This window comes from Loxodonta africana, chromosome 2 (genome assembly GCF_030014295.1).
Source record: "Loxodonta africana isolate mLoxAfr1 chromosome 2, mLoxAfr1.hap2, whole genome shotgun sequence".
Classification (NCBI taxonomy): domain Eukaryota; kingdom Metazoa; phylum Chordata; class Mammalia; order Proboscidea; family Elephantidae; genus Loxodonta; species Loxodonta africana.
The window spans coordinates 230,656,869-230,774,952 of NC_087343.1; the positions used below are offsets into that span (position 1 = coordinate 230,656,869).

At 48.0% G+C, this 118,084-nt stretch overlaps 8 protein-coding genes across 10 annotated transcripts; 3 read left to right on the forward strand and 5 right to left on the reverse strand.

Moving 5' to 3' along the window:
- Window positions 1-260: 260 nt before the first annotated feature.
- Window positions 261-14,247, reverse strand: LOC100660630 (E3 ubiquitin-protein ligase TRIM11). 3 transcript variants are annotated; one of them, XM_003421209.4, is made up of 6 exons: window positions 13,705-14,244; window positions 9,787-9,882; window positions 8,733-8,963; window positions 3,311-3,333; window positions 3,120-3,220; window positions 261-2,316 (listed from the first exon to the last, which is right to left on the reverse strand). In XM_003421209.4, the coding sequence occupies exons 1-6, from the start codon at window positions 14,110-14,112 to the stop codon at window positions 1,772-1,774; spliced, it is 1,404 nt and encodes a 467-aa protein (XP_003421257.2). In that variant the 5' UTR covers window positions 14,113-14,244; the 3' UTR covers window positions 261-1,771. The 3 variants fall into 3 exon arrangements, with proteins under 3 accessions (XP_003421257.2, XP_064135731.1, XP_064135730.1); XM_064279661.1 differs by lacking the exon at window positions 3,311-3,333 and having other exon boundaries at window positions 261-2,531; window positions 13,705-14,247; XM_064279660.1 differs by lacking the exon at window positions 3,311-3,333 and having other exon boundaries at window positions 261-2,534; window positions 13,705-14,247.
- Window positions 14,248-16,734: 2,487 nt separating this feature from the next.
- LOC100671799 (E3 ubiquitin-protein ligase TRIM17) lies at window positions 16,735-28,674 on the reverse strand. Its single transcript, XM_003421193.3, has 6 exons — window positions 28,246-28,674; window positions 24,768-24,869; window positions 22,912-23,139; window positions 18,433-18,455; window positions 18,237-18,337; window positions 16,735-17,545 (listed from the first exon to the last, which is right to left on the reverse strand). The coding sequence occupies exons 1-6, from the start codon at window positions 28,672-28,674 to the stop codon at window positions 16,998-17,000; spliced, it is 1,431 nt and encodes a 476-aa protein (XP_003421241.1). The 3' UTR covers window positions 16,735-16,997.
- A 19,071-nt stretch (window positions 28,675-47,745) lies between these two features.
- On the reverse strand, window positions 47,746-64,309 carry H3-4 (H3.4 histone, cluster member). Its single transcript, XM_023540338.2, has 3 exons — window positions 64,152-64,309; window positions 49,436-49,639; window positions 47,746-49,024 (listed from the first exon to the last, which is right to left on the reverse strand). The coding sequence occupies exon 3, from the start codon at window positions 48,259-48,261 to the stop codon at window positions 47,851-47,853; it is 411 nt and encodes a 136-aa protein (XP_023396106.1). The 5' UTR covers window positions 48,262-49,024; window positions 49,436-49,639; window positions 64,152-64,309; the 3' UTR covers window positions 47,746-47,850.
- Window positions 64,310-67,774: 3,465 nt separating this feature from the next.
- Window positions 67,775-76,632, reverse strand: LOC100671226 (histone H2A type 3). Its single transcript, XM_064279662.1, has one exon. The coding sequence runs from the start codon at window positions 76,367-76,369 to the stop codon at window positions 75,977-75,979; it is 393 nt and encodes a 130-aa protein (XP_064135732.1). The 5' UTR covers window positions 76,370-76,632; the 3' UTR covers window positions 67,775-75,976.
- Window positions 76,633-76,640: 8 nt separating this feature from the next.
- On the forward strand, window positions 76,641-78,281 carry LOC100670942 (histone H2B type 3-B). The gene has a single exon (XM_010600725.3). It carries the CDS (start codon window positions 76,685-76,687, stop codon window positions 77,063-77,065), a length of 381 nt encoding a protein of 126 aa, XP_010599027.1. The 5' UTR covers window positions 76,641-76,684; the 3' UTR covers window positions 77,066-78,281.
- A 3,543-nt stretch (window positions 78,282-81,824) lies between these two features.
- Window positions 81,825-82,552, reverse strand: LOC100670660 (histone H2B type 3-B-like). The gene has a single exon (XM_023540336.2). It carries the CDS (start codon window positions 82,318-82,320, stop codon window positions 81,940-81,942), a length of 381 nt encoding a protein of 126 aa, XP_023396104.1. The 5' UTR covers window positions 82,321-82,552; the 3' UTR covers window positions 81,825-81,939.
- Window positions 82,553-99,300: 16,748 nt separating this feature from the next.
- Window positions 99,301-109,479, forward strand: RNF187 (ring finger protein 187). The gene is made up of 6 exons (XM_064279746.1): window positions 99,301-99,375; window positions 100,705-100,869; window positions 100,960-101,631; window positions 103,292-103,384; window positions 105,550-105,771; window positions 106,726-109,479. Exons 1-6 carry the CDS (start codon window positions 99,301-99,303, stop codon window positions 106,726-106,728), a joined length of 1,230 nt encoding a protein of 409 aa, XP_064135816.1. The 3' UTR covers window positions 106,729-109,479.
- Window positions 109,480-115,152: 5,673 nt separating this feature from the next.
- On the forward strand, window positions 115,153-116,892 carry LOC100670379 (histone H2A type 3-like). Its single transcript, XM_003421188.3, has one exon. The coding sequence runs from the start codon at window positions 115,159-115,161 to the stop codon at window positions 115,549-115,551; it is 393 nt and encodes a 130-aa protein (XP_003421236.1). The 5' UTR covers window positions 115,153-115,158; the 3' UTR covers window positions 115,552-116,892.
- The last annotated feature ends 1,192 nt before the right edge of the window (window positions 116,893-118,084 follow it).

Below are 118,084 nucleotides of genomic sequence, written 5' to 3' on the forward strand. Positions count from 1 at the left end.
TATTAAACACAATGGAACAACACCAGAGATGTCATAAGGATTTTGGTGGGGAGGGGAAAGGAAAAACGCCTGTGTTAACTGTATAAAATACGCACGGGGCACAGAAGAGTGCCACCCGGTCTGTGATTTCTCCGGGCTTCTGCACTGGAATCGAGCTGTGCCTCCCTCCTTTACAGCCCAGCACCTTGCCTTGGCATCAGCCTCCCCAGGGCCAGCCCTCCACGCCACAATGGGATAAAACAACGGACAGACTACAGGCAAATGGTTAAAAGTTATTTAATGTTAGAACACTGTTCTTACAATAAATAAAATGGAGGGTACAAAAACAAGCTTAAGGGGGAAGAAACCCCAAACCTCAGAGCAAAGACACACTCATGGATTCTGTACGCATCAGGGCTCTCTGCAGCCACTCCTCCTCCAGGGAGGAGACAGCGCAGAGGAGAGGCCATCCTCGGATGGGAGGACCTGGGCAAAGCGCTCAGCGGAGTGCCCTGTGTATAGGGAGGGTTCAGTGAACTTTAACTCTTATTACTGGAGCATCTCTGAGCCCCCAACCTTGCTTTTGAAACTGGTGCCAGCCTGGTTCAAGCCAGGTTCCTGGGAAATGAGAGCTAACAGTTTCTGAACAGAGAGCATTACCTCATGTCATCACCTTGGCCCAGCAAAGTCGCCCTCACTGCATCCCACTCTATCAACAAGGAAACCGCACATGATGAGGTGAAGCCCCTTCCCGAGGTCAGGGCTGGTGATGAAGCATAATAAGGGAGGTGAGGCGAGGACACTGGCCTCAGGCTGCGGGGATGGACTGCCATCAGAGACTGGCATCTGGCTTCTGATGGATGCAGCAAAAGAATATGTCAAGATAAAACGAGGCCATCTTTCTCAAAGTTCAGGGACACACACAGTTCTAAAACCAAAACTGAGTTTGTAAGCCATTGTGTGAAGTATAATCTCTGCTTCCTGGTCTGGCCTCAGAACCCCACAGACCTACCACCTGGGAACCAGGAGGCACCCAGGTGGTCTGCACATTCTGAATACAGGTACCCACACTCAGCCCCTTTGTTCAAGGATTTCATCCATCCCTATTTCCTTTTGCTCTTTGGCTTTCCCAGATAACCTCTTCCCTAAAGACTCCAACTGCTATACCATAATTACATCCAGTGTTGTCATGGATTCTTACCGACCCCCTCCTCTTATAAGAACAGGAGTGGCCAGTAGCCTTGGGACCGACTCCTCCTACGTCCTTCTGAAGCGCGGGGCACTCCGCCAGTTGGGCTGCGACCCTGAGGTTGCTGGGACAGCAGCTTCTGGAGGTTTTGATGCCTCCCGCCCTCATGGCGACATGGCCGGTGTGCTGGTGAGGCTCCTGTGGGACCACAGGTCAGGCCCAAGGACTGTGACGATGAGGCTGTTGGCGAGGGCTGTCGGCCCTGAGTGGTCTGGCAGGGATGCTCAACACTGTACAAGCCTCAGCACAGTCCTGCCCAGGGACCGAGTGTCTTGCTGTAAAACACAGGTGAATGATGTCTCACAGCAAAGTGTCTGGAAAGCCTGATGGGGAGGGTCAAGGCAGTGCCTCACACACTGGCGCGCACCTTCCGGAAATATCAGAGTCCATGTTTCACACGAGATCCTGCCCATCAGCTCCAGGCACATGCTTCCTTCCCTGCAGGTTTCCCAAGGAGCCAGGCAGATGGGGCACAGGACTGTGAGAGGCAAAGCGAAGCCCCCACGAGGTATCACGCACACATGGGGGTCTGCAGGCATGCCGCTAGGGAACTGGCGCATCCCCAGGTCCGCCTTTTGCCCGGCAGATGGTCAGAGGGGTCGGGCTGCTCGACAGAGGCGAGAAGAGGGGCCGCAGCGTCCCAGAGAAGGAGGTCTCGGGGAAGATAAACAAGAGTGACCCATCGGTCACACTGTAGAAAGAGAGGTGTCCAGCTTCATAGTCCAGAAAAATCCCCACGCGCCGGGGCGGGTCCCGGAGGGGAACAAAGGCCCGCTCAGGTGAGTTGTAATAGCTCCCCAGAAAGACCAGGATCCAGAAGCCGTTGCCAGCCGACAGCTCACCTGTCTCCTTCCGGTTGACGTTCTCCCTGCACACACCTAGGGCCCAGTTGGCCCGCTCCCCAACCTCCACCTCCCAGTAGTGGCGCCCTGTGGTAAACCGCAAGTGGCCCAGCACGCAGGGGCCTGGGTCGAACCTCTCGGGGCTGTCGGGCAGTGCCTGCCGCAGGTCACCCCGACGCACGCTCCTCCGGTCCTCGGACAGCACCAGTTCTGGGTTCGCAGTCTCTGGATCCAGAATCACATCCCCTGCAGAGACAGGCCCAGGTGACTCCAGCAGCTCCAAACACGGGTACTCAGTACATGGCCCAGAAAAAGCTGTCCTTCCCCTCTCCCAACGAGCCGGAGCAAGACAACCTATATCCATTTCTTTCCAGGTCTGTCCACCTTCACAATCTTTCCCCATATGGACTTTGGGTGAGGAGGGGGACCCTCCCAGTGAGCTCTCCCCCTCCTCTTTGGCTCTACTGGGGAAAAAAAAAATGTCACCAACCACGTTTAGCTGCAAATCAGAATAACCACAAAAGTCTTGACTGCTTTTTAGCTTCACTTTTTGATTAGTACACCCCAGCTGCCCTCCCTCAGCAGTGAGAAAGGACAGCTCTCTGAAGACCCTGGGAAGAAAGTAGGCATTCTGACACTGGATGGATGCCAGATGGGGGTTAGGGGTCCAGCATCCATGCAATCTTTCAAGACCCTCTCCTAAAAGCATCAGGTGAAAACTCTGGGCCTGACTCTCCGCCCCTGACCCCAGCCTAGAAACCCTGGCTTTGCTTTCTTTTAGCCTTCACCTCTAGGAACCAAGGAGACTCGAGCACTCAGTCTGCAGGGGACTCAAGACAGACTTTCCTCCGGATGCCCCCTGCCCACCTGAGATAGGCTCGGGGCACCACTGCGCACGGCCAGCTAGCCTGTGTTCTCTGTAAGTCTCTGGCTCCGAGTCATGAGCAGTGCTGTCGCTACTGGGCCCCACCCACTCAGACCCCCATGTCCTTCCTTCCCTTACACCCTGGGCAAAAGTGAAGTCAGAGCCAGAAGTCCACAGCTCCTACCTCGGAATCTCCGCAGGGTCTCCACCAGCCCAGGGACCCTGCACACGGTCCTCAGCTCCATGGGCACCACCTCCGGCGGCTGCAGCTTCACATCCTGGATCCTGAGGGCGAAGCACAGGCGTCACCCTCCATGGCCAAGCCCCCACCCACACCCAGCCCGATTCCCCAGGGAGGGGCAGAGGAACTCATACCTGCGTAGGGCATCCCTGATGTCCTGTGGGGAGAGACACGCGGCATCAGTGCTACCACCACCACTGGCACCCGGTCCCAAGGGTCCCTCCCTGCAACCCGGTCCCTGGTCCTCTCTCCTGGCCCCCTCAGGCCCTGGGCATCAGAAACACAGATGCACCAGAAAATTGCTCTGGGCCTGTCCTGAGCATGGCTAGAAGGCTGAGACCTCCTAGGTCTCTGCTTAGAGATGGGAGAACTGGAGAGATGGTTCCAGGGTGTGTGTGCACCGAGGGGGTGTGTGCACGGAGGGGGTGCATGTTCCCGGGGTGCAGCCCAGCCTCCACAGGCCCCACCCAGACTGCAGTGTCCCCACACAGCTCCAAGGACTCAGGGCGCTCCGGTGCGGGCTCCCTCAGTCATCACAGAACCTGAGCGCCCTGGTCTCTGGCTTCAGACGGCACCCTTGTGGGGAGACAGGGCACAGCCACCACTGTGTTCAAAATGTGACCCCACCCAATGCCAGGGTGACCTCGCGTGACTCCCTGTGCAACGGCCTCACGACTCCCAGTCCTCTGCCCCACCCCGCCCCACAGGCCCACCCACCCAGCCCTTTCTTACCTCCTACATCCACACTGCTCCCCCTACCCCTTCACACAGCCTTCCCTGGCCATATTATCTCTCCATAACACACATCTGGTGTGACAGCATTTACTTGTTTCTGTAGCACGTCAGCTCTTTAAAGGTGGGGGTTTGTCCTGTGTCCCGTGACGCGCCTTTGGTGCCCAGAAGCATGACCGCACACAGCAGGGACTCAACACTCATTTGTCAAGTGAGTGAAGGTGAGGGAGAACACCAGGAGCCCCAGACACTATCCAGCCCCATGGTGCCCTGCAAAAGGAAGGCTTTCACATATAGAAGAAGTTACTTCTGTCTGGGCAGGAAGGGGCACACGAGGCCTAAGAAAAGGAACTGTGATAGGCCTGTGGAGCCTTGATGGAGTCTGGCCAGACGGATAAAAGATGGGCTTGAAGCCTGTCATGGGTTGAACTGTGTCCCGCAAAAATACCTGTCAACTTGGCGAGGCCATGATTCCCAGTATTGTGTGAATGTCCACTATTTTGTCATCTGATGTGATTTTCCCATGTGTTGTAAATTCTGTCACTATGATCTTAATGAGACAGGATCAGAGGCAATTATGTTAACAAGGCAGGGCTCAATCTACAAGATTAGGTTATGTCTTGAGTCTTGAGTGGATCTCCTTTGAAATATAAAACAGAAACAAGCAGAGAGGCAAGGGGACCTCGTACTACCAACAAACAAGAGCCAAGAAAATAGCCCGTCCTTTGGACCTGGGGTCCCTGGGCTGAGAAGCTCCTTGACTGGGGAAGATTGATGACAAGGACCTTCCCCCAGAGCCAACAGAGGAAGCCTTCCCCTGGAGTTAGCGCCCTGAATTTGGACTTGTAGTCTAGTACACTGTGAGAGAATAAATTTCTCTTTGTTAAAGCCATCCACTTGCGGTATTTCTTTTACAGCAGTACTAGGTAACTAAGACAGCCCAGCCTATGGTGGTTTTAGAGGGGGTCTGCCCCAGGGGCATTTGGAATGGGTAGGGTGTTTACAGTTGTCACAAGACTAGGCTATGCTGTGGGGTTTGGTGACAGTTCTGTCCTGGACTCACTGAAGACCTGCATGCCCAACCCTCCCCACGTGGGGGACAGAGAGCCCTCCACAGAGACCATGGGCCCCACAGGCAAGGCAGCGACGCGGACACACACCCTTTCAGTAAAACCACTCTGCAACTGCAAGGCTGGGAGATGGGAGCCGGCCCCAGACTCTGCTGCAGCTGCTGGGACCCCGCAGGCGGACACCGGGAAGCCACCCAAGCTCACAGCCTGGCCCACCCATGAGGCTGTGTGCGGACAGGGTCGGGGTCTCGGCCCGTGCACCCCGTGTACTGGACACAGGCGGCCAAGGGTGAACACACCAGAAGTGCTGTTCCTATGGACAGCAGTGCCCAGGGCCTGCTGTCCTGCTGTGCCTTACCCTCAGGCGGCCAGGGGCAGGTGTCAGGACAGGGTCAGTTAGACAAGGAAGTAAGGCTCAGAGAGGGCTGCGGAGCAGACAGAGGGCAGCTCTGGGTCCGAGTCGGGCGCACAGTGTCATCTGTGTCACACTGTAGCTCTCCTGCCTGACTCACTCCTGCACTGCTGGCCTCCTGCCTACCCGTCTGGCTCCATGGGACCTCGTTTCATTATAAACTCAAGGACCACAGACAGCACATGTGAAGGCCTGGATGCCATGCTGGGCACCCGGCACATGCCACTGCTCCCAGGAGGTAGGCCCCTGAGGCGCTCCTTCTCTCAGAACATCCAGCCTCCACCCCATGGCTCCCTCTCCATCTCATGGACCTGCACAGACAGCCTCCTGCCCCCTCCTGCCATCCATCAACCTCCTCTGCTAAAGCCGCATGCCCACGGGAACAGGCGATGCTGGCATCTGGGTCAGGGAGGCTAGAAGAGCCCTCCCTGTCATCATTTGGGCAAGGGCAGATACAGGCAGGGGTTCACTGTGGAGGGGCTGGATACTAGGGAGCCAAGAACCAGGACCAAACTAGGGACCAAGAGATGTGCGCCATGGGGGAAGGGGGCCGAAGGGAGCGGGGAGCTCTGAGAGAGAAAAAGGAGCAGGCTGGCCAAGATACCTTCCTGCTGAGACTACCTGGCTGAGACCCCAAATGACATCTTCATGACAAACCCGATTTTCAGCCTGGTCCATCTTCTGAAACGTCCTGCTCTGTCTGACATCTCTCCTCACTGCCTTCTCCCTCCCGAGCAGCTCCCCATCAGCATCCTGTGTTGGCTCCCTCAGCCTGGTACTTCGAATCCCAGTGCCTCCAGGATCCAAGAACAGCCCTCTTCCCTCATCCTGCCTCCAGATTGTTGCTGAGGGTCTGCTCTGTTCCCAAACCATTTTGGTGGCTCAGCAGAGGTTTCTGGATCAAGTTCAAAAGCCTAGGGACAGCAGCTGGGAGGCCTCTCTCGGTCCTTGAAACACTGGCTCAGTTCTGAAGGCTCCACCAAGGCGACCTCCCCTGGGGCATCCCCGAGAGGCCCCAGGCACCCTCTCCATACCCACAGCAACCATGCAACCTTCCCCAATGTGCATGCCTGAGCTACTCAAGGCAGGGCATCAGCCCTCATAGCCACACGGTGCCAGCGCAGAATACAGAGAAGACATTCACTGCATCCACTGGGTGAAAAGTCCAGACAGACAAGATGAGGGCCCAGATAATGGTCATGACAACCACATAAAGCCCCTACTGTGGGCTGGGCCCTGTGCTGGGAGCATTCAACCCATTCACTCACTCACTCCTCATCACGGCCTGTGAAGGCCACACCCATTCCACAGGCAGGAAAACCAAGGCACTGAGATGACAGGCCTGCTGGCAGGGGAGGCACACCCAGAGCCCACAGGGAGGAAGGAGACCCTGGGGTTCTGGCTTGGGGGGCACTGCCAAGGAAAGCCCAAGTGCAGGGGAGGAGCAGGCCCCACAGGGCCACCCACTGGGGAGACCGGCCAAAGGCACACAGAGGCGGCAGTGTAGGGATGGGCAAGGGTGGAGGATGGAGACCATCTGCAGAACTGGCTGCAGAGCCCAGAGCCGCCCAGAGTGTAGACTTGGTGCAAGCAGTAATAAAGAGCCCCAGGCAGGTCTGGGCCCAGGAAAGGCACACAAACATTCACTTGGGACCAGGAGGAGGCCGATGGCAGGAAGCCCAGGGGAGGACCACGGTGTAGGCCAGAGTGGGTAAGTACACAGGGGCTTTGGAGGTGAAGCCCACTGATGTTTCGGAGGCCTGCCTTCCTTCCTCTTTTCCTCTGCACTCAGAAGCGAACGAAGGTGAGGGAGAAGGGCATGCTTCTCCTCTCATCTCACCTGCCTCCCTTCTCGCTGTCTCAAGCCCAGTGGTCCCAAACCTTAAGGTGGAAGACTCCCTGGTGCTGATCTTCTAAAGGGCCCTAGAATCCTGGATCCACCACCACCACACAGCCAGCCAGTCCCACACAAGGCCCTGGACAGTGGTAACAGGAGACTTCAAGCTCAAGATTCCCCAAACCCTAAATACATCACATGTCCCCCACCCCCAGGCTACACAGATGGGGCAAAATGTCCACTCTATGCCATTGATCCACACAGACAGTAACTGAACCACATCGGTCTGTGATTAGAACTAGAGAAAGTGAAGACAGACTAAGTACTGATTTACCAAAAAAACCAAAACCAAACCCAGTGCCGTCAAGTCAGTTCCGACTCATAGCGAACCTATAGGACATAGTAGAACTGCCCCAGGGTTTCCAAGGAGCGCCTGGCAGACTCAAACGGCCTTTGGTTAGCAGCCGTAGCACTTAACCACTATGCCACAAGGGTTTCCTGTATTGATTTACACGACTTAATAATGCCATTTGTTTGAGTCTATGGAAGAAGACTAATTTTTTTTTTAGCACGTGGACTTTTGGTGGTGAAATGGCTAGGATACGTCCCCTTCATTTTACAGGTGAGCACAAGGCCCAGACAGGCGTGTATGGCATCTGGGTGTGGCTCTTCCCACAAGATAACACCCATCCCAGGCCTGGACAGGAGGTGCGGCCTCCTCCCGCCAACTCTAACTCCATTTTCCCACACAACACCCTTCACCAGAAAGACAGCATTCTCCACAGCCTCCACCAGACCAAGGCAGCATAACTAGATGGTGGCTGACTACCACCACCGACTGCTCTGGCATGGATCACAACAGAAGATCCCAGGCTGAGCTGGAGGAAAATGTAGAATGAAATTCTAACTCAGAAAAAAAGACCAGACTTACTGGTCTGACTGAGGCTGGAGAAACCCCAAGAGTATGGCCCACAGACACCCTTTTAACTCAGGACTGAAGTCACTCCTGAGGTTCAACCTTCAGCCAAAGATTAGACAAGCCCATAAAACAAATAATAATACATGTGGCTCTACCACGTATATGAGACTAAATGGGCACACCAGCCCAAGGGCAAGGACGATAAGGCGGGAAGGGACAGGAAAGCCGGACAAATGGAAATGGGGAACGAAGATCGAGAAGGGGAGGGTGCTGACACATCACGGGGTTGGCAACCAATGTCACAAAACAGCGTGTGTATTAATTGTTTAATGAGAAACTAATTTGCTCTGTAAACCTTCATCTACAGCACAATACATAAAAAAAAGAAAGACGGCACTCTCCACCCCAGCACCCCACTTCATGGGTCCTCACCTGACCAGTGTGTGGCTTTGCCCATCATGGCTGTACCCCTCGCCGTGCCTGCCCCACAGCAGGGCCCGGTGCAGGCTCATTCACTGAGGGCCAGCGGGTGAGCCGGGTTCCCTCCTGGCCCGCCCCGACCCAGCGGCCCCACCAGGTGGCTCACCTGCAGCAGCCCCAGCGCAGGGAGCTGGCAACGCCCCTCCAGCTCGGCAATGAGCCCCCCGAGCGCGGCGCTCTGCTGCACCAACCTGGCTGCGTTCTCCCGCAGCCGGGGCAGCACCTCCAGCTCCTCCTCCTCCAGCTTCTGCAGCAGCTGCTGCTCTTCCTCCACCAGGAAGCGCCGGAGCCGCTCAAACTCCGCCAGGACGTTCTGCCTTTGGCTCTCAATCATCTTCTGCAGGAGGGAGAGGACGGCTGAGGCCTGGAGCACCCCATACCCTGGTTTCTTCCCTGACCCCAATCAAGGCCTACACTGTGAGGCCTTGCACAGCAGGTGACACACAACACCTCGTCGCACAGGTGTTCCCCACTCCCCACCTAACTCCACCCACATGCATGCGTCCCTCCTCAGACAGGCCACATACACTCACACACACACACACCTCCCACCTCAGACAGGCCACACACACACACACAGCTCCCTCATCAGAGAGGGCACACACACTCACACACACACACACCTCCCTCCTCAGACAGGCCACACACACACACGCACACACACGCGCGCGCGCACATATACACACACAGAGCTCCCTCGGTATCTATGCAGCTCCTGTATGGAGATGGTGAGCACTCAGAGAACAAGGGTACCACGTTATCCCAATCTCTTGGTCCCTGAGTTTTGGACAGCGAGTAGAAAAATCCATACAGCAAAGGACACCGGCACTTTATCAAAATCTCTACCTGGCTCTCTTCAGCTCCTGAATTCAGAGGAAGCTCAGCAGTGAGAGTTTGGACAGCAATGACACCCTACTATCAGACTGCAATGGTTCCTAAGTTTTAGGTTATGAACAGAGTTCCAAGAGCAGATGCCACCTCACAGAAAAATCCTACCTACGTGGTTCCCAAGGGTGGGAGTTTGAACAGTGAGGGTCCAGTGAGCAGGGACCCCTGTGTCCCGAGGTGGGGCCTCCACTCCAAGAGCCATCCCACAGCCTCTGCCGGCCGCCCCACCATCTCCGGGATCTCAGGAGCCCAGGGCAGACCCAGCCACCTGCCTGCCACAAGGCACAGGTCTCCTCCGCCTGGGCCTGGAACAGCAGCGCGTCTTCCATTTGCTTCCGCAGATGCTCCAGCGACTTCTCCAGCTTCCCCTGCAGGGAGAGAGCACACAGCGACTGAGGACCGGCACCAAGACCCTCCGCCCCTTCCTAGCAATCTGCAGGCAGCAGGTCAGCTGCATCAGCAGGACCCACCCCCTCCAGGCTGGGCCCGGTCCCTGTGGCTGCTCTACTCAGACAATCCTCAGGCCAGACATCCATGCATTCGCAACTGACCTCCCCACCTAGGTCCCGAGTGACTCAAGTTCCTACAGGTGTTGTCCAAGAGAGAGCCACTCAAGTTTGTTCAACTGCAGCTGAGTCCGAAAAACCACAAGCAGGAACGACATTAAAGGAAAGTGCTGCTCAGACGTGACGGGGAAAAGTAAAATTTGTCAGAACAAGGGAGGTAACATACCTCCCATTGGCATGACCACCTGTGACAACCCCAGCTTTACCTGCTCTCCCCTGGTCTCCCCATAATGGGCAGCATCAGCCTCTCACCACACAAGCTCTGTGAACCCCAACCCCCCTCCCCTTATTCACAATGAATCTAGCGTTCTCCTTCCAAACATTCTCACATGGGACATCTTTCCCATTCTCAACCCCAGCGCCCTATGCCCCCTGCCTTAGTCATCTAAGTGCTGCTGTAACAGAAATAACATAAGCGGATGGCTGCAACAAAGAGAAATTTACTCTCTCACAGCCTAGTAAGCTAGAAGTCCCAAATTCAGGGTATCAGCTCCAGGGAAAGGCTTTCTCTGTGTCAGTTCTGGAGGAAGGTCCTTGCCATCAATCTTCCCCTGGTCGAGGAGCTTCTCTGCACAGGAACCCCAGGTCCAAAGGACGCGCTCTGCTCCCGGCACTGCTTTCTTGGTGGTATGAGGTCCCCAACTCTCTGTTTGCTTCCCTTTCATCTCTTGCGAGATAAAAGGTGGTGCAGGCCACACCCCAGCAAGGGTGATATATCCCACCTAATTCTCTTCAACCACAGGCAGAGATTATGATTTATAACACACAGGAAAAATCCCGAAACAGAGGAGAACCACACAGTACTGGATATCATGGCCTAGCCAAGTTGACACATATTTTGGGGAGACACAATTCAATCCATGACACCACATCTGCTAGATTCCTCTGCTGTTACCTCTACCTGCTCAAATCAGGGCCCTGCAGCAAGGTGGGCACGTGCCCCTCTGAACTTCTGTGACCCCCCTCCCAGCTGGCTGCTGAAGGCACCAAGCTCACCTCTGCCCCCTACCCTGTCAGTTCACAGGGCCCAGCTGAAGCCCGACTTCCCGTAGCAATCTCTCTCACTGCAGACAGCCATCTCTCCTCCAAATTCACAGGCCCTCTACATGTCCTACGCTTGTAGCAGCTCAGCTGAATCTCCGCGAGCTGCAGGATGTCCGTATCCGTGTGTGTCCTTGCTTCTGACGTTCCATTCTTAGGCTTCCCTAGTTGTAAGCACCCTCAACTCATTCGTACAAGGGAACGGTGAGAGTCCTGTGAGCAAGCAGACTGATCCACGTGTGCCTGAGCTGGTGATTCCACTGTTTTCTGCAAGGGTCTGACCATTAGTTTCAGCACGGGGTGACACATGTATCAGTTATGAAAATCACAGGAAGAACTGGATCTCGGGAGGGTCTCAGTGGTCATTATGACAAGAGCGCTAGAACCATGTTCATGGGGACTCAAGTGGCTTAGTGCTCACTCCCACATCCAGCAGTGCCCAGACCCTTGTCAGCGGGCCCCAAGGCATCCAGCCAAGTTCCAGAAGGGGACAAGAGGTATAGGGAGGTTCTGGAACTCTCCCCCGGGACAGGGAGCTGATGGCAGGGCCAGGATGTGAACCCAGGATGCTTGGCCACAGGGCACCGACGTTTAGCACACCACCCCCTGCCTGGTGACCCAGGCCTGCTGTCAGGAACTTCAGGCACACGAAGGATTTTTCTAATGCCACTTCTTTTTGCCTCTGCTGCCACTGCCTTAGCTCAGGCTCTCCCACGCTCTCTGGTGGCTAGATGTGCAGCCTTGGGGCACCCTCCCCACCCTGCTGCCAGCCTCCTCTAGAGAACACAGGTCTGGTCACCGGACCCCCACCCTTCCACACACACCGTCATCTCCCAAATTCTCCTTTCTAGGCTGCCACCTGTCAGCAGTGCTTCTTAAACTACAGTCACCACCTGCTCTGGGTCATTAGCCAGTTCTGGGAGTCACAAACAGCATTTCTAGAAAACGGAATTGAACATACAGTATCCAAATGCATCCAATACTGTTAATACCTTAAGTCTCAGTTGTGGGTGCATATGTCTCTGGCTGGGGTCAGAATGTAAACTTTCTCTTACCTGGACTGACCTGCTCAACCCAGATTAGATAGTGTCCCTTCATGCCGCCTGCCTGCATTGCCCCAGAGAATCTGATTCCCAAGGCCATTTCCTTTTTTATCTAACACACACTGGGTCACACTGGGTTTTTTTTCTGCTTCTCTGGGGTGGGAACCAGCCTGCGTCTGAGTCTGTGGTGCCAGCACAGGGTCAGGCAGGGAGAACGGGCCCCTCCTGGGAGGTCAGACATTGCCAGGGATTCCTCAGCACTTGCTCTGCCGAGATGACAGACTCCATCAGTGGGGTGGCTCTTTCTGGAACTTTGTCTGAACTCTGCCCCAGGGTTTCCCAAACTGCCAGTTACAGCCTGTAGCTGGCAGGTAAAAGCACTTGGGTAGGACATGCCCAACTTTAAAAAAAAAAAAAAAAAACTAGGCAATAGCATGAAAAGGGTTAAGGACTGTTTCATGAAACGTTTTCCCATCAGGTCTGTGAGAGGAGCCTCTGGGAGGTGCTGGTGACTTTCAGCACCCTAACCCCACACCCTAACCTGGGAGCTCGGTTGACAGGGTGAAACGTGCTGGGCTGACACTTACGATATGTGACATTCTTGTGGGCTTGTACACCTTGGTACAAGTTAGAATCCATCCTGATACGACCACTTACAGGGATTCTAAACCACCTTCACAGCCAAAAAACTAGGAGCAAGGGAAATGCTCATTACTGCATCTCAGGAATTGTTTTATGGTAGTAACAAAACTTCGACTAAATACCGATTTTAATATCAGACTAAACTATGTATTTGGCGCACCCTTTAACATACATACATATTCGGCCAGGATGCAAAATGCATGTCACAGTTAAAAACTTTGAAACACACCCCTGGTGTATGAAATACCTGGGGTTCCAAGAAAAAACATTTCAGCAGGTGAGTTAGACAGGGGCAGCTGCAAGCCCTGGCCAAGGTCAGCGGTCTGGCCCCATTGGCTCTTCACGACCTGCTTTTGTTTGGATTTCAGGAAAGGCAATGCTGGAGCGGGAAGACAAGAGCAACTTAACCTCTGGCCGAACGTGGGTTTGAGTCATCCAGTCTGAAGGCAAAGGCACCCCCTGGTACCCTACTCAACAAAGCAGTGGGGACCTAGACCTCTCCAGAACCCGCCTGCCTCTTTCCACCGTCTTTGGGGCCCGGAACGCAGCAGCAGCAGCAGCTTTCTCGCTGCTCTCCCCATCCCCGCACCCACCCCATTCTCAATAGGCAGGAAAGTTATAGGGTTGCACATCGGCGCATGCCCCTGCCCTGCTCCAATCCTCCAATGACTCAGAAAGGGCCTCCCTCCAGGGCTCCTGCGGAGGGTCCTCGCCGCCTAGGGCCGGCCACCTCTCGTCTCCCCGCGCACGGCCCTCCTCTGGTCTCAGCGCTCTGGGGCACTTCCCAGAGACGGCGGTCACCCCTGCTCCGTGCCTGCCTGAAACCCTCCTGCCCCGCGTGACCCCTCCGGGACACACGCTCTACAGGCCGGCGCCCTCGCGCCCCATGGGTCCCCACCTTGAGGTCATCGGCCGCCTCCTGCAGTGGGCGCACACGGTGCGCCCAGTGCTCCCGGGAGCGCTCACAGGCGGCGCACAGCAGGCGCAGCTCGTCGCCGCAGAAAGCGGCCAGCGGCTCGCGGTGCGCGGCGCACACGCCCTGCGGGACCGGCGACGGCGGGTGCAGGCGCCTCGCCATCTCGGCCATCTTGGCGAGCGGGCGGTTGGGCCGCAGGTTCCTCTGCGGGGACAGCTCGCGGCACTCGGGGCACGCGTAGGGCCCCTCGGGCTGGCCCCAGCAGCGGCTGATGCACTCGCGGCAGAAGTTGTGGCCGCAGTCGGTCATCACCGGGTCGGTGAAGTAGTCGAGGCAGATGGCGCAGGTGGCCTCTTCCTGGAGGTTGGCCGACAGGTCCGGGGCGGCCATGGTGCCCGAGGAGCGCAAGAGGAAGGCGGCCGGGCTGGGGGCCGGGCGCCGGGTCGGGAGCTGGAGGGAGCGGCTTCGGCTGCCGGCAACTTCGCGGAGGACGCGGGGCCCCGGGGACGCCGGCAGGAAGAGGAGTGTGCGGCGGAAGCAGGAAGCGGCTGGGTGGGAGGTTTTTTTTTTTTTTTGGAACCACCCGCTTTTGCCTCTGACTGGTCGAGGCCCGTCACGGGGCCGGCCTGCCGGACATAATTGGACGTCATTCACCGGTGGCCCGGTGTCACCGCCGCCCAGGAGCGATGGGGCCGGCCCGGGGGCTCAAGCTCAGGTGCTTGATCGCAGGCGCCCAGCAGAACCGCGAGTTTGGGGCAGGGCGGGTCTGCGGAGGGCCGAGTCCCCGTCCCCGTGCCTGGTCTTCTCCCCGGCCGGTCCTCTCCTGTGCCGCGAGCCCTCCCCCGCGACCCAAAGGTCCCAGATTCTCAGCCAGAGCGACTCCGCAGGTGGGCTGTTCCGGAATAGTCACCCCCGACTCCCCACAGAAAACTCTCCTAGTCCGGGTAATAGCGCATTGACTCAAATGTTCAGACTGTTATACCCGCTGGAGTTCCTGAGTGGCGCAAGCGGTTAAGTGCTCGGTGGTTCAGACCCTCCTAGAGGCGCCTCGGAAAACTGGCCTGGTGATCTGTACCCCAAAGCTCACAGCCAGAAAGGCCTATGGAGCACAGTTCTACTCTGCATACATGGGGTCCCTATGAGTCCGCATCAGCTTGATTGCAACGTCATACCCGTTGCCATGGAGACCCCATGTGCTCCAGAGTAGAACTGCTCCATAGGCGTTTCTTGGTTGTAATCTTTAGGGAAGCAGATCACCAGGCCTTTCTTCTGCCGTGCCACGGGGTGAAGTCAAACCACATGGCTGTATATATGGACTTGAAACTTTGAGGACTGTGAAGGAGTGGGCTTTAAAAAAGAGAAGAGTTCTGAAGAAGGGAAGGGAAATCTCCCCAATGAACCTTCCCTACTCCCCTCCTGGGTTCTTTCCCTGAATCTGTGCAACTTCAAGAGGTAGAAAGTGATGGGGGTGGGGGACGCTGGGGCTTTTAGGGATTCAGCTTGAAGAGGCTCCACTTTTCATTTTACTCCCGGAGAAGGACCCAGACCTTAGAAGGAATGACACAGCATTTGTATGACAAAGAACAGAGTAGACATGGCAAACCATCTCTCTAAAGTGTAATTTAGTTTAAATCAAGTGAGGAGCCAAAAACTAGGTTAAATGAATTAGAAATTCTCAGGTGGGGGCATACTAAATAAAAAGTTGATCAGACTGTGCCTCATAGGTTTAAAAACTATATATGTATATCCACCATTTGTCAGTTTGCTGTACTGCCTCATATACGTGCAAAAGCTGGACAATAAATAAGGAAGGCTGAAGAAGAATTGATGTCTTTGAATTGTAGTGATAGTGAAGAATATTGAATATACCGTGGACTGCCAGAAGAATGAGCAAATCTGTCTTGGAAGAAGTACACCCAGAATGCTCCTTAGAAGCAAGGATGGCAAGACTTCATCTCGCATACTTTGGACATGTTGTCAGGACAGATCAGTCCCTGGAGAAGGACACCATGCTTAGTAAAATGGACAGTCAGCGAAAGAGGAAGACCCTCGACGAGATGGAATGACACAGTGGCTTCAACAATGGGCTCAAGCATAACAAGGACTGTGAGGACAGCTCAGGACCGGGCAGTGTTTCATTCTGTTGTACATGGGGTCACTATAAGTCAGAACTGACTCAAGGCACCTAACAACAGCTGTGTGTGTATGTGTGTATATAACTCTGTGGGAGCAGTTGTAATCTGTCCTGTAGGGTCACTATGAGTCAGAATCGACTCGACAGCACTGGGTTTGGTTTGGTTTGGTTTTTGGTATGTGTGTGTATGTGTATTATATGGAAACCCTGATGGCGTAGTGGTTAAGTGCTATGGCTGCTAACCAAGAGGTTTGCAGTTCGAATCTGCCAGGCGCTCCTTGGAAATTCTATCGGGCAGTTCTACTCTGTCCTATAGGGTCACTATGAGTCGGAATCGACTCAATGGCAGTGGATTTGGTTTTGGTTATATATATATATACACACACACACATACATAGATGACAACCAAACCAGCTGCCATCGAGTCGATTCTCATTCACAGCGACACTATAGGACAGAGTAGAACTGCCCCATAGGGTTTCCAAGGAGCACCTGGTAGATTCAAACTGCCGACCTTTTGGTTAGCAGCCATAGCGCTTAACCACTGCGCCATATACATTTGAGGCAGTGGGGGTTCAGTGGTAGAATTCTCAACTCCCGCGCCGGAGACCCAGGTTCTGGTCCTGGCTGATGCTCCTCATGCCCAGCCACCACCTGTCTGTTAGTGTAGGCTTGCATGTTGCTGTGATGCTGAACAGGTTTCAGCCGAGCTTCCATTACTAAAACAGGCTAGGAAGAAAGGCCTGCCAATCTACGTCCAAAAATCAGCCAACAAAAACCCTGTGGATCACAAGGGTCTGATCATGGGAATGATGCAGAACTGGGCAGCATGTTGTTCTGTTGTATGTGGGGTTATCAGGAGTGGAGGCCCACTCGACGGCAGCTAACCACAACATACACACATATGTAATAAAGTTTAGGAGGTTACTTTCAAAGGTTCTATTAAGCATCTGTAAATACAGTCTTTTAATGTTTAACTGTTTTAATCATGATTATGTTTGGACTTTGTACACAACAACCCTGAACAGCTAATGGCACTCATCCTTGATGAGCCTTGACCATGGGCCCTATGGGCGAGCAGAAGGCACCCCACCTTACACAGATATGAGGACATCCTCAGCTGTCCTCCCTGCCTGGGTCTCTAACCCTTCACCCACGCGGTCACTGTGGAGATTACCATCTGGCCTGATTTAGGAGCCCCGAGGCAGAAGAAAGGCTGGAGGGGCCCCGAGAAGGCAGCCTGAGAGTAAGTGTGGAGGTGTGAGCCGTCATTCACGTTGTAGAAGGAAACATCCCCGGCCTCATAGTCCAGGAAGATCCCCACATGGCTGGGGGGCTCCATCAATGTGAAGGGGGTGGCATCCGAGAACATGGGTAAGTATTTCTTCCCCTTGGACAGCTGCACGACCCAGAATCCATTTGCAGGGGACTTGGGGACCCGGTCCTTCCGGCTAATGTTGTCTCTGCACACACCCAGAGCCCACAGCGCATCCCCGGTGAGGTTCATGCCCACCTCCCAGTAATGCCTCCCCGTGGAGAAGGCCGTCTGGCCCACCACGCAGGGGTAGGCAAGGAACCTGTCCTTGCTGCGGAGAGTGCTGTCCAGTGGGCAGTTGAGGTAGCACCTCTGTCGGCTCTCGTACAGGAGAAGGTAGGGGTACGCTGTGGCAGCATCAGGTACCACGTCCACTATAGGCAGCACAGGACCAAGGGAAGGCAGAGCCACCATGGGTTAAAATGGGGAGAGCCCTAGCAAGTGGCCAGATCTTCACATGGCAGGAAAACGTGGGATAGGGCTCTATCCTATGGTCCTCCTAGCCCCCTTAACTCCCAGAATTCTCCCCTCCACTGACACCAGCAGTCAGGCCTGAGAATTCATAGTCTCTTCCTTGGAAGTAGAGTCCTTATCTCTGGGAGCATGTCATCTGGGCTATCTCAACCTCTTGGGTTGGAGCTTGATGACAAAGCCAAGGTCAGAGGCCTGGCTGCTCCATCGACTATATTCCTCTGCCCCCATATAACTGAGCCTATGAATTCTTAATCCCCTACCCCAACTGTGGACATTGGTGTTGGTAAGGAAATGGGGGGGAGGGGAGGCATCATTTGGGCAGCTCGACCAGCTTCATCCTTACTAATGGGAAAAAGCATCCCCCATGAGGTGGACCCTGAATAAAGCCACCTGTATACAAAGGCAGCAATGAGAACAGAATACAAATACGATAATAAAATTAAAACAGAACACAAATACTTCCGACACTGAAGTCTGAGACCCGGGACGAGTTCCACTCATCGGGAGCTATGGCCCTGTGTGGTGGTTAGCTCCTGAGGCTGGGGGGCGGGGCAGGGTGTTGTCCAGTCCTGGCCCTAGGTCCCCACTTACCTTGGAAACACTTGAGCACCTCTATCTGCCCAGGAACCCTGCACACGGTCTTCAGCCCAGTGGGGATGGCTGCTGGGTACTCTATCTTCAGGTTCTTTATCCTCCAGTGAACACAGTTCTCATTGCCCCCTCTGGCTCGACAAGCCCCCCCCCCCATCCCACCGCTGCCTCCAGGGAAGCACAAGTGACCACATACCTGTCAAGTGGGTGATTCATATCCTGTGAGAGAAATGGAGACAGGAATCATGGGAGCTCCCCTCACCACCATCCTTAAAACCTCTGAAAGTCCCCCCTCATCAGTTTGCAGAGCAGCTCGGTCATCTCTGTCAGGCGTTTCTTTCCCAGAACCGTTGCACCCCCACCCTGGCCCTCTGCACTGTCCTACCACCAAGGTCTGCCTTCTGCAGTACACACGTCACAGCCTCTCAGCCCCAGTCAGGCATGTGAGATCCAGCTGGTGAGCAGGAAAGAGGAAGGGCTCAGGAGACCACGCCATGTTTGGAAAGGAGCCCTTGGTGCTTTGAAACCAGACAGTCCTGTGACCTGGAGCAATTCCTGTACTTTCTTATCCATTTCAGGTGGGGTGGGTACTGACCCACTGTTACTCATTGAATTGTGTCCCCCAAAAGATATGCTGAAGTCCTATAGGGCTGCTACGAGTCGGAATCGACTGGACGGCACTGGGTTTGGTTTGGTTTTTTTTTTTTTAACTCCTGTACTTCTGAATTTGACTGTTATGGATTGAACTCTGTCCCCAAAAATATGTGTTGTAAATCATAAACTCCTGTACTTATGAAGAAGCCCTGGTAACATAGTGGTGAAGAGCTTGGCTGCCAACCAAAAAGGTCAGCAGTTCAAATCCACTCTCCACTCCTTGGAAACCCTATGGGGGCAGTTCTACTCTGTCCTATAGGGTCACTGTAAGTTGAAATTGACAGCAATGGATGGATATAATCCTATTTGGGAGTGGGGTTTCCTTTATTATGTTAATGAGGCCATATCATTGTTGGATATGTCTTAAATCGCTCACTTTTGAGATCTAAAAAAGAGCAGATTAGGTACAGAACCAAGGAAGCCCAGATGAGGGAAGGTAGATGCCAGGCCACATGAAGATCACCACGGAACCAAGGAACAGAAACTGAAGAGACAAGGACCCTCCCTCAGAGCCAACAGAGGGAGAAAGGCTTCCCCAGAGCCACTACCCTAAATCCAGACTTTTAGCCTCCTCAACTGTGAGAAAATAAACTTCTGTTCAATAAAGCCGCCCACTTGTGGCGTTTCTTACAGCAGCACTAGATAACTGAGAGTTACCTTGCTTAGAAATAGGGTCTTTGATGACATCATTTCACTTGAGGTCATAAGGGAGTAGGGTCAGGTCCTAATCTAATCTGAGTGGTGTCCTTAGAAAAGAGAGACATAGAGGAAGGACAGCCCTGTGACGACCTCTCTGTGAGCCAGGAATCACGAGAGACATAGAGGAAGGACAGCCCTGTGAGGATCTCTCTGTGAGCCAGGAATCACGAGAGACATAGAGGAAGGACAGCCCTGTGAGGATCTCTCCGTGAGCCAGGAATCACGAGAGACATGGAGGAAGGACAGACCTGTGAGGATCTCTCTGTGAGCCAGGAATCACCAGAGACATGGAGGAAGGACAGCCCTGTGAGGATCTCTCTGTGAGCCAGGAATCACCAGAGACATGGAGGAAGGACAGCCCTGTGAGGATCTCTCTGTGAGCCAGGAATCACCAGAGACATGGAGGAAGGACAGCCCTGTGAGGATCTCTCTGTGAGCCAGGAATCACCAGCTGTCACCAGAAGCTGGGAGAGAAGCACAGAACAGATTCTGCCTCAGAGCTTCAGGAGGAATCAACACAGCCGGCACCCCGATCTCAGACTCCTAGCCTCCAGAGCTGTGAGACCATAAATTTCTGGTTTTTAAACGCCACCCACTTTGTGGTATTTTGTTATGGCAGCCCTAGTGAAACCAATACACCCACCCAGATAAATACAGCCATGATGTGAAGAAACTGGGGGTGGAGCGGGGATGGAATGAGAATAGGTTTGGCTCTCTCACCCACCAAGAAGACAACTTGGGAGGGGAGAGGGAAGCCAGGTAACAGTGATGAATGGCTCTAGAGCCTTCTTTAGAATCAGGAGGGAGGTCCCAAGATGATGGTTTTACATTTCTGGCCTTTCAGCCCTGCTTTTTTAGGAAGGCAGTGTACCTCCTGCAGAGCGATGAACTGCTCAAGATGACCCTACTCGCCATTGTCTTTGTGATTCACACAGACGGGTGAGTGGGACTATGCAAATAAGACGTATGGAGCCCTAATGAGGGGATTGGTCAATTTTGTCATCCCGCTGGGCTTCAAATGAGCCACCCCAGAAGAGGAAGGAGAGGATCTCACTACCACCAAGGAAGAGGAGCCAGGAATAGAATGCATCCTTTGGATGCAGAATCCCTGCACTGAGAAGCTGCGGGAACCAGGAGACTGAGAGAGAGCCATAACGCTGGAGACAGGAAGAAGCAGAGGCAGAGAAACCGTAGCAGGAGAGGCAGGAGACTGCACTGTGGGCCATGAGCCCTCGGATCAAGAAGGCTGAGCGCCTTCAGCAAGAGGCCTGCTGGCTGAGTAGGGGGCCCCCAGGCACTTGGTAGAGTTAAGTTTGCTGACCCATGGAGCCAGAGCTGAGCCCCTTCTGGCAGAGGCTTACTGGTGGAGTGGGGTACCTCAGGGCACTTATCGGCAGAGCTTTTTAACACTTGCAGAGCAGAGGCCAAGGGCCAAGAGAGGCGTGCCTCCAGGCATCGCTGAGAAGAGGCTGTCCCAGGGGAAGAGCTGTATCCTGGGCGTTCCTGAACCTGAATTGTAACCTGTTACTTCCCTAATAAACCCCATAATCGTGAGTATTCTCCGTGAGTTCTGTGTGGCCATTGCAATGAATTATCGAACTCAGCAGAAAAGTAGAGGGTGCTGTGGGAGGGACAGTTGGTGTCAGAGTTGGTCAAAAGGTTGGAGGGCAGAGGCATATCTGGACACCCGGGAAAACATGTTGACAGGCCAGTGGAGGTGGAGGGGGTTAAACGGGGTTTTTCAAACTGCAAGCCCCAGCCCTGCAGTGGTCATGAAATCCATTTATTGGGTTGTGGATAAATTGGTTTTTAATGAAGTAGTATAGTAGACAAAATATTACCCAAAGTTAGGGTGATTATATAATTTATCATCTAAACCAGGACATCTTACTTGAGAACAAACCCCACAGGATGTCAAGACAATGGGGATAAAACTGGGACTGTCCCAGGCAAACCGAGGCATATAGTTACCCTACACATAGAGTCTGTCTCATGAGACTGTTTCTAGAAGTGTGTGTGTCTGAGTCACAGTGAGATATATATTTACTGTCGACTCTTGTCAAAACATATACAGTCATGCGTCGCTTAACGTCCACCATATGTTCTGTGAAATAGGAAGTTATGCGATTTAGACATTGTGTGAAGATATTATATACAAGCAGTCCCCTTACAAGGGGTAGTTATGAGCCAACCCCTGTAAAACCTATTACATTAAAACCTTATGGAAGCCGGCTGGACAAACCCCAGAGCTGTATCCACTGCAGGAGGCCAGCTTTGCCAGGTGTGCAGCAGCAGCCCAGGCAGGGGCTATGCCAGCAGCCGGATTGGGACTTTGCACACGTCCAGGTACGGGGCCGGGGGCATACAGGGTGGAGAAGAGGTGGCCTTGGGGACTAGGCCATGAGCGGGTGAACAGGTGCTGGCAGCGCAGTTGGCAGCTGGCTGTGGCAGCCCTGGCTGCCAGCCGCCCTATTGGTGCAGACGCTGCTGCTGCTGCCAGGAGCTGGGAGCCTGCCAGCACCCCAAGCTGGGCGAGCGCCCCTGCCCGCGAATGCAGCTGGAGCGGAGGAATTGTGGTGAGCTCTGCCCTGCGCCAGGGGTGAACAGACTGCGGGGCTGCTGGGCGGGTGCATGAAGCTAGGAGGAGGCAGAGGAGCGCTTCCAACATTGGGTGGGATGTGCCCTGGAGCCCTGTTGTTGCTCTTCGCTCTGGGGATTTGGGGTCTTTAAAACTATCAGGGGCAATAATAAAAAGAGAGCTGCTTAAAAAGAAAAAATGGGAGCACAGACGTATATGTGGTTGGACATTGCTCAAACGGACGTTATACAGGCTGTGCCTGTACTTAGATGTACCAGAGTCATCTACTTGTCAGACCAAATCGCCCCAGCATCTTCTAGGGGACACAGGAGCAGACCCATTGCTGGCCAGCTGTCTAACCATCCCCAGCGGCCTTGCCCAGCTTTGGCCACGTGACTAGTTCCTGCCAGTGAAGTCGTGTGTGCCTGCCTGGCCATGGAGCCCTTCACACTGTGGCCACCAGTCCCTAGGGGTTGGAGGGGCCCCAGGTAGAAATCACCACTCAGACTAAAGAACATGTTTCAGTTGGGTTTCAGCCATTCTGTGTGGGGCTTTCTTGCCCCAGCAGTTCAGTGTCCCCTACAAGTCAGATCTCAGCCATGGGGACCCTGTCTTATTACTATGCCCTGATCCCACGAGTGTGCTGCAGTCACAAGGGAACTGATTCTAAAAGGATCCATGATTCTCCGCCTGTTTCCGCTCCCGCGGGCACAGCCCCCTCACCTCCGGGGCACCGCCCCTCACCTGCAGCATCTGCAGTGCCGAGTGCTCCCTTTTGTCCTCCAGCTCCAGGAGCAGCATCTCCAGGGAGCAGTTCTGCTGGGCCAGGACGGCCTTGTTCTCACGCAGCTTCTCTGCCGTCTGATCCTCCTCCTTCTTCAGGGCCTGGAGAAGGCGCTGCTCCTCCTCAGCCAGGAAGATGCACATCTTCTCAAACTCCATCGCTATGCGGTCTCTTAGGTTCCTCACCTTCTCCTGGGGAGACAGGGGCGGTGTCACCCCACCTCCACATGCGCACCTAGGCAGGCTGCCTTCCGGTCTTTTCCTAACAGACTGCAGCTGGGCAGGGCCTGTTCTTGGAGGGGCCAGCCCAGGAGCTGCCACCACAGGATCACCTGAGCCCCCCTTGTGCGAAACTGGATTTATATGTGGAACCAGGGGATAAGACAGGTCTCCCAAGGGTCCCCCAACACTGTCACTGTGATGTAACCCACTGGGTAACCCCCAAACGGCAAATGTCCAGAGTTTTTGTCCCCTGGAGCAAGCATTTCTTGTGTTGGAGAAAGGAGGAAGCCTGTGGAGGCATCCCCCACCACAAGTAGGAAACATAAAGTGGAAACTAGAAATCCAAACATGGGTCGATGTAGCAAAGACACAGATGGGGCTAGAGGCAAAAAACAGAGGCCCAGAAAGTTCCATGTAGAGAAGCAATCCCTGGAGTTCCAGGGCCTATTCCCTCTTCTTTCTGGGGTGTCACCTCGTCTCTTCTTTGGGTCTTACTGAAGAGCAGCCAGGAGAAGTTGCTGCCCTGGGTCCTTCTACATTCAGCTGTCGTGAGCCCTGCTTTCCAAAAGGTCCCCAGAAGAATGAGGAGGAAAAGGGGCCAGAGGAGGAGAGAAGGTGGGGAGTGGGCAGTAGCAAAGGCCACTTGGCTGTTATGGATTGAATCATGTACCCCAAAGAGATATGCTGAAGTCCTAACCCCTGTCCCTATGAACATGACCCTGTTAGGGGAAACAGAGTCAGCCCTGGTGGTGCAGTGGTTAAGGGCTCTGGCTGCTAACCGAAAGGTTGGCAGTTTGAATCCACCAGCTGTTCCTTGAAAACCCTGTGGGGCAGTTCTACGCTGTCCTATAGGGTCACTATGAGTTGGAATTGACTCGACGGCAACAGGTTTGGGTTTTTTTTTTTTTCCTTTGAAGATATCAGTTAAATCATACGGAAGTAGGGTGGGTGCCAATCCTAATCCCTTCTGAGTGGTGTCTTATAAAAGGAAGGAATAGACATGGAGAGAGGGTCACACACAGGGGGAAGACACCAGGTGAAGATCCACCTACCAAGCTAGGAACACCAAGAAATGCCCACAGCTACCAGAAACGGAAGGAGACAAGGAAAGATCTTTCCCTAGAGGGAGCATGGCTCTGCAGCCACCCCGAATTTGAACTTCTGGCCTTCAGGGCTGTGAGAAAATAAATTCCTGTTCTTTAAAGCTGCCCACATTATGGTATGTTGTGATGGCAGCGCTAGGAAACTTACACAGTAACAAAATCCTGAAAATGCCAGAGCCTGTTAACTATGTTTCAGACAGCCTGGCTGGGCTCAGCACCCGGTTTGGATCTACTTTCTGAGGTTCCATTTTTTCATCCATAAATAGTAATTCCCACCTCAAGGTAGGGATCTTTGTGAAAACTGAGATGGTGTGAACTTGTGCAAGCTCTAAGGCCACGTGGACACCAGGCCTGGTGGGTGCTCTGGTGTCTCGCTGACCCTAACCCACAGGGCGGTAGAGGAGACCGTTCCCCACTTTGACCTGGTCAGAACTTATTTCAAGCCCCGAGTCTTCCTGCCCTCTCAGCTGCTGTGTGCCCTGTGGAGCAGACACCTGCCTGCCATTCTTTCATAGTCTGGTCTTCTCTGGCCAGAGCCTCCTCAGTCTTCATCATTTCCTCTCTCAGGTACTCCATGTTTTCCTCCAACTTCGCCTACAGGACACACAAACCGTAGTATATGAGGACAGTGGATCTGTGCCCCCCCACCGCCCATCTGGATTGTACTCTCCTGCAGCCTCTCCCCCCTGAAGACCATCCTAAGGGGGGTCCCCTAGAAGGTGAGCACGTGGTGGCCAGGAGCCTGGGGCCAACAGCTGGTGGGCTCTGTGTGAACAGGTGAGTTCTCTGGTGAGACAGACCAGCAGATGCGAGACAGTAGCTCCGCCACATTCAGGAGTCTCCCAGGCACCACTGGCCATGGACACGTTACACAAAGGAACTGATGTGAAACAGCTCTCCACGTCAAGGGTAAGACAAACAGAATCTTTTTAAACTGTGGTTAATTCACGAGCTTTAAGTGTGAGAACAGTCTGGACTTCCAGGGCTCTGCTTCCTCTCTTTCCTCTTCCTTTTACTTGACCCCCTCAGGCAGATAGACCTCCCAAAGCAGTCCTGACTCTCACCCAGATCACAGGAGCCCATGACAACCTCAAAATCTACTCTGTCCTATAGGGTCGCTATGCGTTGGAATTGACTCTACGGCAACAGGTTTGGGTTTTTTTTTTTTTTCCTTTGAAGATATCAGTTAAATCATACAGAAGTAGGGTGGGTACCAATCCTAATCCCTTCTGAGTGGTGTCTTATAAAAGGAAGGAATAGACATGGAGAGAGGGTCACACACAGGGGGAAGACACCAGGTGAAGATCTACCTACAAACTAGGAACACCAAGAAACACCCACAGCTACCAGAAATGGAAGGAGACAAGGAAAGATCTTTCCCTAGAGGGAGCATGGCTCTGCAGCCACCCCGAATTTGAACTTCTGGCCTCCAGGGCTGTGAGAAAAAGCAAAAAAAAAAAAAAAAAAAAACTTTTTTTCAGGTGTGGTCACCAGACCAGCAGCAAGGCATCGATTCTGACTCACAGCAACCCTATAGTACAGAGTAGAGCTGCCCCATAGGGTTTCCAAGGAGCAGCTGGTGGATTCGAACTACCGACCTTTTGGTTAGCAGCTGTAGCTCTTAACCACTGTACCGCCAGGGCTCCACGAACTTCTCAGAAACACAAACTCTTGGACCCCATCCGGCCCTGCTGAATCAGAAACTCTGGAGGCGGTGCCAGCAATCCTGCTGTCCCCAAACCTCGGTGATGTTAATGTGCTGTAGTTGGCTTTCTCAGGTGAGTGGTATCCTTCCCATCATTTTCCTGGCACCCATACAGTCTCATGGAGTCCCTGGTGGTGCGAGTATTTCTGTGCTTGGCTGCTGAAGGTTGGAAGTTTAGGTCCACCCAGAGGTGCCTCAGAAGGAAGGCCTAGTGGTCTACTTCTAAAAAAACCAGCCACTGAGAACCCTGTGGGGCACACGGGGTTGCCACGGTCGGAATCCTCGCGAGGGTGTGTGATCTTCTCATAGGAGCGACACGCCGGTTGTGTGTTAAGTGAACGAGAAGAAACTACCTTCCCCCGGGAGGCTGCCAGTTTAAGATGCCCCTGGTTCCAGAAGCGGGTAGAACACGGGTGGAAAGGGACTGCCAACACCCTGAGCGGGAGACCGGGATCAGCCAGAGGGTGCTGTGCTCGGGAGGCACGTTCCTACGGAGCGCAGTGCTTCCAGGCCATTTCGTGCGTCCCTGTGCTGAAGTGCAGCCTAGTCTGCTCCCCACACTGCGCTGTCACCGTTCATGTCCCTGGGATTTATGTTGGCATGGTCTCTGTGGGCCACTGCATATGTTTATGACCTCTCTGTGTGTTATGGATTGAACTGTGTCCCTCCAAAATAGGTGCTGGAATCTTAACCGCTATACCTGTGCACGTGATCCTGTTTGGAAATAGGGGTTTTCTTTTGTTATGGCCAACGAGGCCATGCCAGTGTAGATGTATCCTAAGCTCAATCGCTTCTGAGTTATGGACAGACCAGAACAGACACACGTGTGAGAACGTACATGCATGCATGCACACAGGAAGACAGATGCCTTGTGAGGACCACCTACAAGCCAAGGAACTTGATGGAATCAAAGAATGCCCAGGGCTACTGACAAGCAAGGAATCAACAAGGCCAACACCTGTTTTAGACTTTTAGCCTCCAGAACTGTGAGAAAATAATTTTTTCTTTAAAGCCATCTGACATGGATTGAATTATGTCTCCCCCAAAATGGGTGTATCAACTTGGTTAGGCCATGATTCCCATTATTCTGTAGTTGTCCTCAATTTTGTGATTGAAATTTTATGTTAAAGAGGATTATGGTGGGATTGTAACACCCTTACTAAGGTCACATCCCTGATCCAGTGTAAAGGGAGTTTTCCCTGGGGTGTGGCCTGCATAGCCTTTTATCTCTTAAGAGATAAAAGGAAAGGGAAGCTAGCAGAGAGTTGGGGACCTCATACCACCAAGAAAGCAGTGCAGGGAGCAGAGCACGTCCTTTGGACCCGAGGTTCCTCCATGGAGGAGCTCCCAGTCCAGGGGAAGATTGATGACAAGGACCTTTCTCCAGAGCCGACAGAAAGAGAAAGGCTTCCCCTGGAGGTGACACCCTGAATTTGGACTTTTAACCTATTTTACTGTGAAGAAACAAATTTCTCTTTGTTAAAGCCATCCACTTGTGGTATTTCTGTTACAGCAGCACTAGGTGACTGAGACACTATCCACTTGTGATAGTCATGTAATAGCTCACTAGCTAGTTAAGACAACTCCTGAATAACCTTGGAGGCAGGCTCTCTTGCCAACCCGGCCACCTGTCATGGATTGAATTATGTCCCCCACAAAATGTGTGTATCAACTTGGTTAGGCCATGATTCACAGTATTGTGTGGTTGTCTTCCATTTTGTGATTGTAATTTTATGTTGAGAGGATTAGGGTGGGATTTAACACCGCCCTCACCTCCCTGATCCAAGGTAAAGGGACTTTCCCTGTGGTGTCTGAAGAGATAAAAGGAAAGAGAAGCAAGTGGAGAGTTGGGGACCTCATACCACCAAGAAAGCAGCACCAGAAGCAGATCATGTCCTTTGGACCTGGAGTCCCTGCGCCTGAGAAGCTCCTTGACCAGGGGAAGACTGATGACAAGGACTTTCCTCCAGAGCTGTCAGAGAGAGAAAGCCTTCCCCTGGAGCTGACACCCTGAATTCAGACTTCTAGCCTACTGGACTCTAAGAGAATAAATTTCTCTTTCTTAAACCATCCACCTGTGGTATTTCAGTTATAGCAGTACTAGATGACTAAGACACCACCCATCTAGTTTTGTCCTGTAACCAAGAGAAAGCTTTCACAGTGCTGTTCTCCATGTTGGGGTCTATTGCAGCATTCGGTAGCCTGCCCTCCCTCACACATGCCCTCTCCTCCCAACATACCTTGGCCCTCTGGGGTGGAGCCCACCTTGTAATCCTGGATGGCCTCATCGATAGGGAAGACGGTGTGGAGCCGGTGTTCTCGGGACTCCCTGCAGATCACGCAGATAGGGCTCTGGTCCTCCTGGCAGAACAGCTTCAGCAGTTCCTGGTGTGTCTTACACAGGTCCCTCTTCTGGAGGCTGGGGTGCTGGCGCGCCATCTCGGCCACTTTGGTCAACAGGCGATTGGGCCGGAGGTTCCTCTGTGGGGACATCTCCCTGCACTCAGGACAGGGGAAGGAACCCCTTCTCTTCCGTCTCCCTTTCTTCCCTCTCCCTTTCTCCCAGCTCATCTGGATGCATTCCCGGCAGAAGTTGTGGCCACAGGCCGTCATCACCGGGTCTGTGAAGTAGTCCAGGCAGATGGAGCAAGTGGCCTCCTCCTGAAGCTTTCTGGCAAGTTCCACAGCATCCATGGCTCCTGGGCAAGAAACCAAGAGAGCTGTTTGGCTTTAAGTACCTCCCAGAGGAAGTCTGAGGTGAGCAGTTTCCCCTCAGGCATCCAAGCCGACCCTGCCCACAGAGCTCCTTGGCTTTATCCCAGGTGCTGGGCATGTTATGAGGGTGAAAAATAGGGGTTCATATTTGCCATTTTAGCCTCTTCAACCAGAGGCACAAATACCTTCCAAGAAACCCCCACAGAACAAAGGAAAACAGAAACTCTTCCATTGGGAAGTGAGGCGTGAGTGGGGTAAAAGACACACACAGACACACACTCAAACGTATACACACACCAGATATTATCCCTCCCTACTTCAAAGGGCTGTTGTTAAGACCAGATCGGATAAAAAATTTGGAAAGTAATTTCTAAACCACAAGCACTGTACACATTCTTTCCTTTTTTACAATTACTTATAGCCGATGGTGGCATAGTAGTTAAGAGCTACCCCTGCTAACCAAAAGGTTGGTGGTTTGAATCCACCAGGTGCTCCTGGGAAACCCTATGGAGCAGTTCTACTCTGTCCTATAGGGTTGCTACGAGTCAGAATCAACTGGACGGCAACTGGTTTGGGTTTTGGGTATAGCTATGGAAACCCTGGTGGTGTAGTGGTTAAGTGGTATGGCTGTTAGCCGAAAGGTCAGCAGTTCAAATCCACCAGGCCCTTCTTGGAAACTCTATAGGGCAGTTCTACTCAGCCTTATAAGGTCACTATGAGTCCGAATCGACTACATGGCAATGGGTTTGGTTTTTTTTGGTTTATAAAGATGGTTTTTCAGACATTTTAAAGTCTCTTCCATCCGTTAATTTTATCAAGAGCTTTGCGTGCGGAGCATTTAATATAAGCTCTCTCACTAAATTCTCAGTAACTGTAGGCAAAAAAAAAAAAAAAAAAAATTTTTTTTAATTTTTTGTAGGCAGGGAGGAAACCCTGGTGGCTAGTGATTTAGTGCTGAGGCTGCTAACCAAAAGGTCAGCAGTTCGAATCCACCAGGCGCTCCTTGGAAACTGTGGGGGTAGTTTTACTCTGTCCTACAGGGCCTCTTTGAGTCGGAATCGACTCGACGGCAACGGGTTTGGTAGGCAGGGATGTGATTGCCCTTCCTTGTAAACAGAAGCCGGGTGCCCAGAGCGGAGCCTCTGGCTGAGGGGGGACGGAAAGCCATCCTACCCAAGTGGGTCCACTCCTTCAGATTAATGTCATTGGACAGGCCACTTGCGTTCCCTACAGTGTTTCTTCAGCGTGAACGCAAGGGCTAAACTAGTTGATCGGTCTGGTCATAGTGATCTATGGCTTGAATTTAGGAACATCTTTAGAGGCAGAAAAAGGCGGAATAAAGGCAAGGAGCTCAGGTTTACAAGGGCAGGAGGTGAGCCAGGTACCTTGACATGAGATTTAGAGCTGATAGCCGAGAACTGCGCAGCGCAGGAAAGCTGGTGATCCCGCAGCCGGCCCCCGGGCAGGGATGTCCACTCTCTCCCCTAAAGGGCTTTTACTCACAGTGTTGGGGGAGCGCGCGCAGAAGCGGGAAGGCGGCACTGGCGGCCGCACCGAGTACCGCCCACCGGGCCAAATAAGCCAACCGAGAGCCGCGAGGCGAGGCTCGGAATAGCTGAGTGTGCTGGAAGGAGACCCTCGAACCAATTGTAGGGCCGAGGTGGTGGGGGACGGGGGGAGGGTCGGTGGAAGGGCAGAGCTTTGTGGCGTCAGCGGAGTCGGGGGGACAAGCAGGGGTCTGGTTGGCGGGGCGCGGGAGGAGTTTGCCCGGATGTGTGCAGGCAGGCAAGGGAGAGGTTTCGGGGTTCAGGCTTCTCGTTGGCGGGGTGTGAGTTGCTGGGAGGCAGCGCGTTCCCGGCTCCCGCGCGGTGGGATCCCCCGCTTGACCTGCGCCCTGTTCCAGGGAGGTGAGCTGGCGTCTCGACCCGGGGCTGGAGAGGAGGGACGGGGCCCTCGCGGTGGGGCTCTTGCCAGCACCCCGAAGTGGTTTCATCTGGAACACCACCCTCAACCCTGGCTGCCCGCGGCTGGGCGCTGCGCCCCACTCCTTGTCCCAGGAAGCCGACAGATGAGGAAACTCAGGCTGAGGCTGCCCGGCGGTCCCCACCCGAGAAAGCCTGCTGAGGCCGGAGTCCCAGCGCGGCCTGCCCACTTGAGACTGCGGGACCGGGGAGCAGATGGGCTGCAACGTTAAGCAGCCCTGTCCCTCCATTTCCAGAGGCGCGCGGATCTGGCGAGTGGGTGCAGACTTTGCGGGTGTGGACGGCTTGGCAGCTGGACCTCCGTGCTGGGGGCAGCCGGGACCCCCTCCCTTTCCCCTGCCCCGGGGTGGAGTGTGTGCGTTTCCTTCGTGGCTGCCCCTCCTCACTAGACAGAACACAGGACAAAAGCAGGGTTTGTCTGGTTCGGTCGTCCCTGTGTGCCCCTGGGACAGGCGGGCTGGGTGGACACTCGGAAAAACGTGCGTAACGAGTGAATTTGGTCCGTGAATCCTCAGTCCCTGACCACCTCTGCGTGTCATTTTCATCAGTGAGGATATTTAAAGGCAGCATTTTATGAAGTAAAATGTAGAGAACATTGAATTATAATTAATATTGTTTTTTCAGCTTCATTTCCATAGCATAGTAAAAGCTTGGTATTGGGAGGGACCTTAAAAGTTAAATGGTTGGACCACCTTGCCAAAGCAGTAACCCGTGCAGACAGACAGGCAGCCTCATGGTGAGTCCCACTATTGGTAATCCCCACTGGTAAGAATTGCTTTATGTGAGGTGCCTAGCTACCTCCCTGCAACTTCTCGCCCTTGATTCTTCTTTTGCCCTTTGAAACAACACAGAGTGATCTCTCCTGCTTTTATATATTAAAACCAAACCAAACCTGTTGCCGTGGAGTCAGTTCTGACTCATAGCGACCCTATAGGACAGAGCAGAACAGAGTAGAACTGTCCCCATAGAGTTTCCAAGGAGCGGCTGGTGGATTCAAACTGCCCACCTTTTGGCTGGCAGCACAGCTCTTAACCACTGTGCCACCAAGGCTCCATTTTGTATGATAAAAACAGCCCTTCAAATATCTGAAGGTCTCAATTTTGATATCCACCCCACACTCCCTTTCCTGACCACCAAGTTGTTCCTTCTCCAGCCTGAACCTCAGCAGCTGCTACGTGACCTGGTATCCAGACTTCCTTCTACTGTGATCCTGTTTCTCTGTAGTTATGAAAGTGCCTGCTGTATCAGTCAAGACTGTGTTGCCATAACAAACAGCCCCGATAGCTCAGTGGCTCAGAGTCAAATGTGATTACCTACCCTCACTATGGGTTCATTGTGGGTTGCCTGGGACTTTGCTCCAGGATGTTCTTGCTCAGGGAGGCAAATTAACAGCCTCCAACATTTGAGATGTTGTCAGTCCCCAGGACGGGGCTCACCTGCTCTCAAGGGTCACGCCTCGTCTGCACTCATTTTTTTTTGGCCAAAGACCCTCTCCTTTACACACCTATTTCAAGGGGTTAGAGATGGGCTTCCTACCATGTTCTCTGAAGGAGAAGAATATGAATTTGGTAGATAGCTTGGGCATCTGTCCTGGGGAAGCTCATGTGCTTACTGACTGGGGATGCTCATTGCTCTGTTCCCAACTCGCCTGAAGAAATGTAGAAAGGCTCTGAATTCAGTCTAACAATAAGCACCATGAATTTACGGAAGAAAGTCAATGGATTTTCCCTTGGTTACTCAGGTACCCACACTCCCCAAGCTTTTTGCACTGATCACTTCTCCTAGCTGCCTGCCTGGGGATGGGGGCTCTGCCTAGGGGTGGGGGCTGCCATCTCAACATCCATGATAAAAAAAATTACCAAATCCGTTGTCCTGAAATCAGTTCAGACTCACGACGGCCCCATGCGTTAGAGTGGAACTGGGCTCCATAGGCTTTTTTTTTTTTTTTTTTATGTGGTTTGCCAGTTTTTTATTGTTTTTGTTGCTGAGAATATACACAGCAAAACACACACCTCTTCAACAGTTTCGGCATGTATCATACAGGGGCGCTGATTACATCCTTCGAGCTGTGCAGCCATCCTCACCCTCTTTTTCTGAGTTGCTCCTCCTCCATAACATAAATTCAATGACCCCTATGGTTTCTCTCTAATCTTTTGAGTTGCTGTTGTCACTTTGATCCCAGATAGATAGTTCTTAAAAGTTCTTAAGAAGACATCAAGGGATATTTTTGGTTTATCTCAGGGCAGTAGTTTCCGGGGTTCATCCACCCTCCGTGGCTCAAGGAAGCCTGGAGTCCATGAGAATTTGAAATTCTGTTCTGCATTTCCCCCTTTGATCAGGATTCTTCTACAGTAATGGTAGCCAGGCACCATCCAGTTCTTCTGGTCTCATGGCAAAGGGGAACATTTGTTTATGGAGGCAGTTAGCCACACATTCTGTATCCTCCTCCTATTCCTAATTTTTTCTCTGTTGGTCCAGGCAAATAGAGATCAATTGTTGTGCCTTAGATAGCTGGCTTGCAAGCTTTTAAGACCCGATGCACTATACAACAAACTAGGAGGTAGAAAAGAAGTATTAAACTCATTATTATGCCAATTAGCTGGGATGTCACATGAGACCATGACCCTAAACCTCTAAACCAAGGAGCCAAATCCCATGAGTTTTTTGCTTGTACGTAAGCAACCTCAGCAGCTGCTTGCTCTTTTGTTGTGGTTGTTGTTGTCCTAAATATATCTATCACACAACTTCTGCCAATTCAACTTTTTACAGGTGTATAACTTATCAACAGTACTTACAATAATCGGCTGTGCAAACTTGTCCTTAATCAATGTGATATTTCCATCTCCATTAGCCCCCTTTCCCCCTTCCTCCCGCCCCTGGTAACCACTAATAAACTTTGTTCTCTATACATTTGCCTTTTCTTGTATTTTTATATAAGTGCGGTCATACAATATTTGTCCTTTTGTGATTGACTTATTTCACTCAGCATACTGTCTTCAAGCTCCATCCATATTGTAGCATGTATTAAGATTTCATTTCTCCTCCCGGCTGAGTAGTACTCCATTGTACCACAGTTTATTTATCCATTCACCAGTTGATGGGCATTTAAGTTGTTTGCACCTTTTGGCTATTGTGAATAGTGCTGCAGTGAACATTGGTGTACAAGTCTCTGTTTGAGTCTCTGACTTCAAGCCTTTTAGTCTACACATAGGAGTGAAATCCTGGGTCATATAGTAGTTCTGTTTTTACTTTTCTGAGGAACTGCCACACTGGTTTCCACAACAGCTGTATCATTTGGCGTTCCCACCAGCAATGGGTAAGTGTTCCAATTTACCCAAATCCTCACCAACATTAGTTATTTTCTGTTTTGTTTTTTTTAATTTTAGCCATCCTCCAAACCAAACCAAACCAAACCCATTGCTGTCAAGTCAATTACAACTCATAGCAACCCTATAGAACTGAAAAGAACTGCCCCATAGGGTTTCCAAGGATTCAAACTGTTGACCTTTTTGGTTAGCAGCTGAGCTCTTAACCACGGCGCCACCAGGCCTCCTTAGCCATCCTACCCGTTTGCCATCCTAGTGGGAGTGAAATTGTACCTCACTGAGGTTTTGATTCACGTCTCTCTGATGGCCAATGATACTGAGCATCTTTTCATGTGTTTGGTGACCATTTGAATGCCTTCTTCAGTGAAATGTCTATTCAAGTCCTTTGCCCATTTTAAGATTGGGTTATTTGTCTTTTTGTTGTTAAGTTGTCAAAATTTTATGTATTTTGGTTATTAGATTCTTATTGGATACATGGTTTCCAAAGATATTCTCCGAGTCAGTAGTTTGTCTTTTTACCTTTCTGGTAAAATCTTTTGATGCACAAAAGTTTTTCATTTTTGTGAGGTCCCATTTATTTATTTTGTCTTTTGCTGTTTGTGCTTTTGCTATTATATTAGATAATCTATTGTTAAAAGCCAGGCCTGACAGCACTGCCCCTGCTTGTTCTTCTAAGAATTCTGTGATTGTAGTTTGCACATTTAGGTCCTTAATCCGTTTTTGTTTTTGTGTATGGTGTGAGGCATGGCTCCTGTTTCATTTTTCTGCGTGTGGTAATCCGATTCTCCCAGCACCATTACAGAAGATATGTTTCTTTTCCCATCTAATGGACTTAGCCGCCTTGTCAAAAATCCATTGACCATAGATGTGTGGGTTTATTTTTGAACTCTAAATCCTATTCCGTTGATCTATGTGTTTACTGTTATGCCAGTACTAGGCTGTTCTGATTACTGTAGCTGTATAATATGTTTTAAAATCAGAGACTATGAGTCCTCCTACTTTGTTCTTCTCTTTCAACATTACTGTAGCTATTCAGGGCCTCTTGCCATTCCATATAAAGTTGAGGATTGGTTTTTCTTTTTCTGTAAAGAAGGCTGTTGGAATTTTGATCGGGATTGCATTTTATCCATAGATTGCTTTGGGTAGTATTGACATCTTAACAATATTAAATCTTCTGATCCATGAACATTCCCATTTGTTTAAGTCTTCTTTAATCTCTCTCAGCAGAGCTTTATAGTTACCATTTTATAAGTCCTTCATGTACCTGGTTAGATTTACTCCTAGGTATTTTATTCTCTTAGATGCTGTTTTGAATGGAATTGTTTCCCTAATTTCCCCTTCAGACTTCTCATTGCTGGTGTATAGAAAACCAGCTGATTTTTGTTTGTTGACCATGTACCCTGCAACTTCGCTAAATTCCTCTAGAAGCTTTCCATAGACTTTTCTTGACTGTAATCTTTACAGAAGCAGATTGCCAGGGCTTTCTTCCACAGCACCAGCCTTTCTATTAGCAATGAGTGTAAACCGCTCCTGCCACCAAGGACCTTTTGGTCTCACAATGATAGGTATAATTTATACTACAAAAGCCCTTCTCCAAATGCAAGGTTTGGAGCCAGTGGCTGAGGATCTTCTTTTCCTGAGTTACTTGGCACCCAGTTGCTTCTGATTTGCCATTACTTACCACTTTCCTCTTTCTTTTTGGTCTCTTTTACCTCTACTGAACCATATTGGGCAAGCCTTCTTTCCTACCCACAGGGGCTGGGCCCAGGGAAGGGAGGATGTGTGAACTGGAAGCAGGCAGAGCAGTGCTTTTCCAAGGTGACCATGCCGGCCACCACCTCCCTGAGAACAGCTTGCAGCCTGTCTAAGGGAACCCCCACCAGGGACTGGGGATCAGATGGCCAAAACCCAGTTCTCTCTCCAGTAGGCCACCTGCCCCTGTCCTGAAGAAAGATGGCCTTGGACCAGGGTCCATGATAGAGGGCAAAACACTGTCCTCTGAGCCACCCCCTCCCCTGGTTGATTTGAAAGCCATGCTGGTTCAGTGGTAGAATGCTTGTCTTCCAGTTGGGAGACCCAGGTCTGTCTCCTCATACACAGCCACCACCCACCTGTCAGTGGAGACCTGGTGTGGCTCTGATGCTGAATAGGTTTCAGTGGAGCTTTCAGACCAAGATGGACTAGACTAGGAACCAATCATGGGGACAGTGCAAGACTGGGCTGCATTTCCTTCTGTTGTGCACGTGACCACCACGAATTGGGGATGACCCCCTGGAAGCTAATGACACCAACAACTGAGGGTAAGAAGTAGCTCCAGCTGGATCCCTGAAACACACATAGTCTGGAGCCCCCAGGTCCCCTGGTACTTGCTTAAAAGATACAAACACTCTGTCAACTCCAGAGGATACAGCCAGGGTCCTCTTGTCACCTCTACACATGTGGCAGAGAGAAGAAGTGTGGACACCCGTTTTAGACTGAGCAGAGATCCTTGCAAGAGCCGAAACCCCTCAGACGACAGATATGTGTATCTCTATCAGCATTGTTTCCAGGGCAAACATGGAAGCGACACCACCACTCAGAATTAAAGAGTTTTAGGGGCTCGTGTTACATTTCAGGTTCCCAGGTGGCACAAATGGTTTGCTTTTGACTACTAACCTGAGGGTTGCTGGTTCAAACCTGCGCAGCGATGCCATGGAAGAAAGGCCCGGTGGTCTGCTACCACAAGGATTACAGCCGAGAACACCCTATGGAGCCATCCTACTGTGGACACACGGGGTCTCCGTGAGCCAGAACTCGTCTGGTTTTCTGGCTTACGTTAACCCTATGGGGCCATCCTACTGTGGACACACGGAGTCTCCGTGAGCCAAAACGGGTCTGGTTTTCTGGTTTATGTTAACCCTATGGGGCCATCCTACTGTGGACACACGGGGTCTCCGTGAGCCAGAACTGGTCTGGTTTTCTGGTTTATGTTAACCCTATGGGGCCATCCTACTGTGGACACACGGGGTCTCCGTGATCCAAAACTGGTCTGGTTTTCTGGTTTATGTTAACCCTATGGGGCGATCCTACGGTGGACACACGGGGTCTCCGTGAGCCAAAACTGGTCTGGTTTTCTGGCTTATGTTAACCCTATGGGGCCATCCTACTGTGGACACACGGGATCTCCGTGAGCCAAAACTGGTCTGGTTTTCTGGTTTATGTTAACCCTATGGGGCCATCCTACTGTGGACACACGGGGTCTCCGTGAGCCAGAACTCGTCTGGTTTTCTGGCTTACGTTAACCCTATGGGGCCATCCTACTGTGGACACCCGGAGTCTCCGTGAGCCAAAACGGGTCTGGTTTTCTGGTTTATGTTAACCCTATGGGGCCATCCTACGGTGGACACACGGGGTCTCCGTGAGCCAGAACTTGTCTGGTTTTCTGGTTTATGTTACATTTCACAGGACAGAGCAACCACCTCGGAAGCCCCGATGTCTTCAAAGAGTGATTTGTGCAAATAACACTTTGAAGTTTTTACATGATTATGGAAAATAGAACATAATTATACATTTTTACCCAAGTCTGTGTGCCTTTCTGCAGCTGTGTAAGAAGGGGCCCCGCAGCCATTTCTGAGGTTTTTCTCCCAGTGGTTAGGAGCCCTGCAGTTTTCAAGCATTTGGGGCTGGGGAGGGGACCGTGCAGTGGCAGTAAGCAGGCCTGAGAAGCAGGAAAAATCATAATTAACAATGGGAAAGAAAAAGACTAGGACTGTTAACCAACGAAGTCAGGGCATGATGTGCTGTGCCTACACAAGGGAGCAGAAATCGGCATCCACCACTGGTCCAGTGCCCTGCGAGGCCCGGGGTTGTCAAGGTGTTGCCACTAGCTGGGTGGGATAGCCCAACAGTCATGGATTGAATTATGCCCCTTGCCCCAAAAAATGTGTGTATCAACTTGGTTAGGTCATGATTCCCAGTACTGTATGGTTGTCCTCCATTCATGGTTGTAATTTTATGTTGAGAGGATTAGGGTGGGATTATAACACCACCCTTACTCAAGTCACCTCCCTGATCCAACGTAAAGGGAGTTTCCCTGGGTTGTGGCCTGCACCACCTTTTATCTCTCAAGAGATGAAAGGAAAGGGAAGCAAGCAGACAGTTGGGGACTTCATACCACCAGGAAAGAAGCCCCAGGAGCAAAGCGTGTCCTTTAGACTCGGGGTCCCTGTGTGAAGAAGCTCCTTTTCCGGGTGAACATTGATGAAAAGGCCGACAGAGAAAGAGAGCCCTCTCCTGGAGTTGATGCCCTGAATTTGGACTTGTAACCTACTAGACTATGAGAAAATAAATTTCTCTTTGTTAAAGCCATCCAACTTGTGGTATTTCTGTTATGGCATTACTAGATGACTAAGACACCAACTAATAAGTCACAGAGGTGAGATTCAAATCCCTGCCTAATGCCTACATTGTGAGTTTACACCAAACCGTCTCCTAACCATTAGTGTCTCCCTAAGATCCTTTCTACAATTCCATCAGCCCCTGTGTTTTCTTACTCCCTTGCCAGAAGGTGGAGGAGGGAGACTAGATATGTAACTGGGGTGCCTCTCCTAATGGGGAGGCCTGCTGTGTCTTTCCACAGGCTGGTGTGCTGTGTCATTTCCATGTTTGGGGGTAAGCCGCCTATTACTCACGCGTGGAAGTTACACACAGCTGGAGGATTTTTAGTGAAATTCTAGCATTTCTTTTTTTTTTTAACTTAGTTATTTTTAATAAATACTGTTTTAATTAGAAATAGGTGTTGTGTTACTTTATGTTATCTGGAGAAAAGTGCCAATATCACATCTAATTCTAACTGTATTATGTATATGTTGTTGTTAGTTGCCATCAAGTCCGTTCTGACTCATGGCGACCCCACGTGTGCAGAGTAGAACGGCTCCATAAGGCTTTCAAGGCTCTGACCTTTCAGATGCAGATCAACAGGCCTGTCTTTCAAGGCGCATCTGGGTGGGTTTGAACCACCAACCTTTTGGAAAATAGTCAAGCACTTGACTGTTTTCACCACCCAGGGACTCTCTCTCTCTCTCTATATATGTATATTTGACTACATACATTATATGTAGAGAGAGAGAGAGAGAGAGACCTTGGGTAGTGTAAACGGTTAATGCGCTCAGCTGCTAACAGAAAGGTTGGAAGTTTAAGTCCCCCCTAGAGGCACCTCAGAAGAAAGGGTTGGTGATCTACTTCCAAAACATCAGCATTGAAAACCCTGTGCAGCACAGTTCTACTCTGACATGCATGGGGTCGCCATGCGTTGGAATCCACTCGCCAGAATGTGAAATGTCGTGCACTCACTGAAGTATAGACGATGCTCATGGAGAGCATCGGTGTCAAGATTCTTCATGCACCAAGAGGCTTCCTGGAGCAGCAGTTGGTGACCAGCTCCTGCTGGATTGGTACTTGGTGTAGGACAAGCACTTTTTAAAGAACAGATTACAACACAAGCTTTCTGTGATTAAGGCACATTGTGGCCAAATTAATGTTGAATAAATAGCTGATATTGTTGATAGGAAAAGAAAAACCAAGCCCATAGCCATCGAGTCAATTCTGACTCATAGCAACCCTATAGGACAGAGTAGAGCTGCCCCGCAGGATTCCCACAGAACGGCTTGGTGGATTCGAACTGCCTACTTTTTGGTTAGCAGCTGAGCTCTTAACCCCTGCACCACCAGGGCTTCATTGTTAATGTAAAACCAAACCAAACCCATTGCCTTTGAGTCGATTCAGACTCATAGTGACCCTACAGGACAGAGTAGAGCTGCCCCATAGAGTTTCCAAGGAGTGCCTGGTAGCTTCAAACTGCTGACACCACGGCTTGGGTCAGGCACACCTTAGCCCTCAAGGTGACATCTTTGCTTTTCAACACTTAAAGAGGTCTTTTGCAGCCGATTCGCCCAATGTGATGCCTCTTGATTTCTTGCTGGCTGCTTCTATGGGTGTTGATTTTGGATCCAAAGATAATGAAATCCTTGACAACCTCAATCTTTTCCCCATTTATCATGATGCTGCTTATTGACCCAGTTGTGAGGATTCTGGTTTTATGTTGAGGTGTGATCCATGCTGAAGGCTGTGGTCTTTGATCTTCATCTGTAAGTGCTTCAAGCCCTCTTCACTTCCTGCAAGCAAGGTTGTGTCATCTGCATAATGCAGGTTGTTAATGAGTCTTCTTCCAATTCTGATGCCCTGTTCTTCTTCATACAGTCCAGCTTCTCAGATTATTTACTCAGCGTGCAGATTAAATAGGTAGGGTGAAAAGATACAACTCTGACGCACGCCTTTCCTGACTTTAAACCAGGCAGTATCCTTGTTCTGTTCCAAAGACTGCCTCTTGATCCGTGTACAGATTCCTCATGAGCACAATGAAGTGTTCCAGAATTCCCATTCTCAGCAATGCTATCCATAATTTGTTATGATCCGCACAGTCGAATGCCTTTGCATAGTCAATAAAACACAGGTAAACATCCTTCTTGTATTCTCTCCTTTCAGCCAGGATCCATCTGACCTCAGCAATGATATCCCTAGTTCCATGTTCTTTTCTAAAATCGGCCTGAATTTCTGGCAGTTCCCTGTCTATATACTAATGCAGCCGATTTTGAATGGTCTTCAGCAAAATTTTACTTGCGTGTGATATTAATGATATTGTTCTATAATTTTCACATTCAGTTGGATCACCTTTCTTTGGAATAGGCATAAACATGGATCTCTTCCAGTTGGTTGGCCAGGTAGCTGTCTTTTAATAATTTTAGATTGTTATAATTTGTGGAAAGACATATTGCTCAAATTGTAACGATTTCTTTATCCACCTCCTTTTTTACTTCTTTGAAAGAGAGATTTTCCAACTTTGAAACTGTGAGGGGTATATACGTGTGGGTGGTAATTCATAGTTCCTCACGGACAATTAGCAAACATCTATTGCTTTTTGTCTTTTAAGATAAAGTCTACACTTGCGCTTCACAGCACTTTGGGAAATATTCCTCAAACCTTTAGCAGGTGATGATGAAATTGTAAAAACAAAATAAATTCTAAAGTAGAAACTGATAGAAGCAAATTTCTTGATGCCTTTGAAATTTTTTTCTGATCTAGATTTAAATGTTTCAATAAGCCCTAGAAGCTTTTCAACTGCAGCTAATTAATGGAGGTGACACATGGTCGAGGAATCTTGCAGCAAACTGACTTGTCCGTTTTCTGACACACCTTCTGAGTAAAATTCATCCGATTTAATTCTGTTCCGCTTCTGCCCTGATCCCCGCCGCCCGTGCAGCACCTCTTCCTCTGGCCCTGACCACTCAGAGCTAGGTCGGAACTCACAAGTTAAAGGGCACAGTCCTCCAGATGCCAAGTCGGCCCAGGACTTCACACACCAGGCACAAGCTTGGAGGTCCCAAGGCCTGCCTCAATTCTCATCTGCTGGCTACAGTTTGTGGGTTTCCCACTACCCTTTCAGAATACCAGCCACAAGCTCATGGAGTCCCCAGGGCCTACCTCACTTCTGACCTCCTGGCTCCCACCACTCCCTTGGTCTTAATAATTCACTAGAATGTCCCACAAAATTCAGGAAAACCTTATACTTGTAACTACAGTTTTATTATAGCAAAAAGGATACAAATGAAGAGACACAGAAGGCGAGGTCCAGGAGGGTTCCCAGTGGGGAGCTTCCATGTCCCACAAGGGACACAGAACCTTCCACATGCATCGGTGTGTTTTACCAACCAGGAAGCCCGTGGAGCTTCCATATCCACAGCCTTTACTGGGACCTCATCTGGTAGGCGTGATTGATTGAATCAACCTCCAGGGTCCCTCCCCACACCCCCGCCTGAAGTTTGGGCTGATATAACATAGTGGGTCTTTCTGGCCTGGCCAGCTCCCAATAAGGAGTCACCTTATTAGCATAGTCTGTTCAGGTAGCATCGTTATAAGTTGGAATCAGCTCCACAGCAATGGGTTTTTTTTTTTTTTTTGGTTCAGGTAGATGTGATCTAGAGCCCTCGTAGATAAAAAAAAACACTTCTATCACCGGAAAGATTTCAAGGTTATCTTTCAGGAACCAAGGACAAAGACCGAATTATTTGGGTAAAACACACACACACACTCCCACTGCTGTTCAGTCAGTTTCTACTCGTAGTGACTGTTTGGGTAAAGTTGAGTGTAAACCCCACAGGTCACCCCCTGGTCCTTAGCCATAGTTCCTTTTAAATGCCTAATGTTTGGAGGATTACTCCCCAACACCCCTTAATCTATTTGCATGGTTTTCTAGTTCTTCTTCAAACCAGTCATTGATTACATCCTGAGGAGAAACATGAGAACATGTTTCTGGGAGTCAGGGTTGTTCTAGCAAATCGCACTTCTCTGACACTGTAACCAAAGTCATGTTCTTGTCCTGTCCTATTAGCCAATTGAAATAATCTGACACCACACCACCAGTTGCAAGAGAAACAAAGTGGAAATTTATTGTTTGCACGAACAAGGAGCAATGTGGGGCCTAGCAGCGAAAAGACCATGCCCTCCCTGTCCCAAGGAAGCTGGGAGATTTTAGGTCCTCCAGTCCCCAGGGCGCAGGGATTGGCGCCTGAAATCTGAAACCTCTATCATTCCTATGACCATATTTGGAGATCCAGGTGCTGAGTAATGCTGCAAAGGAAGGGACCTCTTACTTTCCAAATGGCCTTGGGCACATTGATGTGCTGGAAAATATCTTCCTTTCTGGGGAGGTTCAAGTCCTTGGTCAAGTTCAGGGCCACAGCTCCTCAGGTCCTGCACATGCGCCAAGATCCCGGTCCGCACATGCGCGGGATTCTGGCACCAAATTCAAACCACAGTTAGGGCCGCGGTTAGAAACCTTGGCTTGGCGGGCCGCCGGGGGCGGGGAAGAAACTGCCGCAGAGCAGTGGTAGCCTCGGCGACATCTTTAACACCAACTAAATTGAATGAATTCATCCAATTCAATTCTGTAGCATTTCTGTTCTCATACCGACTACAAATGCTGTACTTCTTCCACTGGTCCTAACCACCAGAACCAGGTCAGACCTCACAACGTTAATAACATTGCAGAAAAGATTAAAGAGAAAGAAATAAGGTGCTTATACAAAATAAAACATGCTGAAGTGAACAGAAAGGATGGGGCTTGCCTGGAGAATTTTTTTTATAGGTATATTGTTATATACATTTTGGTGGTGAGGTTTTTCTAAAGAAGGGAAAGAACTCCAGAATATTCATAATATTGTTGATTCATTGTGCTACATTAATTTATTTCAAACTTCTGGCCTCTGGAGCTGTGACAGGATAGATTTCTGTTGTTCTAAGTCCCTGCACCCAGTACCAGTCAAGCCGATTCAACCCACAGCGATCCATAAGTGTCAGAGTAGAACTGTGCTCCATAGGGTTCTTAGTAGTTGATTTTTTGCAAGCAGGTCGCCAGGGCTTTCTTCTGAGGTGTCTCTTGGTGGACTCAAACCTCGAACCTTTCAATTAGCAGCTGAGTGCCTTAACTGTTTGCACCAACCAAGGATTCCCTCTAAGCCCCCAGTTTGTGATAATTTGCTACAGCAGCAACAGAAAATGAACTCAGGGCCTGTAGAACCTGCGTGACCTTGGGTGCCTCAGTGTAGCTGGCTGATCCTTCAATCCATGAGATCCTCAAAACACCACCCTGTGCGATGGAATACTACTCAGCCATGAAGAGAAATGAAGTCCTAATTCATGGTACAATATGGATAAACCTTGAAAACTTTATGCTCAGTGAACTAAGTCAATCACAGATGGACAAATATTGTATGATCTCACTTATACGAAATAACAAGAATAGGCGAATGCATAGAGACCAAAGTTTATTAGTGGTTACCAGCAGTGAGAGTGTTACCTGAATTAGGTTCTTGCCTCTCACTGGTCAAGAATGAGCAGGTAAGGCATGTTGAGTTTTCCACACAAGAAAAGTTTTATTGAAGAGGCTTGCAAGTCGAGACAAGGAGGGCCTAGAGCAATGCTTACCCTGTCTCACAGAACAAAGGACTTGCCTGGGTTTTTAAAAGTTCTTGGGCAGGAAAAGATTCGTGTTTATTCATAGACACAGGCAGGGATATGTTAACTACGGTGTGTGCCCACCAGCTTTCCAAGATGGCTCCTGTCCTGGAGGCCTCTGGGATTTGTAGCAGGACTTATTATGGGGTGTTGCGCCTGCGCAGTCTCTCACTGCCCAGGTTCGATTCCCTGGCTGGGGCTGTAGCCCCTCACTGCCCCTGGTGGAACGTCACGCAGTGGTCGCAGGCGGATGTTCTGTGCATGTCCCTGGGCCTGGTTTTCTCCAGCTGCTTCCCAAAGGCAGCTTTAAAGACGTTTCCAGGCTATTTTTAGATACCCTGCCCCACTGTTCTGGGGAATGGCTTTGTTTCTGTGGCCCTGGCCCATTTCTTGTTGCTTTGTTTGCAGATTTGAGGGCCCTTCTGTTCCTTGTCTTAATAAGTCTCTAGGTTCCACACTGAACCCTCTGTTACCTCCCCGATAGTGTAGTGTGTTTCTCTTTTACTTGCTTCTCCTCTAACCACACCAGTCTCTTTGCTATTCCTCAAACAGGCACCCTCCGATCTCAGGGCCTAGGATCCCTGTCTTTGGAGGAGGGGGAAGAGGGGGAGCCCTTGTTTAGAAAGTAGTGAGTGTTTACGGTGAAGGGAAATTTGGCAAGGATTATGGGTGATGCTGCACAACATGATTAAAGTAATTGATATGAAATTGTACACCCCAAAAATGTTAAATTGGCAAATGTTGTGTTATACATATTTTTACAATAAAAACAAAACAAAAAACATCCTGACCGCTGTTACTCTGAATTCATAATGTATATTCTTAAATTTGCTGGGTGTCTTAGTCATCTAGTGCTGCTATAACAGAAATACCACAAGTGGATGGCTTTAACAAAGCTTAATAAAGAAGTTTATTTTCTCTCAGTAAAGTTGACTAAAAGTCCAAATTCAGGGTGTCGGTTCCAGGGGTAGACTTTCTCTCACTGTCGGCTCTGGAGGAAGGTCCTTGTCCTCAATCTTCTCATGGTTGAGGAGCTTCTCACACACAGGGACCCCAGGTCTGAAGGATGTGCTCTGCTCCTGGTGCAGCTTTCTTGGTAGTATGAGGTCCCCCTGTCTCTTTGCTTGCTTCTTTCTTTCATATCTCAAGAGATTGCCTCAAGACACAATCGAGAATCTCGTAGGTTGAGTCCTTTCTCACTAACTGCCACCCATCCTCCCTCATTAACATTATAGAGGCTGGATTTACAACATATAGGAAAATCACACAGTACCAGGAATCATGGCCCAGGCAAATTGATACACATATTTTTGGGGGGACAGAATTCAATCCATGACACTGGGTAACTAAAGAAGTTCTATGGCCTTTCCTCTGGACTCTACAGTATTTTTTAAAAATCTCCCTTTTTTCATAGTGAGAACAAATGCCTTTCTGTAAGTATATCTGGGTGAAAACAAAGAGTTGAGATCCTGCTTAAGGCTCTCCTCTTTCTCCCTCATAGTGGTCAAACTCTCTCCCAGATCACACCACCCATGTTTTAGTACGCAACAGACACAGGTGGGCGGTGGGACAGTAGTACCAGAGCAGTTACAGGAGTAACTGAAAGTCGTACACTTAGGCCCCATGACTCTATAAACAAATCCAACAGAGCTTCTCCCCACTAAGCTTTCCTACCACGTCATACACCCCTCTTCACAGGTGGTACTTCACAGAGTGTAGGGTAGTTAGTTATTGGCCTGTCTCTGCCCCACTACGTTAGCTCCTTGAGGAGAAGGACAAAGACATCTTTGTGTTGCCAGGACCTAAAACCATGCCTGGCATTTAGCAGAGGCACCAAATAAATGAAAATATGAAAATATAAATAAAAGTGGGATGGATAGATATATGAAATATGAGTGAATGACAAAAGGAAATAAATTTCGGTGACTGAGTGATTTGGTACCATTGCTATGTAACCAGTTATTGCCCAAACGTAGTGGCTGAAAACAACAAACACTTGTTATTTCACAGTTTCCTTGGGGCCGGCATCTGAAGGCAGCTCAGCTGGTCCTCCGACTCTGGTTTCTCATGAGGTTGTGGTCATCTCCAGACTTGTCGGGGCTGGAGGATCTGCTTGTCCGCTCTCTCACGTGCTTGTTGGCAGACTATGGTTCTTCCCTGGGCTGTGGCACTGAGGGCCTCCGTTCCTTGCCGCTCTGTGTGGGCCTCTTCTATAGCGGGGATAATAGCACCGTAACATGCTCCCTCGGGGGAAGAGACAGCCAGAAAGCCACAGGTAAACTAATATCAGAAGTGATATCCCATCGTTTTTGTTCTATTTTTTCCTTACAAGTGAGTCACTAGGTCCAGCCCACCCTCCCCTACACAAGGGTGTGAATTCCAGGAGGTGGGATTCATTGGGGGTAGGTAGCCCTCTAAGAGATGGCCTGCCACACCGGGGAACAAGGTACCTGAGAAGTGGCAAACCATTCAAAACTTCCGAAAAGAATCAGCTCGTGGTAGATTGGGAAAACCACCATGTTTCCACCCCCCTCTACCCATGTCCTCCGCAGTGAAAGCTGGCAGCTCTTCCTCATGAAAAGTGGAGCCCATTTCCCACCCCTTGCGTCTGGGCTGACCTTCTGACTTGCAATATTAATATTTATGTTCCAATAATAGAATATTAAATGATTTCAGCCTGGATCTGCTCAGCCACTGTAAATGTGTTTCTGAATTTTTTTTTTTTTGAAGGGGACCCCCCCCCTTCTAACACCAGATAGGCACCCAAGGGATTAGCTCTGGATCTTACTGCTTATCACACCAACTGATTTTTCCCTCAAACTGAGTGTCAGAAGTACCAACCTTAACTTCCTATTATTAAACAAGATTTATTTTAACAAAACGATGTTGTTAAACCAGCTGTAGGTTTGGTCGTCGATCAGAATGTCCCTAAAACCTGGCTGCTGTGCACATGATGAGTCTAGCATTTTGTCTCTGGGGCCCACATTATCCCTGATTCCAGAGGCTTTGGCCCACTTTCTATACAGGAAGGGTTAGGGATGGCAACCTGGGGACTACCTGGAAGCTGCCTTTGTACAACACTCCTTTCAACGCTCATGTTTATTTGGGGTGGGGGAACACAGTACTGACAGAAATTATGAAGGCAGCCTCTCCCTCTTCCCCTCTCCTTTTTGGCACCCAGCGTTCCATATTTTCTTCCATTGCCTGGATATTACACAGCACAGTGGGAGGGCTCTGGACATCTCTCATGGTCAGACCCAGTGTGTGATGTGGTCTAGTTGGCAGATGAAGAGGGAATTTAGGGAATTGTGGCTGGCTGCCTCAGAGTGGACTCCAACTCCTGGCAATCCCACGCGCAGAGCAGAGCTGCTCCACAGGGCTTTCAAGACTGCGACCTTTTGGAAGCAGATCACCAGGCCTGTCTTCCGAGGTGCTTCTGGGTGCGTTTAGAGCTACCAACCTTTAGGTTAGTAGTCTAACAAGCTTAAAAAAAAACAAAAACAAAAACAAAAAACCATTGCCGTCTCGTCGATTCCGACTCACAGTGGCCCTGTAAGACAGAGTAGAACTGCCCCACAGGGTTTCCACGGAGTGCCTGGCGGATTGCAACCGCCGACCTTTTGATTAACAGCCTTGCTCTCAACCGCTACGCCACCTGGGCTCCAACTAGCATAAGTAGAACTCTCCAAAATTGAATAACTCCAAATTTTTACAGCAACTTTTTCACAGAAGATGGGTGGCTCTGAAAAGAGCCTTTGGTTCGATAGAGACGCAGTCTCCACGGCCTCTGCCAGGCCTTAGGCCCGCTCCCCGCGGAGCCGGCGCGCGAGCTGGATGTCTTTGGGCATGATGGTGACACGCTTGGCGTGGATGGCGCACAGGTTGGTGTCCTCGAACAGCCCCACCAGGTAGGCCTCGCAGGCCTCCTGCAGCGCCACCACGGCCGAGCCCTGGAAGCGCAGGTCGGTCTTGAAGTCCTGCGCAATCTCCCGGACCAGGCGCTGGAAGGGCAGCTTGCGGATCAGCAGCTCGGTGGACTTCTGGTAGCGGCGGATCTCGCGCAGCGCCACGGTGCCCGGCCGGTAGCGGTGCGGCTTCTTGACGCCGCCGGTAGCCGGGGCGCTCTTGCGGGCCACTTTGGTGGCCAGCTGCTTGCGAGGCGCTTTCCCGCCGGTGGACTTGCGAGCAGTCTGCTTGGTGCGAGCCATACCTGGCCACCACCCGACTGCCGGGAACCGCTCACGGAGCGGTGGCCTCAGCGACCCGTATTTATAGAGGCTGCCGTGTTCTGATTGGACGAGAGGCCCGAGCAAGCGCGTGCCATGGAATGCTGCATTGGGATTGGCTAGTCCGCTAGCCTATAGCCATTCTGCGTTCCATCCCTAATGGTGGTGGTTCGCCGGTCGCCTGCTGGCTTGTAACCTGTAATCGGAGGGAGCAGGGAGCGCTGGGTGCGGCCTCGGAGCGCCTACGTCTTCGTTCTCCCCCACGCAGCTTCCGATCCTTTCCTGTCAGCATGTCCCCCTCTCCCCTCACCTCCCCCTCGGCCATGGCTGGGAGAACCTTCTAGAACCCAATGCTTCTGCGGTCAGCCCTTGCCTGGCTATGACACAGCATTGCTGCCTCCCTTCCCATGTCAGGGCCAGAGTAGGACGGCTCGTGGTGCATGAGCGCGGTGTCTGCCCAGGTGACCTGGTTCATGTTCTCGGGGCCTTCCTGGATGGGAGAGTCCGGACAAGTTCTCGCCAGACCTGCCAGTCAGTCCCGAAGGTCTGTAGTGTGGATCTCTGGGTATCACCAGGCACTCACCGTGATCTTCCAACGCGGGGCTCAGGAGCTGCAGAGGGGCTTTCTCTGTAATGGGACCCGGACTTGAGACAGCCCTCTGAGTTTGGCCCGTATCTGAGGCCTCACCTTTTCTAGGCAGCAGAGGTTTCGTTTTGTGGTGATTCTCGGGGACTTTGAGCAGCACTGAACAAACAATAAAAGGGTATTAGGGGGCATCCCTGGTGGTGTGCTCAACTACTAGCCGAAAGGTTGGCAGTCTGAACCCACCCAGAGGCACCTCAGAAGTGAGGCCTGGCGATCCGTTTCCCAAAGGTCAGAGCCTTGAAAACCCTATGGAGCAGTTCTGCTCTGAACACATGGAGTCACCATGAGTGGGAGGCCGCACCCCACGGCAACTAACGACAACAGTGTACACCACCCCTGCCGTCCACCCGCCTCCCTCGGCAGGATTGGATACCATAATCTATATTACATGCAAAGCTAACAGTTTGTTTTCCGTGTCGGGGTGAGTCCCCTTGGGTTTCTTCTACCCACGGATGAACCAAGGCTGGAGAAAAATATCACTGAAAAATAATTTCCCAAGAGGTATTTCACCTGTAAATTCAAGGCAGCTTCAGATATAAACGTTCTGCCCAAGGCACTGGCTTGTCCAGGGCACACATATTCTATAGATGAGGTTGTGTTGGTTGTGTGCAAGGCCCAGCACTATGCAGCTCCCACGCTGCTGCCGAGGGAAGCACGCCCCCACCTCGAATGCCTTTTCATTGCTCTCGTTGCTCCTTGTATTTGTTTGTACAACTAAGGAAATAAAGAGCTGTGTTAATATTTTGTTTAAAGTTCTTTGAGATTTTGGAGTCATACCTCGTTGGTCCTGGTCACTGTTAATTTTCCCTTTTCTAGGGGATAATTCCCATCAGCAAACACACATGCTGTAGTATTTCAAATTTAAAAACTTCTTTTTCTCCTTAGCTTGAGTGACAGCCAGGCTGGATCTGTCTTGATTTTATGAGCTCCCTGTAAGGGTGGAGGCAGGGCTTTTACAGGTAAGGATGAATGGTGTATTACATGAAGTGATCATCAGCTGCAGCTTCTCAAGGCTCCAGAAGCTAACGAGTACAGTTAAGTTAGCAGTGAAGTTATTAGGGGAAAAACCCTTCTACTCCGGACTCAACATACGCTTCCAACTGATACCCCATTTTTCTGACACCTTTTACAGTAAACGCCTCAAAAGTCTTGTTTCTATGACTCTAAATCCTGTCTTCCCATTCTCGCTGGAATTCTCTCTCAGCCAGCTTCCTCCCCCAGCATGCCACAGAAGCTTGACAGAAACGTCAAGGTCCCTAAAGACCTCCTTGTGGTCAGATCTTGCCAGCAAGTAGCATAACTGATCTCTCCCCTCATCTTAAAATACTCTCTTCTCTTGACTTCTGAGACACCAACCTCTTGGCTTGCCTCCACCTGCGTGCCATTAATGTTAAACAACCAGGTCTCCAAGTATCACTCTGACCAAAACATTTACCTTTTTCTGAAAATGACCTTTTAACAGTTCTGGAGGTCTTCTACCAAGACACCCAATGGATTCCCCACGAGAGCCAGGTAAACTTTGTCATACTGAAGTGCATCTCGAGGGTGGCTTAGGCCCACGCGTGTCCTGTCTTGGTGCCAGAGGTGAATTCAAAGCAGCAATAGAACTTTGCTGACTCTGTTTCTCTTTCTACTTTCTTCTTTGGTACAAATTTTGTGTTTGCTTTTGGCTGTTAAGTTATTCTCTGTTGGGAATTTTGGTTTGTGGTGTGATCACCCGATGATCTCTGTACATGGAGTAATGGTTTATTGAGATCTAATCTCTTGAGAGACATCAGAGAATCTTGGTTTTTTAGTCCTTTCTGTCTATTTTGAGAACAAATCGATTAAGAATTTTGTACCATAGGGAAGGGAATATCTGCACAGCTGAGTTTTGTGTTACTGGATTTACTCTTGATCCATGGCTGATATTTTAGACTTGAAGCTATAAGCGTTTTTGCTCTCTGTCTGCATGTCACTGTGTCTGTAACTGGGAAAGACCTTTATCTCTCTTTTTTTTTCAGTGTGTTTCCTACCTCTGATGGCATTACAAATGTGGTTATGAAATCTCTTAAATTAAAAAGCTCTATTTTCATTGGCTTATAAAAACCCGTTGCCGTCGAGTCAATTCTGACTTAATAGCAACCCTGTAGGGTAGAGTAGAACTGCCCCATAGGGTTTTCAAGGTCACTGGCTTATACAGACAACTGAATGTTCTATTTATATAAGTAAATAGGACATTTTCAAAATTCCCAGAAAATGAGAAAACTAAACTTCTAAGACTTTCAATGAGCTAGATTTTTTTTTAAGAAGTATTCTTACAGAAACCAACTCAGAAACATTCGAAGAATTCAGGTTCAAATAAGTTAGGTAAATCTTTGGCAAACAAGACTAGTTTAATAATTTTGGCTTAATAAAAATAGCTATGTCTTCTCTGATTTATCATTGTTAAATAGAATACAAACATACATATTTCTAGTTGGTCATGTTCTTCCTAAATTTATATAGGTTTACTAATCAAACAAACTAGCATCAACTCTATTCATTGTTTAAGGTTATGAAAAATATAATCTTGTGTTTAACCAAGCTTTTTTATTATTCTAAAAAAATTTTACTTCAATAGCAATTATGTTTTGTAGTATGCCAACTTGAAGACAATTTCCAAGGTGTTTAGATCACTTAACACCTTAGGCTGAGGGGTAGGCAGAATGTTCACATCCTAACCCCTGGATTAGGTTACATGGAAAAGGTAGCAGATGGAATCAAAGCTGTTAATCAACCGACCTTAAAATAGCGAGCTTATGCTGAATTAGGACCCTGGGTGGAGCAAATGGTTTGCACTCAACTACCAACCTATAGGGTCACTAGGAGTCGGAATCGACTCGATGGCAATGAGTTTGTTTGTTTTTAACCTAAAAGTTGGTGGTTCAAACACACCAGCTGTTGCAGAAGAAAGGCCTGCTTCCGTAAAGACTTACAGAAAAAAAAAAAAAAAAAACCTACAGAACAGCTCTATTCTGCCACACATGGGGCTGCCATGAGTCAGGATCCACTCGACGAAAGCAGGATGCTGGCTTATCTAGGTGGGCTCAACGTAATCACAAAGTCCAAAAAGTGGAAGGTGGAGGAAAAAGAGGAGGTCAGAGTGATACATTGTGGGGAGGACTCAGCCTGCCATTGCTGGCTTTGAAGATAGAAGAATGGGGCCACAGAGAAGCAATATGGCAGCTTTTAGAAGTTTGAAAAGGCAAGGAACCAGATTCTTCTCTACAGCCTCCAGAAGGAAGGCAGCCCTGCTACACATTGATTTTAGCCCAGTGAGACCATTTCAGACTTCTGACATCCAGAACTGTAAGAAAATTAATTTGCGTTGTTTTACGCCACTAAGTTTGTGGTAATTCACTACAGCAGCAACAGAAAGCTAATAGAGACTGATACGAAACTGAGTTAACAGTGGATAGTCACTGGACAGATGCCTAGGTCATTCTTAAGTAAGAAAATACCAAATGGCTGATTACCATTGATAATTTTAAGTTTACATGCTTTTGCTTCTTTTTGTATGCTACCGAGAGGCTATCATTGGCTCTGTTAGTGAGGGCATTCATCGTGCAACTTTGAGTATTTATACGAATGATGGATCTAGCTGTAGAAAGTTGGGTATTCTGTGTGTCCGTGAGCTCTGCTGGACCACAAAGATGCTGGTGAGTAACATTCACAGTTTTCCACTCCCCAGTTTTCTCTGTGAAACAGAAGTTACTTTGGTTAAAAGTTATAATTATTATATACACTGATGAGACTCTATTTGGAGCAATAGTCACAGATGGGTACAACTTTGTATGCAAGGCAATGAGATGGGTTTTGTTGATTAAGGGGAAAAGAGAAGATAGATTCGTCCTAAAGTAAAATGATTGGCTGTTCCAGAATGAGAAAGAAGGTAGTGAAGGACAAACACTAAATGTGTATAGAAAGGCACTAAAGATTCATGGAAAAGGTATTTTATCTGCTTTGGCCAAAGCTGGCTTGGTTTTGTTGGGTTTATACATAAGATTTTTAAAAAGACCTTGTACTTTCTTTAGTATCAATTGTTATACTGATGCAAAACTACAGTTCGGCTTTCTGTGTGTTAAAATGACAAGATTTTCTTAGATTATTGGTCTGCTCTTAATAAAAAGTCATAAAAGGTTATTCTTTACCTTCTGTGTAATCTGCCTAACCCACAAAAACCAAACCTGTTCCCGTTGAGTTGATTCCAACTCATAGCAACCCTATTGAACAGACGAGAATTGGATTTTGAGGGAGCAGCTGGTAGATTTGAACTGCCTACTTTCTGGTTAGCAGGCAAGCTCTTAACCGGTGTGCCACCAGGGCTCTGTAATCTGCCCGATAGCAAAAATTCTGGCTTTTACCAAATAAAACTTTTTTATGGCTTATGTTGACCTTATTATGTCCTTGATTACGTAAAAAAAAAAAAAAAAAATCCCCCTTCTGAAAGAGACCTTATAAAGGTCTTTAAAATTGTGTTATTGTTGTTGTTAATTGCTTTAGAAACATTCTGACTCCTGGGGACCCCACGTGTGCAGAGTAGACTTGCTCCATAGGGCTTTCAAGGGGGCGACCTTTCAGAAACAGACTACTAGGCCTGTCTTCCTAGGTGCCTCTGGGCGGGTTTGAACTGCCAACCTTTTGACTAGTAAACCAGAGCATAAGTTTTTGCACTACCCAGGGACTCCTGGGCCTGGGGTGGGTTCAAGAATTTGCATTTCTATCAAGTTCTCATGATTCTGACTTATAGGGTCACCCTCAAGTGTTACAATGCTGTTGGAACTGGGGCCACACTTCTGGAAACACTACTAACTACAACCAAATAATCCGAAAAGTGTTCCACTTGCCCCTACTTTTTTTTTCTTTTTAAATAGTGAAATATCTTTTAGTACATTCTCTAATGTTCCAAAATAAAATTAACACTGGAGGTAAATATGGACTTCTTGTCACATTTCTGAGTTCGGGAATGATGCATCTCACGGTTACACTGATGCTGAGTTTTTGTTTGAGAGTTACTTGTGTTTATCAGGATAAGGAATTAATTTATTGCTATTTTACTATACATTTACTATTTACTGAAAAAGGATGACTATCCAATATTACCCAAAATACTCTCTATTAACTATTGAGTTGTTTGGGTCTTTTTTTTTAAATCAGTGTTGTGAGTGATATTTATAGATTTCCCATTGTTGTGAGTAACCCTGCTCTATTCAGGAGATCTTTGGGGGTGGGAGAGGACTTGGTGAAGGCCCACCGGAGGAGATAGGCTGGTGTTTGCGTTCCAGTTGGCTGACATCCTGTGGCTGTTGTATCCAATTAGAGAGTTGAACTGGCAGCTATTTATTTAAATGTGCTCTTTAATTCAATCAGATGTTAGATACACCTAAGCCATCATTTAAATGTAAGCCGTATAAATAGAAAACAAAACAGAGCGGTTGCTGCGGAGTCAGTGCCAACTCGTGGCGGGCCCACGCGGGTCAGGGTGGGACTCGTGGCGGGCCCGCGCGGGTCAGGGTGGGACTCGTGGCGGGCCCGCGCGGGTCAGGGTGGGACTCGTGGCGGGCCCGCGCGGGTCAGGGTGGGACTCGTGGCGGGCCCGCGCGGGTCAGGGTGGGACTCGTGGCGGGCCCACAAGGGTCAGAGTAGGACTGTGCTCCCTATGGTTCTCAGTGGCTGACTTTCCAGAACTAGATAACCAGGCCATTCTACTGAGGTGCTGCTGGGTGGACTGGAACCTCCAACTTTTTGGTTAGCAGCCAAGGACATTAACTGTTGATGAATAAAAATTAATAATCAATGTCTTATTTTGATTTCAAGGGATTTCTCTTACCCATGAACACAAAATTGAAATCGTATTGTCTTTTTCTCCAGGAACTGCCCTGCAGCATTGTAAATTTGTCTTTTCTGGCTAGAAAAGAGTAGTCAATAACAAACTGCAGTGCAGTGAATTACTTAATAGGGCCCTAGTGGCTCAGTGGTTAAGAGCTATGGTTACTAACCAAAAGGTCAGCAGTTCAAATTTACCAGCCACTCCTTGGAAACCCTAGGGGGCAGTTCTGCTCATCCTATAGGGTCACTATGAGTCAGAATCAACTCAATGGTAATGGGTTTAGTTTTTGTAGTTTTCGTAAATCCCACTAAATGACTGGTGCAAATTAGATGCTCACGACCCATCAGTGGGATTGGAGAGCTTGCTAGTAATGTAAATAAGGTGCATGGCAACCTTGTGGGGGGTGGGACCATGCAAATTAGGTGTATGGAACCCTAACAAAGGGATTGGTCAGTTTTTCTAGACTTGAAGGGAGAGAAAGAAGCTGTAACATGGGAGACAGAGAGAGGCAACAGAACCAAGAGACCAGCAGGAGACTGCGTGGTGGAATTCCTAGCCCATGGAGCAAGAGAGCTGAGTGCCTTCAGGCCAGGGTTTGCTGGTGGAGTGGGGTGCCTCTGGGCACTTACTGGCAGAGCTAAAAGACCTTTGCAGTACTTGCCTGAGTAGGGCAGAGGCCAGGCCAAGGGGCTGAGAGGCCGAGGGCTAGGGAGAGGCCTGCCTGCAGCGTAGCTGAGAATAGGCTGTTCTGATTGAAGAACTGTATCCTGAATGTTCCTGAACCTGAATCGTAACCTGTTACTTCCCTAAAAAACTCCATAATACTGAGTGTGGTCTGTGAGTTCTGTGTGGCCATTACAATGAATTATTAAACCCAGGAGAGAAGTAGAGGGCTGTGGGGGGAATGGGTGGTGTCAGAATTGGTCAGAAGAGTAGAGGTGTGTCTGACCTCAGCCTCATAGGAACCAGCCTTGGGTTCCTACGATTCTTCCTATTGATTCTGATTCTCCTTCCTCCTTGTGAAGCTTGAAGAGGTCAGACGCCCCCACCATGCTATTTTTACAGTTGATGTCAGAATCAGGGATTGTTGCAACAGCTCTGGACTCATGAAAGCATGGGCCTTAGGAAGAGAAAGGACGAAGGAGCTTGGGAAATGAAATTTTTGATTCTTAGATGGTTACTTTGGTTGTTATCTGTAATGGCTGAAAGGAAAGTGAGAGATGTTATGCTGTAGTTGAGGGGAGAAAAGCCATATCTGGAACGGCTTGGGGCAAAAGCCAGGCTTATTACACAAGAAAATTGATAGGGGGCCAAGGTCTACTGGTTCAACCCAGCCAGAGGCCCAAGGCCATATGCATATGCATGGGAAGATTGTCAAGATGAAACTGGAATGCTTTTAAAAAGAGTTATGTGTTTATTTGAATGTGCTATGGATAATGAGTGTTTCTCCTACCTAGTGTTGTAAAAAAAAGTAAAGCAGATCTAAATGTATGATCCCGAAAACCCACTTCCCACTAATGTATGATAGAAATGAATATTGGGTATTATAGATAACAGAGAGTGTGTAACTGTGCCTTAAATCAATACTTGATTGGATATGCTAAAAGTGAATTTGCCTGAAGGAAACACAGGCTGTTGGTTTGAATGCAGTAGCCCTGTGTATACAGTACCAGGGCCTTAGGTTGAAAACCCGGGCCCCACCCAGAAATTTTCCATTTGAAAAGACACATAGACCTACAAAGATTTGCATTTGAAAGAAGGATCTGCAGAAAAAAATGACTGTTTTGCTTTTTGAATTTTGAGCAATTAAGCGGTTTACCTTTGGGTGCATTGAGGCAGGAAAAGCCAGTGCCCATCAGAAGAACCCCCTTCCAGGACTGAAAGTTAAAGGGAGCCTGCAAGTAGATGGCTTGCGGTGACCACCTGGGACTACTCATCAGTGGAGGTGCGGGAGGTGCCCCCCCCCCAAAAAAAGAGAGACGGGCTGAATTTGGACATGTTCCACTAGTGCCCGTTGACCTAGCCCATGGGAGCTAGGGATGAGAGAGAGAAGAGGCTGACAGATCTGAAGGGCAGGAAGGTGTATGGACTCCTGAGTCTACAGCTGCTACCTATTGACCTAGCTTGGACAGCTAGTTCTGAGCTGACCAGAATCCAATTGAATGAAGAGAAAGCTGTTTAACACCATGAACTGGTGAAGATTGCTGCAATTTGATGGCTTGCACTGGACTGGACTTTGCTTTGGATGTAGATGGTCAAAGTTCCAACCAGATCCATAACAAGAAAAGAGATTGAGAAGGTAATAAAAGAAACAACCAACAAAAAGAAGCCCTGGCCTGGACAACTTTACTGCAGAATTCTACAGAACATTCAGAGAAGAGCTCACGCAAGTACTGCTCAAACTATCTCAGAGCATAGAAAAGGAAAGAATACTCCTAAATTCATGCTATGAAGCCAGCATAACCTTGATACCAAAGCCAGGCAGACATCACAAAAAGGAAAATTACAAACCAGTATCTTCATGAAGATAGATGCAAAAATTCTCAATAAAATTCTAGCCAATGGAATTTAACAACATATCAAAAAAATAATATATCACAACCAAGTGGGATTCATAGTAAGTATGCAAGGATGGTTCAACATTAGAAAATCAATGTAATCCACCACATAAATAGAACAAAAGAAAAGACCACGTGATCATCTCAATTGATGCATAAAAGGCATTTGATAAAATACAACACCTATTCCTGATTAAAAACTCTCAATTGAAATAGGAATAGAAGGGAAATTTTCTTAACATAATAAAGGACATCTATACAAAACCAACAGCCAACACCATTTTCAATGGAGAGAGGCTGAAAGCATTCCGCCGAGAATGGGAACAAGACAAGGATGCCCTTTATCACCGTTCCTATTTAATATTGTGCAGAAGTCCTAGCTGGGGCAATAAGGCAAGAAAAAGAAATAAAGGTCATCCAAATTGGTAAGGAAGAAATAAAACTATCTCTGTTTGGACATGATATGATACTATGTACATAAAGAACCCCAAAAATTCCACAAGAGAACTACTGGAACCAATAGAAAGATTCAGCAGAGCAGCAGGATACAGAATCAACATACGAAAATCAGTTGGATTCCTATACACCAAGGAAGAGAACTTTGAAAAGGAAATCAGGAACACAGTACCATTTATTAAAAAAAAAAAAAAACACCAAAAACCAAACCCGTTGCTGTCAAGTCAATTCTGACTCATAGCAACCCTATAGGACAGAGTAGAGCTGCCCCATAGAGTTTCCGAGTGCCTGGTGGATTCAAACTGCCAACCTTTTGGTTAACAGCTGTAGCTCTTAACCACTATGCCACCAGGGTTTCCGTACCATTTATAATAGCCCCTAAAAAGATAAAATACTTAGATATAAATCTAACCAGGGATGTAAAAGACCTATACAAAGAAAACTATAAAACACTATTGCAAGAAACCAAAAGAGACCTACATAAATGGAAAAACATACCATGCTCATGGATAGGAAGATGTGAAAATGTCAATTCTACCCAAAGCAATCTACAGATAGAATCCAATTCCAATCCAAATACCAACAGCATTCTTTAATGAGATGGAAAAACTAATCACTGACTTTATAAGGAAAAGAAAGAGGACCCAGATAAGCAAAGCATTATTGAAGAAAAAGAACAAAGTAGCAGGCCCACGCTACCTGATCTCAGAACCTACTCTACAGCCACGGTAGTCAAAACAGCCTGATACGGTACAATGACAGACACATAGACCAATGGAACAGAATCGAGAACCCAGATGTAAATTCATCCACCTATGGTCAGCTGATCGTTGAAAAGGACCAAAGTTCATTAAATGAGGAAAGACAGTTTTTTACAACAAATGGTTCTGGCAAAACTGGATATCCAACTATAAAAAATGAAATAGGACCCATACCTCACGCCATACACAAAAACTAACCCAAAATGGATCAAAGACCTAAATATAAAATCTAAAATGATAAAGATCATGGAATAGAATATACGGACAGTGCTAGAGACCCTAATACATTGCATAAATAGAAGATAAACCAAAACTAACAATGTACAAACACAGAAAATAAACTAGATAACTGGCATCTTCTAAAAATTAAACACTAAAGCTCGTCAAAAGACTTGACCAAAAGAGTACAAAGAGAACCTACGAATCGGGAAAAAAAAATTTGGCTATGACATATTCGACAAAGGTCTAATCTCTAAAATCTATGGAATACTTCAATTCCTCAACAACATAAAGACAAATAATGCAATTAAAAAATGGGCAAAGGATATGAACAGACTTCACCAAAGAAGACATTCAGGCAGCTAACAGACACATGAGAAAATGCTTGTGATCCCCAGCCATTAGAGAAATGCAAATCGAAACTACAATGAGATACCATCTCACCCCGACATTACTGGCACAAATCAAAAAAACAGAAAACGACAAATGTTGGAGAGGTTGTGGGCAGATTGGAATTCTTATGCACTGTGGTGAGAATGTAAAATGGTCCAACCAGTATGGAAAATGATAGGGCACCTCCTTAAAAAGTTAGAGATAGAAGTACTATGTGATCCAGCAATCCCACTCCTAGGAATATATCCTACAGAAATAAGAGCCATTACACGAATAGACATATGCACACCTATGCTCACTGCAGCATTACTCACAACAGCAAAAAGATGGAAACAACCTAAGTGCCCATCAACAGATGAATGGATAAGCAAATTATGGTACATACACACACTGGAAACTGTGCAACAATAAAGAACAACGATGAATCAGCAAAACATCTCACAACATGGATGAATTCAGAGGGCGTTATGCTGAGTGAAATAAGTCAACCACAAAAGGACAAATATTGTATAAGACCGCTATTATAAAAACTCGAGAAAAAGTTTACACAGAGAAAAAAGCAATTTTTGTTGGTTACGAGGGAGAGGAAGAGTGGGGAGGGGAATCACTAGTGAGGTAGTAGACAAGTATTAACTTTAATGAAGGGAAAGACAACACACAATATAGGGGAAGTCAGCACAACTTAACCAATGCAAAGTCATAGAAGCTTACCGGATACATCCAAACACCTTGAGGGACCGAGTTACTGGGGCTGAGGGCTGGGGACCATGGTCTCAGGAGACATCTAGGTCAATTGGTATAACGTAGTTCATAAAGAAAATGTTCTACATCCTACTTTGGTGAGTGGCGTCTGGGGTCTTTAAAGCTTGCAAGCAGCCATCTAAGATACATCTATCGGTCCCATCCCTTCCAGACCAAAGGAAAATGAAAAAAACCAAAGACCCAAGGAAATGATTAGTCCAAAGGAATAAAGGACCACATGAACCACAGCCTTCACCAGCCTGGACCCCGAAGAACTAGGTGGTACCCACTTACCACCACCAATCACTGTGACAGGAATCACAATAGAGAGTCCCAGACAGAGCAGGAGAAAAATGTAGAACAGAATTCAAATTCACAAAAAATAAAAAACCTGAGTTACTGGTCTGACAGAGACTGGAGAAACCCCTGAGACTATGGCCTCAACACCATGTTAACTCGGAACTGAAGCCACTCCTGAAGTCCACGTTTCAGCCAAAGATTAGCCAGGCCTATAGAACAAATAACAACACAGTCAAGGAACATGCTTCTTAGTTCAATCAAGTATACAAGACCAATTGGCAACACCTGCCCAAGAGCAAAGACGAGAAGGCAGGAAGAGAGAGGAAAACTGGACGAATGGACATGGGGAACCCAGGGTGGAAAAGTGAAGCGGGAGAGTGCTGACACATTCTGGGAACTGCAACCAGTGTCACGAAACAATTTGCGTATGTATTTTTGAACGAGAAACTAATTTGCGCTGTAAACTTTCACCTAAAGCACAATTAAAAAAAAGAAAATTACAACCAGAACAAAAGATTCTTCAATCAAAGCACATGTTTGTCTCCTCAGAGTACTGGTTTGATAGGGACGGGAAGTTTAGAAATTGGCTATCTAAAACGGAGGGAGAAAAGGCATGATGTGGCTGGCTTAAGGCTTTCATGGGTGTGCTTACACTCAGAATGCCGGGCACAAGGGAGGATCCCTACTAATAGATTCATTTTTTTCCTCATAGGTCTGGGGTAGAGAGGGTGGGGGAAGATACTGATTGGATCATATGATTCAGCTGTGAGTAATGATTGTTAACAGGGTTAACTGTGATTGCAAAGTCTGTAATTGCAGAAGCTGTAAGTGTGAAAGAGTGGAGTAAAGGGGAGGCACTGCTGGACTCAACCACAGTGGCCAAACCTCAAGCCCCTTAAAGGTTTTGCTATGCTGATACGACGTGAGGCTCAGAGCAAGGAAAAAATCTCAGTTAAATTTTATCAGAGGCCAGAAAGGGTAAAGTCAAGATAATTTTTAGAGAATCTGACCAGATCAGGTGGACACCTGCAGCACACCTGAGTGGCTGGTATCTGAATAACCTCACCCTGAGGACTCTTTGCCCTACTGAAGGACTAACTGTCAATGACTGTTTCCAACTGTAAAATGATTGGGAGGGGCCCTTCTAGCCATAGTCTTTGTAACTCCCACCAAAATGACTGGTGAGACTATGCAAAGGAGGTGTTTGTGGCCCACCAAGGATTGGATAGCTTGCTAATAACCCCTTGTGGGGGTGGGACCGTGCAAATAAGGTGTATGGAAACGTAACAAGGGGATTGGTCAGTTTTGCCATCCTGCAAAGTGGGGGGGAGAGAGAGAGAGAGAGACACCTCTGGGCACCTACTGGCCAGCTAAAAGAGCTTTGTAACACTTGCCCCCGCAGGGCAAAAGCCAGGCAGAGGGGCCAACGGCCAGGGAGAGGCCTGCCTTCCCAGGCTGAGAAGAGACTGTCCTGATTGAAATGCTGTATCCTGAGCATTCCGGAACCTGAGTTGTAACCTGTTACTTCCCTAATAAATTCCATAATAATGAGTGTGGTCTGTGAGTTCTGCGTGACCATTGAAACGAATTATCTAACCCAGCAGAGAAGTAGAGAGCCCCGTGGGAGAGATGGCTGGTGTCGGAATTGGTTGACACTTGGAGGGTGGAGGCGTGCCGGACTCAGCCTCACAGGAATCAGCCTTGGGCTGTTGATCATAATTCTACTTCCTCCTTGCAAAATTAGAGGTCGGATGTCCAGTCAGGCCATTTTTACACAAAGCCATGACCTCGTAATTTAATGAAAAAGACTTTTATGTGCTTCCTTGATTTTGGTCTCAACAGGTCTCATAGCTACAAAAGGTAAAAGGCCAAATTTTCAGGAGTTATTTTTTTAATGCTAACTCAGTAACCACTAAGTACTTGTATTCATTAAAAAAAAAAAAAAAAGCTCGTATGAAATCTCCAGTCCTTGGGAGCATTTTTCTCCATTTTTTTCACACAGGGAAACTCGAGCTCCCGCAGTTTGTAAGTTGATTATCACATGATGAGCTAATCCAAAAGTTTATTATTTTTTAAAATCATTGTAACTACCCAACTTTGAACCATTTGTTCTTAGAAACAAGTGATTTCCCTGCATTCATATAGAATGACTGCTTGGAATAAATCTTGTGTTTTCATTTCTGTGTGTTTTGATTATTTTTAACAATGTATATGGATATATATTATATTATGGGTATATACACATATGTACATATGTATGTATAAAAGAAAACATTGCCATCAAGTCAATTCTGACTCATAGCGACTCTATAGGCCAGAGGAGAACTGCGCCATAGAGTTTCTAAAGAGCGCCTGGTGGATTCGAACTGCCGACCTTTCGATTAGCAGCCATAGTTCTTAACCATTAGGCCACCAGGTTTCCATATGTTTGTATGTGTATATTAAGCTTATGCTTGTTTGTAGGAGCCCTGGTAGCACAATTGCTAAGTGACCTTAGCTGCTAACTTAAAGGTTGGCAGTTCAGCCCTGGCTGTGAAAATACACTTGGGGATGTGTTTTGTTAAAGATTAAAGATTAAGCCAAGCCAAAACAGCCCATCGCCCTGGATTCAATTCTGACTCACAGCGACCCTATAGGACAGAGTAGACTCGCCCCATGGGGTTTCCAAGACTGTAAATCTTTACGGAAGCTGCCTGCCACGCCTTTCTTCCGCCCAGCGGCTAGTGGATTGGAACGTCGAGCTTTTGGTTAGCAGCCCAGCGCTTTAACCACTGCGCCACCACAGCTCCGTAAAAGATAAAGCCTAAGAAATCCTCTTGGGTAATTCTGCTGTCACATGTGGTCGCTAAGAATCGGAAATCGACACCACGGCACCTAACAACAACATGGTTGTTTATAAAGTTTAGATAGAAATATGTGAATAAGCAGGAAAGAATTAAAAAAAAAAAAAAAGTTTGAGAGGCCAACAACCTTAAAATAGAGATCCAGAAGTGCTGAGGGACATTACAAAGAGAGGAGGCTAAAATAAGTGCATTTGAGACCCCAAACCAAATCGATCGCCTCTGAGTGGGTCCGGACTCATAAGGATCCTGAAGGGCAGAGTAGAACCGCCCCACAGGGTTTCCAAGGCTGTAACCTTCAAAGGAGACTGCCCCATCTTTCTCCCCTTGAGAGGCTGGTGGGTTCGAACCAAGGAGCCGACCGCTTAACCACTGCGCCACCAGGGCTCCTTGCATTTGACAAGGGGCGAGGAAAAAGCGAGGCTTTGACAGTACACCCCGCTTTGACAATACCCACCAACCCCAACCAATAAAAAAAACCAATAGTTGGATTAAATCGATGGGCGAACAGGAACCAAGACTTTAAGTAACCCATCGCCCCCTAGTGGGGGCTTTATGAAAGATCAAACAAAGGAGAAAACGCTCGACTTGTAGGAAGAATAAACCTTTGCCGTTATGCCTAGGAAACACACAATTCTGTAAGAAATCAATTGCATAAAATGTATAAATATCAATAGTTTGATAGCCTGAGCTCGAAGGAGGCGCAGGCACCACGCTGAGCAGGAGACCCCGAGCCGCGCTGTACCCGCGCAAAAAAGGCGGGTAGTATTCACAGACAAATAGGGCGAAACTCGCAGTCGAGCAGAGAGGTTTTGAATTTACCAATCAGGAAACATCACTGACTGTATGTAAATCAAGGAGTTCAAAACCAAAAAGCCCATTGCGGTCAAGTCGATTCCGCCCTCGTAGCGACCCTATAGGACAGAGCAGAACTGCTCCATAGTTTCCAAGGAGCGCCTGGTGCACTCCAACTGTCCACCTTTCGGTTAGCAGCCGCAGCTCTTAACCACTGCACCACCAGGGCTTCCAAAGGAGGACAAGGCTTTAACATTTACACACAGTCCATGGCGCGTAAACTCACCCCGGCATCAGGGCGCGAAAACTCACCTCGGCACCATGGCGCGCGCCAAAGAGAAACCGCACTAAACAGTCCCCTGAGCCCCGGTACCGCACCACTCAGCATCGCAGTACACCTCGCCCCAGCGTCCTCCACTCTGGGCCCGCTGCACCCTAGCACTCCTGCTCTCCGGCACCGCTGCACCCCAGCATCGCGGACCCGCAAGCCCTGCCCCCCCCCCCCAGGAGTCCGCCGAATCGCCGGTTGGCGCTCTGTCTTCCCGGGTCCTGGGAGCATCAGACCTCAAGACCGAGCCCCGCCGAGGTGGCGCCACAAGAACGAGCGAGGCTCACCTGGAGGGGCTCTTCGCTCACCAGCCTGTGCGCCATGACCTCCCCGCCCAAGCGCGTCACCGTCACGCCCAAAGACTTCCAGCGCCTGCGTGGTATCCGTGGGGAGCCGGATAGAAATGGTGACCTGGCTTGTCTTCACATTTCAACAGAAACAGCTATGCACTGTCTCCCCTCTGTTGAGAATGGTGGCCTGTGTTGAGCCTGAAGAGTCTTGGCCTTCAAAATCCCTTTTCCATTTCTCCGTGGCATCTCAGAGCCTGCGACAGGGTAGCCCTCAACTCCCCCCGCCCCCCCACCCGCTTGGTAACTTATTTCCAAACCAAACCAGAGACAGCTCGTTTGACCTTTGTGGAAAAGGATTCCAATGCGGGCCTGCATTAGCAGCTTAGTGCTTCGGGACAGGAGGGTTTGGAGGGGTGGGAAATGACACTCTGAGGAGCCCTGGTAGCGCAGTGGTTAAGCGCTTGGCTGCTAACCAAAAGGTCGGCGGTTGGGACCCACCAGCCGCCTGGAAACCACCAGCCGCTCCCCGGGCCGAAAGATGTGGCAGCCTGCGTCGGTAAAGATTTACAGCCTTGGAAACCCTGTGGGGCTGTTCTACCCTGTCGTATAAGGAAGGGCACTATGAGCCGGAGTCCAGGGCTTTTTGTTTTTAAACCCTCTCTGGCTATTTTGCCGTCGAAGCTTAAGTTTTCCTTTATTCACTATGCCTCCTCTGACTAAAGGGAGAAGGAATCCTTTATTTTTCTTTATTTTCATTCATCAGACTTTCACCTAGCATCTCCTTTGTTCCAGGCATAGTTCTAAGCCCTTGGGGGTGAGCACATCAGACAGAAATGTGCCCTCCTGGAGCTTCCATTCTAGTCAGAAAGGCCATGAGCAGTACACAGGAGACGGACAGGATTTTAGAGGTTTATATGCTAAACAGGTGCTTAACGAGTAAGGGCTCAACTATTAGCCAAAAGGTTAGCAGTTCAAAACCACCCAGAAGTGACTTAGAAGAGCAACCTGGTGATCTGCTTCCAAAAGGTCACAGAAAACCCTGTGGAGCAGCTCCACTCTGCACACACTGGGGCATCATAAGGCAACACCAGTATGTTAAACACTGTCTGCTTCAGGGTCGGACAGGCTAGTCGGGGCAGACCTCCTGAGGCTGGGATTGGGACAGGCTGGTCAGGGCAGACCTCCTGAGGCTGGGATTGGAACAGGAACTGAAGGGAGCCGCCAGAGGCAACAGCCAGTGGAAGACCCTGAGAGCTGGTAGTGCACATCTTCTGTTCCAGGAACAGTGAAAAGGCCTCCTGTATGGAGGGAGAGGGCAAGCAAGAGGGGAAAGGAGCTGGGGAGTGGAAGGAGATGTGGACCCGGAAGTGGAGGGAAGACCCTAGTAAAGCTCTGGGTCTTTTCCTAGAAGTTCAGTGTGATGCCACCAGATGGATTTGCTCAGCGACTTGAAGTGCTTTGAGGTTGTGTAGTGAAGCTTCTCAGGTCAGAACCGCAACCTCTAGCGATGAATGCTATCATTAAAATAATGCAAAAATGTATAATAATATTTTACATAATTATAATAAAAATAAAATATATAAAAATATAATTAAAAACTCATTTTAAAATATAAGTATGGTGAGTCTATCATTCACAAACATACTACCCAACACCAAATTGTTCATTTGACATCACACACAGGCATTCCAGTTTGCAACAGACATTTATCAAGAGCCTTCTGTGGGTCCCAATCTTAAGTGCTGACATTTCCTTGGAAAACAAGCCAGACAAGGTTTCTCTGTTGGCCTTAAGCTTAGCTTTGTCATCCTCAAGAGATGAGTTACCCACAATAGTAAGTGCTATGAAGGAAGTAAACAGGATGATGAGATGGAAAATAATACGTAGGGGACACACTTGCCTTAAGGTGGCGTGGAACCACTGGCCAGTGGAGGTGATATGTAGAAAATTACCTTGAGGCTATGGTGCCCTCCAAGTACACCACCAGGTCATGGCACAGAAGGGCTCACAGACCAAATCGAAACGTTCAAATCACGCGGTTTATTCAATCAATTTTTAAATCATACATTGAGAAGGAGAAAGAAATGGGGTAAGTTAATGAATTTAGGATAGGTGTAAGTGGGTAAAAAGCCACACCTGATCCTGGAGTGCAGCAGAGACTGTAAGCTCCTGTTTCTCTCTGCTGGTTTTTCCTGCTGGCAGTGTGGCTATGAGGACCAGAGTTCAGGTGCAAGCAAAGGGGCCCTGGGAGGGAGGTACCCTGGGCCAATGGCACGCTTGTTGGAGAGACTCAGGGACAGGCTCTTCTGGCCAAGCTGCAAAGGGGACACAGTAAGTGTCACCAGTGGGTGGCTGAGTTAAAACCTAGTGTGTTCACACCTCTGGTATATTTAGTGATCATGGATACTTAGTGTCCACATGCCTCACGTTCATTCATTGTCTCCCGAATATTAGGTATCTTGGTTCTTCCATCCCCTTCTATCTTTAAGACACACGTGCTCTACTTGTTAGGTGCGTCTGGTTGGCTCCAACTCAGTGACCCCATGTATAGCAAAATGAATTGTTGCTTGGCCCTGCATCAACCTCACAATTTTTGCTATGCTTGAGCCCATTGTTGTAGTCACTCTGTTAACCCGTTTGATTGAGGGTCTCCCTCTTTTTCACTGACCCTCTACTAAGCATAATGTCCCTCTTCTGGGATTGAATGACATGTCCAAAGTAAGAGAGATAAAGTCTCGCCATCCTTGCTTCTAAGGAGCATTGTGATTGTACTTCCTCCGAGACAGATTTATTCATTCTTCTGGCAGTCCATGGCGTATGCAATATTCTTTGGCAACACTGCAATTCAAATGCATCGATTCTTCTTCAGTCCTCCTTTGTCATTGTCCAGCTTTTGCATGCATATGAAGGACTGAAAAGATCATAGCCTGGGTCTGGAGCACCTTAGTCATCAAAGTGACATCTTTGTTTTTCAACACTGTAAAGGGGTACTTAACATATCTTAGGACGTTCATTCATCCTTTTGTCTTTTTTTTTTTTTTTGTCTTCTATAGCAGAATTGAATATCCTAAGACAACAGGACAAATGCCTGTTCCAGCAGGTGGTGATTCGGCACCTGAAGAGAGTGAGTGGTTGAGGTGAAAGGCAAATGAGGCCTCAGTCTGTTCAAAACCAAGAGTGCTATTTTTACAGTTGAGTCTTGAGAGCTCCTCATGTATTCTAGATATTTGTCCTTTGTCAGACATGTGGTTGGCAAATATTCCCTCCTAGCCTGTTTTTTTTTTTTTTTTTTTAGCCTGTAGCTTCTCTTTTCATCCTTTTCGCATGGGCTTTCCCAAAGCAAAAGTTTTTAATTTTGAAGTTCCATTCATCGATTTTTCCTTTTGTGGATTCTGGTGTGAAGTCTAAGAAGTTTTTGCCTAGTCCTAGATTCTGAAGACTTTCTCCTAAATTTTTTTTCCTGAAAGATATATAATTTAATGTTTTCCATCTAAGTCTCTGGTATATTTTGAGTCAATTTTTTATAGGAGTTGTGAGGGTTGGATCAAGTTTTACTTTTTTTGCCTGTGAAAGTTCTCTTACTACAGGCTATCTATCTTTCCTCCACTGAATTGCTTTTGCATCTTTGTCAAAAATCAATTAAGTATATTTGAGTGGGTCTATTTCTGGGTTCTCTATTCTGCTCTATTGATATATGTGTCTATCCCACCTCCAATACTATTGTCTTGATTACTGTAGCTATATAGCAAGACTTCATGTTTGTTAGAGTAATGCTTCCCACTTTATTCTTCTTTTACGAGACTGTTTTAGCTATTCTGGGTCCTGTGTCTTTCCATATAAATTTTAGAATAAGTTTGCCTATGTCTACAGAAGAAGTCTCAGTGGCTCAGTGGTTATAATGCTCGGCTGCTAACCAAAAGCTCAGTGGTTAGAACCTACCAGTTACTGCATGTGAGAAAAGGCCTGGCAACCTGCTCCTATAAAGATTACAGCCTCGGAAACGCTATAGGGGCAGTTCTACTCTATCCTCTAGGGTTGCTATGAGTCAGAATCAACTTGACAGCAATGTTGCCATCAAGTCAATTCCAACTCATAGTGACCCCGTAGAACAGAGTAGAACCGGGACGTCTATAGAAGAACTTGTTAGGACTGTAATAGGAGCCTGCTATAATCATATAGATCAATTTGTGCAAAATTGACATCTTTACTAGGTTGAGTCTTCCAATCATGAACATGGTATAAAAAACCATTTATTTAGGTCCTTGATTTCTTTCATCATGATTTTGTAATTTTCAGCATCTAAGTCCTGGATGTGTTTTGTTGGATTTATATCTAAGTATTTCATTTTCTTTGCAGTGATTCTAAGTTGTATTATATTTTTAATTTGTTTTCACATGTTCATTTTTTATGTGTAGAAATATGATTGATTTTTGTGTAGCTCTTATAACCTGCAACCTTGCTGTGTTCACTTATTAGTTCTAGGAGTTATTACGTAGATTTCTTGGAATTTTGTATGTAATCATGTCATCTGCCAGTAGACACAATTTTTTATTCCAATCTGTATGACCTTTCTTCCTTCCTCCCTCCGCTTCTGTCTTCTCTCTCCTTTCCTTCCTCCCTTCCTCCCTCCCTCCCCTCCTTCCTTCCTTCCTTCTTTCTTTCTTTCCTTTCACCCTTATTGCAATGGATAGAACTTCCAGCACTGTGTTAAAGGAGTGATGAAAGGGGACATTCTTGCCTCATTCCCAATCTTAGAAGGAACGCATTCAGACTTTCACCATAAATTATGTTGTTAGCTGTAGGTTTTTTGTAGATGATCATCAAGTTGAGAGAGTTTTCCTCTATTTCTAGTTTGCAGAGAATTTTTATCATGAACGGACATTGGATTTTGTCACTTGCTCTTTCTGTTATCAAGTTTTTCTGCATATCAGACTGATGTGATTATATGATGCTTCTTCCTTAGCCTGTTGATATGGTGAATTTACTGACTGATTTTAGGCGATTTTATTCTCAAACGGGGGAATTAAGTTTTTAAGAATACAGGTAGTCACCAGATTGTGAACATCAGACTTACAACTTGTACTTGCCCTTTAATGTTATGTAAATTTGCCCTCACTTTGAAACAAGTGAACTAACCCCTACACACAACAAATCATTCATCGCAATCATCTTCACTTGGTGCACGTGCAGCTTTTAAATCATTGAAAAGGTTTCAAGCCTTTTCTTGCACTAAAATACCAAAACCGAAACCAAACCCGTTGCCATCAAGTCAATTCCAACTCATGGTGACCTACAAGGTGGCCACAATTTCCTAGTCGGCCTCCAAGCTTAGGAAACTCCCTCTCAGCCACTGGTGTGGGCTCCTGGGTCCATTCGCTGGTAGTGCTCTTTTAGTTCTCAATTGCTGAATAACAACTCGGCCCAAAATATAACGGCTTAACCAACAGCCACTTTCTTGTCGGTAGCTCTTTGGGTCAACAGTTGGAGCCGGGCTCAGCTGTGCATTTGCTGGTGGGTGGGCTGGGAGCAGGCTGGTCCCAACAGCCTCCCTCACGTGTCTGGGAGACCTCCGACTCTTCACCTCACGGTCTTTCTCCATGGCTAGTTTGGACTTCCTCACATGGTCCCAAGAAGGTAAAGCGTCCCCAGAACTGGATGTTGTGTCCCGTGGGTCATAGGGCCAGTGCAGATTCAAGAGCCCAGAAAACAGACGACTCCTCATGAGGTAAGGAGCAGCAGAGGGCTGTGCAGGCAGAGATGGGAGAGATCTGCCCATAGGCGCCACGTACCACATTTCCTGGGGCTCTATCCTAAGGATGCCTCTTTGCTCTAGATGATCCCTCCCTTCCTTAGTGGTCTCAACCAAGCTGTGGCTTTCGTGAGTCCCAAACATCCCTCCCATGAGCCCCAGGCTTGATATTTCCGCCCAGATCAGTGGTTGTCAGACTTCACTCTGCAGCAGAATTGCATGGAAAGTCTTATTAAGAGCCTGGACTTCCATTCCCCCATGCCCACACCCAAACTGGCACCCACCTCAGTCTTCCCCAGCTGAGTAAACTGGTAAACTGTCCTATCAGTCATCAGTTACACAATTAAGCAAACACAATAAATAAACGAAAGCTGTCTTTGATTCATTCCTCTCTTTCATGACCCACACTGAGACCCTCAGCAAGTCCTGTCAGCACTAACTTTAAAACATATGCTGAATGCACTTACCTCTCTCCACTTCAGATGTTACCACTCTAGTCTTGGATACCATCTGCAGTGGGCTGAAAGGGGGCCCCAGAGCAAGTTTTCCAGAAACTGTTCCAGGAAATGGCTGGCTGTTTCCAACGTTGAGGATGAGAAGTGCCCCTCAGACCTGGCAGCATGAATGGTAATGACATCCAGGGCAGCCCTGATCACCTCCAGGGGAGAGGTGGGAAGGGAAGGAAGAGAAGGGGTGGTGGGTGAGGGAGGACTGTGGTTCTGGGCATTTGCTGAGCAAGCATTGGAGCAAAACAAAGCCTCCACTCTGTGTGGCAGGCTCAAGACCTGGTTTATTCAGCAAAGTTACAGGGGGAAACATACTCTTTGGGAGAGGTACAAGGCAAATTCGGATTATCAGAGCTGGGACACTTTATGAAACAGTGTACTGACATGGGAGAGTTACAAGCCCAGCACACCCAGACCCAACAGGAGTCATAACAAGTCACACAAACTTGCCTTCCTGCAGGATCGACAGATAGCATTCCTCATCGAAGTGCATCTCGTAACATTTTAGAGTCTAAGAAACACAGAAGTTGGTATGTGTGTGTGCGTGGGGGGGTATCAATTATTACTTCAATTGGACGATTCTTGAACATGTTAGTGAGCCTATGGGAAATGACCTGGTGAAGAGGAGAGAATAAATCTGTGAGAGAGGAGCTGGGGTACAGAACCAAGCCTAGGAGAAGAGGCAGAATGGGATATGGGACAGGAATGAAGCTGAAGCAGAGAAGAATTCTGGCAGCTAGGATGCTTTATCTGCTGAAAAAACTGCTGAAGGACATGGATATTTCTGAGGCAGGAATAACTGTGCACTTTTGGCCACACCCTTCCTCTAGGACCTTGTACCTCTTTTTGCTCAACTTCCTCCACAAAATGCCCAATCTGTAGGGATGCGTGAATGAGATAATCCAGGTGGAGGCTGAGTATGTGCCTGTCACACAGCGAGCAAGCGAAAGGCAGCCCACTGACCATGGGTCTGGGTGCTCCCAACAGACAGAAGCAATGGCCAGAGCATGACGGAGACAAGCTGCTCCAAGACCACATCCAGGGTGAGACACTGTGACCACACTGAGTCATTGGACACCTTCTCTTCAACATGGTCTTCCTCTGATGGCTCTTGCCTTCCCAAGGACAACTCCAGTTCTAGATAAAATTTAGTAAGATACCACATTGGGCAAATCTGTAGCAAAAAACCTCTTTAAGGTGTTAAAATGCAAAGATGTCATTTTCAGGACCAAGGTGCACCTGACCTAAGCCATGGTATTTTCAATCGCTTCATATGCATATGAAAGCTGGACGATGAAAAAGGAAGACTGAAGAATTGACGCATTTGAATTTTATTGCCAAAAAATATTGAATATACCACGGACTGCCAGAAGAATGAACAAATCTGTCTTGGAGCAAGTACAGTTACAATTCTCCTTAGAAGCTAGGATGTTGAGACTTCATCTCTTTTAGTTTGAACATGCCATCAGGAGAGACCAGTTCATGGTTGGTGAAGTAGAGGTTCAGTGAAAAAGAAGGAAACCCTTCATGACACGAGCTGACACAGTGGCTGCAATAACGGGCTCAAACATCGCAACAATTGCGAGGATGGTGCTGAATCAGGTAACGTTTCTTTTTGTTACACAGAGGGTCGCTATGAGATGGAGCTGAATTGATGGCACCTAACATTTTAACAAGATACTCAGTCACTGAACTGCCCAGACCCTCACAGCATCCATCCTGCACTGGCCCCGCTTCCCTGGCCGCAGCTCAGAACCGGCCAGCACCAGCCCTCGCCAGCTTTGCCTCAGGCTGCCTTCTGCTCTGCTCTCTCTTAACGGGTGTGCTACTTATGGCCTTTGGGCAGTGTGCATCCACGGTGGGAAATGACGAATTGTCAGCCTTGATTATCTCCCTTTAGTAAAATCTCATCATGCAATATTCTCATTAGTGTTCACGTTACCATTGTACCTAGAGATGGGTAAGCAGTGTCCTGAAAAGCACTACAAATATACTTCTTCTATCCTGGAGTCCTGGAATCCCTGGTGGTGTAGTGGTGAAGTGCTACAGCTGCTAACCAAAGGGTCAGCAGTTTGGATCTGCCAGGCGCTCCTTGGAAACTCTATGGGGCAGTTCCACTCTGTCCTATAGGGTTGCTATGAGTCGGAATCAACTCGACAGCACTGGGTTTGGTTTGGTTTGGATCCTGGAGTCTAGCCGGCCCTGTCTACTCCCCCACCTCAGCCCCCCGCCAGACCATCTTGGGTCTTCTCCTTCTCCTCTTCCTCTCCCTTCCCCTTCTTTTCCATATTCATTTATTAGGTTCAGATTCTTATTTTTAGGTGAAATTCACATAACATAAAAGTAATCATTTTAAAATGAACCATCAGTGGCACGTAGTAAATTCACAATATTGTGTAGCCAACACCTCTATCTAGTTTCAAAACATTTTTATCATCCAAAAAGGAAACTCCGTACCCATTAGGCAGTCACTCTCCATGCCCTCCCGACCCCAGAACCTGGCATCCACTAGTCTGCAACCTGTCTATGGATGTGCCTATTCTAGATAACTCATATAAGTGGAATTATACAACATGTGACCTTTCGTGTATGGCTTTTTTCACCCCGTATCATGGTTTCAAGGTTCACCCATGCTGTAGCATAGATCAGAACTTCATCCGTTTTCATGGCTGAGTAACACGCCATTGTGTAGAGACCAGATTTTATTTACCCACCGTTCGTTGGTGGACACTGGGTTGTTTCCACTTTTTGTCTATTGTGAATAGCGCTGCTGTGAACACTGGTATACAAGTATCTGTTTAAGACCCTGCTTTCAAGTCTTTTGGGTATATACCTAAGAGTGATATTACTGGGTCATATGGTGTTTTCTTCCTTATACATGAGTCTGGTAGACTTTCTCTTGAAGAGGCAGGCACCTCCAGGTAATTATCTCACTTCTGAACCTGATACCCCCTAACTGATGATCAGATCTTAGACCATAGCCATCCAGTGGAGATTTCTGCCATGATGGTCGTGTTCTGTATCTATGCTGTGTAGTACGGTAGCCACTGGCCATGTGTGACTCCAGCAACCGAGAAACTACATTTTAAATTGTATTTAATTTTAATTAAATTAAAATTAAGTCGCCACATGTGGTTTTGGACAAGTCAGCCTTAGCGATGACACAAACGAAGTTCCTACCACTGAAGGGAGTTCCCACCACTCTGCCTCCCTATTAACGCATCACCTGAGGAATTAAAATAAAATTCTGGAAATCTAGAACACCTAAGCCCCATTCCCTTGCTGAGGGGGTACATTTTTCTTAAATCTGTGAAGGGTTTGAAGATACACAAAGACTAATAAAGACAAGTTTAAGCTGGAATTGGAGGCTGTTATTGCAAACATAACCGATTAATGCCCAGAAAGGTTATATAATCTTTTGGACAGCCCCTTGCAATATTTTTTTACTGAAATGTTGCCTACTTGACAATGTTTGTCAAACTCTCTACATACACAGCCCGCGAAGGTTGTGTTGTTTGAATCCACACTGTTAGAGCAATGGCTTATCAATTTTTGGTGCAAAGTTTTGTAGAGTTGGGATATTTTATACAGACGAGCAGATTTGTGGTTAGCTCCAGATGGTGTCTAGGCCCTGGTTTGGATAGACCTAAATTTAGTAGAATAAATTATGTATGTATATGTATGCATGAGATGTATTATATAATATCCCCAAATCATTTAACAAACCACATTTACCGTTATAATAAAAAAATTAATCGAAAATGTGCAAACAACTGAGACATCCGTTGACAGATGGTTGGATAAACAAAATGCGGTATTCAACCATTAAAAAAAAAAAAAGAGAGACCTGATGCATGCCACAACATGGGTGAACCTTTAAAACGTTATGCTGAGGGACGTCAGTTACAAAAGGGCAAATACTGTATAATCTCACTTACATGAAATAAATATATACAAACCTAAATTATTGGTGGTTGGCATGGGTGGTAGGGAGGAGGAAAAGGGGAGTTTTTTGCTTTGGAGGCATTGAGTTTATACCAACGACGGTGGAATTGGAAAGGGGTATCAAGAAAGGTTGCACAACTTGAAGAATGCAGTCACAGAGTTTCTATACGTGTAGAAATTGTGGAATCGGTGTATGCTTTGTTGTGTATATTTTCACAATTTTAAAAAATTAATGAAAACAGCAACGGTGACAACAACAGCCGTAACTGAATCACTTTGTGCCAGGAATTTTTTTAAGGGATTATCTTTGCTTAGCTCATTCTCCCTCTAGTACCCTTTAAGGTGTGTGTTATTAATGTCCCCACTTAACTGTGGGTTTTTCCAGGAGCCTCTCTGTGCCTCTCCAATACTTCTTCATAGAAGAACGTGGAGTTCATGAGCAGTCATCTTTATAAAAACCCACACACATTAATCTGGTTCTAACAATATTAGATGTAAATTCAGCAAATTCACAAATCTAGTTTTTATCATATCCATTTATTCTCTAAAACCAGTACATTTTAGCAATCGATTCAAACGGGACTTTCGAAGAATGTTTGACCAACCTATACTAAATAAGTTTTTTTAAATAATTGTCCCATTTGCTATTAAATTCCCTTTAAATGTTGACACCCTTCAAAATTAAATGGTTAATTTTTTTTTTTTTTTTAATATTAAAAGTGCCCCTAGCAAATGTACCGTTCCCAAGACCTTAGAACCAGTAAATTAACTCTGGTTCTCAGGTTCTCTTAAAACTTGGCAACTTCAACTCATTCAAGCACTCAATTCTAAATCGAAATTACAAGGCTTATTAAAATCTCAAATGACAAGTTATTTTTAAGACCGAATCTACTTGGTTAGCTCTGTAGAATAATCCCTATTTTACGGCCACTTCAGAGCCTTTGCCCCGTCAAAACCATTTCTCCATGGTTATTAGGTGATTACCGTTTAGAGTAGACGAGATTACATTCCCATGAGGTTTATGGCCTGTGATACAAGAGTAAGAAGTGGCAACATTTTGGACCACCATTTCCCTGCCACGAAGGAACGGGAAGAGACTTTAGATTCTAAGTAGCCGTTCAGGTCCCACGTTCCCGTTTCAGCCCTTAGAGACCATTGACGCGCTCGTTAACGCGTTTAAATGACTCCAGCCCCCAGCAAATAAAAGACAGTATACCCAGCACGCTCTTTCCTTGAACCGGTGGGTGGCTCTGAAAAGAGCCTTTGATTTCAAGAAGCACTTGTCCGGAACAGTAAGGCCGTTCTGCCTCTCCCAGGCCTCACTTGCCCTTGGCCTTGTGGTGGCTCTCGGTCTTCTTGGGCAGCAGCACGGCCTGGATGTTGGGCAGGACGCCGCCCTGCGCGATGGTCACGCGGCCCAACAGCTTGTTGAGCTCCTCATCGTTGCGGATGGCCAGCTGCAGGTGGCGCGGGATGATGCGCGTCTTCTTGTTGTCGCGGGCCGCGTTGCCCGCCAGCTCCAGGATCTCGGCCGTCAGGTACTCGAGCACGGCCGCCAAGTACACCGGCGCGCCGGCCCCGACGCGCTCCGAGTAGTTGCCCTTGCGGAGCAGGCGGTGCACGCGGCCCACCGGGAACTGCAGCCCCGCGCGGGACGAGCGCGACTTGGCCTTTGAGCGCGCCTTACCGCCCTGTTTCCCACGGCCAGACATCCCGTATTCACGAACACCAGAAACTCGGAAATGGAAAGCAGCACTCAGAATAACACTGTTGTGAAGGCCAATGAGCCGTTATATATGGTCCGGAGGTAGGCTAAAAGGCAGCATTCGATTGGATCGCTAGTGAAGCCAATCATAAAAGAAACCGGGCATCCCCTAATTTGCATATGCCTTCCCCAGTGATGACGTTATGCTACGCTTTGTCCTATCAGATATTAGGAACTCTTAATGCTTCATTTGAATACAAGACGTACAAATAGACTCCGTCGTACTTCTTTAGTTTTTTTTTGTTTGGAGAGACCAGCCATCATGCCTGATCCGTCCAAATCAGCTCCTGCGCCCAAGAAAGGCTCTAAGAAGGCAGTTACCAAAGCCCAGAAGAAAGACGGCAAGAAGCGCAAACGCAGCCGTAAAGAGAGCTATTCCATTTACGTGTACAAGGTGCTGAAGCAGGTGCACCCGGACACCGGCATCTCGTCCAAGGCCATGGGCATCATGAACTCCTTCGTCAACGACATCTTCGAGCGCATCGCCAGCGAGGCCTCCCGCTTGGCGCACTACAACAAGCGCTCCACCATCACCTCCCGGGAGGTGCAGACGGCTGTGCGCCTGCTGCTGCCCGGGGAGCTGGCCAAGCACGCCGTGTCCGAGGGCACCAAGGCCGTCACCAAGTACACCAGCTCCAAGTGAGGCGCTTCCACCGCAGCCGCGCAACAGAACCCAAAGGCTCTTTTCAGAGCCACCCACATGATCGAGAAAGGGTTTCGAACACGTTAAAGGTTTTTTTTTTTTCCTTTTTCTTTTTTTTTTTTTTTTTTGCGTAATTCCCTGCTACGTTTGTATGCCCTAGTGATTCGTTGGTTAGTCTGAGTGCAGCCGGGAGATCGGGGAGAGAATATCAATGTAGAATTGCTCTTTATGGACATAAGGGGCTGAACCCTTTGTGGAGCAAAATACTTGTAATGTTGGTGGGAGGTGGTCAAAGGTTAACTGTATCCACTCTTTTCTCCACCCAAAGTTATTAAAAACGCACCACTAGGCTAAAGTAGGAGCTTTTGGATTCCTATGTTCTTTGGCAGCTTGAGCGTGTTGCCCGGGCACTTGAGCGCGTGGACCCGGTCCAAGGCCGTGACAGTCTGCCGGTGGCTTTCTCCGTGTGGCGACGGGGCGCGGTCACCTCTCCAGGAAGACCTTGTGCCACCCGCGCGCCTGAGGCCGGACAAGCAGTGGACGCGGGTCTTGGTGATGCCCTGAGTAGTGTCGCACTCCTCCGGCAGCAGCTCCAAGCACTGCGCGCTAGCCTGCATCAGACATCTTTATTCTCAAGCAGTTAAAATCCGCTGTGGCAGGATTTGTTTGAAATGCTGTGAAAACGCAACGCCGCCCTTCGGCCCCTGTGCTGTGGGAGCCAAATGTGATAGGAAGCTGATCTCCGTTGTGGGTAGATATAACCCGTTTATTTATGTTGCGAAGAGAGGTGTCAAATGATTTTAAAATCCACTGAAGACATAAATCATTCCTTTTCCGAATAAATGCGGCTCCCTCCTGCCTCCCGCCTTCAGCCACGCAGTTATTTCACATGAGCCTTGTTGTTGGCCGCCATCCGGTCGCCCCGGTTCACGGCGACCCCATGCACAGCAGAATTGAACCGTTGTGATTCAAAAGGTTTTCACTGGCTGGTTTTTGGAAGTAGATCGCTAGGCCTTTTTTCCATGTCAAGCATTAGTAAAGCTGAATTCAATAAACGTTTATTTCTCTTTTCTTTCTGAATTCATGGCATTTATTTTGAGAGTCATCTGGGTTCAGTAAAGGCAGTTGGCATGAAGAGTCCTCACCCAGAAAAGAGCACTGCTTACCTTTCTCTTCGGTTGGCTTATTTGTTAAAAAAAAAAAAAAAAAAGGGGGGGGGGTTCCTAATAGTTATTTTGAGAATTTATTATTGAAAATTAGTGTAACCATCTTAGGTAAGGAATAGACCTCCGATTAAAAAATTAATAAATAAAGATCACTTTTAGCAAGCCATCTCACCAAAGAAATGCAGTCCCTTGCCCAGGCTGGGGCTGCAGGGGCGAGCGTGGGCAGAGCTCGGGGAGAAGAGCCTGTGTCAGAAACGCCACAACGGGAGCAGCCTCTGGAACCCTGGCAGCAATGCCCCCCCCTTTTTTTCTTGCGTGGATCCTTTCTAAAACAATTTTTGAAAACCTCACACGTTTTAAAGTTGGTATCTAAAATATTTTTTATCGTTAATAACTGCAAGGATGTAAATTCCAACATATTGTAAAAGTAGACTTTTAAAAAACTACAACGTCACATCAATCTTTTAAAGGTATCCATTGGAATATCATTTTAATACCACCATCAATTTATAAGGTACATGCTCAAAGTCAGACAGTGAGAAATTTTAGATCATTCTTTTTTCCCCCAGAATTCAAATTTCCACTCCACTTCTGCCTTAGAATTTTATCCTCAAGTACTATATATATTTAAATGTTTAACAGTGTCTTACTTATTTCTCTTCTCTACCAAAAGCATGTAAATTGGAATTTAAAAGTACTTCTAGTTTTTTTACTAGGTTGCCAAAAGTCTCTCAGTGCTTAAGAAAATCAACTGGGTAGTTCACAGCTGTTAAAACATGAACTGTTGATAATTAGCAAATAAAAATTGAATGATGCCTGCCTATTTTAATGAGATAGGTGGCGATTTCTTTCTCTCTTCCCTGTTTCTTCCCTTCTGCCTCTGTTAGTTCATGTGTCTGTAGGCATATATACTCTTATTATGGTTTCAGTGGTAGCAATGTACATCACCATTTCCATTCCTTTGTTCTCTTTTATAGATAAATGTTCTGGAAAACAAACATTTACAAAAATAAATATCCCTCATTGCTGTTGAGTTGATTCCAACTCACAGCAACTCTGTAGGACAGTAGAACTGCTCTATACAGTTTCCAAGGAGCAGCTGGTGGATTTGAGCTGGCAACCTTTTGGTTAGCAGCCAAACTCTTAACCACTGCACCACCAGGGCTCCAAAATGAGTATGAACCCAAAAACCAAACCCATTGCTGTCGAGTCAATTCCAACTCATAGCGACCCTATAGGAAAGAGTAGAATTGTCCCCACAGAGTTTCCAAGGAGCATCTGGTGGATGCAAACTGCTGACCTTTTGGTCAGCAGCCGTAGCACTTAACCACTATGCCACCAGGGTTCCCAAAAATAAGTATATATAGGAGTGAAAATTTTGCTATAGCCATTTTACTTAGTTCTTGCCTTTCCAGTTATAATCTGCAAGTCAAGTAGTCATCAATCATCAAATACAAGTGGAACCTGTCAACACACCTAATCCTCTCAAGAAACAGACTATTTGTATGTAAAACCAAAGAAACCAGTTCCCTTCGTTTGTGAAACAGGTGCCCCCTAACTGGGACTTCCAAGCCCTTACCCTCCAGTCAAAGTAGATTGAGAGTAACCATCTCAAATAAGCATCTGTAGTCACAGGAAACTAGTCTCACAGATCCATGTGGTTCTCCCTTAATGAGTTTAAGAAATTGGTGTAATAAACTGAAACTCCCATCCCCTGAAAAAAGAGTGTGATAAGTTTTGTAGTGAATGGGCAGCGAATTTTGAAAGGACAGTAGTGTTTAGTACCAAAATTAAAATCAATGAGCAACACGAACGTGCTATCATAATTTCTAAATAATTCTAGAAAAATAAATTTTGTCGTGGATAATGCAAAACATCAATCTCCCAATCTTTTTGAATCATCTGGAACACCCAATCAGCTTGAAGTAGTATCAGATGGCCTCTAGTTGTTGAGCAGTCCTGCAGCGACCACGACTACGCTTGCTCCGGCCACCAGCAGCCCCAGGTGCAGAACTGACCCTTTTGCCTAGGACAAAATTTGTTAAAGGAGAGGCAAAGAAAGCAAAACAGGGGTCTCTGCTATTGAAATTTTATAATCGAGAAGATTGAGAAAAATTGCACCCAGCATTGATGCCCATGACTGTATTGTTACAGCAGAGAAAGACAGATGCTACTTAGAGTTGAAGGTTAGGTGAAGTCAGCTCACAGCAAATATTTGACAATAAAAAACCAGGAATCAAAATAATGGAAGCATTCCCTGAGTCTGAAATAATTAAGCTAATTGCTTCAACTAAGGGTGGTGGTTGTTGAGTCGATGTCGACTCTTGGCGACCCCATGTGTGCAGAGTAGAACTGCTCCTTAAGGCTTTTCAGGTCTGTGACTTTGGGAAGCACATCACCTGGCCTGTCTTCTGAGGCACCTCTGGGAGGGTTTGAAGCACCAACTTCACGGCTAGCAGTTGAGTGCTCAACCATTTGCACCACCCAGGTACTCCCAAACTAAGGTCGGGGAAGGAATTTAAGGGATTTTGCCTGCATACAAATTGAAATGCATTTAAGAGACTCTGCCCCCTCCCCCCATCTCTGCTAGATATTTTAAATCAAATTTGCTAGTTATTATGCAATAAACCAAGGATTTTGGAGGAAAAAAACTGTTCACTTAGGAGGAAGCCACAAACCCAAGAAAACGAATTTACGATACAAAGCAGTAAAAGATTACATGTTAAAAAGTGTATCCATCCCTGGAGGTAGCATGTCAGGCATTGGGCAGGAGTTAGACGTTAATTGTTCTTCACCAGTAATTTAGCTGAAGAGTCTAATCCAAACTTCACATTCCACCTCTAGGAGAATGGACTGCTCTGAGGGACCAGCCTTTTGAGAAATTTTTTAGAGCAAGGAAAGCCCAGGCCTCAGCCAGACCTGCATGCCTTATTTGTTAGTAAATCTGTCATCCAGGGAGGATTGTATTTATTTAGCATCTGATTTTTACTGGGGAGGAAGAAAAAGATGCTACATTTTTCTTTACTACAAGGGATCTTTCCCCGTTTACTATACTTATGTTTAAAAATATAAACTCTCTGAATCTCCTAATTTGGGAGGATTTTAGGTGAGTGGTGAGGGGTGGAGATCAGGAACCCTGCACCCCGCCACTTGATTTTTCAAAGTGGAATGCAGAGTGCTCATAAGGAGCTGCGTAAGCTCAACGCTGCAGAAGCGTTTAGCTTTTGGCTAGAAAATCACCGCATCTAGTCGTGGCAAAGGCGGGAAGAAGCTAAGTAATGACAGCCCCAAGCGCCACCTTCAGGGCTTCGTGACAACACCCAGAGTATCACCAAGCTCCAACCAGTGCACCTCAGGCCTCGCTTACAAGCAGCCACGAAGGGATGCAGGGTGGGGGAGAATGGCACAAGGTCGTCCTGTAAGTGATCCCGCTGGGGATCCACAGGGAGCGTGCCTTGCGCAGATGGTCACAGCCCTGGGACTAAAGCTAAACCAGCAAGCTTCATGGAATGTTAGTTGAAGAAATGTCATTAAGAACAGGAGCCTAGCTTTATTTCAAGACTTGTGTCCCATTGCTCACCCCAGGTGCTTCATAATCCCAACTGAATTAATGTCACCACCAAACTGGTTTGTAAGCTCCTTTGTGAGCATGGGGGTGGCTCTGAAAAGAGCCTTTGGGTTCTGTTGCGCGGCTGCGGTGGAAGCGCCTCACTTGGAGCTGGTGTACTTGGTGACGGCCTTGGTGCCCTCGGACACGGCGTGCTTGGCCAGCTCCCCGGGCAGCAGCAGGCGCACAGCCGTCTGCACCTCCCGGGAGGTGATGGTGGAGCGCTTGTTGTAGTGCGCCAGGCGGGAGGCCTCGCTGGCGATGCGCTCGAAGATGTCGTTGACGAAGGAGTTCATGATGCCCATGGCCTTGGACGAGATGCCGGTGTCCGGGTGCACCTGCTTCAGCACCTTGTACACGTAAATGGAGTAGCTCTCCTTACGGCCGCGCTTGCGCTTCTTGCCGTCTTTCTTCTGAACCTTGGTGATGGCCTTTTTGGAGCCTTTCTTAGGGGCGGGAGCCGACCGAGAAGGATCTGGCATGTTGACACAGTGTCCGAATAGAAACAAATGGAAATGAGGACAGAGCAGGTCTATTTGTCATTTTTATATTCAAATGAAGGCTTCCATGTTTCTAGAATCTGATTGGATAACATGCCTCATACTGTGGTAAACAGGAAGAATTTATGTAAATAGAGATGCCGACTCTGCTTTCTTATTGGATGACAGACCGGCAGACACTTCAACCAATCAAAAAGCACCTCTACCGGCCTGGCAGCACTCTGGGAATCTTTGTTTAGGAGCCTTTGTTTTAATGTGAGAGAAGATCTCTATTACCATACCTGGACGTGGCAAAAAAGGAAATAGAAATAGATTTTTAAGGCCAAGTCTGGATCTTCTCTTGATATGTGTCGACTAATTTTTTTACAGTGGGAAATTTTTTTTTTTTTTCTGAGGCTGAGATCTAGAGAGGGGAAGCTGGTGTTTATAAAAATGGTAATGGCTGAGAAATAGGAGACAGATTGAAACTACTGTAACCAGTTATTTTCCATCAATTTTTAAACGCCCTCCCCAAATTATTTTCGAGTTCAAGAGTAAATTCTAGCAGTTCGTTAGGAAACACAGAAAATAAATGTGAAAATATAGTGAGGTAATTGCATTGGAAACGAACAGGGCAAACTTTCAACAGAGGAGAAGGAATTGCATGTATTTCAAATGAAAGGCGAGTCCTTCATATTGTTATTATTATTAATGATAAGTAACCCCTCAAGTGTTTAAGTGCTTGGTATGTATGATCTCCTTTATTCTCCTAATATCTCCATAACCGAAAAACAAACACTGACCCTATAGGACAGAGTAGACCTGCCCCCTAGGATTTCCAAGGAGTGGCTGGTGGATTTAAACTCCTGACCTTTGGGTTAGCAGCTGAGCTCTTAAGCACTACATTATCAGGACTCCAAGAGATAGGTATTGCTCTAGAACACAGACTTATGGGAGTCACCAGTTGCTGTGTCCCCTCTCAAACACAAAATACCAAACAAACAAACAAACAAACAAACCCCATTGCCGCCCAGTCAATTCCAACTCATAGCCAACACAAGCTTATATATAATATATATTCACGGCCAGATTATAAGCATAAGGTGCTCTGAATTCAAATGCCTCGCTGTATCAGCATCGGTATCGCCTGGGGAGCTCATTAGAAATGCAGAATCTGGGTGACCTCTGGCAAGTAATTTACTTTGTCTCAGCCTTCATTTTTCTCATCGGTAAAATGAGGGTCTCACTGCCTATCTGATAGGATTGCTGTGAGTTAATGTGTGTGAACCAGTTGGCAGGGTGCCCAGTGTACACTTAGTGCTTAATGTCTCTTGGCTCCATTTCTCCCTTCACAGAATTGACTCAGCCACAAGCAGCTGGCGCCCCCTCTGCCAAGCACCCTCTATGCCCTGGGCACCTCCATCAAATAAATATGTAGAAAGACCCTTTCACTCTCCCACTAAAGACTGACTAAACTTTAAGAAATGTTTGCCTTACTTCTGAATCTCTAGGTTGGAACACAGTGCTTGACACATATCAGGGGTCCTATAAATGTTCGTTGAATGTGTACTAAGGGAATGTCCTATGCTTTCAAGTATGTACTCTGAGATCAATCTGGTATCATCAGAAGACCCTCAGGATATACTCAACGTTAAGTATTTTATCTGTTTACTTTTACAATATGTAACTGATATAACGACCGTTTCTATAGTGCTCATTATGAGCTAGGTAACCACTGAATTCACGGTATGCACTATTAATAACACTATTTTAGAGATGAGTAAGGCAGGGCTGAAGAAAACAACCCAAATGTCCCACATGAAACAGCTAGTGAGCTTAGAAGCTGGCACTGGAAGCCAGTAGTATAAAAACTTATACGTATATATACATATATTTACTTTTTGGATATGAATTTCATTTTAAAGTGGGAATAATATTTATAATGTGGTGAGGAGAAAAAAGCTAGCAAAATGCAGTGCATTGTTCAATTTTTAAGTTTTGGGGGGGACTGTGGGAAACCATTTTTGAAATTTCTAGTGCCGTAGAATGAAATTGCACTCCATTCCGTAATCACAGACTCAGTTTTTAAAAATATCTTTAAATACAATGCACTTGAAGAAAGAAAAAAAAAAGGCTTACTTACAGACAAAAGCTTACTTCTGGATCATGTATTCACTTCTTTTTTTTTAACCATTATTATTTTCTTCTGCTTTAGAAACAATAACCAGTTACAGAAATTGCTGACTCCACCAGCACCATTAGGTGAGTTCTCTCCTCTTCCCTCTTTGGGGAGTCAGAAGCTTTGAAAACGGTAGGTACAATCAAAACAAAAATCTCCTTCCTAGACCTCAGTGCCTGGCGCCTGGCGCTGGGAGCGTTACAGTAACTATGCTGAGTAAATGCTTGAATGCATGAAATGAACACACTTTATCATCCTGAGTGTTTGCCCAGCACCCCATGACAGCATCCTTTTGTACCAGGATGAGGGCTATATGCAGTAAGCACTCTCCCCAACCCCAGCCAAGAAGCTAGGCCACTTTAAAATTCTCACAAACATACATTTAATGGCAAACAAATGATTTATTTTCCAGAAGAGCGTTGATTTAGTACTGGAACAGCTAAAGTAAAACAGGAAAAAATATAGGCGGTGCTCAGAGGGTTCTGTTTGGAAGCAGCACCCTGCACATACAGAAAGGACATGTTTAGTTTAAAAGCTTACAAATGAAATTTTATTACTTCAGAGTTAAGAGCCAAAGGGAGGAGGATGGGTGAAATTACAGGGCCTATGCTTTTTTTTTTTATGCTTTGGAGTTTTGCATACTCTACTAACCACTGCCATCGAGTCGATTCCGACTCATATGTCAAATTTATTAAATAAAGAATCGCAAAGAAGGAAAAGAAGGCTTAGTTAGGGTTTGTCCTCCTGCATAGCTTCCAGCTGACACCCTCTGGACAAACGCGGTTCTCCCACTACCACCGGGAAGTATTCCCACGAGCGACATTTCCTTTGGTGAGAGGTTGTGAGGCTGGAAGTCCCTTTCTCTTAAAACGCTCTGCTTTCAGCCGGGCCGGCATCCAGGGAATCCCCTCAACTGAAGGTGCGGAGGACTGCAGACAAAGGGAGAGTGCTCTCAGGGTTCAGTCAGGCCCTCCTCAGCCTTCCTACTGACCACGGGTGGAGAGTGCTCTCGGGGTTCAGTGAGGCCCTCCTCAGCCTTCCTACTGACCACGGGTGGAGAGTGCTCTCGGGGTTCAGTGAGGCCCTCCTCAGCCTTCCTACTGACCACGGGTGGAGAGTGCTCTCGGGGTTCAGTCAGGCCCTCCTCAGCCGTCCTACTGACCACGGGTGGAGAGTGCTCTCGGGGTTCAGTCAGGCCCTCCTCGGCCTTCCTACTGACCACGGGTGGAGAGTGCTCTCGGAGTTCAGTCAGGCCCTCCTCAGCCGTCCTACTGACCACGGGTGGAGAGTGCTCTCGGGGTTCAGTGAGGCCCTCCTCGGCCTTCCTACCGACTACGGGTGGAGAGTGCTCTCGGGATTCAGTCAGGCCCTCCTCGGCCTTCCTACCGACCACGGGTGGAGAGTGCTCTCCGGGTTCGGTCAGGCCCTCCTCGGCCTTCCTACCGACCACGGGTGGAGAGTGCTCTCGGGGTTCAGTCAGGCCCTCCTCAGCCTTCCTACTGACCACGGGTGGAGAGTGCTCTCGGGGTTCAGTCAGGCCCTCCTCGGCCTTCCTACCGACCACGGGTGGAGAGTGCTCTCCGGGTTCGGTCAGGCCCTCCTCGGCCTTCCTACTGACCACGGGTGGAGAGTGCTCTCGGGGTTCAGTCAGGCCCTCCTCAGCCGTCCTACCGACCACGGGTGGAGAGTGCTCTCGGGGTCGGTCAGGCCCTCCTCGGCCTTCCTACTGACCACGGGTGGAGAGTGCTCTCGGGGTTCAGTCAGGCCCTCCTCAGCCGTCCTACCGACCACGGGTGGAGAGTGCTCTCGGGGTCGGTCAGGCCCTCCTCAGCCGTCCTACTGACCACGGGTGGAGAGTGCTCTCGGGGTTCAGTCAGGCCCTCCTCAGCCTTCCTACTGACCACGGGTGGAGAGTGCTCTCGGGGTTCAGTCAGGCCCTCCTCCGCCTTCCTACCGACCACGGGTGGAGAGTGCTCTCGGGGTTCGGTCAGGCCCTCCTCGGCCTTCCTACCGACCACGGGTGGAGAGTGCTCTCGGGGTTCGGTCAGGCCCTCCTCAGCCTTCCTACCGACCACGGGTGGAGAGTGCTCTCGGGGTTCAGTGAGGCCCTCCTCAGCCGTCCTACCGACCACGGGTGGAGAGTGCTCTCGGGGTTCGGTCAGGCCCTCCTCAGCCGTCCTACCGACCACGGGTGGAGAGTGCTCTCGGGGTCGGTCAGGCCCTCCTCGGCCTTCCTACCGACCACGGGTGGAGAGTGCTCTCGGGGTTCGGTCAGGCCCTCCTCAGCCGTCCTACCGACCACGGGTGGAGAGTGCTCTCGGGGTTCGGTCAGGCCCTCCTCAGCCGTCCTACCGACCACGGGTGGAGAGTGCTCTCGGGGTTCAGTCAGGCCCTCCTCAGCCTTCCTACCGACCACGGGTGGAGAGTGCTCTCGGGGTTCAGTCAGGCCCTCCTCAGCCGTCCTACCGACCACGGGTGGAGAGTGCTCTCGGGGTTCGGTCAGGCCCTCCTCAGCCTTCCTACTGACCACGGGTGGAGAGTGCTCTCGGGGTTCAGTCAGGCCCTCCTCAGCCGTCCTACCGACCACGGGTGGAGAGTGCTCTCGGGGTTCGGTCAGGCCCTCCTCAGCCTTCCTACCGACCACGGGTGGAGAGTGCTCTCGGGGTTCGGTCAGGCCCTCCTCAGCCTTCCTACTGACCACGGGTGGAGAGTGCTCTCGGGGTTCAGTCAGGCCCTCCTCAGCCGTCCTACCGACCACGGGTGGAGAGTGCTCTCGGGGTTCGGTCAGGCCCTCCTCAGCCTTCCTACCGACCACGGGTGGAGAGTGCTCTCGGGGTTCAGTCAGGCCCTCCTCAGCCTTCCTACCGACCACGGGTGGAGAGTGCTCTCGGGGTCGGTCAGGCCCTCCTCCACCTTCCTACCGACCACGGGTGGAGAGTGCTCTCGGGGTCGGTCAGGCCCTCCTCCGCCTTCCTACCGACCACGGGTGGAGAGTGCTCTCGGGGTCAGTTAGGCCCTCCTCGGCCTTCCTACTGACCACGGGTCGTCGTTTCCCAGTGGTGTCCCAGTGTGTTCCTTTGCAAATGCCAACGTTTGCAAAAGCTGCTTCTCTGCCTATTTCCATTTTATTTCAGGAAATACAGAGCAACAGCGTTGCAATCAAATTCCAGTGACAGGTGTGAATAAAGGACTGGCAATCACAGCTTCGGAAGTAGAATCAGACTGTGAATCCAAATTTATGAAGCAAACATAATAATGAACACACAAGCCTATGGAACGTGACAACAAAATTCCCGGTCGCAGCACCGTCTATAGATAGTAAAAACTTCACAGAAGCAAAATACTTCCAAATTCTCTGCTCCCTGAATTTTTTTTTTTTTTTTGCACGTGATGAACTGTAGGCACATTTTTAGAGTTGGCTAAGTTAAGGAAAGTTCCTAAGTAAGGTCTTCGTGCTTCCCCAATTCAGACTGGAAGCAGTCACTTGCTTTTCTTCATTAACCACAGGAAGAATCCCTGAGGGGTGCGAGTGGTTAATGAGCTCAGCTGCTAACTGAAAGGGTGGAGGTTTGAGTCCACACGGAAGTGCCTCTGAAGAAAGGCCTGGTGATCTACTTCCCAAACATCAGCCACTGAAAGCACTAACACACACGGGGTCGTGGTGAGTCAGCTGGCTCAGGGAAGCTGGGTAATGAGCAACTAAGTGCCTCCAGTAGGTTTTAATTAAATATTTTTAACCGGAAGTGTGTGCTGCCACCCCCCCTTCTGCCTCCCCTCAAGTAGGACATATGTCTTACTTCTTATCTAAGTGCACAAAAAACCCAAACCAAACCCACTGCCGTCGAGTCGATTCCGACCCACAGCGATCCTACAGGACAGAGGAGAACTGCCCCGTAGCTTCCAAGGAGCATCGGGTAGATTCAAACTGCCGACCTTCTGGTTAGCAGCCGTAGCTTTTCCCCATTGCGCCACCAGGGTGTGCAGTAATTAAAATATCTTAAGGGCTGGTGAAGGTGAATTCAGTAGCTTCAAACAGTATTTGGAGGAGATGTGGAAACCAGACAACACATAAATCACAAAGCTTGTGGACATGCTTTGAGAAAATTTTTTACATTTTCAGGAGGGGGGGTCCCGACCGGGGAGGAAAGAGCTGCAGGGATGGGGTTGGGAAGCCGTGGCGAAGATATCTCAGTAGAAACTGACAAATAGTCGTGAAGGCAGAGATGAAGGCAGAAGGAGGATGGGCACAACCAGCCCTGCGGGCGGACTAACACACTAGGGCGCACCCACCAGTCTCGGCTCAGCGCGGGCTTTTTCAAACGCCGGTCCCTCCCCTTTCGCAAAGGCAACCAGCATTCACCGCATCGCATGGTTGTCAGGAATCACGATAATATCCAAAGACAAGGAAGAAGCATTAAAGCACAAATGTGAATAAAATACCCCCCAAAATTCAAAATTTAGACAAAAGTGAGGGAAGAAAGGCGTTCGAATAAACGAAAGCTTTGGCAAGCCGGAGAAGGCGCAGCAGCTCAGGGTTTGCCCGTTGGTGGGCAGGACACAATTTTGAGCCAATCAAACGCAGACATTGGCGGCTCCGGCTTTGTGCGCGGCCACCGCCCTCGGTGGTTCCCCTAGAGAAGCAGGTGGGCGCGGGGGGAGCTGCTCCTGCACTCCAGCACCCCTGCACCCCAGCACCCCTGCCCCCGGCACCGCTGCGCTCTAGCGCGCCTGCACCCTGGTCCCCACAGCTTTGCACGCCTGCGGCCCTGCACCCCGGTAGTCCTACATCCCCGCACCGAGGCGCACCTAGGCCCCGCCGCCCCAAAAGTCCGCCGAGCTGCCGGCCGGCGCTGTGTCCTCCTGGCAGGACCTCAAGACCCAGCCCCGCCGCAGTGGCGCCGCAGGACCATGGGAGGCAGACCTGCCTGTGCGCCATCCCTCCGCCAAGGGCGTCACCCTCATGCCCACAGGCTCCCAGCGCCTGCGTGGTATCCGTGGGGAGCCGGCTGGAAATGGCGTCCCGGGCTCCGGGAGCCGGAGGAAATGCTTTTATGATTTTATGCATCTTATCGGACGTGAGGAGCCCTGGTGTCGCAGTGGCTAAGTGCTCAGCTGCTAACCTAACTATCGGTGGTTAGAACCCCCAGCCGTTCAGGGGGAGAAAGATGTGACATTCTGCTTTCATAACGACTTACAGCCTAGGAAACCCTATGGGGCAATTCTCTGTCCTACAGGGTCGCTATGAGTCAGAAATGACAGCGGCAGGGTTTTTTTTTTTTTTTTTTTAATTGACATGTGATATCAGTTAACCGACTTGCAGGGTTTTTTCTCCCCTGTGCCCTTGATTTTCTTCCGCTGTAGATTTACAGAAGAAATGTAGCTTTTGGGACAACTTGGGATCGTGTATGGGGAGCGGGGAGCGGGGAGCGGGGGCGGGGGGAAGTTGGAGGATGGGGAGTGGTAGGTTCAGATGTGGAATTCTAGGTTGTTTAATCAATTTCAGGCCTGGACGGGGCAACTGGCTCGCTACCCGGCCCGCCGCCTGCTCACGTCGAGCTGGATCGTACGTTTGCCTCCTACCTTGAACGCTAACAAGGTTCCTGGCCGGAATCACCCCCTTAGTCTTCCTCCAGAGTTTTGTAGCCTCAGGTTCTGAGCGCACAATTCTTCCTAAAGACATCATTACGGAGTACTGCTACATTATTTCCTTTGCCGAAACACTAAATAAATTCTAGTATTTAATAGAAAATTCTTCCATCTAGAGATGGAACAAACTCCTGAGATTTTTTTGGAGAAGGTGTAGGCCCGCAAAGGAATTTCAGCAGAGCTAGGGCTGCAGTGGTCCTTGGCTATGTTGGAACAGCCTTTGGTCTGAAACATTTATACATAATACATGTGTCTATATAAACCAAAACCAAACCCACTGCCGGTCAAGTCGATTCCTACTCATAGTGGCCCTATAGGACGAGTAGAACTGCCCCATAGAGTTTCCAAGGAGCACCTGGCGGATTCGAACTGCCAACGTCTTGGTTAGCAGCTTTAGCACTTAACCACTACACCACCAGGGTTTCCGTGTGTCTATATACTTGCTTTCAAAGAGTGATTTTCCTTTCTATTCTGCCTGTCTCCCCACCCTCCTGGCCCCTGACCCCACATCGCCATCATTTCCTCCTTATCAGTTATACAGATTTTTCTTTTTTGTAGTTGTTTCCCAAGATGTGATTCCCACATAGGCATTTTTGTCCACTTTTTCCTTCCTGCACATCTTGATGTAATTCCTGCAGACTTTCTGGGGTAAAAAAAAAAAAAAAAAAATTTTTTTTTTTTTTTTCTGGGGTAGCTCTAATTCGCGGTCTGTGTCACACCCACCACCAGGGTGTGCTGTGTTTAATCAACAATTCCTCTCCGGGTTGATACTCATTTATTGCCACAACTTCTTGTTTTCCACAACCCATAACTGGTTTTGAATTTAGACGTAAGCATTTTAATGCTTTCTGCGACTCCCTTGGATTATAGAAAGGGACTGATGTTCTGGGTAAAATGGCAGATAGCCAGACGCTTATCAGGACGGGCTGAATGGGGGCCTCTCTACTGAAAGGGGTCAGGCAGTGTTTGACTAAGATTAGAAAATAAGAACAAAAGGCCCAAACCTCGAACGGCATCTTTTCAAAACTGGATTCACCTTCTACACCTCTCCTCTCCAGTTTGCCTTTGTCAGTGATGACACCCATCCAACCACCCATGTTCCTACAGAAAACCCAAACCGCGGTCATCTGCTCCCTCCTCCTTCCTGCCCTGCCCACCCTCCCCCGTTCTGAGCCAATGACCACAATTCTCTTCTTTCCTCCTCATCACTTGTCTGGTCAATCAATCCCCACAGCTGTTCTAAGGACCTCCACCCTTGCCCTTGACCTCCCTGTGACCAGTCCATGTTTCTGCAGCTGGGTGTTGTGACATTCCATGGCCTGGTCATGTCTCTGTCCTGTGTAAACCCCTTGCTATGCACACAGACACTCCACACTCCATTCACAATTGTGGGCTTGCAGCTCTGGAACACCTTGCTGCTGTGTCTCTTGCTCTGGGCCTTGACTCCTCTTTCTACCAGGAGTGTTGCCTTCTATCCTCTTGACAGGGTTACTTCTGCTAGTTCTCAGCTCTGGGTCTTCCTTGCTCCCTTTCCTCTTGTTTGTAGAGCACATTCTCTTACTCCGGAAAACATTACAGAGGAAGTCAATTGGTAATAGCAAGTTCCCTGGTGTCTCTGTCTCCTAGGGCTGCCCTAACAAGATACCACACAGTGGGTGGCTTTAAAACACAGAAATTTAATGCCTCACAGTACTGGAGTATCAGGTCTGTGGATTCCTTCTGAGGGTTCTGAGAGAGAGACTGGTCCGTGCTTCTCTCCTAGCTCTCGGTGGTGTTTGCCAATTCTTGGCATTCCTTTGCTGCTTGTAGACGCGTCTTCTCATAGGGCCTTCCCCTGTATGTGACCCTGGCTTCACGTCTGTTCTCCCCTTACGTAAGATACCACTCAGAACGAATCAGGACCCAGCTGCCTGTATGACCTCATGTTAACTTAACACATCTTAAAAAAAAAGATCCTATATTCTAGTAAGGCCACGTTCACTGGTACAAGGATTAGAACCACAGCAAACCTTTTTTCTGGGTGCACAATTTAGACCCTAACACTTGGTAAGCATGCAATTAGACATTGCACAGTTTATGGAAGAGTCTTAGTGGCTGATGGCATCCAGAGAGCCTGATTCTTCGGGTAGCTTGAAGGTAATCAGAAATTGATGGCAGTGCTGGCGACACTGAAAAGCCTTCTGCTTTTTGATCTTCCCTTTTCTAGAGTCGTGCCGTCAACCTATATTTTGTTAAGGTATCACCTCTCTAGAGATCACTATCGTTGACAATGACTTCAGTCTTGTGACCTCAGTCACACGACTATCCCCTGAGAGCTAAAGCATCAATATCAAACCGAAGCTGAGAAGGAAGTGTGCTGGTTTTCTCCCCGTTTTTTGGTGTGGGAGATGTTGTCAATTTTAGACAAACAATCAGAGAGGTACAACTTGAAACCAAAGGATGTGCATGGTACCAAGCAAGCCCCTGTTGAGTTGGAGACCATGTTATTGTAAATGACAAGGTTAAAGCGAAGAACCAAGTTCTGTGATCTGTGAGGAGGCTCTGGTCATACATTCACTTCAGTGCACTGGGAAAGAAACCCTGACTGGCTTGGGTTGGCATGATGTAATTGTTTGAGAATTATACACGTATATAGTGGATCAAACCCTTAGAATTTATTATTGCTTCTTTTGCTTCAAGTTTAGATATATATACAGTAGTAGGTATATTTATACTGTAGGTAATTGGTTTATGATTATCTTAAATTATGTAAGATATTGTGACACACGAAATATCTAAAAGATTAGCATGATAATTGAAATAGAAATGTAAAATCGAGTAATTGGTTTTGATGTAATAGTTTTAGGGGGCAATCGACTCTTTATTAGATGGTTATTGCCATACTACAGTGTCTGACAAAGTCTGCCATGGAAGCAGTGCCAGTGACCCACGGTCAGCCACAAGATTTTTGATGTAATTTTTAAGTTAAAAAGGATAGAAAATTGTACAAAGTTTCTATTTAGTATTGGACTATTAAAAGAAAATTAATATTCACAGTATTTAAATTTAGCTATTCAAATCCTCATGGAGGGTAGAGTTGCAGGAAACTCACTTTCTAGAAGCATGGTGGCAGTAATGTGGAGCTGGCCCTGGGTAATGGCAGCAGCTAACCTTGGTATCGTTTCACCTTAGTTGTTTGAGGTTGCCTCTATGCTTGCTCCCCAGCCCTACAGGTGATCCTGTAAACCATCCAATACCCTCTTAATAATTTCCTTGCTTTGTTAGCTCAGCCACAGATGGACACATGGATATGTGGGTATGGGTGGTTTGGGCTTGCCTAGAATCCACTCCCTCTCCTCCAGGTGGTGCTGGTCCCAGCCACAGGTGGGAGGACGAGCACTGTGCGCAAGTCTGAACCACTCGGTGTACCTACTCCGTTTCTCTGGTTATGGCAATGACCTCAGGGATCGGCAGGACATCCATCTAGACCAACAAGAGTCAGTCCAGGACTTTTGTTGGAACATTTGGAAGAGAGAAGCTCTTTTCTGGTAGGCTTGGATCTAGGTGCCATAAGGGATCAAACGGTCTGAGGAAGAAGGAAACCATGCCAGAAGAAAGCAGCACTGAGAGAAGAGGAAGCCCATCCCCAGAAGACATGTACAAGCCCTGAGAGCTTGCTCTGTCTGAAAACATCTAGGCTAGACACACTGTTTCAGGAGCCAATAAATCTACCTCCACCATTTTTCTTGTTTTCAATTAGATTTTGTCACCGGCACCCAAATAATACTGACACATCAAGATAAAACATGAATTGTACTTCCTGGAAATGTTATTTTCACAATTTTATTAAAGTGTTACATTGATATTTGCTTGAGTTGATGAAAATCAACCCATTTATTTTACATCCTATATTTGGGAACTGTTTTAGTCATCTAGTGCTGCTGTAACAGAAATACCACAAGCGGATGGCTTTAACAAAGAGAAATTTATTCTCCACAGTCTAGTAGGCTACAAGTTCAAATTCAGAGCATCAGCTCCAGGGGAAGGCTTTCTCTTTCTATTGGCTCTGGAGGAAGGTCCTTGTCTTCAGTCTTCCCTTGGCCTGGGAGCATCTCAGCGCAGGAACCTCAGGTCCAAAGGACGCACTCTGCTCCTGGCACTGCTTTCTTGGTGGTATGAGGTCCCCTGCTCTCTGATTGCTTCCCTTTCCTTTTATCTCCTGCAAGATAAAAGCTGGTGTAGGCCACACCCCAGGGAAACTCCCTCTACATTTGATCAGGAATGTGACTTTAGTAAGGGTGTTACAATCCCACCCTAATCCTCTTTAACATAAAATTACAATCACAAAATGGAAGACAGCCACACAATCCTGGGAATCATGGCCCAGCGAAATTGATACACACATTTTTGGGGGGACATAATTCAACCCATGACAGCGACTATGTTGTTGTCTTAGCTATCTATTGCTGCTATAACAGAAATACCATAAGTGGGTGGCTTTAACAAACAGAAATTCATTTCTCACAGTTAGGAGACTAGAAGTCCAAAATCAGGGTACTGGCTCTAGGGGAAGGCTTTCTCTCTCTGTTGGCTATCACAGAGAAGGTCCTGTCTCTTCAGCTTCTATTTCTTGGCTCCTGGGGAATATTCCCGCGGTATGGCACCTCTCTTCTGCCATCTCTTCTTGCTCCCTTGCTTGTTTAATCTCTTATATCTCAAAAGAGATTGACTTAAGACACACCCTACACTAACACTGTCCCTTAACATAACAAATTAAACCCATTCCCAAATAGAATTATAACCACAGGTATAAACCAAAACCAAACCAAACCCACGGCCATCAATTCAGACTCATAGCGACCATATAGGACAGAGTAGAACTCCCCCACAGAGTTTCCAAAGAGTGGCTGGTGGATTCGAACTGCCGACCTCTTGGTTAGCAGCCGTAGCACTTAACCACTATGTCACCAGGGTTCCCACCACAGGTATAGGGGTTAGGATTTACAACACATATTTTTGGGGGACACAATTCAATCCATAACGGTTGTTGTTGGTTGCCACTGAGTTGATTCCGGCTCACAGTGATCTGATGTATATGGAGTAGAACTGCACTCTGTAGGGTTTTCGAGGCTGTGGCTTTTCACAGCCTTACTTCCGAAGTGCCTCTGGGAGGGTTTGAACCACCAATCTTTTGGTCAGTAGTACAGCACTTAACCATTTGTACCACCCAGGGACTCCAAGAACTATGTTAGATAAGGCAATGGTCGTTACTGCAGCTCGTTTTAGTTAACCAAGAATAAATACGCAAAAACCAAACCCATTGGTGTCGAGTTGATTCCGACTCGTACCGACCCTATAGGACAGAGTAGAACTGCCCCATAGAGTTTCCAAGCAGTGCCTGGTGGATCCGAATTGCTGACCTTTTGGTTAGCAGCTGTAGCTCTTAATCAACACACCACCAGGGTTTCCAAAGCAAGAATAAAACCAAAACCAAACCCAGTGCCTTCGAGTCGATTCCAACTCATAGCAACCCTATAGGACAGAGTAGAACTGCCCCATAGAGCTTCCAAGGAGCGCCTGGCGGATTCGAACTGCTGACTCTTTCGTTAGCAGCTGTAGCACTTACCCACTACTCCACCAGGGTTTCCAAAATAAGAATGGGATTGACTAAATATAAATGACACAAAAGGTCAGGAAGAAATTTCTACTATTATTTATTTTATGCTAGTCTTCACTCAGGTACAAGGGTTAACAATCATACTTTTCTGTGGAAGGCCCATCTCATCATTGGTCTGTGTAAAGGTTCCTCTCTTGTTTATTTACACACACATTTATATATATACACATACATACATTATGTAGGTATATGTATGTGTGTATATATGTAAAAAAATTTTTTTTTTTTATATGTATGAGGAGCCCTGGTGGCGCAGTGGTTAAAGTGATTGACTGCTAACTGAACCCAGCTGCTCCATGGGATAAAGATGTGGCAGTCTGCTTCCTTAGATTTATAGCCTTGGAAACCTTATGCGGATACCGTGAGTTGAAGTTGATTCAACAGCAGTTTTTTTTTTGTGTGTGTGCATATGTATACATTCTTGCATTCAGAGAATAAATCTTACCACAAGAAGATTTTGAAAAATACTCTGGCATTCAGTTATCTAATTTCTATTTGGGATTTTTTTGATCTGGGTTTATAAGTGTGTATACTTTCTTTTCTTATGTAAATCTTTTGCTTTTGCATCAGGATTATACTATTCTCATAAACTCAGCAACTTTCACTCTTTTTCAATTTGTATAAGATACAAGTTGACTGTCCTTAAAAGTTCCTTAGAACACAAACGTACACCTATTTGATCTTGCACTTTTTGGGGGGGACAGATGGTCTCTAGCTCTTATTTCAATTTCTTTGATACATATTAGTTTGTTTGAGCGCGGTATTTCCTCTTGCAAAATTTTGACATATATGTTCTAGAAGTCTAAAAAAAGTCTACCCACTTCAAATTGGCTTTCAAATAACACATAGTTTTTCATAACTTTCTTATTTAAAAACAATTTTGTTGTATACAGAATTATTTCCACTTCAGTATCCAATCTTTACAAAGCTAAGGAAGTTTCCTTCCATTTCTAGATTGGTAAGTGTTTCCGTCTTTCTTTGTTAATAATCACAATGCTAAACCTTATAGAAGTTTTTTCCTGCGTTAGATAAAATAATTATAGATGTTAAAAAATACGATTTATAATGTGTTTATTTTTCTCTCTCTCTCTTTACTTCTTTTAATTTTGTTCATCTTCCTGTTTTTTTTTCCTTCTGTATTTAATTGATTTCTATTCTTTTATCTAAATTTTCTTATTTCTCATTTGAGTTGAATGGCTAGTTCCTTTTCTTCTTCTTTTTTCCTCCTGATAGGTGAGCTTTAATAAATAGATTTCTTTTTAAATATGGTTTATTTGGGTCCCACACATTTTGACACATAGTAATTTCAGTTTTTTTTGTTTTTTAATTTCAGTATAATTCTCTTCTAGGAATTTCTTATTTTCTAAAATGTTCGTATCTTAAAACTTAACACAATAGAATTAGTATAAAATTACCATAAATGACAAAGAAGGACATCACATTTTGGGACAAGAACACTAACTTGGTCAAGCCAACAAATGTGCACTTAAGACCACCTCAAAATTTATCAGAGAACAACTGATCAAAACTCATGCCGCACCGTAAAAATCGGCATTGTTGCCGGGGATTTTAACACATGTTGTTCAGAAACTGAGAAATCAACTACAAAAGTAAGCAGAGTTATCGAATAGCTGAATAATACAATTAATGACCTTGAGCTTTTAGAAATATACTCTACAGGGAACTCATTTTCATTTTGAGTATATAGGGAACACTTAGAAAAAAAATCCATCTGTTTTGTCATAAAAAAAGGCTCATTAAATTCCCAGCTGTCCCTACCAAGGAGACCATGTTCTGCATCCCCAGTGTATAAAGCTAAAAATTAATAACAAAATTTTACTTGTGAATTCCATTTATTTGAAAGCCAGTGATATAGGTTATGCTTGGATTAAAAAAATAAATCATAGATCCCAATAAGAAGAAAATACTACCTATAAGAACATACGTAGCAGAGTCATGCTGTACTTAAGAGTAAAATTTATAGCTGCAAATATGTATATCAGGAGTGAATTCAGGTTTAAAACAATTTTTCAAGTGTGTATTTCTGAAAACCTAGAAAATTATTACCACATTACATTAATTGCAATTTATGTGTGATACTTACCTTTTTTTTTTTTTCAGTACTTCATCATTTGTTTGTCTAATCACGGGTATTCCTGTCTTGAATTTTTTTTTCTCTTCCACCTGAAGGTGAGACCATATTTTTTCTCAAACAGAAAAATACAAATGGAAATTGGGAAGAGTCTTTATTTTATGGCAGTTTGGCAGCTTTGTGCAGGTATTAACCTGATGGGTGACTTTTAGCCTCTTCTTATGTAAAACGATGGGATTGGACTGAATCATCCCAAACACATCTCTCAGCTTTAACATTCTATGATCTCTCTTTTTTTTTTATTTGAACATGGAATATTTGAAGTAATACTGCGATGACTTCAAATGTACCTTATAATAGATGTATTTCTTAGTCCTGTTTCTGCCTGTTATGAGCAATGAAAATTAATTACACTAGATTCCTTTTCCATATGCCAGACATGGAATTTCCTCTGGGTCATATCCTCTGAATCTACACATCCTGTGTCTTCAATCATTTTGTACACATGGTTTAGTCTCTGTTAACATTTCTTTCTGTAAAACACGGGGCCCTGGTGGTGCAGTGGTTAAGACTTCGCCTGCTAACCCAAAGGTCCGCTGTTCGAATTGACCACCCACTCCTTGGAAACCCTATGAGACAGCTCTGCTCTGTCCTGTAGGGCTGCTATGAGTCGGAATTGACTCGACGGCAACGGGTTTGGTTTTTTTTTTTTTTTTTTTAAATAAAATACTCATGAACTACACAAATTAAACATGGAATTTCAATTTCTTATAATTAGAATCCTTTATTCCTATTCTATTCTGGGGGCAGTGGTGGCTCAATAGTAGAATTTTTACCTCCTTTTTTTTTTTTTTTTTTTAGGCCTGGGTTTGATTCCTGGCCAATATACCTCAAGTGCAGGCTTGCATGTTACCGTGATGCTGAACAGGTTCAGTGGCACTTCCAGATTAAGAGGACTAGGAAGAAAGATCTGGAGATCTACTTACGAAAAATCAGGCGGTGAAAACCCTATGGATCAAAATGGTCCAGTCCCATTGTGCATGGGGTCTCTGTGAATTGGGGGCCAGCTCTACAGCAGCTAACAACTCTATCAGGTGTCTATCTTTCTCTTCCTTTTTTTTTTAAACCAGTTTATCACAGTCATGTAGAAAACACTCCAATTTTTTCATAGTTGCCAATTTAACCTATAATCAACATAAAATATTATCTTGTGAAGAAAGATGATTCAGAATCTAGCAAAATTTGGAGTTTACTCCTCTTGTGATGAGACATCCTTTATTTTTTGACGTCACTGAGATGGGAATTCAAGAAAACCAAGATAACCATGAATGGCAAGTGTCCTACGATCTTTCTGGTATCTATTAAATGTGACCAAAAACTAGGTATCTTCGATTTTCTGAATGGTTCAAAATGCAGAAAGACGAAGAAGAGGGAACACATCGTTGCCTTCCCTACACGCGAGCCCTGTACCCAGACGGTACCAGTGTAAGTTCCCAGTCTTCTGGAGGTTGAAGAGGAAGGTCCTAGAAGAGACAGGGAGACTGGACGGCGAAAGGCCAGGTTCCTTGCAGCTCTGTCTTGGGAAGTTGAGAGGCAAGCACAGCGCAGCTGAGATTCTGCTGGCGCTGAGGAGGACGGGTGGTTAGTCAACGTTTGCCATTCCGTATTTCCAAAAGTCTCCTATACACACATTTTTAAATTAGTGGATACTTTTTTGCTGAGCCACTGTCCCATTATGGAGCCTTTAAGTCCCCCCCCCCATTTTGTCATTGGTAAAAATAGTGATATGACAAGTATTCCTCAAAAATAAAAGAAAGATTCCCACAGGTTCTTCTTCAATTTCGGGGTTTTTGGGGGGGATGTATTTTGAGAAAAGGATTCTAAAAGTTCCAGAGCTTAAGAAAAAAACCTGAAAGTCCCACATGTTCACTGTTAAATTGGTTCCCAGAAGGGCCATAATTTAGATTACCAACAGAGCCTGTTTTTTTCCTTCTGCTTAGGTCGCTATGAGTCAGAATCGACTCGACGGCAAAGGGTTTTAATATTGAAAAATGGAGTCTCATTTTATTTTTCCATTTCTTCATAACTGGTCAGAGTGTACATTTTTTCTCAAGTCTTTTTAGTCATTTGCATTTTTTTTCTGTGAACTGACAAATCACACGGGGAGGGGAGCTTGGTAGTTTTCCACTGTACTTTTCCTTACCTAATTTTTGGAGCTCTTTGCATTTTTGTGGCTAAAAATTTCCAAGTTCGGTCGTTTGTGTTTAACTATTGTTCCTGCAAATTCTTCCCCAACCACAGAATTAATCCATCACGGAGTCTGTTCAATTTTTTTTTTTTACTTCCAACGGCTCCCACTAGGTTTACTGACCAGGTTACCCAGGCTTGAAAAGCTTTTCTCCTTCTGACCATCGATACACAGAGCTACATATACCTTCCACCTGCCAAGCTAGCACATCCTGTGTTGGAAGAAAATACACAAATTAAAACAAAAACTATTCAGAAAACTCTACATTTGTATGGAATACCAAGTTCGTTTAAATTTTCTTTAAAATTACATAATGTTAAATTAAAATTTTTTTTTAATTAAAAAAAATTTTAAACAATTTTTTAAACTACGTGCCTGGATATTTTGGGTCAAAATAGACCAAAAACGAACAAACGAAACCCCAGATTGCGTCCTCCAAAACACTTTTTTTTTTTTTTTTTAAAGAAACGCTATGAAATCCCCTGGGGCAAGGTTGGGAGCCTGTCGTCTGGGTCTCCTCTGACGTCCTGCACCACTGAGTTAAGCCTCTGGATGCCACGAGGCAGGGGCGACGCGGGGCGGGCAGTGGACTCCAAGGCCGGGTGCCCGGGGTGCAGAGCCGAGGCCGGACCGGCTCACGCAGGGCGGGAGGGCAGCGGCGGGGGGGACCGGGGGGCGCGCAGCGGGGGTTCGCCAGCCCCGCCCCAGCCCAAGCGGCCTTGCGCCACGGGGTACGCACTGGCAGCTCAGGTCCTAGCAGCTTACAGAAATCACTTGGCTTATCCCAGTAATAAGTAAGCTTTTTTCCCACTCTCGCACAGGATTCAGTTACGGGAAAAATTCTGGTCCCTGTCGGGTTTCAGAAGGGGACGTGGGCTGGCGCGGCCTGCCGGACTCCAGCAGCGAGGCGCACCGCTGCCAGGACCCGGCGGTCACGCCCCATCGGAGCAGCCTGGGCGGCTCCGCGGAGGCGGCTCTGCGGCGGCGCGGCGGCTCGGCGGCTCGGCGGCTCGGCGGCTCGGGCCTCGGGCCTCCAGCTCTGCTGCGTGCTCTTCTCCCGCTCTCCTCGGCTTCTGCCCTCGCCGAGGGCCGCGCTCGCAGCCCTGGAGGACCTCGCGGCCCCCGAGGCGGCCGCCTGCGCCATCTGCCAGCGCACGTTCCGCGAGCCGGTGCGCGCCGACTGCGGCCACCAGTTCTGCCGGGCGTGCGTGGTGCAGTTCTGGGCCGAGGAGGACGGGCCCTTCCCGTGCCCCGAGTGCGCCGACGACTGCTGGCAGCGCGCCGTGGAGCCCGGCCGCCCGCCGCTCAGCCGCCGCCTGCTGGCGCTCGAGGTGGCCGCCGCGGGGTCCGCGCGCGACGCCCCGGCCAGCGAGGCCGCGCTGCAGCTGCTGTGCCGCGCCGACGGGGGCCCGCTGTGCCGCGCCTGCCGCATGGCCGCCGCGCCCGAGCCGCCCGAGTGGGAGCCGCGCTGGAGGAAGGCGCTGCGGGGCAAGGTTCGCCGGCCCCGGGTGTCACCGCCCACACCGCGCCGTGTCCTGTCGTCCTGCCCCCTAGGACCCCCGGCTGCGTCCTGTCGTCTTGCCCCCTAGGACCCCCGGCTGCGTCCTGTCATCCTGCCCCCTAGGACCTCCGGCCGTGTCCTGTCGTCCTGCCCCCTAGGGCCCCCGGCCGCGTCCTGTCGTCCTGCCCCCTAGGACCCCCGGCCGTGTCCTGTCGTCTTGCCTCCTAGGACCCCCGGGTGTGTCCTGTCATCCTGCCTCCCCTTGACCCCCAGCCGTGTTCTGTCATCCTGCTTCCCCTTGACCCCCGGCCATGTCCTGTCATCCTGCCTCCCCAGCCCCTGGCTGTGTCCTGTCACTCCCCCCAGCCGTGTCCTGTGAACTCTGCCCCCTGTCCGTGGCCCTGGATGCCCCCATAGAACTCCTGTCTCTTCACTGTCAGGCACTGTGGTTGCCCGCCCTGCATGTGGACATGATGCCCTTCTACAGGCAGCCCACCGCTGCCCTCCTTCCTTCAAAATCCCCATGTTTCTATTGTGTGGGTGATGAAGATGTTAGCCCCTTTGTCGTTTAGCGTGTGCGCTCCCAGCCCGGCCATCCTTCTAGTTCGATTCCCACTGGATTCCCTCCCGCCCCCCAACACACCACGTTCTTGAATCTTTCCCGATTTCATGAGCAGTTTTATGGCGCTCCTGCCAGTTGGTATATAAATAGGCCTTAAGGCTCAGCCCTTAGAGGGGGAATGCAGGATTGTTTGCCCAAAGAACAAAGACTGATAGCCAGACCCTGAGTACAAAACCATTAAGGTCTGGTACCTGCTTGCCAGAAGGACAAAAAACAAAACAAAACAAAACAAAAAATAGCATATTTTAGTGGATACCTTATTGGGCTTTACAGAGATAGCTCATCTGTGCCTTAGGGTAATCCCAAGGGGGTGGTGCTGGGATCTTCACCTAGTTAATGTGTGGGGAAACAGGTAGGGCAGGGAGTCTGCACGCCCAGCTCCTGGGTGAGGTGCTGTGCTGAGCTTTCCTCTTCCATTGGTGGGGGCTTCTCCCATCTGGATCACAGAAACCCCAGTTCCTAGCCAAGGAGGGCTTCCAGAAGGCTGTGTGGTCCCTTTGTATAGACTATATTCTCGGTGGAGGAGGAATACTTAGAAGTGAATTTGGAAGATGACCTAGACAGCCACCTTAACTCTGGTGTACCTACCAGTCTGAATTCCTTTCAGAAAAAGCATGAGCATGTGTGTTTTAGCAGATGCAGCTTCTATCACTGGACTTGTGACTGTCAGTAAACACCGTGAGCCTGGAGAAGGAAGAGCTCATGTTCAGTTACCAGGTTGATTTCTTAGTAAGTTTTTCTGTCAGATTGCGTTCTGGAAAAGGTTTAGTCAGGCTCACTATGGAGAGACCTGTTAAAGTGGGAACCATCTTGCCACCTGCAACCCTTTACTTGTTTATAATCTTGGGCAAGCAAAAAGTTGCTTGGGTGTCATTTATGGGAAAGTTAGACTGAATCAGGTATAACGCCCACCGTGTGTACTAGGCTGGGCATGAGGTGGAGGCCACAGAAAGTCAGTATGACTTGGACCTTCAGGATTCCTGAGGGAAATTGTCTCCCACTGTGCAAATAACCAGCCTCTCTCTCCCAGGAGAATAAGGGATCTGTGGAGATCATGAGGAAGGACCTGAAGGATGCTCGAGATCTGCACGGCCAGGCAGAGTCGGCAGCTGCTGTGTGGAAGGCAAGTGGTTGATCAGTTGGCAGCCTCAGGCTCTGAGTGAAATCCAGACATCTCTGCCCTTCCTCACGCATGCTCCTCACGTTTCTCTGGACAAAGGAAAGTGTATTAAGCAAACTAGGCTGACTGAACTGATGGGCAGCTGCTTGGCTTAGTCAGTTGGAGGAAGGCATTTTGAAGCAGTATTTTTCTAGAAATTTTTGTAGGTATTTCACAAATATAATTTAGTCTAAGTGTGTGTTTCATAAGTACAATGTAGCTTATGTGTTTGGGGATTCTCTTTTTCCTCCATGTTTTATGTGTATAGGGTATTCGGCTAAATCCAGCTCGCTTTTTGGTAAGCAACCCTTTGTAATACTCTTGATTTTGATCTGAAGGCAGCACAGTTATTTCCATACAATGACCTAGTTGGAAGGACTTTGCGTTGCTTTCCTGTGCTGCTTTGTTGTGCTTTCCACAACAATATGTCTCATGTAACAGGTACTAGAATTACCTTAGATTACTCACTAAGAAAACTACCAATGAGTTTAATTTTTTATTTTTTTCTCCATGTAGTAAAATTTGCACTGCTTCTTCAGGCTTTTGTAACTTTCCTATCAGCCCTTTTTTTTTTTTTTTTTTTTTTAACATGTCAAAGCGGAGTGCTTTTTAAAACTGGAGAAGCTCTCTGCTTGTGAAGCCTGCACTATCCGTGTAAAGACCACTAGTCCCACCCCATGGGGCAGTCCTCTGTCCTAGCTCCCACTCAAACCCCGGCCCCCACTCTGTGGAGCCCTGAAGTGCATGCCTTACTCAGACAGCCATGAAAAGTGGTAAATTGGATACATGGTGCAAATCAGACCCCGACAGTACATGCCATCCTTGGTGAACCTCTCTCAGGATCTCCCTTCTGATAACCATAGTGGTATGAACTGGGGCCAGAGGATACAGAGGATTTGGGGCCCTCCAACTTTTCCAATAACCCTATACCTTCCCCCTGCCCCCAGATACTATTTTTGCCCACACATTTTAGCAGATAGGGGCTTTTGATATGACCTTTTTATTTTGGGTAGAGACACTTAAGATGAAAGAGGCCTTCTAAACTCATGGGGTTGAGTTTGTGGAGTGCCACACTGGCCCATGAGCAGGGGCCCATGAAAATACTTTGAACCCAGGAACCTGGGCAGGAATCCCACTGTCATTTGTTTTCTGTGTCAGCAACAAAAGATGTACCCCTTCTTACCCCTGATGTCACTGTTCCTCTGGCCCAAGGTGAGGTTGAAGAACTCTGAGAATCTGGTAAATTCAAAGAGTCTCAGCCCGCTGTATTCTCCTTTTTCTCTTGGTTAAGTATTTGTTGAAAAATGGCCAGAACGCTGAGTGGAAAGTCTAAATGTTTTAGGTGAAGGCCAGCACAATGATATTGGAGTTCAGGTAAGGATGTGGGGGAGGCATTAGAGAGCTGGGAGTGTATGTTGACCTGCACCGGTTTCTAGATCCAGCAGAAATGCTCAGGGGACATTTATCTTTTCCTCTCGTCTGTAGGAGTGGAAGACAGGGTCTTTGTTGATACCCAGGGTTCACGGTCATCAGCAAAAGACCATAGACATGCTGTATTAGTGTGTGGGAAACGCTTCACTCACATAGAGAAGAGCCAGAACGAGACCAGTTTCACTGGGGGGCACGGTTCTCCTGTGGCCAGCATGCTCATCCCACATGTGACTGGTGCAGGGCAGGTGTCTTCCGTTCACCCCTCTTGTGCCGTAGTACGAGAGACTGTTCCCTCCCTGTTGGGAACAGATAGAGAAGTGGGGTTGACCAGGTGCCATGTGGTGGCCATGCATGTGCAAGAGAAAGCCAGTGTGTGTCCAGAATGAGGATAAGGAGAAGGTACTGGAGGAGAGAGAGCAACTCAATTCCCAGCCTCCTTCAGGAATGTTCTGGGCCCAAGGCCTTTACTTAGGCTGCCGGGATGGGAGGCATAGAGGCAGACCATTCCCCCGACAGTCTTCAGATACAGCCAGTGCTTTACAGCAAACGTTCTTCTACCAGAGGTGAGGGTGTCAGTGGTGGGGAGGGCAGTAGATGCCGTTCCCAGGACAGGGCAGGGTATGTGCGTAGACATGCACCGAGGGCCTCTGTGGCAGGCTTGGAGACACCGACGTCCCCTCCTGACTGCCCGTCTGTAGGGCCACGTGATGGACCGCAGGAAGAAGGCGCTGACCGACTATAAGAAGCTGCGCGCCTTTTTTGCTGAGGAGGAGGAGCATTTCCTGCAGGAGGCAGAGAAGGCAGAGGAGGTGCCTGACGATGAGGGTGCTGATTCAGTGGAGAGATTCAGGACCCTGCTGCAGGCTGTCTCGGAGCTGGAGAAGAAGCACCGCAACCTGGGTCTCAGCATGCTGCTTCAGGTGTGTGCTGCTTACCCAGTTCTTGAGCCCCTCATCTCAGGTGGGTGTGTTCCTGTTCACACGCTTATGCTGATGAGGACAGCTGCCAAGGGCTGAAAAGAAGAGATTTGCATGTGTTCTCAAGAAACGTGTAATCTCAGAGATTATCAGATCAGAGCATAGATAGGAGAAATAGCAGCAAATATGTTAGCAGAGTGATTTACCAAAAGAAGAGGCTTAAAAAATACCGTGTGACTTCTATTTACTGTAGCCTTTCTATGAGTCGGAATCGGCTCGACGGCAGTGGGCAGTGGGTAGCCTTTTGGGAGTGGGTGATCCATGGAAGATGACTTGAAAGAATTTTAATCCAAGGAGTTTGGTATCCTAGGCTTTTGGGAAGGGAAATTTGATTAAGGGGAGATCTGTACCCCTAATGCTGAAGCAGCGTGGCACCTTGGCCCCTCACCCTGGGGATCTGAGGACAGGAACTGTGGTCATGGGGTTTAGGAGCAGTCAGGGCTGAATGAGCACCTGTGGCACCCCCTTATAAGTGCATTGGGTCAACGCCTCTCATTGGCTGTGTCCCATGGCTGTCTGGCTCTCATGCTAAACAGTCTTTTCATACTTTCTAATTCAGTTCCGTGCCTATGTGGAATTCAGGACCCACAACCGATTGACTCTGTGCTTTTTTCATCTGCATATATGATCCTGGAGTCTGCAACTCCTGGTCCTTCTCCTTTCCTATCTGATAGGTTTTGTTTTCACTTCTAGCAACACTAGTCAACGTAATCAGCTCTGAGCAGTTCAGCCGCTCATGGTTATTGTGGGCTCTGAGGCCTCTGGAAGACATTTGGGGGTTGGCATAGGGGAGGCTGTAGTTTTCCTTGGGCTCTGCTGTTTATAGACATGGTGGCCAGGAAGTGCTGGTGCTGGAAATCCCTGAGCGTGTTCATGTCTCTCTTCTCTCCTGTGCAGTGATGGCGCTGGCCCAGCAGGAGGGTTCTCTCCTGGAGCGTGAGGCAGAAGAAAGTGCTTCTACACGCTGGCTCGCAGGCCCTCCCTCTGCCCTTCCTTGAGGCCTCCGTCCAGGCCCCTGGCTGTTCTTCATCCCAGGGCCCTCTCCACTTGAACCATTAACATGTAGACACGGGGAAAAGCACCTGTGGGTGCCCCTGCCATTGGTTGTTCGAGATAGTAATTTTCAACAAACCGTTCGTTTTTCATTTTTTCTGAGGTGTTAATATTTTTGAGGCTGCAAACGTTTTTATAGTAGAGGCTTGTCACAGGGGAGACTTTAGCCCAGTTGTGTTTCATCTTTTCATAAAACTCCTGTCGCTGATACATTTCATCAGAAATTTGCCTGGAGTCTCAGTTGCCCATGATGATGGTCTAGATTCTTGCGCCTTGGGACATTTCTCTCAGATGCCAAGGGAACCAGATCCTGTACGTTTTTAATGATTTGAGACAGGGTTGTTCTACTGGACATTCATACCCATGCCCAGAGATCATTTGGCAGATGCATAAGGCACATGCATTGAGGCTAAACTTGGGTTAAGCTTCAAGGAGGAGCCATTACCAAGGGGGCATCATGACTCCTGGTGGGGAAAGAGGGAGGCACCTGAACTACCATCAGCAAAGTAAGGGCTTGTCTGCCTTCCACTGTCACTCTGGCTCCCAGTCCCCGACAGTGTATGCTATCAGAGAGATGTGCCTACAGTGTGGAGTCCACAGAAATGTCTGCCCAGGCTTCCTCATGGGCCCAGAGAAAGCCCAGACTGGCACTGATGCAGATCCACCTCGGTGTTGGCAGCAGGAAGCTGATCGCTCCTGTGAGCTTCTGCCAGGGCGTTGTACTGCTACAACCGCATCTTTGTTGTTTTGTGAGTGGAACCCAACCTTCCAGAAAAAGGGGAGAAAGGGATGGAAGGGGGTGGGGAGCAGAACAAAGGAAGGGAGGAAGAAGAATATTTTGACCCCCCCCCCCATATAGGAGGCATCCATCTCCTGAGGTGTGCCTGCTGGGAGTGGTGCAGGTACCATTACCCTTTATCCTTAGACCTCTTTCCCCACCTCTGTTGGCCAGTTTTACCTGTTGGCCATTCTTGCCTGACTTGTACTTCTCATTTCTTTCTTCATTGTCTGTCCTGCCTCAAGCCTAATGGAAGATTTTTTAGGCAGGGAGGAAGCAGTGCTGGGCTGGAAGTCTGAGGCCCCCAAGCTGTGGGTGGGTGGTCCATCTCCAGATCATGACAGCTCTGAGGAGCTCATGGGGTCGCCAGGCCTCACTGTGGTATTCTGTCTCATGGTACCCCACTGCTTGTTACTGCTATGTGTTTCCTGTGATACATTACTTTAGTAAGCTGTACGATTTGGTAGTAGTGCATTGTGTATGGCATCCATGTGTATATAGATTAGTCTAAGTTAGAAGAACGCAGCACAAAGTAGACAAAAATGAGAGGTCTGAGAATGTTGATGCAGATATGCATTTAGGGTTGTGTGGGTTGAGCACTTGAATTCCAGCCTGGCTGTAGGACAGGATACTGCTGTCAGCATCGAGAGGTACCAGCTTGCTTGTTACTTAGATGCCTGCTGTCATGAGGGGAGAGGACTTCCTCATGGTGCCATTGTTCCACAAGAAGCAGGCGACACCAATGTCTTCATTCCTCTGGCAGCAGAGAGCCTCAGATGTGATGGCTTCAAGGGTCTGGTCAATGACATCCACACCACTGAGGGCCTGTGTGGGTGGGTGTTACAGTTCTGTGTAATGGTGAACCCGTTAAGCTAAGCTGTAACAGTGACTATTGTAAGAGGTCGTGGTTGTTAACGGTGGCTTACAGAAGAGCATGACTGAGTACTGTGGCTGAATCCCCTTTTAGGCACGCGTCACAGCGTACAGCCACACTGGCGTGCAGCCGTTGAGTGCTGGAGCAGGACGGTCAGAACCCATGTACACACTGTATAGTTGGAGGTGGTGGAGCAGACGTACTGGCCAGCAGGTGTCGGCCAGTCAGTCGATGCCTGCAGAGAAGACTGCCAGGGACGTAGCTCCGAGCTTTGTGTTCCATGCCTGTTCACTCTGGAAACTGGTTTTGGTGATCAATGAGCTGCCGTTAGGGGGGCCCATTTGTGTATATAGTTTTTCAGCCCTGAGGAATAATTGGCTTTTCATACTGATGACGTGTGGCATTTTTCTTGTGGCCTCGAGGAGTGTGCTGTCATCCTGACAGCTTGGAGGCACGCCTGCCTGGTGCCTGGGCAGGCTCTCACGTGGTGGCGAATAAAGTTGAGTTTGCTTCAGCCTGTTTGCTGCTTTATTCCCTCTTTCCCTTCTCTGTGTGTCAGCGTGGCCTCCCTCCCTTTGTGGCCCTTGTGAGGACTGTGAGCAATACAAGATGGGTCCTGCCTGCAAAGGACTCCGGGAAAGAGCTAGAGTACCTAACCAGGTGGTAACCTAAGCCAGGAAAAAAAATGCCAAACACCTGGCTCTCTGGTAACATCAATTGGAATCCATTTACTAGTACAAAACCAACCCTGTCCGTCACAGATAAGACTTTTTTTCTGGGTTCCCCTACATGTATCGTTGCACGTAAGCACTGAATATATAAACCCACACCCCATACTGCCTTGCGTGGTGGCCCTTTACCCGGGTGACTCGGTGCTTCAGCTGTCTATACTGAGAATCTTGGCTCCCACCTCTGTAAGTTCCCTAATAAAGCTAGATCTGACCCATTTGGTTTCTCTGCCTCTTTTTTCAGAATCTGACCTGTGCTCCTCAGCCGGTCCTGTGGGGTGTGGCACCCTGACAGTGTTTATGCAGGTGCTGCTTTGCCCTGCACGAAGGAGGCCTCTGTAGGTCCTGCACTTTTATAGAAGGTGGGGAAAGCTGCAGATTGTGTAATGGAAAGAGCAACAACTTCATCTAGATCTCACAATAGACCCTGCAGGTTATATGACCTTGGACAAGCCAATCTAATCCCTAACATCAGTGGTCAGCATTAGAGGAGCCCAGTGCACCTTTGTCCTCATCCCACCAGGCAGTGGCTGGTGGAAGTGGGTGTAAGGGGCCCATCTCGGCCTATCTGTTTTAAATAGGGGGAGCTTTTTGTTCAACAGTGTAGGGATCCTGGAAACTTCCCAACACACTGCAGGCCTTTGACTTTATCTTAATATTAGAGCAATTTTGGAGAATTGCAAATGAAAGCATCAGTGAGATACTGCTACCTTAGCTCTTTCAGATTGACTGATGTTAGATAATGCCAAGTGTCCATGAGGATATAGCATTAGTTGAACCCTCAGATTCTGTGAAGGGAAAGTAGACTGCTGCAGCCATTTTGGAGAACAATCAGTTCAAATACATGTGAGAGTTAAACCAGCTGTGAAGTTAGAGGAAATACAGACCACAGGACTGCCCTCACTTCTGATACCACTGTAAGTTTGGGGGGTTCCCAAAACCATCCTCAGTTTTCATAATTTGCTAGAGAGAGCTCACAGAGAGCTGTTGTACTCATGGCTATGGTTTATTATAGGGAAAAAATATGAATTAAAATCAGTCAAAGGAAAAGACACATAGGGCAGAGTACAAAATGTGGAATACAAGAGTACCAAACACGGAGCTCCCAGTTGTCCTCTCCCTGTGGAGTCAGGGCAATGTTGCTTTCCAGGAATTGACGTGTGACAATACGCTGGAGTATTGCCAACCACCAAAGCTCACTCACCTGAGCCCCAGTGTCCAGCATCTTTACTGGGACCCCATCATGTAGGAAGGTTGACTTTCTACTTGGCTGATCTCAGTTTCCAGCCCCTCGGGAGGTTGAGCTGCATGGCTCAAAGTTCCCACCCTAAATCACATTGTTATTATCTGTGTGGTCAGCTCCCACCCTAAATCTTACTGTTACTGTCTGGCTTGGCCCAAGGTTCCTCCCCTGCCCTCCCCCATCACATTGTTAGATTATTCAGTGTGACCCAAGAACCCCAGACAAGCAAAGATACATCAAGTGTGACATTCCAAGGTCTTAAAGAAGATCACCCCTCAGAACTGAGGGCAAAGAGCAGACTACTTTTTGGGCAGCTATCCAATCTGCATACCCTCCGATGTAGCAATCCCTCCTCTGAATTGGCATGCCAAAGAGATGCTAACACAGATCCCTGAGCAGACACGCACAAGGGTGGTTACTGAATCACTGTGGTGTCATGAAGCTGGAGGCAGCCGGGCTCCCCATGATTGAGGGAATGGGAAGTGAAACATGGAGAATGATCCAGCAGAATGAGTTTTGCTACAAGGTGTACACACAGATGTGCAGGAGACTAGATGTACACATACGGGATGTGCCAGAGAACTCCAGGAAGAGGTCAATTCCCAGAATGCAATTTCTTCCAAGAGTGCAACAGCCAGAGGAGGGTTGGGGCAGGCAGAGGAGTATTGTCAGTCCTAAGGACAGGGATGGACAATGACCTGTTAGGAAAGCCTGTGGATCAATTGCCTGCTAGCCATTGATGGTCAGAAATCTCCCCGCTCTGTTCTCCTATGGGAAATTAGAGCCACAGAACATGAGGAAGAAATATCCAGAGCTGCCGAGGTATTCAATGAGAAAGATGGCATCATTTTTCTGCCACTAGCAGAGAGGCTGTGGACCATTGATTGTTCCAAATGGTTTCCACAGATGAGATGTTTAAGCTCATAAAAACACCCCTTCTGTTCAACCAATAGTCCCAGGGACAAGGGTTAATAAAGACAGGCAGAGGAGAAGAAGATATTTATCATGTCTGAAACCCACGTGGTTAATACCTAGACTATGCAAGGAACTCCTGTGGTTCAAGAGCAAAAACAACTGGAATTAAAAAAAAAAAGTGGGCAAAGGGTATGAACAAGTATTTGCAAAAGAGAAAGCCAAAAGGCTTAGAAGCCTAGGAAGAGATATTCAAACTCATTAGTTTTGGGCACAATGAAAATTACACACTGTTAATGACTTTACACTGTGAGATTGGTGGAGAGGGGAAAGCTGCTTCCTGCCCCTCTCCTACACCACAGCCTGTCTGGCTTGGCTCAAGGTCCCCATCCTAAATCGCATTGTTAAATTATCTACTCATATCGCACTGTAGGTGGCTACAGATTGACGCAAGGTTCTGGAGCACCATCTGGCAGTCTTCTTTAAGGGCCTAATGACCCTGTGACCCAGCAGTTGTACTCTGAGTAATATATTCCAAAGAAATTCTCTCCCTGGGCCATAAGGGGATGTAACCTGGGTGTTTCACTTGCAGGATTAGGAGGTAAATTGGGGGGGGGGGTGAGGTGGGGTGTAGACCACACGGTACTTACTCTGCAACCCTTAGAAACAGATAAGATTGACACACAGCGACATTCAGGCATGATGCTGAATCACAAAATTAAGAAACAAAGTATAAAACATAGGACTATTTACCTAAGTACAAAATACGTGTACATAGAACATTTGTGATTTGCAATAACTCTTCAAACAGACAAACAAAACCCAAATGGATCCCACTGAACAGTTGCCAGTGAGGTAGGGAATGGAGAAAAGGACTGGTGGTGGAGGATAAGGGAGTAACAACCAACAGAAGGACCACAGCAAAGGCTACAGACAAAGGATCTCAGCGTGGGAGTAAGAACGGGAGCGGGAGCTGTCCAGCTGCTGATTTAGTCCATCCTGGGGCGGCCCTAGTTTAGGACTTCTTCTGTAAGAAAATGAGGTTTCCTGATCATTTATTTTGTTTGGGTTTTTGGTAACTAGTGGCTAAAATTGGTGCAAACGGCTAAGCTCAAGTGTTAGCCAAAAGGTTGGCAGTTCAGAGTCACCCAGAGGCGCTCAGAGACAAGCCTGGTGATCTGCTTCTGAAGGGTCACGGCCTTGAAAACCCTTTGGAGTGCTGTCCTACTCTGCACACACGGTGTCACCATGAGTTGGAATTGACTCAGAGGCAATGGGTTTAGTTTATTTTTTATGCCTACTGGAGATGGTTGGGAGCCACTGGAACGAATGTAAAAAGAATACTTTCATTATTATAACATGCAAGTCACCTAATTCAGTCTTTAAAACTCAAAATGGATCTCTGACAGTGTTACATTAGATTTCATGTGAGCTTACGCTCCACCTTCATTCTGAGATTTCTTATGAGGCTGCGCTCTGTCACCTCAGAATATTTTCTTTAATTTCTATCTCAGCCTTAAAGAATGTGGTTGTGAGATGATTCCCAGTAATGATAACTTTGACACCCTTTTGCCCTGGACCTCTCTCCAAGTTTCTTCAAGATCACAGACAGTATAAGTGGCTGTACCTACTCACAGCACGTCTAAAGACCAGTCTTAGCGTGCTCTTAACATTTTTTTCAAGAGAAAGCTGGTACACAGAAGGGGATTAGAGGTGACAAAAATAACTAAGTAACTGCTGAAATTACTCTGAAAATAAGCTTTTCACATTTGCCAGAGGGAAGCAGGTGTCCCAGATCCCCTTCCCTCCTCACCTGAGTTCCACAAATCAAATTACTCAAACAATGTATATCTGAGGTACTTTGTTTCTTAATGGGGATCTTTTCCAACTTGGAGATACACACTTTGAGACAAAGATTCTTTAAAGTCTTTTTTTAAAAAAATTCTTTTGGACTCTGAGGTTTCATCAAACCTCCATCTGTGAAGAGAGGAATGTGCAAGTAACTTCTGTTTTACAAATAAACATGGGAAGTGTTTATACTATTTAAAACAAAGGACTCTCAATTAAAACAATGTCATCAACAGAAGTCAGAGTTAAAAGTTCACAGGACACTGTTGTCAGTGGTTGCCGCCAAGTTGATTCCAACTCATGGTGACCCCATGTGTGCAGAACAGAACTGCTCCATAGGGATTCAAGGCTGTGACCCTTCAGAAACATCACCAGGCCTATCTTCTGAGGCACCTCTGGGTGGGTTCAAACCACCAACCTAGTAGTTGAGCACTTTCCCATTTGTGCCACCCAGGGACCTTCACAAGACATTCCCATTACCCATTGCCATCGAGTCGATTCTGGCTCACAGCGACCCTATGAAGACAGAGTAGAACTGCCCCATGGGGCTTCCCAGGAGCGGCTAGTGGATTGGAACTACCAACGTTTTGGTTAGCAGCCAAGCTCTTAACCACTGTGCCACCAGGACTCCCACAGGACACTGGCAATCTCTAAAGTCTTGTTTTAAAAAACAAAAACAAAAAAGAATTGGCAGATTAAAAAAAAAAAATCAACAGAAAAGTGAACAAGATGGAGAGCAAGACTCCTAGAAGTATGCCTCCTACTTGACAGAAGACCAAGACTACCCCTTTGTAAAAGTTTTCAATTCCACAGCTTGGACCAGCCATTGAATTAGGACTAAAAATGGTGTTTCTTCCTTTGCCAGTGCACCTTCTCTCTTTCCTTCCGAGATTCCTTTCCTTTGTTATTTCTGAAGGTTACATTCTCAAGGCCCAGCTCAGGAATTTCACCGATTAGGCCTTCTCTGGTTAGCTGCGGATCGTGCTCCTTTGCTCTCAGTTGGAGCCTGCTCCCTCACTGAGGTTCGCAGGTAAAGTACGTGTGTTAACTGGGGATCTCCGGAGTGCAGAGTAAAGTTCATGCTGCAAGGGTTATTTCTGTTTTACGAATTAGGAGCAGCTTGGGAAAGGTTAACCCGTTCTCAGGGTCGCAGACTTCTAGGTCGGTATATTGGAAGCTCTCTGTAGATCCTGCAGGAGGCGGCAGGAAGGCTGCACCTCGCCCTGCTGCCCCTCCAAGGGCTTCGCTTCGCCACCCAGTCCGGGCCGCGGGGGCGGGTTCGCGCCTCCGGACCGCGGTGGTTCTGAGCCAGGTGTTCGAGCCCAGACCCATGACAACTGCGATACAGTGACCGAGCGGCTTGCTGCCTGCTGTATTCGGGGCCATTAACCGTATAAGAAAACTAAACGTCAACACAAACTCAATGAAAAATGGAGCATGAATTGGGGGCTTAAAAAAAAAAAGCATCTACAACAGCTAAATTGAAAGATTAATTCCTTTGCTTTCAAACCAGCAGGGTCGATAGGGCAATTCTCGGACATGCAGGGGAAAGACTAATCCCAAACTGGACTCATCACGGTCATTTTCAAGGACACTTGCCCCTAACGGTGCACGTAGTGAGACACCAGACTCAGATCTATGCTCGCGGCGATCACAGGGCTGTATGTAAATGACGTGACTTTCAAGGTCATTTCTGATTGGCGCAACCCTCAGGGCTCGTCACCAGTAGAAACAACCAATGGCGCTACAAAGCTACAAAGTGCCTTTCTCCCACTGGTGACTCGGACATGCATAGCTTTGCCCAATGGCATGGCTTGGGCCGCGCACTCTACATGGCGTATAAAACCCCACTGTTCCGTGTTGCAAGTCTCTTGGATCACGACGTGTAGACGCCATGTCCGGGCGAGGAAAGCAGGGAGGCAAAGCGCGCGCCAAGGCCAAGAGCCGCTCGTCCCGCGCGGGGCTGCAGTTCCCGGTGGGTCGCGTCTACCGCCTGCTCCGCAAGGGCAACTACTCGGAGCGCGTCGGGGCCGGCGCGCCGGTGTACTTGGCGGCCGTGCTCGAGTACCTGACGGCCGAGATCCTGGAGCTGGCGGGCAACGCGGCCCGCGACAACAAGAAGACGCGCATCATCCCGCGCCACCTGCAGCTGGCCATCCGCAACGACGAGGAGCTCAACAAGCTGTTGGGCCGCGTGACCATCGCGCAGGGCGGCGTCCTGCCCAACATCCAGGCCGTGCTGCTGCCCAAGAAGACCGAGAGCCACCACAAGGCCAAGGGCAAGTGAGGCGGCTCACAGGCCGTCCGGGCTCCCGGCCCCAGAAACCAAAGGCTCTTTTCAGAGCCACTCAAATTGCCAGGAGAAGAGCTGGTGATTTTCTTCTCTTCCCCGTCTTTGTGGTCTGTCTTTGCACTGCAGTCAGTGAGTGGAGATGGCTGTGTGATTTAAATTTTCGTTGATCTTAAATACAACTGATAAATCAACGGTGACGCAAAGCAAGCCATTTGGATTTGGTCCACAGTGCCCTCTGTATGACTTCATGGGCACGGGTGGGTAGTGGGTGAATAAGGTGGTTATACTGGGCTGCTTTTAAGTTGCCGTTCAAGGGATGTGTCCATCACCCTCAATTCTAGCTTGAGCTTTGCTGCCCAGAGCGGGAGTCATATGGTAGGAAGGATCTTGGCTCAATGCTTGACTGAGCCAGGGTTTTCCCACTGGTTCACTTAGGTCTTTGCCACTGGTAACTCCCACCCCCACCCCAGTCTAGGATATAAAGTTCTGCTTTTTTTTAAACAGCTACCCGTGGAGTCTACCCCCCCATTCATGACCACCCACCTCAGTGTGTGTCACAGGACTGGTTTTTCTGATGTAGGTCACAAGGCCTTCATTCCAAGGCACCTCTGGGTGGACTGAACTTTCGACCTTTAAGTTAGCAGCCGGTGTCCCCATTGCATTGTAAACCACACAACTCAGAACCCTAACCAGGCAAGTCTTGATCCTTTGAATACCCAGTGGTGTAAATGAAGTTGGCACCGTTGACACCTCTCTCTCCTCCTTAGATGTGTTCTGTCCAGGAATTTCAGCCGTGTCCACTGGCTTTACAGTCGGTGAGCCCTGGTTGTGATGATGGAGGCAAAGTCCAGGGAAGAGAGAAGTTAGGCTGGAAATTTCCAGCTCCCAGGATGATTTTTGTGTGCAGAAAGGTCGTAACTTCACAGCAAGAACTCAGGTAGCCTCCCGTGCTGCTGACCCCAGGCCCTAGACAAGCAAATCTCAGCTTTTCTCAGAATCATCCCCTTATTTAGGGACCTGTACCGGCCAGTTCTGAACTTGGACAGTGGATGAAAGGTCTCTAGGTGCATGTTACTCCATGTTGGGAGTTAGCTAAGAACCTAGGAACACAGGGCAGCTAGCCTGCCTGCAGAAAAGCTTTTCAGGGTTCCATTCCTCCTGCTGCCTTCCTGTCTCCCAGGCACCTTGAGCTACGGTTGCTCAGCTCTCTGGGGAGATCCCCCTTTGTGTTGTGCAGGTAGGTACCTAGACTGTTTCTGAAAGGTCCTTAACGTGTGCTTCCGTTGTAGCTGCCAGACTGCCTTGCCCAGGTGGGTTTTGGCTACATTTTTAATTTTTTTTTTTTTAAATAAACAGTTTCTCGTTTTATTTCTTCTTCCCCTATGGCTTTTTTTTTTTTTTTTTTAATTCTAGGAGTCCCTGGATGGCACAGATGGTTAAGTGCTAGACTACCAGCCAAAAGGTTGGCAGTTCAAACCCACCCAGAGGCACCTCAGAAGACAGGCCTGGTGATTTGTTTCTGAAAGGTCACAGCCTTGAAAACTCTATGGGGCAGTTCTACTCTGCACACATGGGGTCACCGTGAGTTGGAATTGACTCAATGGCAACTAATAACAACAACATGGCTTTTTCTGCCTTTGGCCCTGGTTTTGCTTGTTTGTTAGCCATATAATACAAGAAGAACAATGCTTTACTTATGAACTGCATTTAATTGTTATCAGAACACTTTCACAAATATAATTTATTTCATGCTTTGCAATGACACTATGGGAAGTAATGTTTGCGCCCATTTTACAGAAGTGGAAGGTGGAGCTCAGAGATATTGTTTGACTTGCCCAAGTGGCAGATCCTGATGCCCAGCTCCTGTGGATTTGACCCGCGTGCTGTCAGGGGTCATTTCACTTAAAATAGTGGGCCGGGTGCAGTGCTAGGTGTTCACGTGCATGAATATTCCCACTGAATCCTTTTACTCCCTTACACACTAGGCAAGTTGGACCAGTGGCCTGATTTTGATGATGAGTGCCTGAGGCCCTCAAGGCCACACAGCTGGATGGGGCTGGGGCAGCCCTTGGGCTCTGGCTTCCTGAGTTGAGACCCTACCTTTCTGGTTTTGTTTCCAGATGCTTCACATCTCATTTTTTAAAATTGTGGCCAATAGCTATGTAACGTCCCTAAGTTTATAAAATTATTCTAAATTCCACATAAGGTATTGTACTGTATTTCATTTAAAAATGTGCAGCATTGTGTGTTCCAGCTGTGCAGAATGGTAACTGTGATGGGGCCCTTCCCACGGCCCTGACGTTCCAGCAGGTGCCCAGAGCTTGTCCATAGGTCACCCCAGTTTCCTTTAAAATGTTGGGCTTGGACCAGATGACCTCTAAGATGGGTCATTAACCTGCATTAATTCAAGTTGTCTGTGAACTTGGATGGGGAAAAACACATCTTTGTTTTAATAACTAGGTACAGCTAAGCACCCTAGTACTAACCAACAAAGGCACCTTGGAAGACAAGCCTGGCGATCTGCTCC

Excerpts from the sequence above, each read along its gene's own strand:
- LOC100660630 (XM_064279660.1), bottom strand. The coding sequence starts at position 14,112 with ATGGCCGCCCCGGACCTGTCGGCCAACCTCCAGGAAGAGGCCACCTGC. Across the intron at positions 8,964-9,786 it reads AGACCTGTGCCTTGTGGCAG|AAGATGATTGAGAGCCAAAG; the intron begins GCAGGTGGCTGG and ends TCCCTCCTGCAG. Across the intron at positions 3,221-8,732 it reads CTGCGCTGGGGCTGCTGCAG|GATCCAGGATGTGAAGCTGC; the intron begins GTGAGCCACCTG and ends CTTCGCCCTCAG.
- LOC100671799 (XM_003421193.3), bottom strand. The coding sequence starts at position 28,674 with ATGGATGCTGTGGAACTTGCCAGAAAGCTTCAGGAGGAGGCCACTTGC. Across the intron at positions 18,338-18,432 it reads ATGAATCACCCACTTGACAG|GATAAAGAACCTGAAGATAG; the intron begins GTATGTGGTCAC and ends TGTTCACTGGAG. Across the intron at positions 17,546-18,236 it reads GGTGCTCAAGTGTTTCCAAG|TGGACGTGGTACCTGATGCT; the intron begins GTAAGTGGGGAC and ends TGCTGCCTATAG.
- H3-4 (XM_023540338.2), bottom strand. The coding sequence starts at position 48,261 with ATGGCTCGCACCAAGCAGACTGCTCGCAAGTCCACCGGCGGGAAAGCG.
- LOC100671226 (XM_064279662.1), bottom strand. The coding sequence starts at position 76,369 with ATGTCTGGCCGTGGGAAACAGGGCGGTAAGGCGCGCTCAAAGGCCAAG.
- LOC100670942 (XM_010600725.3), top strand. The coding sequence starts at position 76,685 with ATGCCTGATCCGTCCAAATCAGCTCCTGCGCCCAAGAAAGGCTCTAAG.
- LOC100670660 (XM_023540336.2), bottom strand. The coding sequence starts at position 82,320 with ATGCCAGATCCTTCTCGGTCGGCTCCCGCCCCTAAGAAAGGCTCCAAA.
- RNF187 (XM_064279746.1), top strand. The coding sequence starts at position 99,301 with ATGCAGAAAGACGAAGAAGAGGGAACACATCGTTGCCTTCCCTACACG. Across the intron at positions 99,376-100,704 it reads TGTACCCAGACGGTACCAGT|GGGCGACGCGGGGCGGGCAG; the intron begins GTAAGTTCCCAG and ends GCCACGAGGCAG. Across the intron at positions 101,632-103,291 it reads GGAAGGCGCTGCGGGGCAAG|GAGAATAAGGGATCTGTGGA; the intron begins GTTCGCCGGCCC and ends TCTCTCTCCCAG.
- LOC100670379 (XM_003421188.3), top strand. The coding sequence starts at position 115,159 with ATGTCCGGGCGAGGAAAGCAGGGAGGCAAAGCGCGCGCCAAGGCCAAG.